Source organism: Pristiophorus japonicus, chromosome 17 (genome assembly GCF_044704955.1).
Source record: "Pristiophorus japonicus isolate sPriJap1 chromosome 17, sPriJap1.hap1, whole genome shotgun sequence".
Classification (NCBI taxonomy): Eukaryota; Metazoa; Chordata; class Chondrichthyes; family Pristiophoridae; genus Pristiophorus; species Pristiophorus japonicus.
Window position 1 is genome coordinate 11,165,360 of NC_091993.1, and position 130,670 is coordinate 11,296,029.

Consider the following 130,670-nt stretch of genomic DNA (forward strand, 5'->3'; position numbering starts at 1 on the left):
ATGGTAAACGGTGAGGGAGAACACAAGGGACTGCAGATAAGTGGAGTGTAATCATAGATGGCAGATGCAGTTTAATGCAGAGAAACGTGAAGCAGTATATTTTAGGGAAAAGAATAGTGAAAGGTAGTGTACCCTAAACCTTAAGGGGGAGAAATAGGCCTCCTTTGCACCTCCCGTTAGTGTCTCTGGGGAGCGATAAAGGGAAGCTAATGGCTTTCCGACCGGGCGAGACGGATGTACCGACGCCTGCGAACTTCCCTGGCGGTAAACCTTACTGCCTCGATCTCCTGCACCCCGGAGCTCGTGACGTCATCCAGTGCGTAACACCCCGTTATCGCCCCGATCCTAAATTCGCTCCTGCCCCTGCAGCATCGCCGGTCGTCAACAACGGCAGCTGCAGGAGACGTTGTGTGCTTGGCCAGCCGTTTGGTAGAGCGCTAATTAAAAGCCGTTGGTGGCCAGGAAGGCCAACATTTTATTTTCACCCCACTGTGCTGCGTTTTGATTTTGTTCCCCTGCCACGATTGGTCAGCTCTGGACTCCATTAGAGCGCTTGGGGCTGGTCTTCGCGGATCGCAGGTGGTGTTGCTGACCAGTCGGGCAGGGCATCCTGCGGAGGAACTCGGTAAGTCCAAACCCTGACCCCATGTAGGGATGTCCACTTCTGAGAGGAGTCTAATCACTGATCCCGAGGGAGTGAGTCAGATCCCAGGGGGGCGGGAGAGAGGGTTTGTAGAGGGGGGGTTCTGATGGTGGGGGAGCTGGGGGACTGGGAGAAGGCAGTCCTGCCCCCAGAGAAAAGAACATTTATTTACAACCAAATCAACACAAGATTATTATAGCTTGGTTCCATTTGTCTCTAAGTTTTCTCTTGTGGATCTGAGTACAAATCCCAAATACTTTGCAAAACATTTATCGTCATTTTCCTATTACTCCTTGGAGTCTTAAGACCAAATTAGGTTTTAAGAACAAAAGAATTAGGAGCAGGAGTAGGCCCTAGGGCCCTTCGAACCTGCTCCACCATCCAATAAGATCATGGCTGATGTTCGACCTCTTGTATAATGTATTGATTTTTTTTTTAAACTGAGAACCCTGGGTCTAAAGCTGAAGACAGCACCAGGGATAGGAGAGAGGACATTGAGAAATGGTGGTTAGGTGATGCTAGGCCTGGGTTATTCAAGGCACAATTGAGGGAGGTAAAGAGTTTTTAGATCTTGGGAAAGACTGAGATTGAGTAGAAGACTGGGCAATGACAGTGATCCGTGGGGAATAGGTTTGCTGGGCACGCTGGTGAACTTGGAGCTAGAGAGGAATAAGAAAGAAATGTTCAAAGAATGTGATGGGTCAAAGATTAAGTTGGCTAATTATATACTACTGATTACGTCTATCAATAGAGTACGAGAGGAAGCTTGCTGGGAACATAAAAACGGACTGCAAAAGCTTCTATAGATATATGAAGAGAAAAAGATTAGTGAAGACAAACGTAGGTCCCTTGCAGTCAGAATCAGGTGAATTTATAATGGGGAACAAAGAAATGGCAGACCGATTGAACAAATACTTTGGTTCTGTCTTCACGAAGGAAGACACAAATAATCTTCCGGAAATACTAGGGGACAGAGGGTCTAGTGAAAAGGAGGAACTGAAGGAAATGCTTATTAGTCAGGAAATTGTGTTAGGGAAATTGATGGGATTGAAAATCTATAAATCCCCAGGACCTGATAGTCTGCATCCCAGAGTACTTAAGAAAGCTTGGCTCGAGAAATAGTGGATGCATTGGTGATCATTTTCCAGCAGTCTATCGACTCTGAATCAGTTCCTATGGACTGGAGGGTAGCTAATGTAATACCACTTTTTAAGAAAGGAGGGAGAGAGAAAACGGGGTATTATAGACCGGTTAACCTGACATCAGTGGTGGGGAAAATGTTGGAATCAATTATTAAAGATGAAATAGCACAGCATTTGGAAAGCAGTGACAGGATTGGTCCAAGTCAGCATGGATTTATGAAAGGGAAATCATGCTTAACAAATCTTCTAGAATTTTTTGAGGATGTAACTAGTAGAGTAGACAGGGGAGAACCAGTGGATGTGGTGTATTTGTACTTTCAAAAGGCTTTTGACAAGGTCCCACACAAGAGATTGGTGTGCAAAATTAAAGCACATGGTATTGGGGGTAATGTATTGACTTGGATAGAGAACTGGTTGGCAGACAGGAAGCAGAGAGTCAGGATAAACGGTCCTTTTCAGAATGGCAGGCAGTGACTAGTGGGGTGCTGCAGGGCTCAGTGCTGATGTACAATATACATCAATGATGTAAATGAGAGAATTGAGTGTAATATCACCAAGTTTGCAGACGACACTAAGCTGGGGGCGGTGTGAGCTGTGAGGAGGACGCTAAGAGGCTGCAGGGTGACAGGCAGATACAATATAATGTGGATAAATGTGAGGTTATCCACTTTGGTGGCAAAAACACGAGGGCAGAATATTATCTGAATGGCGGCAGATTAGGAAAAGGGGAGGTGCAACGAGACCTGGGTGTCATGGTACATCAGTCATTGAAAGTTGGCATGCAGGTACAACAGGCGGTGAAGAAGGCAAATTGCATGTTGGCCTTCATAGCTAGGGCATTTGAGTATAGGAGCAAGGAGGACTTACTGCAATTGTACAGGGCCTTGTGAGGCCTAACCTGGAATATTGTGTTCAGTTTTGGTCTCCTAATCTGAGGAAGGACGTTCTTGCTATTGAGGGAGTGCAGTGAAGATTCACCAGACTGATTCCCGGGATGGCAGGACTGATATATGAGAGACTGGATCGACGGGGCCTGTATTCACTGGAGTTTAGAAGAATGAGAAGGGATCTCATAGAAACGTATAAAATACTGATGTGACTGGACAGGTTAGATGCAGGAAGAATGTTCCCGATGTTGGGGAAGTCCAGAACCAGGGGACACAGTCTAAGGATAAGGGGTAAGCCATTTAGGACTGAGATGAGGAGAAACTTCTTCACTCAGAGAGTTGTTAACCTATGGAATTCCCTACCGCAGAGAGTTGTTGATGCCAGTTCGTTGGATATATTCAAGAGGGAGTTAGATATGGCCCTTACAGCTGAAGGGATCAAGGGGTATGGAGAGAAAGCAGGAAAGGGGTACTGAGGTGAGTGATCAGCCTTGATCTTATTGAATGGTGGTGCAGGCTTGAAGGGCCGAAAGGCCTACTCCTGCACCTATTTTCTATGTTTCTGTGTTTCTATCAATAGTAATTAACACAGAAGAATAATTTGAAATATACCATATTAAATGTGCAAGAAGTCGCAGTGTTGCTGAATATTATTTAAAACATGATAACAACAACTTTTATTTATATAGCGCCTTTAACGTAGTAAAACGTCCCAAGGTGCTTCACAGCAGTGTTATAAGACAAAACAGATAAATTTGACACCGAGCCACAAAAGAAGAAATTAAGGTAGGTGACCAAAAGCATGGTTAAAGAGGTCGGTTTTAAGCAGCGTCTTAAAGGAGGAAAGAGAGATAGAGAGGCGGAGAGGTTTAGGGAGGGAGTTCCAGAACCTGTGGCCCAAACAACTGAAAGCACGGCCACCGATGATTATTACTGATTACTTCTATCAATAGTAAATAACACAGAAGAATAATTTGAAATATACCATATTAGATGTGCAAGAAGTTACAGTATTGGTGGATATTATTCAAAACATGATAACAGAAAATTAGATATGCATTATATATTATCATTGAAATACTTTGTTTAAACTTAAATGTGAATGTTTCAACTTATACGTTTTGTGGACACTTAATTGTTAGTGGCATCTATACAAGTAGTTGGATACAGGTGGACTGACATCAAATCATCATACATAGGATATACGGCACAGAAACAGGCCATTCGGTCCAACCAGTCCATGCCGGCGTTTATGCTCCACTAGAGCCTCCTCCCATCCTTCCTCATCTAACTCTATCAGCATAACCCTCTATTCCCTTCTCCCTCATGTGCTTATCTAGCCTGCCCTTAAATGCATCTGTGCTATTCGCCTCAACCATTCCCTGTGGTAGCGAGTTCCACATTCTCACCACTCTCTGGGTAAAGAAGTTTCTCCTGAATTCGCTATTTGATTTCTTGGTAGGTTCTGTTTACTGTTTCTCTTCATGCTAAAAAAACTTTTTCTCTTTTTTCTATCCCTATGGCTCAGTCCCGAGCTCCCAGTTCTCTTCCCACAATATGTTGGTTCCATCTCCATCCTCCAGTTCTATCCCCCTGATCTGCTGGCTTTCTCTCCCCATTTCCCAGCTCCCGGGGTATATGTAGTGGGCTGCCTCAGGGCTCGGATCTGGGACCACTGCTATCGCTAATTTACATAAGTTCTTAGGAGTCCGAAGCTCAATGCAAAGTGGCCAAGTTTGCAGACGACGCCAAACTAAGAAGTTTGGAAATTATAGAATGAGTTGGACAAACTAGAGTTTAGAAGAATGAGAGGGGATCTCATTGAAACATATAAAATTCTGACTGGATTGGATAGACTGGATGCGGGGAGGATGTTTCCCCTGGGCTGGGAAGTCTAGAACAAGGGGTCACAGTCTCAGGATACGGGGTAGGAAATTTAGGACCGAGATGAGGAGAAATGTTTTCACTCAGAGGGTGGTGAACCTGTGGAATTCTATACCACAGAAGACTGTGGAGTCCAAGTCACTGAATATATTTGAAAGGGAGATAGATAGATTTTGAGAAAAAAAATACATCAAGGGATATGGGGAAAAAGCGGGAATATGGTGTTGAGACAGAGGATCAACCATGATCATATTGAATGGTGGTGCAGACTCGAAGGGCCAAATAGCCTACTACTGCTCCTATTTTCTAAGTTTCTATGTAAGTGGGCAGAACGATGGCAGATTAAATTTAACTCAGACAAGTGCTGCACATAGGAAGAGAAACTAGGTGACACATATACTCCAGGACTAGTGTGAAATGTCTAAGGATGAAGCTGAAAGAGATCCAAGAGTCTTAATAGATTCAACACTAACATGTCCAACCACTGCAGAGCAGCAATCATCAAAACCAATTAGAATGATGAACCAAATAGACAAAACAATAGAATACATGTCAGAAGAAGTAGTGATCAAACTATGTAATGTTCTGGTCAACTCCCACCTTGAATTCTGCATCCAGTTCTGGTCACCAAGATTTAAGGGGGACATTCAGCTGCTGGAGGCAGTGCAGAGAAAGAGCCACAAGGTGATCCTCAGTTTCAGAGGTCTGAGTTATAAAGAAAGACTGGAATGACCTGGGCTTTTCAACCTCAACTGGAGGTGTTTGAGAGGTGCTCTTATAGAGCTATGTAAGATTGTTAAGGAAATAGATAAAGTAAACTCAGAATATTACCTTAAAGTGTGACAGTAGAGCAAGGGTCACAGATGCAAACTAGTGAAAGGTGATTTTAGGGCTAATGTCAGAAAATTCTTCACACAGAGTGATCAATGTGTGGAATAAAGCCCCAGATAGAGTGATGGAGGTGAAAACCCTGGAAGCCGTTAAGAAACAATTGAATGCTGCAATGGTGGGACTTTAGCATTTCTCTGGATGGAGGAATTAAGATGGGCTGAATGGCCTTCCTCATTTGTAATTATCTTGCAGGATCAGTAGGCCTTTGCTTAGCTAACCGCACACATACATGTAAGCCGTCAATGCTGTGATGTCACCACATCTGCTACACATTGAATGGGACGAGTTCAAACATTATCTATTTCACGCCTGACTAAAAATAATGATGACTGATCACAGACTTTTTAACAAACCAAAACCTTTATTAGCTGTAGGATGAATTGTCAAAATGTTCAGTTCTATTTCTGGGTATACACTTATAATCAAATATTTCTGCAAGTTTTTCTACGCTTACATTTTTCCACTTTTATTTTAACATGATAAAAGTTAAAATATTGAGCAGTTAATGGGTTTTCATATATTTCAATAAAAGTGATTAATAATATTTTGTTGAGGGGTAGGATCCAGTGTGGTAATTTAATCATACTTGCCCACGGGGACTGAACGAGGGGCAGGAGTTGGAGAGCTAAATACTGAGAGATATTCAGCTGCACAGTTGCCACAAGTGCAGTCATTCCACTTTAGTCTATGCGTTAGGGGAGGGGCAATGAGTGGGGCTCCCACTATAAAGTTCTGGTTCAGACAGGTAAATAGTGAAGAGTAAGATGCCGGTCACTACATTCAGGAGTCTTGTCTTCTTGTAATATGCCGTGTTTGGTTAATGGGAAGGAGTTTTTGATCAGGCATCAGAGAATGGATCCCCAGATGCAGACGCTGTTTATTCTGGCCCAGTCACAGCTGACACAACACGGCTGATATTCTGTTTCTAAAACATCAGCAGATTTTTAGTCAAATTATTTTCACATCATTTTAACACTCCGATACCAAGTGTATCTTGTTTCTTTAATGAAAAACAGTATAGAAAATATCTTTATATCTTCATAGTACATAATTGTATATACATGATTTCAAAACTGCAATACAGTTAACAAGAAGAAATTTGCAGTCATTCAATCAGTGTATAAAAATGCAAGGATTTATACATTATTGCTTTTTTTGTGACATCAACCACAGGTGACTTAAAACAGAGAAACTGAAAGACAGCAGGAATGGTGAAAGTTTATCAAATTAATGCTCAGATTTCATATGAATGGAGTAAAAAGTATGAAATGAAATATAATAATAAAAAAGGATTAGCTTTTATCACTGTAATTATAATATAACAACATATTTTAAACATACATAAGCCTTGAAATGACTTTGTGATATTAACGGATGAATGCTTAATGAATTTGTAAGGAATTCCTCTGCCTATTATTTTAGTAGAAGTGTTAACCTGTTTATTTTAAAAGGATTAAAGTCTATGTTAAAATACTGGACAGAGCAATGTCCTCTGACCATGTTAATTGTTAGTCTGCTAATATCACCAATAGTAATTTCTAGACTAAATAGTTAGAGCTGATCATGTTTCTATTTACTTTGGTATCATTCCAATTCATATCATACATTCTTTGATTTTATAGCCAACAGATCCTCTCATTTCAGATTTTGAGGCTGATTAAAGAGATTTTGTCTCTCTGATATGTGCTGCAGATTGCCTCTTGTTGTGCCTTCACCTGTGTTGTAATAGGAAGGGTTTACAATACTTGTACTAAAACCACTAAATAGTGGCCAAAATATTCCGAGCGTTTAAACTGATGCCTAATGTCTGGTGCAGTGTTGGGTGACTGTGTTGCAGCGCGTTGCCTAGGTTACATCACTCAATGGCTTTGAGCTTCCCAATGCTGCCAAGGCCCCAGTGTTAATCCCTGCATTGATAACACTCAAAAGTTAATGGTGTAACATGTAGCCACCAACTTGACAATATCCCAGGCAAAAAAAACATCGAAAGAGGACATGGCACATTTATAAGGGCACTGCCTTGATAAAAACATCGTTTCGCAAATCTTGTTTCCTTTGGCAAGGGAGGAGAGCAGGAAGAGCAGTGTGCTGTTTTCCCCAGAGTGTCGTTAGTAGCCAAGTGACGTGAGGAGGTTATTCATTGCAATTTACCCACCTGCCTTTTTGGAAATAAAAACAAATTTGCATGAAATCAGTATCCCCATGAAATATGGGTCTGGTTTTGTTCGGGTAATCTTTGCTGGGGAGGCGTAGAGGCCCTCTTTGGTGGGGGGGGGGGGAGACCCATAAATAGAAGATAGTCACTAATAAATTCAATCGGGAATTCAGGAGAAACGTCTTTATCCAGAGAGTGGTGAGAATGTGGAGCTCGCTGACACAAAGAGTAGTTGAGGCGACTAACATAAATGCATTTAAGGGGAAGCTAGATAAACAGGAGGGAGAAAAGAATATATTGATGGGTTAGATGAAGTAGGGTGGGAGGAGGCTGGTGTGGAGCATAAACACCTCCATGGATCTGTTGGGCTGTTTCTGTGCTGTAAATAGTACTTAAAGTCTATTTTAAAACATGGCTGTCGATATAGGTAATCCGATCAATTGCATTGCAAGACTGGCCTTTAAAACCTCAAACCGGACTCACGGGGTCACACAGGCATCCCTGGCATCTACCGCTGCTAAGGTCAAAAATGAGGAAAATGCATCATATGCTGGATCCGCCCCCAAAACCCCTGGGATTTCAGACAGGGCTGAAAAGGAGTAGAACCCTGGCGGATCCGGGATCGCCCCCCCCCAAATTCTGGCTCCACGGTATCACGCCCTCCCTGGCTCCAGGAACTCCGAGGCCCCCTTGTCCTTACTGGCAAAGGATCGACAGTTGCGTGTTAAAATTGCACTAGCGGCAAAAGAAAGACTTGCATATATATAGCGCCTTTCACAACCACCGCACGTCTCGGAGCGCTTCACAGCCAATTAAGTACTTTTGGAGTATAGTCACTGCTGTAATGTGGGAAACGCGACAGCCAACTTGCGCACAGCAAGCTCCCACAAACAACAATGTGACCAGATAATCAGTTTTTTTCGTTATGTTGATGTCGGTGCATAAAGATGTATATTTTAAAAGTTGAATTCCCAGCCTCAACTTGCTGCTGCGGCAGACTCTGGGCTCTCTGCACTCTTAGTGCTGGCAGTGGCTGTGGGAAATGACCGGTGCTCTGCCAACAAACCATACAGCAGATACCTAAATATTTAGATTTGGGTTACCAATGGAACTACCACCCACCCAGACAACATTCCAGATCATGTCATCCGCTTGCATAATTTTGATTTATTTCCTTCCCCTTCGAAGAAAGTGCGGGGGCCTGGGCTCGTGTTTCCGCTGTGACACTTTTAAACAAGAGGAGGGGACACAGATGTCAGTTTGGCCTCGTCCTTCAATTTTTTTCCCGCCTCCACTTACCTCCGCTCCACGCTGCCCACAGATAGCCCACCCGGGATCAGAAGACAGGTTGAATTTTAACCAGAAGCACTTGGGCTCTGTGGCAATTCTCGAATTGTTAGTCACGACAGAGAAATGAAGAATTCGTCTATCAGGTCCAGTGACACCATTGAGTTTCCACGGCAGATCAAGTCTCCACAGTTTACAGGTTACACAAGGCTAAAAGCGATTTCAAAGGGGCACCGTAATGATTGCACTCGGGGGATTTTGCTGAGATTATTGTATTTTCTTCAAATACACAGTATTTGTGGTACATATACATTCACTAGTATATATATTTTTTTACATTTTATAAGATAAAGCTTCAACCATATGCTGCACAACCACTGTCGTGCATGTTTGTCCTGCTGCTAAGTGAGAGGATTCACTGTGTCCATGTACAAAGTGTCAGTCTCGCAACACTCTTAAGAATTCTTCTGTTGAATTCTGACGGTCACAGTTTTGATTTCAGTGTATTCCTTTAGCCCGTATTCTCCCCTGGAGAAAAAAAACACACATTCACATGACACAACTGATTAAGGAAACACATTGTTGTCGCTATTAGGGGAATCAAGGGATATGGAGATCAGGCGGGAAAGTGGAATTGAGGTCGGTGATCAGTCATGATCATATTGAATGGCGGAGCAGGCTCGATGGGCTGTAGGGCCTACACCTGCTCCTAGTTCTTAAGTTCTTATCAGAAAATATGCTTTTTTAAAAGAAAGACTTGCATTTATATAGCGCCTTTAACGACCATTGGCCATCCCAAAGCGCTTTACAGCCAATGAAGCACTTTTTGAATTTAGTCATTTTTTTAATATAGGAAACGCGGCCACCAATTTGCACACAGCAAGCTTCCAGCAATGTGATCATGACCAGATAATCTGTTTTGAGGGATTGAGGGATAAATATTGGTCAGGGCACCAGGGATAACTTTCCCTGCTCTGCTTCGAAATAGTGCCAGGGAATCTTTTATGTCCACTTGAGGGCGCAGACGCGGCTTAGGTTTAATGTCTCATCCGAAAGACGGCACCTCCGACAGTGCAGCACTCCCTCAGCACTGCACTGGGAATGTCAGACTAGATTTTTGTGCTCAAGTCTCTGGAGTGGGACTTGAATCCACAACCTTCTGACTCAGAGGAGAGTGTGATACCCACTGAGCCATTTGTAAATTGTTTTTCATAGTGTTTAATTTTTATGTTTAACCAGAAGATGTGTCTACGGAGCTACAACAGCACACTTAAATTTGGTGAGATACGTAATGTTCTGAAACCTGAGCCTATAAAACTACTTACATTTCTCTACCATTGCCAGACATTTTAAATCCTCCAAAGGGACTCTGGACATTTAAGGCATTGTAACAATTAATCCTGCAATAAAGGAAGAATGAATTTAATTTGAATTCAATTACTGCTTAAAGAAATCTTTTCAACAATGAAGTCCACAAGCACAAATGTTGGGTAAAAGCGTATGGATGATTTGTAACAGTATTCACAGGAGGGTTTAACACATGACACATGACACATGACAATGAATTTAATTGTTACAGACAAGTGAAATCTGGAAATCTGTCAACTAGAAAGAGGGGGACACACTACCTAATAAGACCAAACAGAGTAAGCCCAAACAAGTCAGAATGAATAGCAATTCAAAACTTAAATGATCACATTTTAGTGCTCTTTCAATATCTTATTGAAAAGTTGTCCTATTTCAGTAATTACATTTGAGCAAACGATTCAGTTCTTGGAGTAATTCCTGCTGCCCGGAATTCCTTGGTGCTGAGCCAGGATTTCTAAATGAAGAGTCAATTTGGAGCATACTTTTAGCGAGTTTGAGATTTGATGTTATCGGTCCAACAAAACATGCTGCTAAAGTAACTTTATGTATATAAAACGCACGTATATGCACACACAATCGTCTCTAAGTATTTTAGTGAGTGACTGATTTTTAAGGGGCACCATCTTCACGTAAATGTGGTTCACAAGCTTTTCTTTGTTTACAAGTGCGTGATGTGACGACATGAATTGCATTAAAATCGATTGTCATATCACTTACAGGCGATGGAGTCACAATAAAAATGATACGTGAGCCAATACAGACCCAAATACAGCGATTGCATCAATATACATATATGTACAAATTTAGTAACTGTGGAAAAAACACAAATGTAAATATATTTGACCCAGGACGAACACAAACAATATGTTGGACAAAAAACACTTTTCAGTCCAAACCCAACTGCTTTTCAAATGACTAATTTTTAAAACTGTCAATCGCCTAATTAAGTGGAGGTCTCCGCATTTGTGGGTGTGCGTGGGAGTGAGGCAATGTGTTTTTGTGTGCAAGTTAAAGCATTTAGATATACATTTATTTGCAGTCCTGGCAGAAAATTTTGCACTCTTAAAAAAAGTAGATTCAAATTGACTCCCACTTTTAACATTTTGGGATAGAAATTGCATGGCGCCCCGTCTGGGGTGATAACTTTTGCGGAGTGCAAAAGTATCGCCGGGCGCTACACAATTGAATCCGACGCAAACTTCCTATTTAGCAATCCAGGTGGGAAGTGGAGTACTAAATCAAGTGCTAATACTTCCCTTGGAGCACTGAACAAAGCAAGAGGGGCCGTAGCGACAGAGCGTGGCACAATGTCCCGTGCAGCGCTGCCGGAATCATAGGCTCCTTCCCTCCCTTAAAGGGAAGGGCCATTGCTGAGGGCGTTGCAAGGTAAAGATTCACCTGGTCGGAGACGGCACCTGTGATCCACGATGATCAGCCCCCCGCATTCTAACAGAGTGCAGGGCTGACCAATCGCGGTTTTGGAAAAGTTCAAAAAACCAGCACAGAGGGACGAAAATTTTGTTTTGGCCTACCTGACCAGCAATGCCTTTAATCACCACTCCCCAAGTGGCTGGTGGAGCTCACAACACCTCCTGCAGCTGCCGTTGTTGACGCATGGGGGCGGAAGTGAATTTAGAATCTGGTGTTGTAACGGGGGGCTGCGCACTGGATAACGTCACAGTCTCCGGGGCATAGGGGATCAAGGCGGTAAAGTTTACTGCCAGCGCTAACCTACAAGTAGGCATCGGTACTTTCGCCGTGCCTGGTTGGAAAGCCGTTAGTGCCCCATTTTTGCACCCCCCCCCCCCGGAGGTGCTACTGGGAGGTGCAAAGGAGGCCAATTTCTCCCCCTTTATCTCTAACAGCCATTGTGCACCTCATTAATTGCAGTTTCCCCATTTCTGCCCTATTAGGGCTGGGCAAGAGACAAACCAAGGTCTGTCATGCACGCATCTTCTATCAAACTTTCTCTTTTCATCTCTTGAATGTAGTCACTCATGATCAGCAGACTTCCAGTACCTCCCTCAACTAGCCATTCCTTTTGAGTGAACGTAGATATTGTGAGGTAAATTGATCCTCATTGCACATAGTCTCTGGGCCGATTTCAGGAGGAAAATTCCTGTCCCTCATGGGTGCATGAAATATGTCTGACTCCATATTGGGTCGGCTAATAGTCAGACGTCAATAAACAGACGTTAGGCCCCTTGAGCATGTTAGCGAGGAGCCTGACTTCTGTTTAGGGACCGTTCCATATGATTCCTGCAATGCTCAGTTATTATGGATCATAATGCAGCCTTATCAGTGGGACCGTTGGGGTCCACCACCAAGTCTTTTTAACCGCACCTTGATTTGGAATCGGGGAAGAGGGGGAGAGGGTGGGACTGTTCCTCCCGGCTCAACAGCATTCCTGCAGGCCACTGCCAACCTGTAACCCCCTCCCCCCCCCCCCCACCCACCCACTCATTTCACCTCCCCCCAGGGAGTTGCCTCCGGAGACAGGATAGGCACCAGCAGCTGACTGCAATCATTAAGGTGAGGCCCAAGGACCAATTTCGGGAGATCGTTAGGCCCGCCGTGCAGTCACGCCACCCGTCTGGCGGTCGGGCGCTAACCGAGTTCTATCCCGTCGAGCGCGGCAGGCGATCTGACCAAAGCGAAGGAGCTGAGTAATAGCACAGCCACATCCAATCCTGTCCATACTCATGGTCACTTTCTGCCAATGGAAAACGATCAAAAGCGGAAACCTTGGTTGAATTCCCTTCCCCGCCCCCATTTCAGGGCTACTCAGCCAATTGCAGTTCCCCCACCAGTGCCCCGTCTGAGATCAACTAACTCTGCAGATTGGTGATTGAACCTGGTTTTTATGCCTCATTACCATATAAAACACTGCATTGGCCACTCAGTCACCGGGGAGCCCCACACACATTGGCAGATTTCATTTCCCCACAGACAGAGGCCCAAGATACCATCTGACATTTCAACAACACCGAAGAGCAAAATGGCTTGGAAATCGCCAAAAAAAAATCCCTCATTGTACAAAAAAATCTCTATTGTGAGCCCCAACTCATGAGAGGACATCGTTTGTTTATAATATTACATATCTCAGAGTTTGCTAATCCTGAATAAAACAAAAGATAGAATCCAAGATGTTCAATATTCCTGTGGGATCAGAGACCGACTTTAGATCTGCTTTGTTTCAATAAACATTCTCTCCTCCCAGAAGGTCGACTGAAACAACAGAATGAGCTCACAAAACCAGTCCCTGTGAAGCAGGCTGGAAACCATCTGAGGCAGGAGGCTGAGCCCTTCCTCGTGCCAGCAACAGCCCAGGCAGCAGGCTGCAGAGCGAGATGGGTTGGCAAGTTTCAGATGCAGTGAGTGACGTAGAAACACACCAACTGAATTGGACAGCTTGAATACATTGTTCGGTATCTATTCCCCACACTCAGTATCAGGAGATAACTTGATATGCTGCCAGAATAAACAATGTGATAGAAAAATAGGAGCAGACTTGAGGAGGACAGAGACAGACTGCTGAAATGGGCAGATACATGGTAAATGAAATTTAATGCAGAGAAGTGTGAAGCGATGCTTTTTGGAAGGAAGAATGAACAGACAATGGCTGGAAAATTGCGGTCGAAGGCTTCTGACCGGAATTTTTTTAACAAAATTACCAGGAGAAACGTAGACTTGCGCTCTGAGGTCTCGTTGCGCAGTCCAGCAGACAGGCCCATGTCTTCCAGGAGTGTACATGTATCCTGGAATCACATGGGCCTGGACCACCAATCACAAGATAGTATTCTCATTCATAGTAATGGGAACTGGGAGCTCCGAGCTCCCATTACTATCAATGAGATTACCCCTAAAATCAAATAAAACACCGACACTTCACTTGTTTTAAATTAATAGAAATTGCATTAAGTTAAATGTTTTCGAGAGAAAAAAATTTAAATAAAAAGAAAAGTGTTAAAAGTAAAATTACCTTCATTAGACAGGGTGTTTAATATAAAAATAACATTTAATTGTTCTATGTTGTAAAACTCTTACGCTGGTAAAAGTAGGCTATACACCTGCTTTTACCAGGCGTAAGAATTTGAAGGACATTTGCCGGGCAGGAGTTGGACAAATAGCCCAAATCTCCGCCCGCGAATGTCCTTCTCCCGGGGATGCATGCGATCTGTCAAAATCGCAAAAGCTGTGTCTCGGCGCATGCGCATTGCGTGCCAAGAACCGGCATTTGCGAGGCCTCTCTGGGTGCATGCGCACATCATACACACCCGCAGAGGCCGCAATTGTTGGGCCATTATAAACTAAATGGTACAATTTTAAAAGGGGGTGCAGGAACAGAGAGACCTGGGAATTCACATACACAAATCTTTGAACATGGCAGGATAAGCTGATAAGGTTGTTAAAAAAGCAGACGGGATCCTTGGCTTTATAAATGGAGACATAGAGTACAAAAGCAAGGAAGTTATGCTAATCCTTTATAAAACACTGGTTAGGCCTCAGCTGGTATATAGTGTCCAATTCTGGGCACCACATTTTAGGAACAATGTCAAGGAAGTGGAGAGAATACAAGATTCATTAGAAGGGATAAAGGACGTCAGTTATATGGAGAGTCTAGAGAAGTTAGAATTATTTTCCTTAGAGCAGAAATGGGTAAGGGGAGATTTAATAGCGCCATTCAAAATTATAAAGGGTTTCGATGGAGTAGGTAGGGGTAAACTGTTTCCACTGGCAGAAGGGCCGGTAACCAGAGGACCCAGATTTAAGATAATTGGCAAAACAACCAGGGGGTAGTTGAGAATGTTTTACGCAGCGAGTTGTTATGATCTGGAACGCGCTGCCTCAAAGGGTGGTGGAGGCAGATTCAATAGTAACTTTCAAAAAGGAATTGGATAAATACTTGAAACGGAAACATTTGCAGGGCTATGGGAAAGGAGTAGGGGAGTCGGATTAATTGGATAGCTCTTTCAAAGGGACGGCACAGGCTAGATGGGTCGAATGGTCTGTTTCTGTGCTCTATGGTTCTATGACATTGGTAATGCTACTTTTGGAGAAAGTTACTTCTCTTTGCTTTCAAAGGTAAATACAATGTTGCAATTGTTATCGATTCATTGATTACTTGGTGTCTATAGACGTCTGTAGTAAACCCACAACACGTGAATATATGTGGAAGTGTTAATGTGTTAGAATTATACATTTTTCAAGACTCCACTCCTAACATAGAACCATGTCCGATGGGAGCACAGCTCAGAGAACAATCTTCCTTCCGGTCCATGTTCCTGTTGAACGAGACTCTATGCCATGGGCAGAGCCTTGAAGTTTTATCCCTTTTTATCCTATTTGGTCAGTTGAGTGTCTGATGCCACCACATTTGAGAGTCTCCAAACCAAACTACTGAGGAATCCGCATAAGTCGAGTTCAGCTGGACTGATATTGATTTAGTTTTGAAACCAAGGTTTATTTTCCTCTAATGATAAATCAGGCAAGTGCTGGAATCCTGGTCAGTCCTGTCTCAACATCATATCATTGTGATCTGTTTGTAAAAGGTGTTCTTTCTTACCAGACTGTCCCAGCCTGCATTGCAGCAGAAACCGTTAATGCTTTATCGATATCCTTGGTGAACACTGCAGCTACCAGGCCAAACTGAGAATTATTGGCCCTTTCCACTACCTCTTCCATAGTTTTAAACTTAATAATTGGTTGAACGGGGCCAAAAATCTGAAATAAATGGATAAAAGCGCTCAGAGTTAAGAGAAAAGTTGGCAGCAATATAGCATTCCAAAGAGTTTCATTGAATGGTAAAATCTAACTACTTCATACTGGAAGTAATTGGAGGTTGAGAGCCCTGTACCTCTTCCTTCGCTATCCGCATGTCATCGGTGACATTTGAAAATACGGTTGGTTCAATGAAGAATCCTTTTTTTCCCAAGGACTTGCCACCACATTCAAGCTTAGCTCCTTCAGCTATGCCACTTAATACAAGTTCAAGGACTTTATCACATTGCAGTTTGTCAATCTGAAAACAAATGAAATCCATTGTAGCAGGGATCCAACACCACAAACATTCCACGTAGCACTGTACCACAACAAACCCAATCTTATAATGTACAGCAACAAAAATGTTATATCGTAGTAAAAAACACAACCTTATAATCATACTGTAAAAAACAAACCTTATACTGGACTTCAAAAAGCCCAACGGTATACTGTACCACCAAAAACATAACCTTATACTGTACCAAAACAAATCAACCTTATATCGTACTTAAAATAACTATCATATCATACCGTTAAAAAGAACAACTTTATACCATACTGTAACAAAAACCTTTTCAAGTACAGCAAAAAGCACTAACATCTAAAATCATTCGACCTCTGGAATTAGATGCTAATACCTGTACAGTTTACTAAAATTAATCTTAACTGCTTCCGTCAGATGTATATTAATGTGTCTGATGATGCAGCGTGAACACTGTTTTTTGATTGTCTCCAACACACAGGCCTAAGAAACTAAGATACAGCATGGTACAAAATCTACTCCATATAAAAGTGGATGAATGTTGACATAACCACGTTTTTGTTTGTTTGGCTTGAGAAATTCTTACTTGTGGGCCCTGCTCGGTGGCAGGATCAAAAGGGTTTCCTACTGTTCTCCTCTGTGCCCGTTCCGTACTCTTCCTGACAAACTCCTCGTAGATCGGCTCCTCGACGTAAATCCGCGATCCCGCGGTGCAGCACTGGCCTTGGTTGAAGAACACTCCCTGATGAGCCTGTTCCACAGCATAATCCACTGCGAGAATAAGCCGACAACACAACACATGAGAGGCTAGACATTACCTCTTCGGTATCAGCAAATGCCCGTCACTGAGTGGGCGGTCAATTTCAAAATATCAGAAGTTTCCCATCAAATGTTTACAAAAAATGATGCACATTTCTAATGTAAATATTATAAAGAATGAGAAAAAACATGTTTAAGCACAGTGCAGCTTTTTATTTACAGCACCAACACCTGTGGCCCTGGTAAATACCTGGGTTGGTACCAAAATACTACTACAATCCCCAAAGAATTATAGGATCCGAGATGTCTTCACTGTCTCATCGCCGAGAGCATGCAGACACCAAGCGCAGGCAGCGGAAGGAGTGTGCGGCAAACCAGTCCCACCCACACTTTCCCTCAACGGCTGTCTGTCCCACCTGTGACAGAGACTGTAATTCCCATATTGGACTGCTCAGTCACCTAAGAACTCACTTTTAGAGTGGAAGCAAGTCTTCCTCGATTTCGAGGGACTGCCTATGATGATGATGTTAGAGACAAATCAGATTTAAATGCCTGTCTGCAGGAAATCATGCAATTCTTCCGTTATAAATTCTCCTCAGGCAGTAAATAAATTCATCGAGTCAATTGTTTTTGAGTTTACTCTGCTTTCACACACTTGCCACCGGACATCCTTTTCCAGCCAGGAAGGTGACGGGCAAGAGTTGGAGTGGGCCATGGTGGGCAATGTCACCTTGTTCATCGCCTCTCTCGCTGTCACATGTCGTTCTAATAAGTGTGCGACAGCAGAGAATTCGCAAACCTCACTCGGCAAATCCTCAAACGACAGAGAAATATAACGCGTGCCTCGGCGTTACTCTCTGCACGTGTCGGATCTCTGTGAGTGCAAAGTACAACTTTGGAGGGGGCGTAAAACAGACGGTTGTGGATCAATGGTATAGTGGGTGGGCAATCGTTACCATCCATTTTACACTCCACCAAAATTGAAAGTTCTGTCCAGTTTGTGTGTGTGTACACACGCTTATGTGAGCGTGTGTGTGCTTAATTGTGCATGTGTACATGTGTGTGTGACCTTGCTATGTACGATAATTAACATTTTCAGTTAAACCTACAATCGGCATCTGCAAAAATAATGTTCGGGCTCTTTCCTCCCAGCTCTAGTGTTACTCTCTTCAGATTACTCTTCCCAGCTGCTTCCTGGATTTGTTTTCCAACCTAATGGTAAATACAGAAAGTAAACCTTAATATATATATCAATCTCAGAACAGTCTCGGACTGAAGTCCAAATAAGAAAGAGTGATAGTTCATAGATCAGTGGAAAGTTGCCTTTTAAATACTGTTCAGAAACATTCCCCCAGTTAGCCCTAAAACAGATTCTGCAAAGTAAACGCAGCACAGTCGAGGGGCATGTTTTCGGAGCAGCCCACATTGTTGTAACATATCATGAGTGTGACGGACTTGTGAGAGCGTGGATATCATCCACACTGTGGCTACAGCATTCATATGTCTTATTCTGTGGGTAATCAGTCTTAAATGCTTTTCCTATTTAAAATAAATCAGGGGATGAAGGCGAGTACACTGACGGCAAATCGGAAACCCTGCCGTGTGAATGATGGGGTTTGTAGTTAATGCAGCTGTTAACTGGGAGAATTGGGCGGGTGGGATTTGATCCTCGTTTTACTTTTATTTACTTTGACGCTGTCCCTGCATCCAGCTAGCTGCTGATATGAAAGTAATAGCATGCTTCATGCAGGCCTTTTGGATTCGTTCAGATGGGGAGCAGATTTCTTTACCAGCTGAGCTGCAGAATGACATTGGACTTTGCCAGCAAGAGGAGACTAGATATACAGAGCCCAGCAAACGGCACGATTTGACTGTCTGTCTATCCCGGTTACAATGCCCAACGGGTCTCCCATAATCAGGGAGAAGCAATTTAACCAACACAGATAGAAAATCACAAAGACTATTGTTTGGTTATTGGTGGTGCAAAACACACAGAACATAACATCAGAGGCATCAGATGGAAATACTGCAATCTTTCCAACAAAGCTCAGTAGTTGTGATCCAACACAGATCCTGCTGTACCCGTGGCTTCCTGATCTCTGGAATATTGTGAGGTGTCATCCTTGGCTCAGTGGTCGCACTCTCGCCTCCAAGAGAAGGTCGTGGGTTCAAGCCTCACTCCAGAGACTTGAGACTTGAGCCCATAGTCTGACACTCGGGTGCACTGAGGGAGTGCTGCACTGTCCGAGGTGCCGTCTTTTGGATGAGATGCTAAAGTGGGTTCCCCTCTGCCCTCTCAGGCAGGTACAAAAGATCTTGGCGCTTGAAATGTGATGGCACTGTGCCCATTTTACAAGCATAAAATAGGCGCTTAAGCGTTCAAGATGGCAGCCGGCGTAAATTCTGTGCTGGAAGTGCGCCGCCTGCCATATTGGTAATGACCCCGTATGGACTTCCAGGACTTGCACCTGAAACAGGCCTAAAGCTTTTTACATCTACAAATAGGGGGGCCTAGTGCCCATTTCAGGCCCAGCCTGTACAAAATTCTTCAGCGTCGCGTAAGCTGCGATCAGTATTCTCAGGCGCTTACCCGCCAAACCAGCTGGATCTGGAGGCTGCATACTGAAAGGTACGTTGTTATTTTATTTTAAGAACATAAGAACATAAGAACATAAGAAATAGGAGCAGGAGTCGGCCATACGGCCCCTCGAACCTGCTCCGCCATTTAATAAGATCATGGTTGATCTGATCATGGACTCAGCTCCACTTCCCCGTCCGTTCCCCATAACTCCTTATCTCCTTATCGTTTAAAAAACTATTTCTGTCTTAAATTTATTCAATGTCCCAGCTTCCACAGTTCTCTGAGGCAGCGCATTCCACAGATTTACAACACTCTGAGAGAAGAAATTTCTCCTCATCTCTGTTTTAAATGGGTGGCCCCTTATTCTAAGATCATGCCCTCTAGTTCTAGTCTCCCCCATCAGTGGAAACATCTTCTCTGCATCCACCTTGTCAAGTCCCCTCATAATCTTATACGTTTCGATAAGATCACCTCTCATTCTTCTTAATTCCAATGAGTAGAGGACCAACCTACTCAACCTTTCCTCATAAGTCAACCCCCTCATCTCTGGAATCAACCTAATGAACCTTCTCTGATCTGTCTCCAAAGGAAGTATATCCTATCGTAAATATAGAAACCAAAACTGCACGCAGTATTCCAGGTGTGGCCTCACCAATACCCTGTATAGCTGCAGCTTACTTACATTAAATCTGCAGGTTGCTGCTTGTCATCACTCACCTTTACCCCCCACCACCTCCCGATTGTCGACCCTTCCCCCCCGGCTCTTTCCCTCCCCCCCCGACACTCTCCCCCCGGACCCTCTCCCCCCCCCGACCCTCTCCCCCCTGACCCTCTCCCCACCCAACCCTCTCCCCCCTGACCCTCTCCCCACCCAACCCTCTCCCCCCGGACCATCTCCCCCCCGACCCTCTCCCCCCCGACCCTCTCCCCACCGACCCTCCTCCCCCGACCCTCTCCCCCTGACCCTCTCCCCCCGACACTCCTCCCCCCGACCCTCTCCCCCCCGACCCTCTCCCCACCAACACTCCTCTCCCCCAACCCTCTCCCCCCGACACTCCTCCCCCCCGGACCCTCTCCCCCCCGACCCTCTCCCCCCGACCCTCCTCCTCCCCGACCCTCTCCCCCCGACCCTCTCCCTCTCGACCCTCCTCCCCCCCGACACTCTCCCCCCCGACCCTCTCCCTCTCGACCCTCCTCCCCCCCGACACTCCTCCCCCCGACCCTCTCCCCCTCGACCCTCTCCCCCCCGACCCTCTCCCCCGACCCTCTCCCCACCAACCCTCCCCCCCGACCCTCTCCTCCCCAACCCTCTCCCTCCTGACACTCCTCCCCCCCTGACCCTCCTCCCCCCCGACCCTCTCCCCCCCCCCACCACCTCCCGATTGTTGACCCCCTCCTCCCCCCTGACCCTCTCCCTCCCCCAACCCTCGGCACCTTGGCAGACTCCATGCCGGCTGATCTTGGTTGATCCCAGGACCAGCGAGCTGCCCCAGGGATCGCGATTGGCGCCCGCAGCTCGCCCGTAACAATCAGATGCAGCTGGTAGACCAAGTTGCCGTGGTCCCGCCACTGGCCTCATTCGGCGTGCCACGGCATTCACGGCATCGGTGCCAGTGGAATCTTGCTGTGCGCCAATTGACTGCCGCAGTTTCCTACCTTACAACAGTGACTACACTTTAAGAAAGGTACTTCATTGGCTGTGAAGTGCTTTGGGATGCTGTGAAAGGTGCTGAATAATATATTCTTTCTTTTATTTCGTGTTCACCTTTTCAGTCTTGGAGCGACCCTATCTTTTGCAAATATTAAGGAAGTCCAATCATGCGAAATACATGAATTAGGTCAATGCCGCAACAAAGCACAAGAGGATCTGGATACCTTTTCTTCATTCAAATGTTCCATGAAATCGAAACAAGTAGCAATGGTTGTCCTCACTGACCAGTTCCCCAACACCTCATAGTGAACATTCAATAGTTAGCTATACATAAAAAAGCACAATATTGTTGTGAGAGGAAAGTAATTTTACAAGTAAATTATGGTTGATCAATAATTAACTCAAAGATGTTAAAGAGGATTTGATGGGGTGAGCTTAATGTCTGTCATATTCTAGACTTTAGGAGGATCTGAAGGATGAGAGGATCAGTTACCAGCCACAAAGGAGTTTACTGGAATCTGAAAAGGGTGCCACTTCCTGCCTAATAAGACTCAAGAAATGGGAGTATTACACTTTTTCTCTGAAGATTTGTCAAAGCTTTAAGTTATTGTTGCTTCCTGTTGCTTTTTGGCTTGAAGAAAAACTCCTTAATTTTATAATCTCAACATGGTATGGTCAGTACAATGTGAGCTTTGGTCAAAAAGATGTTTGAAAATGTTTGTCATTCCTTGTACTTTAAAAAAGATTATCATGGGAAATCATTACTGACTATGTAAAACTTCAGAAGAATGCTTTGGGGAAATTATTGCCGGCTGATTTTACTTTTAATTGACACTTTTGGATGAAATAACCAAAAAAAACCCCAGAGCGGAGTTCTGGCATTTAAGGGCTTGAGACAGGAAACAGCTTTTCCCTCTGTCTTGATTTTAGACTTTTAATAGGACATTCTTGAAGTCTTTCAGAAACAGAAGTGCATCGTTCATTATTTCAAATGCAGATAATTATTTATCTCGTTAATTTTTTGCACAGCCATAATTTAAAAGTCATTCATAGGCACAACGTTTTCTGTCCGAGGCCCAACTGGCATCTGAGATTGGCTGCCCACTAAAGGCCAGTGTTGCCAATCTTGGGATGAGAAACCAGAGGTATTGCTCCATCTTGAGGGGGAAATAGTAAAAAACATCAGAGACTCACGTGCCTCTCTTCATTAGTCAATGTCAAATAGCAATGACCAATCTCAGTTAATTGTTAATAATACCATACTGAATAATTCTTTCATCAAATTAGCTTCCAACATTTGATTCTGGTATTTCTGGTGTCATGAAACATCCATCTGAAAGTTGTGATAGTAATAGGGTTTGTTTCAAAAGTTATTTGTGACAAAATATATAGAGAGGACTTGCATTGATATATTGCCTTTCATGTCTTCAGGTTGAGCTACTGGTCAATTAATTACTTTTGAAATGCCGTCATGTTTTGTAGGCAAAGGCGGCAGTCAATTTGCATACAACAAGATCCCACAAACTGCAAATACGATAAATCGGCAGTGAATCTGTTTTGGTAACATTGGTCAATAGTCAAATGTTGGCCGAGACACTGGGAGAACTCCCTTGCTCTTTTTTGAATCGTGCCGTGGGATTTTTCTCCTCCTCTGGAGCAGCCAGATCGGGCCTCAGCCGAAAGATAGCATCTCTGACAGCACAACATTCCCTCAGCACTGCACTGAAGTGTCAACTTAGATTTGATGTTCAAGTCTTGGTGCAAGGCTGATCCCATGCCCTTTTTGTCTCAGGGGCATGACTGAACTCTCAAATAAAGAGAAACTCTGCAAACACACAACATATAAAGACAGGGCAAGCAGTGGAGCAGGTTGGGCGTTTGCTTTAACAAGGTTCAAAACTTGATGCCCAATGTGCGATGATCCCGACACACAGTCCTAAATCAAAATGACTCATCGCATCAGTGGTGCATTTCTCCGCACTCACATAAAATGTTCGCCAAACACTCTTACTGGAAGATTGTGCCCCTTTAAACCTCTCAAGGTCTTCAGGTTTTTTATTTATGCTGTCATGTTTCTGTATAATCCAGTAAATATTTCTAACTTCCATTAAAAACTCCATCAAAATGGCATAATATTGCATACTGAGAAAATCACCAAAAGTGTTCTGGCTTTCAGTCTATGTCCAGGTTCAGCTATCGTTAGTACCTGTGAGGGGATTAGCTTTTCTTATCACACTTAGGGGTCAAAATTGGGTCCCGCAGTTTTTGAGGCGGTGTCAATGCCCGAGTGCTGATTTTAGTGCCGGGCGTTAGGTGCAGCCTCAGTCCTAAATTCAGTTTTTACGCCGAAAGATGAGAGAGCAACGCTAAAAGGTGGCATTGCGCACTCCTCCACGGGCGGGAGCTCAGGAGGCCGACTGAATTTCCCCACGGGTGGCTGCCGCCATGCTCGGAAAAAAACGGGAAGAAAAAAGAACTAAAACTTCTCTGATCCACACACAAACTTTCTCACTCTTACAACTAATGAAACCAGGTGGAACTGAATAACGAGAAAAACTCATCTTCCTTTCTGGACGATTCTGCCCGAGATCCGCTCTGTTACGACCCGCCTGTTTGTGCCGTTCAGAGCAAATGTCCGACAGAGGCGTCAAAGAGACGTTGTACGCTGGATGATGTCACCACGCGGGAGGCTTTAGTCAGCACAGCATTGCCTATTGGCGCTTCTGCCAAAGAGCCAACTTAATTTAGGTCGCGGCAATGACGCCGCTTACCGACGACAGTAGGCCTTTGCCACCCGTTTGCTGCCTATTGCCAGCAGTGACAGGTGGCGTACAAAACCTAATTTTGACCCCTTAGTTTTTATGGCTTCTATTGTTAAGGTACTTTTTATTGTGTATCTGTAAAGCATGCACTCCCATGTGCTGCCACCAGGGAGCGCATCCCCTGATGTCCCAAGGGATCCCAGCATCCCTTGGGAGCACTGTATACAAGCCTGCCCTTAAGGCCTGTTCCTCACTCTGGAGTGTCTTAATAAAGACTGAGGTCACTGTTACTTTAACCTCCCTGGGTGCAGCCTCATCTGTATTAGTAACACAACAACTGGCGACGAGTACACGAACCCAACGCAAAGATGCAGCAAACTGTGGCCATCCTGGAGAAGTTCTCGGAGGGTGAGGACTGGGAAGCCTATGTCGAACGACTAGACCAGTACTTTGTAGCCAACGAGCTGGACGGAGAAGGAAGCGCTGCAAAAAGGAGAGCGGTCCTCCTCACAGTCTGCGGGGCACCGACCTACAGCCTCATGAAGAATCTTCTGGCTCCGGTGAAACCCATAGATAAGTTGTATGAGGAGCTGTGTACACTGGTTCGAGAGCATCTTAGCCTGAGGGAGAGCGTGCTGATGGCGAGGTATCGGTTCTATACGTACCAGCGATCTGAAGGTCAGGAAGTGGCGAGCTATGTCGCCGAGTTAAGGTGACTTGCAGGACAATGTGGGTTTGATGGCTACCTGGAGCAAATGCTCAGAGACTTTTTTGTACTGGGCATTGGCCACGAGACCATCCTACGAAAACTTTTGACTGTAGAGACACCGACCCTCAGTAAGGCCATTGCGACAGCACAGGCGTTTATGTCCACCAGTGATAACACCAAACAAATCTCTCAGCACACAAGTGCTAGCAATGTTCATAAATTAACAGGAACCGTGTTTGTGAGCAGAAATGTACAGGGCAGAAACCACGAGTCTGCAACTGCCAGCAGGCCTCAGGTGACCCAGATGACTCAGATTCCGCAACAAAGGATGAATGCAAGGCAATTCACACCTTGTTGGCGTTGTGGAGGCTTCCATTCAACCCATTCATGCCGCTTCAAAGGGTATGTTTGCAAGAGCTGTGGAACAATGGGGCACCTCCAACGAGCTTGCAGACAAGCTGCAAGCTCTGCAAAACCTGCTAACCACCACGTGGCAGAGGAAGATCGGTCTATGGTGGATCAAAGCAATTTCGAGCCTCAGAGAGAGAGGAGGGAGGTGCTGAAGTACACGGGGTGCACACCTTTTCGATGAAATGTCCACATTTAATGCTAAACATAAAATTGAATGGCTTACCCGTAGCCATGGAACTGGGCACTGGCGCTAGCCAATCCATCATGAGTAAAAAGATGCTTGAGAGACTGTGGTGCAACAAGGCACTCATACCAGCCCTGAGCCCCATCCACACTAAACTGAGAACATACACCAAAGAGCTTATCACTGTCCTGGCAGCGTCATGGTCAAGATCACCTATGAGGGCACGGTGCACGAACTGCCACTCTGGATTGTCCCAGGCGATGGCCGCTTGGAAGGAGCTGGCTGGGCAAAATCTGCTGGAACTGGGATGACATCCGAGCACTATCACATGTCAATGAGGCCTCATGTACCCAGGCTCTTAACAAATTTCCTTCCCTTTTTGAGCCAAGCATTGGAAACTTTTCCGGGGCAATGGTGCGGATCCACTTGGTCCCAGAGGCATGACCCATTCACCACAAGGCGCGAGCGGTACCTCATATGATGAGGGAGAGAGTGGAAATCGAGCTGGACAGGCTGCAACGCGAGGGCATCATCTTCCCAGTGGAATTCAGCGAGTGGGCCAGTCCGATTGTCCCAGTACTCAAAAGTGATGGCACGGTCAGGATTTGCGGCGATTATAAAATAACTATTAATCAATTTCTCGCTACAGGACCAATACCCTCTACCTAAGGCAGACGACCTATTTGCGACGCTGGCAGGAGGCAAGATGTTCACCAAGCTCGACTTGACTTCACCTACATGACGCAGGAGCTGGAGGAGTCTTCGAAGGGCCTGACCTGCATCAACACGCACGAGGGACTGTTCATCTACAACAGATGCCCGTTTGGAATTCGGTCGGCTGCAGCGATCTTCCAGAGAAACATGGAGAGCCTACTCAAGTCAGTACCACGCATGGTGGTTTTTCAGGATGACATATTGGTCACGGGTTGGAATACCGTCGAGCACCTACAAAACCTGGAGGAGGTCCTCCAACGACTGGATCGCATAGGGCTGCAGCTGAAGAGGTCGAAATGCGTCTTCATGGCAACAGAAGTGGAGATTTTTGGGGAGAAAGATCGCAGCGGACGGCATTCGGCCCACAGACGTCAAGACAGAGGCTATTAGGAATGCGCCCAGGCCACAGAACGTCATGGAGCTGCGGTCGTTCCTGAGACTCCTCAACTATTTCGGTAATTTCCTACCGGGGTTAAGCACCCTCTTAGAGCTCCTAATGTGTTATTGCGTAAAGATGAGAACTGGGTATGGGGAAAAAAAAACAAGTAATTGCTTTTGAGAAAGCCAGAAACATTTTATGCTCCAACAAGCTGCTTGTATTGTATAAACCGTGTAAAAGACTCATGCTAGCATGTGATGCGTTGTCGTACGGAGTCGGGTGTGTATTACAACAAGCTAACGTTGCGGGGAATTTGCAGCTTGTCGCCTATGCCTCCAGGAGCTTGTCTAAGGCCGAGAGGGCCTACAGCATGATTGAGAAAGAGGCATTAGCGTGTGTGTTCGGGGTAAAGAAAATGCATCTGTACCTGTTTGGCCTCAAATTTGAGCTGGAAACCGATCACATGCCCCTCATATCCCTGTTCACTGAAAACAAGGGGATAAATACTAATGCCTCAGCCCGCATACAAAGGTGGGCACTCGCGCTATCAGCGTATAACTATACTATCCGCTACAGGCCAGGCACCGAGAACTGTGCGGATGCTCTCAGTCGGCTACCATTGCCCACCACGGGGGTGGAAATGGCGCAGCCTGCAAACTTGTTGATGGTGGCGCAGCCCGCAGACTTGTTGATGGTCATGGAAGCGTTTGAAAATGATAAATCACCTGTCACGGCCCGCCAGATTAGGACTTGGACCAGCCAAGATCCTCTGCTGTCCCTAGTAAGAAACTGTGTCCTGCATGGGAGCTCGGCCAGCATCCCCGTTGAAATGCAAGAGCTAATCAAGCCGTTCCAGCGGCGAAAGGATGAGCCGTCCATTCAGGCAGACTGCGTGTAGTCGTAGCGCAGGGAGACGTTCATCTCGGATCTCCACAGCACAGTATAGTAATAATGAAAACGATAGCCAGATCCCACGTGTGGTGGCCCGGTATCGACTCTGACTTAGAGTCCTGTGTACGGCAATGCAGCGTATGTGCTCAGTTGAGCAACGTGCCCAGAGAGGCACCACTAAGTTTGTCGTCCTGGCCCACCAGACCATGGTCGAGGATCCATGTTGACTATGCGGGCCCGTTTCTCGGTAAAATGTTCCTGGTGGTGGTGGATGCTTTTTCAAAATGGATTGAATGTGAAATAATGTCAGGAAGTACCGCCACCGCCACCATTGAAAGCCTGAGGGCCATGTTTGCCGCCCACGGCCTGCCTGACATACTGATACGTGACAACGGACCATGATTCACCAATGCCGAATTTGAACAATTCATGACCCGCAATGGGATCAAACATGTCACCTCGGCCCTGTTTAAACCAGCCTCCAATGGGCAGGCGGAGCGGGCAGTACAAACAATCAAACAGAGCCTTAAAGGAGGCACAGAAGGCTCACTCCAAACCCGCCTGTCCCGAGTAGTGCTCAGCTACCACACGAGACCTCACTCGCTCACAGGGGTGCCCCCGGCTGAGCTACTCATGAAAAGGACACTTAAAACCAGACTCTCGCTGGTTCACCCCAACCTGCATGATCAGGTAGAGAGCAGGCGGCAGCAACAAAATGTAAACGATGGTCGCGCCACTGTGTCACAGGAAATTGATCTGAATGACCCTGTGTATGTGCTAAACTATGGACATGGTCCCAAGTGGATCGCGGGCACAGTGATAGCTAAAGAAGGGAATAGGGTGTTTGTAGTCAAACTAGACAATGGACAAATTTGCAGAAAGCACCTGGACCAAACGAGGCTGCGGTTCACAGACTGCCCTGAACAACCCACAGCAGACACCACCTTTTTCGAGCCCACTACACACACCCAAAGGATCAACGACACCACCCCGGACCAGGAAATCGAACCCATCACGCCCAACAGCCCAGCAAGGCCAGGCTCACCCAGCAGCCCTGCAGGGCCAACAACACGCCAGCCCAGCGAGGGCACAGCCAACACACCAGAACAGACATTTGTACCGAGGCGGTCCACCAGGGAAAGAAAGGCTCCCGACCGCCTCACCTTGTAAATAGTTTTCACTTTGACTTTGCGGTGGAGTGATGTTGTGTATCTGTAAAGCATGCACTCCCATATTCCGCCACCAGGGAGCGCATTCCCTGAAGTCCTAAGGGATCTCAGCATTCCTTGGGAGCACTGTATATAAGCCTGCCCCTTAGGCTTGTTACTCACTCTGGAGTGTCTTAATAAAGACTGAGGTCACTGTCACTTTAACCTTCCTGTGTGCAGTCTCATCTGTGGTAGGAACACAACACTTTCCATTTTCCTAAATCTCATTCCTTGTTATGATACCCCATTCCACTGCCTCCCAATCCCCCTCGTACCCACTTCTGCTTGGAAGAATCTCCCTTCTCGCCTTCCATCAGATTCCTACGTGTGTGAGAACACCACCGCAGGTCGGGGCTAGAAAGAGAGCTAGAGCGCCGGGCCCTGGAACATCGGGGCGGAGGTATGGGGCCCAGAAGAGCCAAGGGCTCAGAGGCAGCACAGACCAGCCCACACTGCGATATGTGTGTGCATTAGGTCTGTGCAGCAGAGCAGGTCTCCAGTCGTCCTGGTTAATCCTTGCCACTGGCTAAAGGCCGAGCTCTGTCAAGCCCGTGTGGCGGCTGATGTGCAACGGTCACCACACGTTAAAAAAAAAGATCCACGCACAGGCATCTTCCACCCCCTCAACTGGAATTCAGGACTGGAACATCGGGTCCTTCATTGAAACATCTGTGAACTCTCATGGAAGCAAGTCATCCTTGCTCGAGGGACCGCCTATGATGATGATGATGACTTTGGCCAATTTCTCCCTGCTGCCCACTTCCACCCTGTCTAATCTCTCTTGTTCTAGCTCTCTACTTATCAATCCTCCTCCCACCAGCTTCCTGAATGTTGATTTCCTCCCTCCCACTAGTTCCCTGCCAGGCCAATGAACTCTCACCCCAGCTCACTACCTCACCAATCCCTCCTCACATTAGTTCTCTTTAAAGTGGGGAATTCCTCCTCTACCGGGTCAGTGCCTGTCTGTTATTCCTTCCTGCTTATACCCGAACTGGAGAAGTCCCTCCCTCTTTTCTCTGCCTGGTTTATCCCTGCCTGGGGAATTCATCCTTCCCTCACTTTCCAGCCTAACCAATCCCATAAACTTGCATACTGTCTAAATTGTCGGAGGTTCTCACTTCAGCAGGTTTGTGTTCAGCTTTAAAACTATGAAGCTACTGGGGGCCGAATTTTCAGCCCTTGCACCCTGTTTAGGTGAGTTGGTAGAGGCTCGAGTAAGGTGGCCTAAGGCCTAAGGCCCTGTGGTCCAGGTCACAGAGACAGTGCAAGATTTCTCTTTACTGTAAACTGGCTGTACGCAGCCTTCTATCTATACTGTTGGTGTTTATCCAGATCTGTGCATTTATTTTTCAATAATGGAGAGGAATTGGGTTGAGCTAGAGCAGTGCAAGCCTCACCTGCATCTACAGACGAGGGGATTGGGCAGGCCCAGTTTTCCATCATGTATCCCCCTCCCCCCGTCCCCGGTGATTTGAACAGATACAGGAAACACATGTTCCAGTTCCTCACTTTGTATGGCTCTATTTGGACGCCAGCAACAACCAAGAATAATGAAGGGAATCATTATCCTGAAAATATTCCAAAAATGCAAAGAGTTCCCAGCAAAAACAATAGCGGTCTGGACCAAAAAGCAGCAGAAATGTTTGTAAATTGGAAAAAAAGAACACTTTTCCACACATCTTAACCGTTGATATGCCTACTCCAGCAAGCTCGGGTGTGGGAATCCTGATCTGCTCATCTCACCATTGCAGTCAGGAATACAGGCGAGAGGCACAGGAACTTTAGGAACAGGAGTAGGCCATTCAGATCCTGAGACATGAGTTCAAATCCCACCACAGCAGCTGGGGAATTTAAATTCAGTTAATTAAATAAATCTGGAATAAAAAGCTAGCATCAGTAATGGAGGCCATAAAACTACTGGATTGTTGTAAAAACCCATCTGGTTCACTGATGTCGTTTAGGGAAGGAAATCTGCCACCCTTACCCAGTCTGGTCTACAGATGACTCCAGAACTGCCCTCTGAAATGGCCGAACAAGCCACTCAGTTATAGTCAAGAAAGCAGCTCATTAGGGATGGGCAATAAATGCTGGCCTTGCCAGCGACATCCACATCCTGTGAATGAATAATTTTTAAAAGTTCTTGGGCCCGCTCTGCTGTTCAATCAGACCAAGGCTGATTTTCACCTCAACTTCATTTTCCCACTTTACTCCATATCCCTGGATACCCTTACCTAACAAAAATCTATCTATTTCAGTTTTAAAAGCTCCAAATGACCCAGCATCCACAGTCTTTTGGGAGAGAGAGTTCCAAATGTCTCCTACCCTTTGTGTACAAAGGTGCTTCCTGATTTCGCTCCTGAGTGGCCTAGCTCTAATGTTTTGATGATGTCTCCTTGTTCTTGATTCCCCCCCCAGAGGAAATAGGTTCTCTGTATCAACCCTATCAAATCATTTTACCATCTTAAACAACTTGACCAGATCACCCCTCAATCTCCTATACCCAAGGGACTGCAAGCCACGTTTATGCAACCTTGCCACACAATTAAACCCTCAATGCCCCGGTATCATTCTGGTGAATCTGCACTGCACCCCCTCCAAGGCCAATATCGCCTTCCTGAGCTGCGATGCCTAAAACTGAAGGTGGTGCTCCAGATGGGGCCTGCCCAAGACTCTGTACAACTGAAGTGTCGCTTCCTCCCCTTTGTATTCCCACCCCCTTGAGATAAAGACCAACATTCCAATTAGTCCTTTTAATTTATTTTCGAACCTGTCCATTGGGTTAAAATGATTTGTGTACTCGGACTCCCAAATCACTTTGCTCCCCTACAGTTCCTAGTTTCTCACCATTTAGAAAAGACTCCGATTTAACTTGCCCACATTGAACTCCATTTGCCATAGTTTTGTCCACTTATTTAATCTGTCTATGTCTCTTTGCAACTTCCCGTTCCCATCTACACTGTTCACTGTCCCTCCTAACTCAGTGTCAAATAATTATAGAACGTGTATGACGGTGGCAGGAACAATATTGCTGGCTAATCGAGCCCATCAGATTCGGGCCAAGTTCCTAAAGCCCCACCCGGATCGGTTACCTACAGTGCTCGCCATCATCAGTAGTGCTTCGGACATTTATCCTGGTGCCCCTCGACAATTTTTATCCTCTCAGTCCATTTCTCCTTCATTGGTAAGGTTAATGTTATTTCAAATGAAAAGCAGAATTTACTTTATTGCAATGAAATGTAAGCATTGCAGCTGGCGAGGTCCGTTGGAACATGACATCGAACACAGCCATTTTCCATTTAAACATTTAATGATCTGAAACCTAGTAAAGTCAATGGGAGTAAATCCTGCATCTCGACTTGAAACCATGCAGCTGGATAGTTGCAGCCGGCAAGCTTCGAACGTGGAAACATAGAACCACAAACGTTTGCAGTACAGAAGGAGGCCACCCGGCCCATTGTGTCTGTGAATGTTCTTTGCGAGAGCAATCCAAAACTAACCTCACTGTCCTGATCGCTCCCCCTATCAACTTGTCCCTTAAAAGATTCAGTGGTCTCTGGCTCAACTATTCCCTATGGAAAAGCCTTCCATGCTCCAATTACTCCCTGTGAAACACAGAAACATAGAAAATAGGTGCAGGAGTAGGCCATTCGGCCCTTCGAGCCTGCACCGCCATTCAATGAGTTCATGGCTGATCATAATGTGTAAAATCATTCCTTAACCTCTCCCTCATAGCGTGACAATTTGAAAGTGATAACCCCTCATCACGGAATCCACAACTAATGGAAATAATCTTTTCCTATTTACTGTATAAAAATCCATCAGAATGTCAAAATCTCCTCTCAAGCCTATCTGCTCCAGTGGCAATAATCCCAGGGGGGGAAATTCCGGTCGTTTGCGCTTCCCGTTAGTGCCTGGGTGCAGCGCCGTTACCGAGTCCCGTGAGAGTTTGGCGGCGGCGGTACCCGGTAGCCACTCGGCCACCGACGAGGTCATCACCATGCGCGGCGACCCGTTTCGACCCAGAGTGAAGGTTGGGTAGCGCCCCGTGACGCTGCCGCGGGCAACGCTTTAGGCCGCTCGCGGGCCGAAAATTAAATGGCCGACTTACCGGTCGCGGCTTTCTTGATTGCAGATGGCGAGGTCCGAGCCGCAATCTTGCAGCCCGACACTCCACATGTGTGCCGGGGCTGCTGCCGCAGGACCCCGCTCCCCGGTGGTCCAGTGATGGCCCTGTTTCCCAGCCGCCAAGGCGGCAGCTTTAATGGAAGTGGGGGACATCGGCCAGACTTTGTTGGTTTTGAAGCTCCTGAAAAGTTTGTAGTTGGATACGCACTCGATGATAACGAATACTTTCGAGACTTGAATCATATTTGTGTAATCAGTGAGAAGGGAAAGGAGAAGTACACGGCGTGAGGTGGTGGCACGTTGAGCAAGTGTTGGATTGTGATGGAAGTGCTGGGAACTTTGCGAGACTTTGAGCCCCAGTCCCGCCCCCAACAGGAACTGCAGCGTGAGATTTTGTGTTGCAGTTCCTCTCGGGGGCGGTAAGCCCAATATAGCTCGCGCGGTGGGACTGCCGTGCCTGCCACAGGAACTCCCGTTCTGCAGTTGTTACCACCTTCAAACGGGGCGGTACAAAATCTTAATTCTTTCCTCATAATTAAAATTGCCCATCTTTGATATCAGCTGTGTGATGTCATGGTAGGGTTTGAGTTAACAGAGGACATTGTACAACCGACTGCTTCCTATGAATACAAAGCACAATGATTATATGAGGATTGAAGTCCCATTTATCAATCTTTTATATGCACAACATTAACAGTCGCTCTCACCTGCTGGTGTTCACTAATCACATGACCATTTTAGTACTTGCATCCACAATCCCAATGCAGTAATGCTCACCTGTGTTTCTCCCCTTCACAAAACATGATATCATAAAGAAAATGAAAGAATTGCATTTCTATAGCGCCTTTCATGGCCTCAAGACCACCAGTCGTCTCAAAGCACTTTACAGCCAATGAAGCCCTTTTGAAGTGTAGTCACTGTTATAATGTGGGAAATGTGGCAGCCAATTTGCACACAAGCAAGCTCCCACAGACATCAATGTGATAATGACCAGATAATCTGTTTTCTTGTTATCTTGATTGAGGGATAAATATTGGTCAGGACACTGGGGGTAACTCCCCTGCTCTTCTTCAAAATAGTCCCAAGGAATATTTTACGTCCACTTAAGCTCGCAGACAACCCCTTGGTTTAACATATCATTTGAAAGACGGTGACTCCAACAGTGGAGCACTCCCTCAGAGGAACACTGACCATAGTAATATCAACTATATAGATTATGTCAATTACATAGAATTACATATAATATATGGCACAGAAACAGGCCATTCGGCCCAACCAGTCCATGCCGGTGTTTATGCTCCACTCGAGCCTCCTCCCATCTTTCCTCATTTCATTCTATCAGCTTAACCCTCTATTCCTTTCTCCCTCATATGCTTATTTAACCGCCCCTTCAATGCATCTATACTGATATGTCCTTACTATACAGTATAAATGCACACGAGGTCCATACTTGAGAGAAGGTCACTCTGTGACCAGTTACCTTTATTACCAAGACCTCAAGTGATGAAGGTGGGTGGAGCTTCCCCTGTTATACCTGAAAGTCCAGGTTAGGAGTGTCTCCCACAAGTTCACCCCCTTGTGGTCAATGTTCTCAAGGTGTACAACTTAGGTCAGCTTATGCATGGGTTACAATGATAGTTGAATACATGACATCACCTCCCTCCCAAAGTCTTATTGGGATCACAGGTTTAGTCTCTCTGGTGGTTTACGCTCCCTTGTAGAGCGCCTGAGTTGGGGCTCCGGTTGTTGGGCGCTGGCCTGAATGTCTGCTGTTTGCAGTGCCTCAGGCCTGTCCGGACTGCCCACAGTGACTGGGCTCTCCTCCACTTGGTTCCGGTGTTTGGTCACCTGTGGTGCAGTAAACTCTACATCGTGTTCTTCCTCTGCTTCTTCTATGGGGTTGCTGAACCTCCTTTTAGTTTGATCCACGTGTTTGCAGCAGGTTTGTCCATTGGTAAGTTTAACTACCAAAACCCTTTTCCCCTCTTTAGCAATCACAGTGCCTGCAAGCCATTTGGGCCCTGCAGCGTAATTAAGGAAAAAATCATGGTCATTGACATCAATACATCGCGCCCTCGCATTCCTGTCATGGTAGTTGATACGTCCTTACTACACAGTATAAATGCACATGAGGCCCATGCTTGAGAGAAGGTCAGTCTGTGACCTGTCCTTTATTCCTTAGCACCCAAGTGATGAAGGTGGGTGGAGCTTCCCCTTTTATACCTGAAGGTCCAGGTTAGGAGTGTCTCCCACCTAGTGGTCAGTGTTCTCACGGTGTACAACTTAGGTCAGTTTATACATGGGTTACAATGCTGGTTGAATACATGACAGTAGTCACATTGTGACTGACGCCTGCTCTCAACAATTTCTTTCATAGTAGGGTGTATAAGGGATAACCTGGTTTTGAGCATCCTTTTCATTAGCAGCCCTGCGGGTGGAACCCTTGTGAGCAAGTGTGGTCGGGATCTATTGGCCAACAGGAGGTGTGATAAGCGGCTTTGTAGTGAACCCCCTTGGATTCTGAGCATCCCCTGTTTGATTATCTGCACTGCTCGTTCCGGCTGGCCGTTTGAGGCCGGCTTGAACGGTGCCGTTCTGACATGGTTGATTCCATTGCCTGCCATGAAGTCCTGGAATTCAGTGCTTGTGAAACATGGGTCATTGTCGCTGACCAAGTCATCCGGTAGACCATGGGCGGCGAACATTGCCCGTAGACTTTCTACCGTGGCAGAGGATGTGCTTGAATTTAAAATGGCATACTCAATCCATTTGGAGTAGGCGTCTACTACAACCAAAAACATTTTCCCATGAAAGGACCTGCGTAGTCCACATGGATGTGTGACCATGGCTTGGCGGGCCAGGACCAGGGGCTAAGAGGGGCTTCCCTGGGTGCGTTGCCCAGCTGAGCACATGTGTTGCACCTGCGAACACAAAGTTCCAGGTCTGCATCTATCCCTGGCCACCAAACGTGTGACCTGGCAATTGCCTTCATCATGACAATGCCCAGGTGCTCATTGTGAAGTTCTCTGATAAACACCTCTCTGCCCCTCTGGGGCATGACTACTCGGTTTCCCCACAGTAGGTAATCGGCCTGAATTGAGAGTTCATCCTTGCACCTATGAAATGGTTTGAATTCCTAAGGGCATGCCCCATACGTGGCTGCCCTGTCCCCATTCAGGACACATTTCTTAACTAAAGACAGTAGCGGGTCTTTATTTGTCCAGACTTTAATCTGACGGGCTGTCACATGTGAGCCTTCGCTTGCGAAAGCTTCAACAGCCATGACCATCTCAGCATCATGCTCAGTTTCCCCCTCAATGGTGGCTAGTGAGTGCATTGGCACAGTTTTCAGTGCCCGGTCTGTGCCGAATTGTGTAGTCATAGGCGGCTAACGTAAGTGCCCACCTCTGTATGCGGGCTGATGCTTTCGCAGTTATGGCCTTGGTGTCGGCCAAAAGGGACGTTAGGGGTTTGTGATCTGTCTCCAGCTCAAATTTCCTGCCAAACAGGTACTGGTGCATTTTTTTTTACTGCATATAGACTTGCTAGCGCTTCCTTTTCTACCATCCCGTAGCCTCTTCCTGCCTGGGACAGACTTCTGGAGGCATAAGCTACCAGCTGTAACTGACTATTTGACATTCACATGCTACAACACATACCCGACCCCATAGGACGATGCATCGCACGTTAGAACAAGTTTCTTACACGGGTCATATAACGTTAACAGTTTGTTGAAGCATAACAAGTTACGTGCTCTATCAAAAGCTCTTTCCTGGCTGTCCCCCCAGACCCAATCGCGACCTTTGCGTAGGAACACGTGTAGCGGCTCTAACAGCATGCTCAATTTGGGAAGAAAGTTACCAAAATAGTTCAGGAGCCCCAGGAACGAATGCAGCTCCGTCGTGTTACAGGGTCTGGGTGCTCTCTGGATTACTTCCGTTTTGGACGCAGTAGGTCTGATCCCGTCTGCTGCTACCCTCCTCCCCAGGAATTCTACCTCTGGAGCTAAGAAGACACACTTCGCCTTTTTCAGTCGCAGTCCTACTCGGTCCAGTCTGCGTAGCACCTCCTCCAGGTTGTGGAGGTGTTCTTCAGTATCGCGACCCATGAGGAGGATGTCGTCCTGAAAAACCATCGTCCTTGGAATCGACTTGAGGAGGCTTTCCATATTTCGCTGAAAGATCGCGGCGGCCGAACGAATCCCAAACGGACACCTGTTATACTCAAACAACCCCTTGTGTGTCGTGATTGTGGTCAGCTTCTTCGACTCACTGGCCAGCTCCTGGGTCATGTAAACTGAGGTCAGGTCCAATTTTGAAAAATGTTTGCCACCGGATAGTGTTGCAAAGATGTCCTCTGCTCTCGGTAGCGGGTACTGGTCTTGGAGTGACACCCGATTGATGGTGGCCTTGTAATCGTCACATATCCTGACTGACCCATCCGCCTTGAGCACCGGCACGATCGGGCTCGCCCAGTCACTGAATTAGACTGGCGAGATGATGCCTTCCCTCAGCAGGCGGTCCAATTCACATTCTATCTTTTCCCGCATCAGGCACCGCTCTGGCCTTGTGGTGTACTGGCCTGGCATCTGGGTTTATGTGAATCACTACCTTGGTCCCCATGAAAGTTCCAATGCCGGGTTGAAATAATGAGTCAAATTTGTCCAGGACCTGTGAGCATGATATTCGCTCCACAGAAGAAATTGCATTGACATTGCCCCATTTCCAGTTCATGACAGCAAGTCAACTCCTCCCCAGTAGTGCGGGACCATCCCCCGGGACAATCCAGAGTGGCAACCTGTTCTCCAAATCTTTGTGGGTCACGACTACCATGGCGCTGCCTAGCACCGGAATGATCTCCTTTGTCTATGTCCGTAGCTGTGCGTCAATCAGCAATAATTTTGGCCTCCTGGCCTTGGACACCCACAACCTTTCGAACTGTTTGATACTCATCAGGGACTGGCTGGCCCCTGTGTCTAGCTCCATTAATACTGGGATGCCATTGAGGAGCACTTTCATCATTATTGGTGGCGTCCTGGTATATGAACTGTACATGTGCTCCACATGAACTCGCTGAACTTCAGCTTCCAGCGATTTCCCCCAGTATTCATTTGGCCTCGTAGGGCTTACATCGAGCCCGTCCTTCTCGTACATCAACCTGGCTGCAGGCTTCCTGCACATACGCGCCAAGTGACCACTGATGTTGCAGTTTCTGCAGGTATATTGCTGATACCTGCAAGCTCTGGCTGGGTGTTTGCCTCCACACCTCCAGCATGAGCTGGAGGCCCACTTGTTGGAAACAAAAGGTCCATTACCAGTCGATCGTCTCTGACTGTCTTTGTAACTGTCTTTAAGCGCACCATTAACAGGTGTTGATGGCCCCATTACTGGCCGCATTGTCCATTGCGATTGCATGAATCGCCATTCAGCTGGCCATTGTCTCTGTTGAATTCCCCCTTTGGGTTCGACTACATGCTGGGGCATGTCCGATTGCCCTTGTCTGCCTAGAGAACTGTGTGCCGCGTTAACAATGTTGACTCCCTGGTTGTTTGCCGCATTTGAGCCAAGATTTTTGTCATACATCATTCTGGTCTCTTCCTCCCCTGAGATAAATGTCTAGGCTATCAGAGCCGCCACTTCCAAGGTCGAGTCTTTGGTCTCAATCGGTTTCCTGAAAACCCCAGCGTGCCTGATGCCCTCAATAAAAAAGTCTCGCAGCATCTCCGCTCTGCATGCATCTGCGAACTTACATAGGCTCGCCAGTCGCCGGAGATCTGCCACGAAGTCAGGAATGCTTTGCCCTTCTCGCCACCGGTGCGTGTAAAACCGGTGTCTTGCCATGTGCATGCTGCTCGCCGGTTTAAGGTGTTCCTCAATCAATTTACTGAGCTCTTTGAATGTCTTGTCTGCCGGCTTCTCTAGTGCTAGAAGGTCCTTCATCAGGGAGTACATTCTGGATCCACAAACCGTCAGGAGATGAGCCCTGCGTTTGTCGGCCGAATCCTTTCCCAACCATTCCTTAGTGACAAACTTTGCTGTAGTCCCTCAATAAAGTCATCCCAATCATCACCAACACAGTACCTCTCTTCTGTGCTGCTCACGTGGTTTAAATCCCAGTTTCTCGTCGCCAATGATATGTCCTTACTCTACAGTATAAATGCACACGAGGCCCATACTTGAGAGAAGGTTACCAGTTACCTTTATTACCAAGACCTCAAGTGATGAAGGTGGGTGGAGCTTCCCCTTTTATACCTGAAAGTCCAGGTTAGGAGTGTCTCCCACAAGTTCACCCCCTTGTGGTCAATGTCCTCAAGGTGTACAACTTAGGTCAGCTTAGACATGGGTTACAATGATAGTTGAATACATGACATATACTATTCGCTTCAACCAGTCCCTGTGGTAGCAAGTTCCACATTCTCGCTGGGTAAAGAAGTTTCTTCCCAATTCCCTGTTGGATTTCTTGTTTAATTGTAAGTAAAAATGCAACACAGAGCGGGGGTGGGAGGTTTGCGACTAGAAATGGAGAGATTGCCTCTTAGGTAACCATTTGCAGGCGAGTTGCTGGTCGAGCTTCCTCAGATATGTCAGTGGCATTCAACTCTTGGATTGGCTTTATAAAGAGTTAAAAAGTGTTCCAGTGAAAAGAAGTATTTGGGATTAACGACAAAAGTGCTCACAGGCAGCTTTAGCAATGGAGAAAACCAGGGATTCCATTTAAGGTCAGTGAGACCAAGAATAAAAAAGGACTAAGGGTAAGAGGTTGTAGCTGTTGGTTAGCAACAGACATAAAGAAACTGCTCATTATCTTCATCATCATCATAGGCAGTCCCTGGGAATCGAGGAAGACTTGCTCCTACTCCGAAAGTGAGTTCTTTGGTGGCTGAACAGTCCAACACGAGAGCCACAGACCCTGTCACAGGTGGGACAGATATTCGGCGGGGGAAGGGGTGGGGTGGCACTGATTTACCACAAGCTCCTTCCGCTGCCTGCGCCAGACCTCTTCACGCTCGCAGCGTTGAGATTCGAGGAGCTCAACGCCCTCCCGGATGCACTTTCTCCACCTCGGGCGGTCTTCGGCCAGGGTCTCCCAGGTGTCAGTGGTGATGCCGTACTTCACCAGGGAGGCTTTGAGGGTGTCCTTGTATCGTTTCCGCTGCCCACCTTTGGCTCATTTGCCATGAAGGAGCTCCGCGTAGAGCAATTGTTTAGGGCGTCTTGTGTTTGGCATGCGAACTAAGTGGCCTGCCCAGCGAAGCTGATCTAGTGTGGTTAGTGCTTCAATGCTGGGCATGTTAGCCTGGGCAAGGACACTGATGTTGGTGCGCCTGTCCTCCCAGGAGATTTGCAGAATCTTGCGGAGACATTGTTGGTGATATATCTCCAGCGACTTGATGTGTCTTCTGTATATCGCTCAAGCCTCTGATCCATACAAGAGGGCAGGTATTACTACAGCCCTGTAGACTGCTACAACACTGCTTTTTACGCCAGACTAACAGCATAAATTGCACCCAAATGGAACTTTTACAATTCATTGAGTCCTCCCTCCAGACGTTTCTATATAACAATGGGACGTGTTTATATCAGTATCTGACAGGACCACTTCACAAAGATTAGAAATATCACAGAGATAGGGTTAGGCCATTCACCGCATCTAGCCCACCTATTTACTATGCCCCGTATCACAGTGCCTGGCTGGAACTCGAAGCATTCTGGAAGAAACTATTGAGCAAAAATATTTAATGAGCGTTTGTTAATTAAAAAAAGTGGACAGCATTGTTCCAGACATCACAGGAAGACAATTCCAGCAAAAAAGAGACCTTAGTTACTGGAACCTCAAGAGTCATCAGACATTAATTACTAACAGAAACACTCTCAAGTGGACATTGTGGAGGACAGAACTGCACAGGCCTTATTATGTTAGGCCTTGTGATGCACTTTTTTATTGGCAAATAGATGTGCTATTTTGTGGTATTCGTATCAAACCAAATGCTAACCTCTGTGCGACACAGCTGCTTTTAGATGCTTGGATCATAACAGGAAATCAAAACCTAAAAAGGACACAGTTTACAATGGCTGAACGTCACAGTACCCATCTGTTTTTTGTTTGGCTCCATGAGACGGGGCTTTAGATTTTCAATCATTTTTCTTCTCATTTCTAGAATCAAGAGACTTTTAAATGCACAGGTAATGAAAAAAAACTAAACTTGATGTAAACCACACAATATAACTCAGGGCATGCCCAATATTTAGTGAAAACAGAACTTTCGAAAATTGCAACAGAAATCTTCTTGGCTCAAGAGGGCACCTCCAGTGCATTTACAACTTTGAAATACTGGCCAGGAAACAGTTTGAATCACGCTTTTAAAGCGTTGACAGTTAAAAGGAATAAAAAAACGATATCTGTCAGACTCATTGTTTGTGGAGTGATTAGGTCATTTGGTTTTGCCTTTTACAGTGCAATGCTCTGTTTCGGACATGCTTGTGTGTACTCCAGGTAATAAATCAAAACCATAGCACTGTGTACGGGTAGCCTGGTTCAGACCTTGTGATCCAGTGCTCCATCTCCTTGCGCGCCCAGACGAGCTGGGATTAGATTTTATGACAAAGGTTATTAGATTCTTCTGACTGCTGCATTCTTTACACAGGCTGCTCCACCCTACATAAACTCCAACTTACCCGCAGATCTGTGGCCCAAAACTTATCCTACGTTAAGTATCTATCCCACCTCACCCTGTCTTTCCCAACCTCCATTTGCTCTCCATCCACCACTGAACTGAATTCAAAATTTCCGTTCTATTTACAAATCCCTCCAAAGACGTCACCCTGTTATGTGTCTGCAATCTTCTCCAGCCCTACTTGGCAGCACACCCTCTGTTCTTATGACTCTGACCTCCTTTGCATCACCCACCCCTCCCATTCTACCATCTGTGGAAGAGCCTTCAGCTATCTGGGTCCTAGAATTTTCCTCCCTGTCTCCGCACCCTCGAAAGCCTATCTCTTTGACCATATCTTCAATCATGACCAGTAGTTCAATTTCCCAACTCTACTATTGCTTGGTGTCGGTTTTCACCCCTGTGAAGAGTCTTAAAACATTGACTACATTAAAGGCAAGTTGTTATTTATAATGGAAATGAAAACTGGTCACATTTTTCTTCAAATGTGTAAATTGTCACAACTGCGATAGTGCCAGAGCAAATTTTAAACACAAGGCCATTATCACTGTAAAATTATTAGATTCCTGTTCAAAGATATTTTCAAGCTTTTAGCTGTGTCAGCTGTGGCTCAGTGTGCAGCAGTCTCACCTTTGCACCAGAAGGTTGTGGGTTCAAGTCCTGCTCCTGAGCACAAAAATCTAGGCTGACATCCGAGTGGAGCGCTGCATTGTTGGAGATCTTTTGGATAAGACGTTAAACCGAGGCCCTGTCTACTCTCTCAAGTGGATGTAAAAGATCCCATGGTGCTATTTTGAAGAAAAGCAGGGGAGTTATCCCCGGTATCCTGGCCAATATGTATCCCTCAATCAACATAAAAAAAACAGATTATCTGGTCATTATCACATTGCTGTTTGTGGGAGCTTGCTGTGCGCAAATTGGCAGCCGCGTTTCCTACATTTCAACAGTGACTACACTCCAAAAGTACTTCATTGGCTGTAAAGCCCTTTGGGACATCCAGTGGTCATGAAAGACGCTATATAAATGCAAATCTTTCTTCAAGGTCTGTGGTAAAACTACATGCTCTGCTCTGTGAGGTAAATGTTTATCTTCAGAGTTCTGAGTGTACAAAACTCTGTGTTGTTAGCACATAGGGGCATGGGAGCACACCCTACAAATTAAAACAGGCGGAAACTGGTGGAGGGAGGCTGCCCATCTGAAGTCTTGACGTGGACCTCTGGCACATGACGCTCCACACACAGAGGGCTAAAGGAGAAAAAATCTCCCTGGGATTTTATACCTGAATTTCAATTTTCTGTGTGTTTTAAACACCTCCTCTTTTCATCCGGGTTTTATATCATGGCTCGGGTTTCTATAACCACGAAATAAATTTTTACCTGCGCTGTGCTTGAACCTTGTAAATGGGAGGATGACCACAAGATTCCTTTACACACCTGACGCACAGGCCAGTGGTCCCCTGGTGTCGGGCTGGATGAGTACACCAACTCAGGCACTCCCTGTGCTGCCATGTCAAGTGGCATTTCAGCGCACACAGAACAATTTCCAATGCATTCCTGGCTGGCTTCCCTAGCTCTACCCTTCAAAACTCTGCCACTCGTGTCCTAACTTGTACCAAGTCCCACTCATCCATCACCCCTGTACTCACTGACCTACATTGGCTCCCAGTTAAGCAACGCCTCGATTTAAGATTCTCATCCTTGTTTTCAAATCCCCCCATGACCTCGTCCCTCCCTATCTCTGTAATCTCCTCCAGCCCTATAATCCCCTGAGATCTCTGCGCTCCATAAATTCTGGCCTTTTAAACATCCCCGATTTGAATTGCTCCACCATTGGTGGGCCGTGCTTTCAGCTGCCTAGGTCCTAAGCTCTGGAATTCCTTCCCTAAATCTCTCCGCCTATCTTTCCTCCTTTAAGGCACTCCTTAAAACCTACCTATCTGTCCTAAATGTCCTTTGGTGGCTTGGAGTCAAATTTTGTTTTTGATAACATTCCTTTGAAGTGTCTTGGAACATTTTATTACATTAAGGGCGCTATACAAAATAGCCCATTAATGTTTTAGCACTGACATTTCTTTCTTACTTAAGTAGACATTTTGCTGAATGTCTACTGGAGTAACAAAGAAATGTTCGTGCTAAAACACTAATGAGCTATTTTTCCATGTTCAATGTTCCTCTACATGTCCAGAAATGGATTAGTGAGCATTAGCAACAAAAAACACATAATGACTGCATCTTGCTTGTTAAGGCTTTGTTAAAAATCATTAAGTATGAACTCATTCAGAATTCCACAGCTGCACAGTCAAATCAAAAAGTGAGCATTTCATTCCAGGTCAGACATGGCATTAGTAATTCCAATGAAGTAATGCCAGTATCAGCAAATACAAAGCAGTTTCTGTCTGAGAACATTGGTGTGGTGTCCGTTAGCACCTATATTGCTGGGGGGCATGAGGAAAAGGAAGGCTGGAATGCAAAAGGTACAATAGATGCAAGACCTCAGCAGATCTACTGCAACAGAGTCAGTTACCTGGGCACAGTGAATCAGGAAGTTCAGACTCACCAGAGAGGATTACTAAGTGCTCCACAAGTTGAGGGAATAGCACTGGCGGATAGCTGCAGAGCCATCTGTTGAGCTGCATAGGATGCAGTCATGCGTGTCACTACCCTGGATACACCTCCATCAGCACGAGTCACTCCAGTGCTTTCAGAGGGTACAGAACGGTCACCGGTGCTACTTCATGCATGCCACTGCTGGAGGGCATTTGCTCAGGGTGCCCACTGATCTGTCTCAGCACAGAATGGCGAGGGTGGTCTTGAATCCCCCCCTAAGGGCGAGAAATTTGGGCCATTTGTGCCTCCCGCAATGGGACGCAAACGACTTTTCGCCCGGGCACACACCGCTACCGACTCCCGCGAAATTCCACGGGCGTTCAACGGTGGCGGTAACTGATCGAGTCACGTTCCAACCGGTCGTCACCGTGCACGGTGAACCGTTTTCACCCCAGAGCGAAAATTCGGTAGCAAACCGCCCCCCCCCCCCCCCCACCCGACGCTGCCGCGGGCGATGCTGTGGGCCGCTCGCGGGGCGAAGGTTAAAGGGGAGGTGGAGCATGTAAAATAAAACTGCCCGACTTCCTCCTCAATCGTGGGATCCATGCCGCGATCTTGCAGCCCGTAACTCCGCTGGTGGTATGACATTGGACCCATTTCCCCGGCCGCAGAGCCGGCAGCTTGGCCCTGCCCTTTAATGACGGGGCGAACCCTGTGGCAGCGCTAGGTGTCCCAACGCGTAGAGCTGCACCTTTCGCGGAGTCCTTCCGTCCCGCTCTCGCCCCACTGAGCAAGTGAAGCACAATAAGCCGAATATAGGTCGCGGGACGGGACCTCCGTGCCTGGCGCAGGAACCCCACCTCGCGCCAGTTACCGGCCCCCAAGTGAGGCGCTATGCAATTTCGGCCCCTAAAATTCTAGTTAACTGTTAACACTGGTTAAATGGCCCTTTACCTGCTTGAGAAGCATCAAAGGATTATTTGTGGTGCATCAAGATTGGCCTTTTCATCGTTGCTAATGAAATATCAGTTCTCGGAAATATTTCTGAACCAAATGCTATCATAAATGTATTAATTATGATGAAAATTGGCATTGTCCGTTGTTACTTAAAAAAAGGAAGGTCAGGCCTTTAATAATTAGTAGCCAGAAAATCAACACAACTGAACTTCAATCCTCTGTCACATGCCAGCACCACAACACAAATATAATGCTCTCCATAAGAAATAACAGAGAGGTTTGTTGTCTGTCTTGCGTGTGCTGATCTATCTGCAAAGCTCCCAGAGCAGCTGTGCTGACTCTCAGCTCCTGATGTGGCAGGCAAACTTTCAAACTGCCCTGCGCCCCATTGCTCTCTCTGCAGCTGTGCAATTGGGAATATTCCCTGCAACAGTGGGAGTCGGGAACTGGCACCAGCGATCTGGGATCCTCCCATTATTTATCCAGTGAGTGGGCCAAATGTTTGAAAGCACTGAAGGCTCTCTCATCTGATGTAGCTGGGTTCATTCACTGCATAAATACCACATCCATTGGCACCCTCCAGGATTACGCTGGAGTCTCCAGGGATTAAGGACTAATCTCCTGGACACTGTGGCGAGCAGCTCCGGGAGAAAAATCATAGAGGCATTTAAGAAAATGGTTCCTTTTTCTTTGATTTAAGTATCAGTTTGGGCCAGTTGATAGCACACTCATTTCTGAGACAGAAGAACATGGGTTCAAGCCCCTGCTCTGGGACCTAAGCACCTGATCCAGACTGAGACACTCAGTGCATTACTAAGGGAGTGCTGCATTGATGGATGTTAAATATCGAATAACTCCACGAGGCTAAGTACGGTGAGCTAGTTCAGGCATGACCTTACTCCAGTTTATTTATTCTCAAAGTGAGGATTCAACATGGCTGCCAACATTATATACATGGCTTGCATGTGTCTGCCAGTGACCATTAAGACTCCGACAATCGCGCCCTCCAGTGGCAGGTAAAACCCAGTTAACATACAAAGCATCGGACATGTTGCCTCTCAGATGAGATGTTAAACCAAAGTCTTGGCTGCTTGTTCAGATCGATGCAAAGCATCGCACGGCTGGTATTTAGAGAAGAATAGGGTGCTCTCAAGTGCCCTAGCCAACATTCATCCCTCAACCAGCCAGCATCACAAAAAAAGATTAATTGATCATTTATCCCATTGCATGTGTGCGGGATCTTGCTGTGCACAGCTTGGCTGCCACATGTGCCGACAAAAACAACAGTGACTACACTTCAAAAGTAATTCATTGGCTGTGAAGTGCTTCAGAACATCCCGAGGACAGGATAGGCATTACATAAAGAATCTGCCTTTATCATTGATACGTCAAGGTGAATCATTTGTTACTTAGCAACTCAGTATAAAATCCCGGGGGTCACTTATACGCCAGTGCAACCCACACACTGACTTTTACGGTATTTCTGTGCACTAGTGTACCTCGGTTGATCCAGTAAATGCGATTTTGTCGATGTCCATGTGAGAGGCTATTGCTGCACCAGCTGTCACGCCAAATCCAGGCAAAATATTGACCACTCCTGGAGGAAACCCAACCTGGGAAAATAGGATTCGAACAAACAACCTAAGTAAAAGAAAACTGCCAGAATAAACTGGGAAATGAAATCACTGAAAGTCTAAAAAAATATTGAGATAAGAGGAACACACCTCTTTGATGAGGGCTCCCATGTAGAGGGCAGTCAATGGTGTCTGTTCTGCCGGCTTGATGACTACTGTGTTTCCACAGCACAGGGCTGGAACTATCTTCCACGCAAACATGAGTAGGGGAAAGTTCCACTGCAGGTAGATGGGGAACAGAAAGATGATTAAAATGGAGAAAAATAAATCACGTTCTCGTGACACAACTTTATACTCACATAAGACTAACATTGCCCGTCTCTGCCCCTGCCTCAGCTCATCCGCTGCTGAAGCCCTCATCCATACCTTTGTTACCTCTAGACTTGACTATTCCAATGCACTCCTGGTTGGCCTCCCACATTCTACCCTACGTAAACTAGAGGTGATCTGAAACTCGGCAGCCCGTGTCCTACCTCGCAATAAATCCCGCTCACCCATTACTCCTGTGCTCGCTGACCTACATTGGCTTCCGGTTAAGCAACGCCTCGATTTCAAAACTCTCATCCTTATTTTCAAATCCATGGCCTTGCCCCTCCCTATCTCTGTAATCTCCTCCAGGCCCCCCCACCGAGATGTCTGCGCTCCTCTAATTCGGCCCTCTTGATCATCCCTGATCATAATCGCTCAACCATTGGTGGCCGTGCCTTCTGTTGCCTGGGCCCTAAGCTCTGGAACTGCCCGCCTAAACCTCTTTGCCTCTCTACCTCTCTTTCCTCCTTCAACACGCTTCTTAAAACCAACCTCTTTGGCCAAGCTTCCTACCCTAATTTATGTGGCTCGATGTCAAATTTTTTGTCTTATAATACTCCTATGAAGCGCCATGTAAATACAAAGTTGTTGTTGTTATTGTTGTTAACAGGCTGATTCTGTATAGATCTTTCATAGCACTATTGATGCAGTTACATCACACTAAGTTTAGATAGTTAGGCCTCTAAATCAATGTTGATCACCCACGTGTAACAAGTTGCTATAATGTTCCTCTGCCTCTACTTTAAAGCAGGCGTTCACCCATGTATTTCAAATGAGTCAATCCTTCCACTAAAATAATGAACAAAGGAATGTTATACATATGTGCTTAGTGTTGATCTACGAATAGCATCAACAATAATTTCTAGGCTCTAGTTTGGAAGGAACCACAGTGAAGTGATACTGCAACTCCCTTGTGTCATTAAGAATTATATTTGTAATGTTCACATTGACTTGATATGTTCCTATGGTTTCTTTACACGGTATTTTATTTATATTTTTTCACAATTTCAATTATATTTTGGGGCGAGAAGGGGGAAAGCAGGTTGGAGCTTGTCAAATAATTTTATGGTACATTTTGCTGTACTTTTGTTTACGTTATGGATCACCCTGAACAACAGCAAAATCCAAGTACACTAGGAATACTTTTAGAATGTAGTAATTAGAGGTTCTCACAGAAAACTGTGTTTACAGATTTAAACCTTGACATTACAGTTAGTGCGATTAGTGGACAAGCAATTAATGGGCATTTTCCTCCTCGCTCTGAGGTCTCCCTGCAGCCAGGACGCTAGGTTAGCAGTCTGCTTCTAGGCCCCCTGAACCAAGCCTCTGAACCAACTGCTGGAAGATGAACATGTGGGATGGGAGGGATTGTCCTGTGAGGAGAGATTGAGTACACTAGGCCTATATTCTCTAGAGTTTAGAAGAATGAGAGATGATCTCATTGAAACATACAAAATTCTTACAGGGCTTGACAAGGTAGATGCAGGGAGGAGGTTTCCCCGGGCTGGGGAGTCTAGAACCAGGGGTCACAGTCTCAGAATAAGGGGTTGGCCATTTGGGACGGAGATGAGGAGAAACCTCTTCACTCAGAGGGTGGTGACTCTTTGGAATTCTCTACCCCAGAGGGCTGTAGAGGATTAGTCTTTGAGTATATTCAACAAGATCAATAGATGTTTGAATATTAAGGGAATCAAGGGATATGGGGACAGTGCAGGAAAGTGGAGTTGAGGCAGAAGATCAGCCATGATCTGATTGAATGGCGGAGCAGGCTCGAGGGGCCGAATGGCCTACTCCTGCTTCTAATTCTTATGTTCTTATAGGAGTTACCTGCGGATAGCATGCTCTCTCTCTCTCTCTCTGATGTTCCCTCACTTCCTGTGGTATGTGCTTGGTATTTGCTTTGGTCTTCTCCCAGCAACATGGCTCAGAAAGGGAACTCAGTGATGTGAGGATGCTACATGGTTCATCACTCGACAGCGCTCTTCATTGACTACCTTGATAAAGGTATTGGATCTATCCATGCAGATAGTTTACAAAATGTACAATACTTGCATGGCTGGACGTAAGTTATTTTACTCATGTTATATAAGTCACACCCCTGTAAATACAGGTCTTTAGAAGCATCAAAAATAGACAACTATTTTATACTGCAATTATTTCCTACTCAAAGAGTGATTGATATTTAAACGCCAGCTAAGTTTGTGTGATGACAGTAAAACGTGAGGCTACAGTGTTTAATTTACCCTCAACTACACAAACTCAAAATCAGCCAACCAAAATTTCTCCGCCCTTGGTTTTTAAATATTATAATTTATTTTACAGCAGATACTGATTTATCTGAAAGAAACAGACATGATCTTTACCTGCGTGTTTACCCTGAACCCGTGACTGCATACAATGGGACACTTCTCAATCTATATTACAAAGCGTACTCGTTTTTATGTACCTATCTGTCAAGCATATCTACAACTTTTGGAAGGACCCCTTAAAGTTTCAGTAATCATACAGTAACAACTTTTATTCATATAGCGCCTTTAATGTAGTAAAACGTCCCAAGGCCTTTTAAAGCAGTGTTATAAGACAAAACAAATAAATTTGACACCAAGCCACATAAGAAGAAATTACAGCAGATGACAAAGAGGTAGGTTTTAAGGAGCCTCTTAAGGGAGGAAAGAGAGGTAGAGAGGTGGCGAGGTTTAGGGAGGGAGTTCCAGAGCTTAGAGCCCAGGCAGCTGAAGGCACGGCCACCAATGGTTGAGCAGTTATAATCAGGGATGTTCAGGAGGGCAGAATTTGAGGGACGCAGACATCTCGTGGGGTTGTGGGGCTGAAAGAGATTACAGAGATAGGGAGGGGCGAGGCCATGGAGGGATTTGTAAAGAAGGATGAGAATTTTGAATTCGAGGTGTTGCTTAACCAGGAGCCAATGTAGATCAGCGAGCACAGGGGTGATTGGTGAGCGGGATTTGTTGCGAGTTAGGACACAGTCGGACGATTTTTTGGTACATTAAATGCAACACAATCATTTAAGTGCCCTCCAGAATATGTTGTGCATTTAATCTGGAATCCCTGAACAAAGTAAATCAAGCATGACCAAAGATTTTATTTGAGTAAAAAAGAATGTAAGGTGCTTGTTTTACACCCCAAATCCTGCAGGAAATTAAGTATGAATGCAGTCAAATAAATAAGTTAAGCTACTTTTTCTGTGAGAAATGTGTGCTACGCCCTTTATTCAAAGGGCTGGGTCTTTATTGAAAGATTACCAGCTGCAAGTTATCCTTTCCTGTCAGGGGTGATCAAATAATAATAAGATTAAAGATCGCTCTTCAGTTGTAGTCTGTGGTATTTTTGAGAAGATAAGCACCTACTGCTGATGAATAATACTCACAGGGATGATCTGTCCACACACCCCTATTGGCTCATGTCTTGTAAATGTGAAATAATCTCCATCTGTAACAGAGGTCTGCAATTACTCATCATTCTTGTTTGATTTGGCTTCACCAAAAAAAATCATTAATACTTCTGGGCACATTAATCAACTTGCACGGGAGAGAGAATCGTGTAGACCATCTCTTGCTGCCAAGCTCTAATATTGATAAATGAATGCAGTTTAGTTTTTAAAAAATTGATAAAGTGCTTAAAGTACAGACACTGTTTACTGAAAATCCATGTTATAAAATGAGCCAATTTGGCTGCAACTATTCTTTTAACATTATTGTTTCAAACCTTAACTCAACATATTGATTGTTAATAGAGCACAGTTTTCAATTTCATATTTCTCTCATCTACTTTCCTTTTTTGCAGTTGTACAAAATCCATCCTTTTCTCTTCCACCTGGGAGAGACGTGAGTCGGAGATCAAGCCACCAAGTCCAACCCTAATACCTGCCTGCAATTGGTCACCGGGAAAAGTATGTCCATGGATATATGTACAGTGGGGGCGAAATTTCCCTGTTGTGTGCCTCCCATTAGTGCCTCTGGGGATGCTAATGGGATGTAAACCTGTTTTTGTTTGCGCGGAGCGCTGCTGATCCCGCCCGAGTAGCGCCCCGGATACTGCCCCAACAAGAAGTGGCACGCGCGACATTGTGCTCCACTTACTGTGAGGAGCGATAACCCCAATTTTGCGGCCGGGACGGGACTTCCGCGCTGGACGCAGGAACTCCCTCCCTGACTGGTTTACTGCCCCCAGACGGGGCACTGGGGAATTTTGCCCCCAGTGCGTCCGTTATCGCTATAATAAAATGTAACAACCCGTTTGAGAGGAGTATCGAGCATTGTTAGTAGAATGCATCGTGGCCAAAGTGTATGCATGGCTTGTAACTTGAACGTGCCAATGGAGAGGTGTGAAATAAATGTCTGATCTTTTATTCTGTATTTAAACTCAAATTGTGAGTGAAGTTTTGAGACCATACATTTGTCCCTGTGCCAGGTTCAAAATCAGTCTGACGTAAAGCTGTAAATAGCTTGACATTTTCTTAAGGGTAGATGAAGTTATTGGAATATGTATCATTAGGAATTTTTCTATTGAAATAGTGGATGCACAGGTACAGATAGTAGCATGGAATCAAGGATCGGCTAAGGACGACCCTGTGAGATGTGGTTCCTTGATGAAACAGCCAAGCTCCAAGCCACTCAACACCCACAAGTGGCCCCAATTTTAATTCCAGGTGCATTCCTCAGGCTTGAGTTAAAATTAGAGTCGGGTCTCAATTATCTCATACAAAAGCAAAACACTGCGGATGCTGGAATCTGAAATAAAAACAGAAAATGCTGGAAATCTCAGCAGGTCAGGCAGCATCTGTGGAGAGAACCAGAGTTAACGTTTCAGGTCTGTGACCCTTCGTCAGAACTCTCAATGATGTCATCGGGCCATAACGTACATATGTAAAGAAGGACCTTGTTGGCTCCGGGTGCATGTCCTTGCTGCCCGGTCAGAAGAGCAGGATAAAATTGTGATCATGGTGGCTTTTGGACAGGTAAGAGCCAGGGCGATTTTAACTGCCCACCCGCCAGGTTTCTGCTATCGAGTCGGGTTAGAACCCCCCCACTGGTCAGTCACACTTGGTGGAAGAATGTAGTAAAACATAGGCTTTTATCCCATTTCCAGAGTGTTTTTATTCTGTAAATAACAAGCAGTCAGCGAAGTACACAAAACAGCTATTTTTGTGTGATGATGCAAGGTGATCCTCAATTTGTTTCAGCAATACTCAAAAATTGAAAATACCGACAAACTGATTAAAATGTCTTATTTTTTTCAACCACTCTTTTCCCCTGCCTGCCTCTCCTCCTGAAGGTGTTGATTCCTTGCTGATGTGTGGTTCCGTGGAGCTTGGAAACCCTTTGACACCTCACCCAAGTATCCGTTATTCATACGTGAATCTAGATAGTGAAGATTGGTACCATAATCAACCAACACAGACATTGTGGTTGGGTTTGGGGTTGGGTTGAAGAAGTGAAGGAGAGTTATCTCTAGTGTCCTGGCCAGCATTAACTCTCAACCAACACCTAAAAAGATTATTCGGCCATTATCACATCGCTGTGGGAGCTTGCTGTGCGCAAATTGGCTGCTGCATTTCCTACATTATAACAGTGACTCATCATCATAGGCAGTCCCTCAAAATTGCTTCCACTCTCAAAGTGAGTTCTTAGGTGACTGAACAGTCCAATACGGGAATTACAGTCTCTGTCACAGGTGGGACAGACAGTGTTTGAAGGAAAGGGTGGGTGGAGAGTCTGGTTTGCCGCATGCTCCTTCCGTTGCCAGCGTTTGGTTTTTGCATGCTCTCGGCGATGAGACTCGAGGTGTTCAGCGCCCTCCCGGATGCTCTTCCTCCACTTAGGGAGGACTACACTTTAAATGCACTTCATTGGCTGTAAAGCGCTTTGGCATATCCTGAGGTCATGAAAGGTGCTACATAAATGCAAGTTCTTTCTTCCTCCTGCCCAGACGTCCGCACTTCCACCAGGGATTACTGGATTGGTGTGAGGTGCAGTAACTCTGGCCTCTCTTTAACCCAAGGGTTCTGAAGCTAATTGTAGCGGCCTTACTACATGCTGGCTGAATCAGCTTAAGATCGTTCTATAATGTTCTTTAAATTTGGATTCTGGGAGCTGGCTCCTGGTATTCATGCTGTTAAATCAGTTAACCATAGCTTGCTGGCAAACTCATAAACCCTCTGCACAAATCGAAGATCCAACATGGGGTCTGCCTGGTCTGTGGGTTCAGCTACTCAACAGATAAACTCACTGCCTCAACAGAAGAGCAGGAACCCTATTTCAGATACATTCAATATAGGTTAAATTTAATACCACATCTTAGTGGACTGGCTTTTGATAATTATTAGTGTCGACATTTTCAAGAGTTATATCTAAAAGTTCTATGAAGGATGGATTCCAATTCTCTTTACTAGTTAACTGTCTTGAACAAATGTTTTTTTCCCCACAGGTGATGAACTGACATGGAGAAGCAACTATTTTAGAGGCACAGAGTGAAATGCTATTTTTAATTCTCAGCAGAATAACTAATCTGCTTGGCCTTTGCCTGGGAGACATCAGCAGGAGTCCGCTTGACTGAGGTCTGCATGTTTGACACCGGCCTTAAGGTGCCTGCAGGAACTTCCATCTTAGTTTCTCTGTGATTTTCCACACTTTCATCTCCACAACACCTGAACCACTCTGCAAGTGCTTAAAATGCATGAGCTTTTGTCACTTGAGAACCAAAAAAACGTCAAGATAAGGGCAGCTCCAGTGGCTCGTTGAACACAAATCAATGCGTTGGTTGCTGCCTACTAAGGGACAGGCTTCCTGCTGAGACACTTTCAAACACGCAAATTAATTGGAAAAACAAGGGTATAAACTATTTACACAAACAGTTACCAGCTGAACTAATTCTAAAAATAACTCTAGTAGGAATGACATTGTATGAAGAAATGTTGTCCAATTAAAACCTTTCCAAAATATGTTTGAATTTTTAATGCCTCACTGACCATCATCTAATCCAAAATCATGATTAATTAGGAATACACTTGGCATGTGAAAACGATGATAAACAGACACTCTCACTTAATGTACAGTAGCATCATCTTAAGTGTCAAATGTTCATCTTAAATGAGCCAGACCATCAGCACTTGACAGTTGAAAAAAAATCCTTTTGGTTCTTATTTGTTTATTTTTTTAACTTTCATTGGGAAAATAATCCTAGAGAAGTGAGTGAGCCCAAGAGAGCAAAGGAGCTGAATTGATATACGCAGTTAAAATGACATGATTTCCGTAGCACCCTGAGCCCCTGATTCTATCTACGAATCTTAATCCAGCTTCCCCACATTATTGGGATAAGCATCTTCTCCTGGCCCAGTTTCTTTCATGCACAAACCATTTAAACACATTTTGTTTTTTGAAACAACAGAAATAGACAGAAAAGAAAATGAAAGGATGTTAAAGTTGAGCGTAATTCTTTTCAACTGTGTGAGCTTATAATGTAGCACTGACGGTGTGTCTTCCCCTTTAAACGTTTCAATAAACAAATCCCATTCTCACGCCCAGAATGTCAGGACTAGCAGGAAAACAGCACAGTTGTAAGGTAGAAAGGACTGTCGAAACACCAGGGGGAAAACGCACATCACAAACGCATTTCAGAGTGGAACCGAAATCCAGCAGTGGTTTGGTTTTGAGTTAACTGTAAATGCTATGGAAGTGACAACTGACAAAAAGGATCAGGCTTTTGGAGTAATTCTAGAAATGGAGTGGTTAGGGGGTTAACGAATTACTGGCACATGAAGGTCTCCAATAAAATTACAGCAGAGATTTTCTTGAAAATAACAGAGCAGAATTTTAAGAAAATGACTCATTTTTAAGCAATGACATTGTGTGTCATTATCAAAGACGCAACAATTTAAGATTAGTTGCGCTTGTAAATGATGATTTCAAATCCCCTTTAAACTATCCACCCACTTACAAATATTTCTTGAACGCTGTAATTATTTCAATTGGACATAGATTGTTAAATGATTTATCATTGATCATAATTCAGTCTACTCGGAGTTACACAGACGTCTGATCTGGCTTCATAAAGCTACCACTGCAGACAGGCAGATTCACTGCATGTGCGTTTTAAAGTATAACTGTGTCTCCCCTCCCACTCGTCAAAACAGCATAAAATGGGAAGACATCTGGGCCCTGACTCTGTCATCATTTATGCCAGTTCTTTAATGTGTTTCCATCATAAACGCCCACTTCTGGAAGCCAGAACTCATTAGTTGGAAACCTGCAATTCACAGTGATTAAACATTTTAATCAAGTGGTGCTTTTTAAAGCAGTTTCAACCATAGAGGAAACTTACAAAAAAATTCTGCTAAACTACTGCTCTCAAAGGAATTAAGTTAAGAAACTTGAGTAGCTCTTTTGACTCAAATATGTGTATGCCATCCTATATGACTGACTTTCAATAACTAATATTTGAAGAATACATTCTTGGTGTGGAATAAAAGTAGTTTTTTTCTTTTTAGAGTTGAAGGGGGGCATACTAGAGAGTGACAATGACAAATGGGAGACAGGGCCGTCTACAATCCCCAATCTTATTTTCTCTCAGCAATTGCACAGCTTCAACTTGTGAGAATTCAAGTGGTGGTGAGCGGGAGGGAGTTGTCTCCTCCGGCACTAAGTTACATACAACTAGATGTTGTTTTGACCTTACGGAAAAAGCACTGGCCGAGTGGTGGTTTGACCCAGGCGTTGCTGGATGTTGCTGACTCCATTCAGATGAATGTGGGCTGAACAGCATTAAGAGCTCCCCAATAACCCCTGATGTTGCAGAGCTCAGTGAAGCGCACACATGTTGACGATGCCCATGGGCCGCGCTAGTATTACTTCATTTCCCTTCCACACGACGGGGCCAAAATTAAGGCCTGTTCCCACCGCAAATCAGCGGTCACGCTGCGGAGTGGAGTGGCCGCCGACTCTCCGTGGAATGGATGCTGCTAGCTCAATTGCCCTCCTGAGTTTTCCCGGCGGTGCACCGATCGCCCCACCCCCCCCCCCCTCCCCACTCCACTTTTGCCAATCCGTCTTAAGTGCATCATCACCGTGCGCACCACAGGTCTAACCCCCCTCCCTCCCGAAGGCGACAATCCCCTCGGAAAATCTCCGGCCCACCCGGCGATGCCAGAACAAGCTTTTTCCCAGTGGTCCAGTGAGGCTGTGGTCTTTTGCAGCGGCAGAACAGCTTCCCTTAAAGAGGAGGGTGCACTGCCGCTGCCACCATGTCGGCCCGACAACTATGCCCCCGGGTGCAGCTGGGCCGCCAACAGGCACCCTGGCACCCTCTCTTGGGTGTCAGGCCGCTGGTCCAGGCCGAAAGTCTGGTGGCCCAGTGGCCCGACGTTTAAAAATCGCGGAGGCTCGCCCCTTTAAATGAAAGGGAGAGCTGTGGTGACGCGGCGCCGTGGTGACATCATCACGGCGGTAACTCCACACTGCCCCCAGCTTTCACCCCCTCAGTTGCTGTCACCACCGCATCTTTTCCCCTCGGGTGTAATCACCGCCCCCATTCAGATCAACTTCCGGATTTAAAAAAAACAAAGAGCGGAATGTCGCACAAGAGTTGACCTGAACCGCAGCTGCGGTAAAAACCATCGAAACAGGGTGGGAGCACCCCGTTTTGGGCGGGGGGAAATTTCTACCCCTAAAGAGGATACCACTGCAGAGCAGAGACTAGCAGAACAGTGCCCAACAGGGTATTCAGTCTGTTCAACCACTGGCACTCATCCAAACATAGGAACAGAAGTAGGCCATTCAGCCCCTTGAGCCTGAAAAATTATAGTCACCAAAGTCACTCTCCAAAGTGGCCAAGTGCAGAGTTGCGTTGTCTGGAAAAGGATTGCTAACGCTCTCAGCTAGGTTAGTGTGTGGCATGCGGAATGCAAGAAAGAAAAGGCATCTTCAAATGGAAGCATCTCAAGGAGTGAGTGGTGCAGTGGGCTATACCTGTGTCCTCCTATTTCATTCATTCCTGGGATGTGGATGTCGCTGGCATTTATTGCCCATCCATAATTGCCCTCGAGGAGGTGGCGGTGAGCCACTTTCCTTTATCTTTGGTATCTAGATTCCAATACAGTGAAGAAGGGATAGAAGTTTCTTCTCTGTCGGTAATATGGATCCTAAATAATTTGAACTTGGATAGTTTCAGAACAATTCCTGCAGGGTGGAATCCAAAGCACAAAACTGTCTGTAAGCGGATGGCAATTGGCAAAGAGTGTGACTAATGTATGTCCCACAGTTGCAGGGGTGCTGATCGGGGTTAAGTCATATTAGATTTCTACCTTTATATTATTGATACTTTACAAATCAATGATTGAACTATATGAATGTTCAAAGTGAAGGGTTAGACCTAGCAATATTTCCACGGTCCCTTTTATACTAGAGGCCAATTTATTCTTTACACCAGCTACCCAGATGGTGCAAATTTGGGCTGCAGTTGTACTACACTGAAACCGATAGCTGTAGAATGCGAACTGCATCTGGTAAGACCAAAGTTATACCGCAGGCTGTGACTTGCATTCTGACCAATAGAAGTTCGGGCAGCATTTTTTAACGTTAGGAGAATGGGGCGGCAGTGTTTGCTTTCTCACATTAAAAAACTCTTTACTAAGCTTTGTAAGGTGCCCAGGAGGTTCAAAATGTCACCCCAAAATCAAATTGCTACATTGATAAAAGTCTGAAACTGCTTTACATTAGCGTGAAACTCTTTGTACAATTGCAGTGTCAAGTCAACTGTATAGGTCTGAAAAATAAACTGCATCTGACATTTTTCTTGGAAATGGTATGATTAGCAATAGTCAGGTCTCCAAGGCTACAGTTAAGCTGCCAGTTTCCTGTCAATTTGAAGTGATTTCAGATGTGCATCAAAGCAAACGTGGCAATCATAAATCAGCAATCAAATCTTGATCAGACAACTGAGCGCACTAAAGCCAAGCGCTGTGATTGTTCTGCTAGTCGTATCAGCTGCAGTATGAAGCTGTGCTTCAAAAGTGTCCAAGCGGTTCGCTGGTAGTATGACTACAGTTTTCTGCCTGCACATCACACTCCCACAAGTGCACAAACAACGGGCCCTACCCAACCACATTTGATACAGAGATTGAGACTGGTAGTATAAATACAGCCTAACGTTTCTAAATATTAGTATGTACCCAAGCCTAGATTTTCTAATCTGTGTTATTTTAACACTGGTGTTAGTCTTGGCTCCAATATCCAAATTAAGCATATGTACCTAGTGTTATCAGTAAGTACAACAGCTCTGCTGTACATGGAACAAAGGATCTGATAGTCAGTTAACTTATCTGTATATTCCACACATGAGGTAAAGCAAGCTTTACAGTTCAAGTCCCCCTGTAAGAGAATTGTCTAAATATCAATTCAGGTTAGGCACAGACATAGTTTATTCATTAACTTTCATTTCAACTTCAGTTTTGGTATGCTCTGCTGTAATTTCCGTCAAAAATATATCAATGGGTTCCTTTCCCTAGTCAACCTACCGACTGGAATTGTCTTCCCATGAATCTTGTCAGTCCAACCAGCGAAGTATCTGAGAGTTTTTATGACTCCCTGTAGGTCAACGTAATAAGCCTGGAGAAATGGCTTTCCACTATCTAGAGATTCAAGTGTCTGCAAAGAACATAAAGCAATTCAGAGAGAGGATAAATCAGGCAAGAGACAGAAAGTGAGATTGCAGCATGCTTTTAACAATATTACTTGAAGGTCCATATCAGTCTCTCGTGGTGAGTGTATATAGAACTTCACCCAATTGGACACTAACCACATCATTCATGATTGACAAAGCAATGAGCGTGTTATTGTGATTAGGATCGTAAAATGGATTATTCATATTTCCCACGGAAGGCCGACATTTAGGGGTTTCATTTCCTCTGGTGGGACACTGGTTAATGTGTTTGCAGAATATTTTCCTGTGCGTTAAAATAGTGCACAAGGGAACCCTACCTGAATACATTACCAGTTTGCTACCAGAGGAGATTATCCCCCTTAATGTGTTTACAGCAGGTGCATTATTATTTGAAGAGCCAGGAGAACAATTTATTAAACTGGGGAAATGAGCAAAAAGGTAAAGTTAAGACGGATAGTGAATGTTCTTCACAAGGGGAATGGACCGCTGGAGAAGGTAGTGGAGGCAAATCCTGACTTTGTGGATACTATAATGCAAGGAGCCGGGTGAATAGATAAGCTGAGATGGGCCAATTTGCCTTCCTCATCAGTATCTATCTTGTAATTTAAAGGAATTACAGGAGACGTTCATGTCATAGATAATAGAATATTTCTGTTATTTCTTTCTATAAAACAAAATTGGTCACAACTGTATCAGTCTTGTGTAACAACACAGATCTCCAGACTAAACCTAATTTTGATGCAATATATTTCACTATATTCATTTATATAGTCTAAGTAGGCAATGTATGCCTCAGTTAATCTGCGATCATATGAATTTCCTCGAACTCATATTTTAGTGGATACATTAACCTCTTTATTTTAAATGGGGAAACAAACAGAGGACTATCACACAATTTCATTAAGCATTCATTTGCCAATAAATGACAATGTCATTTCACCCCATAATTTTTCAAATTCATTTTCGAGGTGTTACACTCCTGTTTTTTTTTGCCCCATGCACCTGTGATCACAGATTCAGATTCTGGTGAAAAGCCAGTCCGACAACCTGTCATCGATCTGAAACGTTAACTGTTTCTCTCTGCACAGATGCTGCCTGACTTGCTGAGTATTTCCAGCATTTTCTGTTTTTCATATGAAATTCATAGTGCAAGGTCACAAACCAGGGCACTCAGGCTAGATACTGACTTCATTCTGTGAAAATCCCCCCATCTCAGAGGTTGCATCACAGAATGGGAGGCATCGAGGCAATTTAGTGCTAGTTTTATAAGACGGTGTATGTTCTTAGGGTATGTGTTATGTTATTTTTGGCTGCGCGTTATTTTTATTCTCTTTTCATTTTTGTTTAGCTTAGCCGGGGGCGGGAATAAAATGGTGATGGTGTAATTCGCCGTCTGATTGCCAAAGATGTGACTGGATACTCACGGCGAGCTGCGGCCGGTCCCGTTCTACTAAATCTGCCAGTTTGTCAATCAGCCGGCCCCTCTCCGATGCATCCATCCTCCTCCACACGGAGCCCGGGGAGAAGGCGAGCCGTGCAGCCTGGACTGCCTTGTCCACATCAGCCTGTATAAACAAAGTACAAAACAAAGATAACAATGAATGTTACAGGCAACAAATTCTTAAAAGTCAACACCAAACGTTGTGTTTATACATTAAATTATTGTGTATATACTCTGTGTATAGAAACCCAATAGAAATCGTCTGTAAATAAACGTAATGTACATTTTGTGTATAGCAACTCAATATACATTGTGTGCATTCATTTCAAAACACGTGTCAAAAGCAGAAATTGCTGCAATGATACATCTCACGGCGAGCGACGTTAATTGGGCGTTGTCCCTCGCTGTTCAGATCACATATTTGCGCCGCAAATTGCTGGCATGTCTAAGCGAAAATGATGCAGCGATGTCAATGTCGCATCTGGGACCTCATGAATGTCGTGCCGAATGACCTATCTCCTTAACCAATGAAAGAAAAGGATATAGAAAGAAACAGAGCAAACGGCGGAGAAGGCAATGGGGTGAATTGACGTCAAATGAGATACAAAAAGAGAGCGAAAGAAAGAATGGAATGAGAGAGACAGAAAAGAAAAGTAGGGAAATGTGTTAAATGAACAAGCAGAAGAAGAGGACAATGTAACCCAGTTGTGTCTGTGAATTGTTGTATTGGTCCTTGAGAAGTTAATGAGTGAATGGCAGGGAATGTCCACACATTCTTGATGCATGAAGTATGAACCCTGTCCATCATGACCCACAACAGTGCCACAATGACTGGGGACATCATTGCATTGCTTTCATAGGGACACCAGAACTGCTGGTAAAAAATGACCACGGTTCATCCAGTTTGCCTTCTATCATCCTGGTAGTCGCATGATACAGTGAGAATTGAGTAAATCGTAGCAATCAATCTCAATGAGTCTACAACAAACCCAGACACGAGGAAAGCCCCAGTGGTGGAGAGCTATGGGAGCCATTGGTCCTAATTCAGGCCTTTTTCCTCTCAAGCTACATTTACCAGGTCATGTCTCACATACTGCATCCCAACATTATTTTCTGCAAGAAATTATCTTATTTACATTTTTGAGTGTCAAAACAGCCTTGCATCCAGAAAATGCTTGCCTTCTGACACTAACTGGAATGTGGATGGCAAGAGTGGTCGTAAAATACTGCCAAGACAGATAGGAAGTTTAAAAACCTTTAGGATCAATTCACTACCTGCTGGAGTGAGACTCCAGAGTGTCACTATTCCCTTTCTGGACCCCTAAGGTTGTGTGTTATGTTAGGAGATTAGGGTCCTTACCACATGAATTATCAGCCCTAAATGGCTACGGTGAGATTAATTCGTACAAATGGCACAAATTTATTCCAATGAGAAGGCTCACAACGATGTTCCAATTTTTTGGGTATTACTGAGGCTAAAGGCGGAGCGGCACAAATCGTCCAGCAATTTGTGAAGAATCGAAACTCATGGCATATATCTTCTGCACCATAAATTGCTGGATTTTTTATGATCTAATAATGGCAAGCACCATTAATTCGCCAATATTTTCCCAGCAATTTCTGGCCCACGTGTGTACAAAATCACTCTGCATTGTGTTTGTGCAAAATCGTTATACAGTGTGTACAGAACTATTATACCTTGTGTACAAAATTATTCTACAAATCTCATTGCATTGAATTTTTAGACGCCGATTTATTGCATAAATATTGGGCATGTTAGTAAATTAATGGAAATTAAAATGAGAAAGATTTGACATCGACAGTTAGGAGCAAATGTTAACATTATCACAGAAGGGTTTTACCTTGTCAGCTTCCTGAACTTCACAGATTTTCTCTCCAGTAGATGGATTGTAGGTTGAGAAAGCATTTCCACTCGCCGAATGATGCCATTCATTGTTAATAAAAAGCTGGTGAAATAAGAAAGCATGGCAAGTCAATAAAGAGTCAAATCATCGAGGGGGAACTGGGCAGTGGTTATACTGAGGACAATACCGCCACAAACCAATGAGCCACAGGGACCATTATGATGTATGAAAGACATCAGAGTGGTTCCTGTGACTCATTGGTTTGTGGCGGTATTGTCCTCAGTATAACTGCCTGTTACCAATTAAATTCATCATTAAATTACAACCATTTTAGAATTATAGAATGATATAACACAGAAACAGGCCATTCGGCCCATTGTGCCTGTGCTAACTCATTGACAGAACTATCCAATTAATCCCATTTCCCCGCTCTTCCCCATAGCCTGGCAAATCTTTCCTTTTCAAGTATTTATCCAATTCCCTCTTGAACGTTATTATTGAATCTGCTACTGCCCCTTTAATTCCATGGACTCCAATTTTGCTATTATGTGGTACTTTATCAAATGCCTTTTGAAAGTCCATATACACAGCATCAACCACACTACCCTCATCTACCATTTCCATTACTTCAAGAAAGAACTCGATCAAGTTAGTTAAACACGATTTGCCTTTAACAAATCCGTGCTGGCTTTCATTTGTTTTTTTCCAAGTGGCAATTAATTTTGTCCTGGATTAATGTCTCAAAAAGTTTCCCCACCACCAACATTAGAATCATAGAATCATAGAAGAATTACAACACAGGAGGCCGCCATTTGGTCCATCGTGTCCATGCCAGTTAAAAATGAGCTACCCAGCCTAATCCCAGCTTCCAGCTAGGTCTGTAGCTCTGTCGGTCATGACTCTTTAAGTGCACATCCAAGTACTTTTTAAATGCTATGAGAGTTTCTGCCTCTACTACCCTTTCAGTCAGTGAGTTTCAGACTCCCCACCATCCTCTGGGTGTTTTTTTTCCCCCTCGTCTCCCTTCTAATCCTTCTACCAACTACTTTAAATCTATGCCCCCTGGTTATTGACCCCCTCAGCTAAGGGACATAGGTCCTTCCTATCTCATAATTTTATACACCCCAATTAAATCTCCCCTCAGCCTCCTCTGTACCAAAGAAAACAACCCCAATCTATCCAATCTTTCCTCATAGCTAAAATTTTCCGGTCCTGGCAACATCCTCGTAAATCTCCTCTGTACCCTCTCTAGTGCAATCACATCTTTCCTGTAATGTGGTGACCAGAATTGTACGCAGTACTCAAGCTGTGGCCTAACTAGAGTTGTATATAGTTCTAGCATAACTTCCCTGCTCTTATATTCTGTGCCTCAGCTAATAAAGGAAAGCATTGCTATCTTAGCTATCTTATCGATCTGTCCTGCTACCTTTTAGGATCTGTGGACATACACTCCAAGGTCCCTTTGTTCCTCCACACCTCTTAGTGCCCTCCCATTTATTGTGTATCCTCTTGCCCTGTTGCCCCTCCCCAAATGCATCACCTTACACTTCTCTGGATTGGATTCTATTTTCCACTTTTCTGCCCAACTGACCAGTTCATCGATATCTTCCTGCAGTCTAAAGTGTTCCTCCTCACTGTCAACCACACGGCCAATTTTTGTATCATCTGTAAACATCTTTATCATGCCCCTACATTTAAGTCTAAATCATTAACATATACTACAAAAAGCAAGGGACCGAGCACTGAGCCCTGTGGACCCCCACTGGAACAGCCTTCCAGTTGCAAACAACACCCATCAACCATTACCCTGTGCTTCCTGCCGCTGAGCCAATTTTGGATTTGATTTGCTACTCTCCCTTGGATCCCATGGGCTTTTACTTTTTTAATCAGCCTGCCATTTGGGACCTTGTCAAAAGCCTTGCTAAAATCCACGTAAACTACATCAAATGCACTGCCCTAATCGATCCTCCTTGTTATCTCCTCAAAAAATTCAATCAAGTTCATCAGACATGATCTTCCCTTAACAAATCTATGCTGACTGTCCTGGATTAATCTGTGTCTTTCTAAATGAAGGTTTATACTGACCCTCAGAATTGATTCCAATAATTTGTCCACCACTGAGGTTAAACTAACTGGCCTTTTTTAACAATGGTACAACGTTAGCAGTTTTCCAATCCTCTGGCACCAATTTTGTAGCCAGAGAGGATTGGAAAATGATGGTCAGAGCCTCTGCAATTTCCTCCCTTGCTTCTCTTAATAGCCTAGGATATATTTCATCTGGTCCTGACGATTTATCTACTTTCAAATATGCTAAACCCCTTAATACTTCCTCTCTTACTATGTTTATCCCATCCAATATTTCCCTTTCTTCAACGTCTGCATCGTTCCCCCTCTTTTGTGAAGACAGCTACAAAGTATTCATTAAGTACCTTACCCACATCATCCAGCTCCACACGTAGATCACCTTCTGGTCCCTAATAGGCCTGACTCTTTCCTTAGTTATCCTCTTGCTCTTTATGTAATTATAAAACATCTTTGGGTTTAGGCTGACTGGCCTGTAATTGGTGGGTTTATCACTTTTTTGAACAGGGGTGTAACATTTGCAAGCGTACAGTTATCACACAGACTGTTAGTATTCACCAGGAATACTGTTACGCCAACAGTCTCTGAGGAGGTATGCATGGAGACCCTGCTTGGGTGAATGCGGTGGTCTCGCTGGTTACATTTGTTTGATTCCGTGGGTTTATCTGATGGTTCCAAGCCGCAGGATATTACCGCTGGAGTTTTTCTGTGACTTGCCCGGTGCTTTGGACTCCAGCACACTGCGCCGTGTCTATAAAGGGAGCTCATTGATTGAAGGGTGGACGGGTAGTCCGCAGTTCCCAGTGCGTGGACCCAGGGGTTCAATGGGTTCCCGGTGTCTGACTGAGCCGCCACCATTGCCCACTTGCCTTGTGTTATTGGAGGGGCTGAGATACAGCATTGCGCCCTGTGCTCGATGAGAACTGAACAAATGATTTCAGCAGCTGAGAAGCCGGTCCCTCTGACTGTGTGTGACCAGGTTCAGCTCACCCTGTTCCACCCCAGAGACTTCACACAGAAATCCAGCCACTATCAATCGGAATAGCCAAATGTCACTGATAATTCATTCACAATAACAATATCCTGCGCTGGATGCTCGGTGCCTATATTCTCACACCGGATTTTTCCCCTACGAATAGTAATGGGGTCAAAAGCTATGAAGTTCTGCGCTGATATATTGTTTGTGAATTCAAGAATCTCGGTGCATTGGACAGTCCTTAAGGGCTGGAAGAGATTTATTATATATTTTTAAGTATTCCCCTCGTACTCCATGCTCCACACTTGCAGCTATCCCAACTCGATACTCTGCGTTTAACCCCTTAAGCCCCGTCTCCAACTATCCCGAACCATCCCTCAGATTCTGCGAATGAATTCCAATGTAGGACCAGATGCAACCGCGCTCCTGGTATTTATGTACATGGAGTGACATAGAAATGATCGCACAGGAACAGGCCATTCGACCCAACTGGTGTATGCCGGTGTTTGTGCTCCACAGGAGCCTCCTCCCACCCGACTTCATCGCACCCCATCAGAATATCCTTCCGATCCTTTCTCCCTCATGTGTTTATCCAGCTTCTCCTTAAATGCAACTATATTATTCGCCTCAACCACTCCCTGTGGGAGCGAGTTCCACATTCTCACCAGTCTCTGGGTAAAGAAGTTCCTCCTGAATTCGCGATTGAATTTATTGGTGACTATCTTATATTTATGGCCCCTGGTTCTGGTCTCCCCCACAAGTGGCAACATCTTCTCTAGCTCTACCCTATTAAACCCTTTCATCATCTTAAAGACCTCCACCGGGTCACTCCTCAGCCTTGTCTTAGCACAGAAACCAGCCCCAGCCTCTTCAATCTCTCCTGATAGATGGAACGGAGGTTCCATCCTTTACTAAAATAACCTCTGAGGTTGCACCATTGCCCCATTGACAGCAACTTAAATGAAATAAGCGTTGCCCTCTTTTTTAAAAGGGCACAGCTAATTAAAGAAAACGTAACCTTAAAGGAAAATGGAAACTTATGAAACGAAATATTACCCCCAGTGTCCGCTATATACCACAGTCCTGGCGGCGCCCACCGTGAGGTGTGACATATAGGAACTCGCTCACATCCATCAGCGCATGGAATCAAAGTCAACTGGGCTCAAAATTCACATTGTCCAAAAAGCATCAGAAGCTGCCGATCCGTTTGCAGTCTATTTTATATCCATGAAATGCACCTTTCAACCTGATATCTTTCTAGCTGCTATCTAACTGGTTGCCTCTCGGCAGCTGTCATAGAAACATAGAAACATAGAAAATAGGTGCAAGAGTAGGCCATTCGGCCCTTCGAGCCTGCACCGCCATTCAATATGATCATGGCTGATCATGCAACTTCAGTCCCCCACTTTATTGGTGCCCCCTGGACTTTGCAGTCGCAGGGATATGTGGAGGTGACTGAGCGAGTCCCAGACCCTAGATTCTGTCCAGTATTAACTCTCAACGGTTGTATCGAACTGCAGTATCTCACCAACCGTGCCTTCAAACACTTGGTACAGTCACACGGTCCTGTCGCAAGTCGCCGAGTGCAATTCTTTACAAAGCAGTACAACTTTCGCAATTGCCGCACTTTGAAATGATCTGTGCGAACATGCTTGGCATCGGAGCCCAAAATAAAACTGAGCCCAGACTCTTGGTCCATTGAATCACCGACTTAAAAACAATAGTGCCATCTCCTCAACTGGGAGAGAAGTCCAAGAGTGCCCGGCAACCTGTGATGTTTAGAACTGATCCCAACCCACAATCAAAGGGCGTTACAGAGACCCTGGTACAGAGTGTTTAAACTCCCAGCAAGATCATCCATCTTCTCAAATCGCATTTCTCAATCGCTTTAATACCGAATTAGATCCTTTAATAATAAACAAAACCTACTTGTTCTGGAGAAGGTTTCATTGCATTTCAATAACGCTAACCTTTCATTTCGCAAATGGCCCTCACTTTGAGTATCCTCAGTAATGGGGATCCAAGGGCCACGGCTGGTATTTGCCAACCTCCAAATAAACCCAAAAGAAAGCCTTTCTAAAAGGCAGGAATGTGGTAAATTGATACTGTATACACTTTCTTAAAAACTTTTTACAGCTTATCGAAGCCATTAAAACCCGCCCATATATACTGTGTTTAAGTCTGCACATGAACAGTATTTATAGTACTCTCCCGTGTCCCCACAGCCGCACGGATAACCGTCTCCAAATATTTATATAATTGAATACTGATTTATTGAAGTCAACTCAGCAGGTACCTAAATTTAATCTGTCGGCGAAATGGGGATTAGCCGCTGCCAAGGAGATATAAAATAAAGGAGACGAGCTCTCTGGAACTGGCTCATGAATGAATCTTTGCAGCTGGCACACACAGATCTGGCAGTTTTACAAGGGAGGGCCGCAAACCGACATAACTCACTGCTGAAGGCTGAAGGTATTCAGTATCAGCTGGTACCGCTCCACAGAGCAGCTCTTCCAACCCGCTCAAACAGTCTGATCGACCCTTCGCCAGCGAGGCTCTATAATCCATTTATCATCCACCCCCCAATCCCTCTCAGATCCCCTCTCCTCCGCCTGTGCATTGCATTGAGTCTCCTCGCATTACAGGAAAGATGTGCTTGCACTGGAAAAGGTGCAGAGGAGATTTACAAGAATGTTGCCTGGACCGGAGAATTTTGGCTATGAGGAAAGATTGGAGATGCTGGATCTGTTTTCTTTGGAGCAGAGAAGGCGGAGGAGAGACCTGATTGAGGTGTATACAATTATGAAGGGCCTAAATAGAGTGGAAAGGAAGGACCTGTTTCCCTTGGCAGAGAAGCCAACAATCAGGGGGCATAGATTTAAAGTAATGGGGGGAGATTTAAAGGAAATATGAGGGGATATTTCTTTACCCAGAGGTTTGGAACTTTGCCTGAAAGGGTGGTAGAGGCAGAAACACTCACCACATTAAAAAAAAAATTGGATGCGCACTTAAAGAACCAACCTACAGGGCTACGGACCAAGAGCTGGAAAGTGGGATTAGGCTGGATAGCTCTTGGTGGGCCGGCACATGATGGGCCGAAATGGCCTCCTTCCATGCTGTAAATTTCTATGATTCTATGAATCGACCCTTGGATACACTGAGGCTAAAGTGACGGTGGCAAACCAATCTGAGCCGAGATTGTAATTTATAAGAAGTTGTTAAAACCAGGGTACACGGTGCGGAAAATGCACCGACAGTCAATAAGCAAACCCCTCTCCAGTACCATGTATGTTTCAGTGCTGCGCATTGTATCAATTTCTGAATTACCAAATAACGCGGAGAGGGAGCACATCACTTCAGAATCCCGCAATCTATTTCAAAGCTCGCTTTTGTCCATTTCTGGTGGGGTTTCATTCGGGTTGAGCTGCTAAACGGGGTCTGGGTGGATTGCGAGGAGGCCAATAACTGACTTTCATTGGAACATATCTGTAGAACTGAGTTCCGTGCAGGATTTCAAGGGGGAGGGCCACATTTTTCAGCGGGGTACTTTCCTTAATCATGAACCTCACTCTCTCCTTTACCAGGGGGGAAGCGGCCTTAACACGAAGCAGCTCCGGCCAAATCCAGCGTTACATTTTATTTATCTAGCCCTTGGATTAATTGGAACACCTCTCATTGTTGGGACACAAGCAAAATATTAATGTTGGCGTTTCTGTCATACAAGCGGAATATATATTTTTTTACAGTCCATATGTGAATTACACTTCCGCCTTTCAAATTGGATATTTAGTCAACATTCCAGCAAATCTCGACAGCGCCGGTTCTAAACTTGGTCATTTCATAGGCTCACGTTAAAAAACATCAAACCAAACAGAACAGAGTTGATAACGGTAAAATTACACTGAACCACGCCATCCAAAATCATCCCTTTGTTATCGTTGATTACGACTGACTTATCGGTGACTTTATTTGAGATTTTCCGATTGTATATGTTCGCTATTCAGTACCCCTCTGATTGAAATAAATGCTCTCTTGTCTGGGAGGAGAAGGTGAGTGAGCTAGTTCTGCTAAAACATGTTTATTTGCAATTTGGGACCAACACGCCAAAGTAACCATGACATTTATACCAAGAATGTAACAGTTATTGTGCTGCGTTCCCAGTTCTGCTTTTTATTTGTTAATTTTGTTTTTAATGAAGTGCGCTGGTGGCTGTTACTTGACTGGGAACGCCATGCAATCTGCTGCTCAGCCGCCTGTATCATTGCTCTTCAGAAACCCGTGTGAAAACTGACGACCAGGTGTTTACACTTCATTAAGGAGAATTGCTTGCTGCTAAAGTTTGAGTGCTGGAAACCGTTTAAGACACCCCCATAATTTAAACCAGTTCTCACTGTTCGGGGTGAGATCCATCAGTACCTTTCAGTACTAATTGTGTAACTTGCATTTTCTTTTTAAACAAGAGAACAATGTGTCTCAAGTTCCACTTTATTTCATGGAACACAAGAAGATTTTTTTTACAAGGACGAATGTAAATAAGCTACTCAATTGAGCTAAACCAACCAAAAAGGTTCTATATTGAACATAGTATCATAAAATCCTAGAAAGTTAAGGCATGGAAGGAGGCCATTTGGCTTATCGTGTGTCTGGGCTGAAAAAGACCTACCCAGCCTAACCCCACTTTCCAGCTCTTGGTCCATAGCCCTGTAGGTTACGGCACTTTAAGTATTTTTAAAATGTGATGAGGGTTTCTGCATTTACTATTCTTTCAGGCAGTGAGTTCCAGACCCCCGCCACCCTCTGGGTGAAAAATGTTCTCCTCAACTCCCCTCTAATCCTTCTACCAATTACTTTAAATCTATGCCCCCTGGCATATTCCACCCCTGGTCTGTGTCAACGGATTTTCCCTCCGACACTGAGAGCTAGCCTTCATGCCCCTGAAATTCAGAGAGGAAAGTCAACCCGAAATCTTGCTCCAGCTACCATTCAATGAGTCCTGCTGGAGAGTGAATGTAGATATTGGGGCAGGGTACCACGGAGCCCAACTGTGACACTCCTCACAGTGATGGCTTAAAAATAGAAAAGAAAGAATTGCATTGATATAGCGCCTTTCACAACATCCAAAAGTGCTTTACAGCCAATTAAGTACTTTTGGAGTGTATTACTGTTGTAATGTAGGAAACACGGCAGCCAATTTGCTCACAGCAAGGACCCACAAACAGCAATGTGATAATGACCAGATAATCTGTTCTTGTTTTGTTGATTGAGATTAGCCAGGATACTAAGGATAACTCCACTGCTCTTCTTCGAAAATAATTCCAAGGATCTTTTATGTCCACCTGAGAGGGCAGACAGGGCCTTGGTTGAATATCTCATCCACAACACAGCACCTCCAGCAGTGCAGCACTCCCTCAGCACTGCACTGGGAGTGTCAGCCTAGATTTTTGTGTTCAAATCTCTGGAGTGGGACTATGAACTCACAACCTTCTGACCCAGAAGCAAGAGTGCTACCCACTGAGCCACAGATTACCCACTAACCTGCTGATGTTCACTCTCTAGGGTTACACCTGACGAGTGGCACAACATGTGTGACAGATTGGAGAGTAGCCAATGCCCAGGAAACCATACCACAGCATGAGCTAGTGCCTTCAGGAAATGAGAAATATAGAGGACAAATTGCAATGAATAAAGACTAGTATCAGTCTAGCTTCTGTCCCTGGAGGTTTTAGGACTGTTCAATCATTTTCAGAATGTCTTAGACATCTACTGACAGTTCATGGATGGTACACTGACTTTCTTTTATCCACTGTGCGTATAAACAACAACAACTTGCACTTATATAGTGCCTTTAATGTAGAAAAAAATCCCAAGGCACTTCACAGAGACTAATTAGACAAAAATGCATGGCTCATCTGAAAAAGGAGATGTTAGGAACAAAACATAGGAACAGGAGTAGGCCATTCAGTCCCTTGACTCGAACCTGTTCCGCAATTCAATTAGATCATGGCTGATCTGTATGTTAACTCCATCTACCCACCTTGGTTATTAGGAGCAGTGACCAAAAGCTTGGTCAAAGAGGTGACGAATTTTAAATTTGTAGCATTGGGGGATCAAAAGCCAATGTAAGTTAGCAAGGACAGTGCTGACAAGTGAGCAGAAACTAGTGTTGGATAGAATAGTGGCAGCCGGAGGCTATTGGGCAGACTTTGTCTCACATACACATTAGGGAACCATTCACCAACACCCATATTATCACATATTGGTCCCCTGTATTAGGCAGTGAAATAAGCGGTGATACTTCTGATCATATGATATGGTACATAAGCTGGACATAACTGCATCTTGCTGTCTAAAATGACACACCCACCATAAATGGAATATGGTAAATCCACAGGCAAAAGATAAGTTAAAACTATATTTCTATTTACAAATACCACAGAACCAGTATATGCCAAAGTAATAACACATCTCTGGCTTGAGGTGGCATTGATAAACCATTCAAGCTTAGTTCTCATGGTTGATTATGCCATGTCAACTCTACAATTTGTTATAGCCTTGCAACCCACTCCAAGCTGTGAGCTATTCCATACATACTTTATAAATCTCATGTGGAGAAATACCCCCAGAAATAAAAATAATAGCATCATAATAATAAAATGACTACACAAAGCAGTTTCAACAAATTGAATTTAACTCCTAAAACTATACAAATAATCGTCTCTTTATTTTTTAAAAACATTAGAAATCAATTGATCCATATTCCACAGTGAACTGTGGCAAATATCTCCAGATGAGACTGGCTAGAACATTTGTGACTTCATAACTTGTGACTTAAGATAATTATTGTACTGACCATACATGTGCTATATATATTCTAGGATCTCTTTCCCTTATTAAGCCTCTGAATTATATGACACTAAAGGTTACAATGATTATTTCAAAATAGCTTCTCAGTTTGCAATCAATGCAATTTCAGCTCTACTTTTAAATATCATTAGAATTCTTTTAATTACATTGCAGGCATAGCATGCTTTAAAATTATAGAATGCAGAGAGTGCTTAACAGCCATAATTTTACTTTGGGATTCAGAAGATGGGAATACATTCAAGTTTTTCTCTCATACTTATGACATAATTTGACCTCCAATTAAATTACAGCTTTATTATTCATTCCCACCCTCCATAATTCTATATTCTATTTTTCTAATGTTTACTGTACAGAAGTGTTAAAGACAAATTTCCAGCCATGATCTGTTGCAAAGATTTCTGCCACCTTGTAGCACAGAACTTAGGATTCACTGAAGGGTATGTGATTTCTCTATGTTAGATTTTGAATACACAAATGTTTGATTTAGGATGATAAAACCTTCATGTATCAGAATTGCTGAATGTTTAAATGACTTTAAACGATATAGAGGTTCTTAAGAGTTATTGATCTAAATGCTGCAATGGGTTAGAACAGTGTCGTTTCATCTCTGGGATCTGGCCTTAAGCTTTAGCCCAGGCAAGCTTCCTAGAGATGCCAGCTGCAATGGTTCTGTGTGAGTTTAATTTGGGCACTCAGTTCAGTTCCTAGTGTGTGTGTGAGAACTGAACACCAACTGCTCATAATTCAACACAAATTAGCACCAAGTTGGCATCTCACTCAGAAGAGCCAGAATGGTGGTTGCAGTGCGGAGCGGAAATGTTGTGCCAGTGTAGGAAGGACAACTTTTCAGAAGTTGGAGTTAAAACACGTTGACGGGCAAAGCAAAGAGACTTTCACTCCAGCTTTCTGTCACGAGATTGACTGACGCTGAGAAAAGTTGGTAACGTTCCCTAACACTAACACCTGACAAAAAAGCAAAGAGACTTTCACTCCAGCTTTCTGTCATGAGATTGACTGATGCTGAGAAAAGTTGGTATCGTTCCCGAACACTAACACCTGACAAAAAACAAATTGTCTCAAACAAGATAAAAATCCGTGCTTTTGATACTTCTTTTGTGTGTACTAAGGAGTTGAACAGCTACACATCCTTGGGTCTCGGCAGGGCGAGGGGGTTTGTCAGTGCAGGTCGGTGACTGAATTCAGTATAGACTGTACTGTGCGGTCACAAGGTGCCACTGTCTGATCTGACTAAGTTCACCAGTTTCTCTTTGGATTAAGAGCATTAAAATGAATGTTTTTCATCTCCCTGTTTAGATATCAGGTGCGTCATGTATTTCTTCAACAGGGAAGGTAGGTGGGTGAACTACTCCCCGTGCACTGTGACCTGTGCCACTCTTAATTCATCAGCAGGAGAGAGAACTAGGATGCTATCTGAACTATGACACTTTAGGTACGGCCAATTAAATCAGGATATTTGAATTGCACATTATGGACACCAGAGCAATAGGATGCCAGATTCCATGGTGTAAAAATTAAATAAGAAACTTTGTAGTTATATGTCTTTTAAATAATGCAAATTTGTGCTAAAGTGATGTTAAATTGCACTGCAACAGATTATAATTGCTAGCGCACTCTTATAAACAGTCACTACGGACATTAGTTGGGAAATTAAATGTTACTAAACAAACATTTATGCACTTATATCAACTCCTCTCTCTGCAATTTTAATGCAGGCACTAAACCATTTAAAATAAATCGATTAACGTCTCCATTAAAACAGTGGATAGAGGAATTTATTATGAGTGTGTTTGTATGATAACATTGCCCACAGTAATTCCCAGGCTATTATTTCATTGCTCCAGTGCTGGTGAAGGGTTCCGCCTATAATGCATTTTTCTTTCAGATGTTGACTGACTTGCTGTGTATTCCTGCTTTTAGTCTTTCCTTCAATTACATACATAGAAATACATAGAATTTTGCAGCACACAAACAGGCCATTCAGCCCAACAGGGCTATGCTGGTGTTTATGCTCCGCAAGAGCCTCCCCCACCTTACTTCATCTTAACCTATCAACATATCCTTCTATTCCTTTCACCCTCATGAATTTATCTAGATTCTCCTTAAATGCATCTATTTTATTCACCTCAACAATTCCATGTAATAGTGCGTTCCACATTATCACTTCTCTCTAAGTAAAGAAGTTTCTCCTGAATTCCTTACTGGATTTATTAGTGGCTATCTTATATTGGACTCCCCAAACGTGGAAACAGCTTCTCTTTGTCTACCTTACTGAACCCTTTCATAATTTTAAAGACCTCCATCACCTCACCTCTCGGTCTTCCCAGCCTATTCAGTCTTTCCTGATAGGTGTATCATTTCAGTTCTGCTATCACCCTTGTAAATCTATTTTGCACGTTCTCCGGTGCTTCTATATCCTTTTTGTAATATGGAGACCAGTTCTCTAAGGGTCAAGGATGTCTCGGAGCGGGTGCAGGACATTCTGAAAAGGGAGGGAGAACAGCCAGTTGTCGTGCTGCACATTGGTACCAACGACATAGGTAAAAAAAGGGATGAGGTCCTACGAAAAGAATTTAAGGAGCTAGGAGCTAAATTAAAAAGTAGGACCTCAAAAGTAGTAATCTCGGGATTGCTACCAGTGCCACGTGCTAGTCAGAGTAGGAATCGCAGGATAGCGCAGATGAATACGTGGCTTGAGCAGTGGTGCAGCAGGGAGGGATTCAAATTCCTGTGGCATTGGAACCGGTTCTGGGGGAGGTGGGACCAGTACAAACCGGACGGTCTGCACCTGGGCAGGACCGGAACCAATGTCCTAGGGGGAGTGTTTGCTAGTGCTGTTGGGGAGGAGTTAAACTAATATTGCAGGGGGATGGGAACCTATGCAGGGAGGCAGAGGGAGACAAAAATGAGGCAAAAGCAAAAGACAGAAAGGAGATGAGGAAAAGTGGAGGGCAGAGAAACCCAAAGCAAAGAACAAAAAGGGCCACTGTACAGCAAAATTCTAAAAGGACAAAGGGTGTTAAAAAAGCAAGCCTGAAGGCTTTGTGTCTTAATGCAAGGAGCAATAAGGTGGATGAATTAACTGTGCAAATACATGTTAACAAATATGATGTGATTGGGATTACGGACACGTGGCTCCAGGATGATCAGGGCTGGGAACTCAACATCCAGGGGTATTCAACATTCAGGAAGGATAGAATAAAAGGAAAAGGAGGTGGGGTAGCATTGCTGGTTAAAGAGGAGATTAATGCAATAGTTAGGAAGGACATTAGCTTGGATGATGTGGAATCTATATGGGTAGAGCTGCAGAACACGAAAGGGCAAAAAACGTTAGTGGGAGTTGTGTACAGACCTCCAAACAGTTGTAGTGATGTTGGGGAGGGCATCAAACAGGAAATTAGGAGTGCATGCAATAAAGGTGCAGCAGTTATAATGGGTGACTTTAATATGCACATAGATTGGGCTAGCCAAACTGGAAGCAATACGGTGGAGGAGGATTTCCTGGAGTGCATAAGGGATGGTTTTCTAGACCAATATGTCGAGGAACCAACTAGGGGGGAGGCCATCTTAGACTGGGTGTTGTGTAATGAGAGAGGATTAATTAACAATCTCATTGTGCGAGGCCCCTTGGGGAAGAGTGACCATAATATGGTGGAATTCTGCATTAAGATGGAGAATGAAACAGTTAATTCAGAGACCATGGTCCACAACTTAAAGAAGGGTAACTTTGAAGGTATGAGGCATGAATTGGCTAAGATAGATTGGCGAATGATACTTAAGGGGTTGACTGTGGATGGGCAATGGCAGACATTTAGAGACTGCATGGATGAATTACAACAATTGTACATTCCTGTCTGGCATAAAAATAAAAAAGGGAAGGTGGCTCAACCGTGGCTATCTAGGGAAATCAGGGATAGTATTAAAGCCAAGGAAGTGGCATACAAATTGGCCAGAAATAGCAGCGAACCTGGGGACTGGGAGAAATTTAGAACTCAGCAGAGGAGGACAAAGGGTTTGATTAGGGCAGGGAAAATGGAGTACGAGAAGAAGCTTGCAGGGAACATTAAGGCGGATTGCAAAAGTTTCTATAGGTATGTAAAGAGAAAAAGGTTAGTAAAGACAAACGTAGGTCCCCTGCAGTCAGAATCAGGGGAAGTCATAACGGGGAACAAAGAAATGGCAGACCAATTAAACAAGTACTTTGGTTCAGTATTCACTAAGGAGGACACAAACAACCTTCCAGATATAAAAGGGGTCAGAGGGTCTAGTAAGGAGGAGGAACTGAGGGAAATCTTTATTAGTCGGGAAATTGTGTTGGGGAAATTGATGGGATTGAAGGCCGATAAATCCCCAGGGCCTGATGGACTGCATCCCAGAGTACTTAAGGAGGTGGCCTTAGAAATAGCGGATGCATTGACAGTCATTTTCCAACATTCCATTGACTCTGGATCAGTTCCTATGGAGTGGAGGGTAGCCAATGTAACCCCACTTTTTAAAAAAGGAGGGAGAGAGAAAGCAGGGAATTATAGACCAGTCAGCCTGACCTCAGTAGTGGGTAAAATGATGGAATCAATTATTAAGGATGTCATAGCAGCGCATTTGGAAAATGGTGACATGATAGGTCCAAGTCAGCATGGATTTGTGAAAGGGAGATCATGCTTGACAAATCTTCTGGAATTTTTTGAGGATGTTTCCAGTAAAGTGGACAAAGGAGAACCAGTTGATGTGGTATATTTGGACTTTCAGAAGGCTTTCGACAAGGTCCCACACAGGAGATTAATGTGCAAAGTTAAAGCACATGGGATTGGGGGTAGTGTGCTGACATGGATTGAGAACTGGTTGGCAGACAGGAAGCAAAGAGTAGGAGTAAATGGGTACTTTTCAGAATGGCAGGCAGTGACTAGTGGGGTACCGCAAGGTTCTGTGCTGGGGCCCCAGCTGTTTACATTGTACATTAATGATTTAGACGAGGGGATTAAATGTAGTATCTCCAAATTTGCGGATGACACTAAGTTGGGTGGCAGTGTGAGCTGCGAGGAGGATGCTATGAGGCTGCAGTGTGACTTGGATAGGTTAGGTGAGTGGGCAAATGCGTGGCAGATGAAGTATAATGTGGATAAATGTGAGGTTATCCACTTTGGTGGTAAAAACAGAGAGACAGACTATTATCTGAATGGTGACAGATTAGGAAAAGGGAAGGTGCAACGAGACCTGGGTGTCATGGTACATCAGTCATTGAAGGTTGGCATGCAGGTACAGCAGGCGGTTAAGAAAGCAAATGGCATGTTAGCCTTCATAGCGAGGGGATTTGAGTACAGGGGCAGGGAGGTGTTGCTACAGTTGTACAGGGCCTTGGTGAGGCCACACCTGGAGTATTGTGTACAGTTTTGGTCTCCTAACTTGAGGAAGGACATTCTTGCTATTGAGGGAGTGCAGCGAAGGTTCACCGGACTGATTCCCAGGATGGTGGGACTGACCTATCAAGAAAGACTGGATCAACTGGGCTTGTATTCACTGGAGTTCAGAAGAGTGAGAGGTGACCTCATAGAAACGTTTAAAATTCTGACGGGTTTGGACAGGTTGGATGCAGGAAGAATGTTCCCAATGTTGGGGAAGTCCAGAACCAGGGGTCACAGTCTAAGGATAAGGGGTAAGCCAATTAGGACCGAGATGAGGAGAAACTTCTTCACCCAGAGAGTGGTGAACCTGTGGAATTCTCTACCACAGAAAGTAGTTGAGGCCAATTCACTAAATATATTCAAAAGGGAGTTAGATGAAGTCCTTACTACTCGGGGGATCAAGGGGTATGGCGAGAAAGCAGGAAGGGGGTACTGAAGTTTCATGTTCAGCCATGAACTCATTGAATGGCGGTGCAGGCTAGAAGGGCTGAATGGCCTGCTCCTGCACCTATTTTCTATGTTTCTATGTTTCTATGTAGTCTAACCAAGAGTTAAGGTAATGTTTCTGATTTTGAATTCTAGTCCTTTAGTAATGAATCCCAGTGCTTTGCTTACATTTTTTATGGCTTTGTTAGCCTGCATTGCTACTTTTAATGATTCTCTTTTGATTTCTTCTATTTACAATAAAAAAATACCATCCCTTTTACCCTTTTCTCTGTTACAATGCTGTATTCCTATTCTTTCCTTTGAGCAAACTAGCTACAGCTTCCTTAGGGTTAGAAGGTGGGATGGTCTGAGCTGTGGACACTCTTGGTTTTCAGCAGTAGTTGAAAGATAACTGATGCTCCATTTAACAACAGATTGAAGAACTGAAACAAGTCATCCCACTGAGCCAGACAAGTTCGGGTGACTGTTGGGCCTGCCACTTTAAGTCGCAAACCTTACAACAACAACTTGCATTTATATAATGCCATTAACATAGTAAAAGATCACATGGTGCTTCACAGTAGCATTATCAGACAAAATTATTGAGCCACATAAGGAGATATTAGGACAGGTGACCAAAACCTTTGTCAAATAGGGAGATTTTAAGGAGTGTCTTAAAAGAGGAGAGAGGCGTAGAGAGGTTTAGAGAGGGATTTCCAGAGCTTAGGGCATTGAAAGCTAAAGGCACAGCCACCAATGGTGAGCTGAAGGAAATCGGGGATGCTCAAGCGACAAGAATTGGAAGAATGCAGAGTTCTTGGAGGGTTGGAGAGCTGGAGAGTTGGAGGAGGTTACAGAGGTAGGGAGGGACGTGCCATGGAGAGATTTAAACACAAAGATGAAAATCTTTGGTTGAAAGACTAGCATTTGACCTCTTGTACTATTTGGCCATAAAAGGAGAAATAATTTCACAACAAAAATCTACATCTAGGATAAAGATGGGAGGAAAAGCAAGATGTGAGGAGGACACAACAAATCTGCAAAAGGACATAGACAGGCTAAGTGAGTGGGCAAAAATTTGGCAGGTGGAGTATAATGTTGGAAAGTGTGAGGTCATGCACTTTGGCAGAAAAAAATCAAAGAGCAAGTTATTATTTAAATGGAGAAAGATTGCAAAGTGCAGCAGTACAACGGGACCTGGGGGTACTTGTGCATGAAACACAAAAGGTTAGTATGCAGGTACAGCAAGTGATCAGGAAGGCCAATGGAATCTTGGCCTTTATTGCAAAGGGGATGGAATATGAAAGTAGGGAAGTCTTGCTACAGTTACACAGGGTATTGGTGAGGCTACACCTGGAATACTGCGTGCAGTTTTGGTTTCCATATTTACGAAAGGATATACTTGCTTTGGAGGCAGTTCAGAGAAGGTTCACTGGGTTGATTCCAGAGATGAGGGGGTTGACTTATGAGAAAAGGTTGAGTAGGTTGTGCCTCTACTCATTGGAATTCAGAAGAATGAGAGGTGATCTTATCAAAATGTATAAAATTATGAGGGGGCTTGACACAGTGGATGCAGAGAGGATGTTTCCACTGATGGGGGAGACTAGAACTAGAGGGCAGAATAAGGGGCCACCCATTTAAAACTGAGATGAGGAGAAATTTCTTCTCTCAGAGGGTTGTGGATCTGTGGAATTCGCTGCTTCAGAGAGCTGTGGAAGCTGGGACATTGAATAAATTTAACACAGAAATAGACAGTTTCTTAAACGATAAGGGGATAAGGGGTTATGGATAGCGGGCGGGGAGGTGGACCTGAGTCCATGATCGGATCAACCATGATCTTATTGAATGGCGGAGCAGGCTCGAGGGCCATATGGCCTACTCCTGCTCCTATTTCTTATGTTCTTATGTTCCTATTATGGCCATTCTTTTAGGAAAGCAAAAGACTCATAATTCTGAAGTTCCCAGATATGAGGCAGTTATGGCAATGTTTAGGATATGTCAATAATTCTATTGCCATGCCAAAAAGGTGTAATATTCCATTTATTTCATGAGGTAATCATACCTGTTTTTAACACCTTTTGGAATGTATTTTGCAGTTCAGACTATTATGTGATAATTTTATATTATTTCTGTGCTATAATATGATATAGATAAGCCTATTTCAATTTGAGTTCTAGTTCAATATCTGTTCCTGAAATTTAGAACTGATCATGTGTGTACAGGTTTCAATGCATATGCAATCAAGTTATAAGATGGTGATTATAAATTGAATGATACAGGAAAGATCATGGTACAGCAAATTCAACTGTTAAAAGTCCATAGTGTGGTACCTAATCAGATTGTTAAATAATATTTTAATGTGTTCCTGGGCATAATATTAGCGCCCCTGTAAAACTATGTTTTCCCCAGGAAAGTCAGTATCAAATGAGTTCAGCTGTAGAAATAGTTCAATATTGGTCTGTATTATGTTTTGGTCTATGCATTTTTAAGCTTATACATTATACATAACACAATATATCCAGGTTCTGACGAAGGGTCATCGACCCAAAACGTTAACATAATAACATAGAAAATAGGTGCAGGAGTAGGCCATTCGCCCCTTCGAGCCTGCACCACCATTCAATAAGATCATGGCTGATCATGTTGATCCAGCATTTTCAGATTTTATTCCAGACTCCAGCATCCGCAGTATTTTGCTTTTGTGTTTGTGACACAATATATCCAGCCTTGTAACCAGTTCTTTCTGAAGACAACAATGAATGATTCAATGGGTTTTATTGTGGAATAGGGAACAAAGAAGAATTGAGTGCTTTTATTTATTTGCGGACTCTTATTCTAGTCAAGAACCTATATGATTATTCATTAGATCCATCAGTAGATGGCTGAGGATGAATCAATATTTATTTTAAATGTATTTGTTCTACTTTTAAAAATATTTTAATCATCTTTAAATTGATTTAATTGTAAGAGCTGGAGACTTAACCACAATGTTTCTCATGGATGGTGTGGGATGTTTTTGTGTTTTCAGCCCCACACATGTTTTGGTACCGGAAGAGTCTACACATCCCAAATAATGGTTTCCCACATGAGGAATAACTTTAGGTGAATGGAGGATTGAATGAATGGGAATTTGTTGGTATTTTAATTGATTTAGTAGCTGGTTGCAACTTCATTCCATAGAAATAATTCATTTTTCATATGTGGCTTCCTGCTTTGAGAGTTTTCGACTCCCATGCACAGAGAGGCAGGCATCAAATGCTCAACTATTTTTGAAGCATTAGCAGCTGTTTGGCTCCCAGTGTCTTCCAAGTTGTGGAATGACACAGTTTTGTAAATATTCCATAACCTCATGCATATTGGGCACCTGTGCCTAAGATAACTCAGGAAATTTCATATCCTGTTCCAACTTAGGAACTTCATTTCCGGCCCTTTGGAACATTCAGAACTTACAATTATCATTGTAATGGAAGAGACATGAGCCTGGGAAATGCAAGTGTAGTTTGAGATGTACTTAATGTGACTATATAAATGTGGCACAGATTTAATAATTTAAATTCTGAAAAAGTATCATACAGTGACTGTTCATCAATTGTTATTAACATTTGCAATACAAGAATCCTTCGTGTACACAGGGCTCGAAGTCTAAGCATTAGTTTATAACGTTTGTGCTCTGAAACTGTATATAAATGATCAAATTTTGAATGTCAGGAACAGATACTAAATTAGAATTCGTACTGAAATAGGAGCATCTGTGCCTTACAGTAACTATGCAATAAACCTGTAGCCACACGTCTAACCAAAAGCAGTTTTGATTCTTAAGTCATGATTTATTTTATCACCCAAAAGGGCATAGGCGAGGGACAAATTTCAAAATCACTGCACTAATAACCCTAATTAACTTTAATGTGTTCCTGGACAATGAACTTAATATTAGTGCCCAAGGAACAAAACTATGTTATCCCAGGGAAACTCAGCATCAAATGAGTTCAACTGTAGAAATAAGAAAGAAAGACTTGGATTTATATAGCGCCTTTCATGACCACCGGATGTCTCAAAGCACTTTACAGCCAATGAAGTATTTTTGAATCTTTTATATGAGACATATGTGGCTATGAACTAGGAACCAAAGAGGTGTGGCTATCCCACGGCCTCACCCTGTCTAACTGGGAATAGATATCAGTGCCTCCTACAGCCTCTACAAGTGTGGTCACTGTTGTAATGTAGGAAATGCGGCAGCCAATAGTTCAATATTAGTCTGTATTATGTTTTGTTTTGGTTCACGTTTAATAAAATCAACATAACTAAAAAGAGTCTATGGTTCCAACAAGAAAATGGCTGATGAGAAAACTAGGTATGATGACTTTGTAAAATGATGACTTTATCTGATATTAAGAAATAACGTTATGAGGTTTAAACGGTTCACTCCAGTCCATCTCTCTTCTGCATGCCTCTTACTGGTGGGTTACAGAGTCACACAGACAAATTACTGGGAACAAATTGGCCACCTAACCTCTAAGCTAAGGAATGTTGTACGAGGGAACCAAAAGGAGGGAGCAAATCATTCAAACAATTTGAAGTGGGAATATAAATAACTAATAATAAATCAATTTACTACCCCTCCTCCATCCTGCCATGTAATCTTCTGGAGATTGCCTTGTGGCCACAGTAAATAAGATGCAGTTAAAGTATTTTTACAATGAATATGATTTGTACTCAGATAAGATTTAGATATAAATATGACTGAAGTGAATGAAAACAGAACATTAAATGCTTTACATTTACACAGAAAATGCCTTACTTTTCAACAAGATTAATATCTTTGCCAGATCTTTTATATGAGACATATGTGGCTATGAACTAGGAACCAAAGACCTGTGGCTATCCCACGGTCTCACCCTGTCTAACTGGGAATAGGCTATCCTACAGCCTCTACAAGTGCCACTCCCAAATTTAACCTAACTGCTATTCTCATTATCTTGCATCATATCTACACTTACTTCACTTCTATGCTTTCCGTATTTCCACAAATTTCCATATTTCCAAAACTTTTGGCACTTGTGTGAATGAACCTGGTATGATCTGGATGGACCAGTGCAGGGACCATTAGTTGCCTAGCCAATTACTAATCTAATTAACTGCTTCCCCTTTCATTCCATGAAACCTTACCTGCACCAAATGATTTACACATAGCATTTTAACAAATGGATTTTGAATGTCTTAATATATATGGCCTAATATCTACTGGATACCTGGTATCTATTAACACATGCCATGTTTATCCTTCCTCCTGGGGGGAAGAATTGCTTTGGTCACTGTGTTTAACAACATTGTAAATACTTTAGAAAGCATTTACCATGTTGTGGCATGTAGCACCCAGAGTAAATCCTCTTCCCTGGTGTGAGTGATCCCAGAAGATTCTGATTCCGCCTGAACCAGTGGTTACAATACCCAATAAACACCCATTGTTTGTAAAGTTTATTTTACAATATACCATGTTAAGGGTGAGTTTCCCCAGCAAAGTGATAACATTGCAGGTAGTGGCAGCATTATAGTGCAATGCTCAGTAGAAATGGTGAGATTGCTTCCTTTACAAGACTTTTAAGAACAGGGCTGTGATTTACCTATGAGTCATAGTAGATAATAGTAACTGCTGGAAAATATTATCTTTTAATACTATTGTGAATGATGATGTATTCTTAATGAGTTTTTATAGTTTCAATGAGTCACAGATGTTTTTTTCTCTTTTTGTTGTTGCATAAAACTACACTATTTGTATCTCGAACCATCGGCAGGAAGTTCAAAAAAGTGCTTCCAATCATCACAAATAACAGGACACAACTCCTTGTAACCATTACATCAAGGATTATTTCCATATATTCTGCATTCTTTGTGATTTTAAGATTTAGTTTAGCATTTCTAACAATATTACATTTTTAATACATTTCACAATAATGATGTGTTTCAAAGTTTAACTCAATTCCCTGCATGTTTATTTATCTAACATTAACAAACTCAAAAAGTCATCTTAATGTAAAGTCAAATGAAGTTTAAGTATTGTTCAATCATGTAATGAACTTTAACTATTTGCACAGCTCATGCTGTACAACATTGCATCTTTATCTGTGTGTTCACGGTAGTTAGTATTCTACGTCAGGAGGCAAGGTCCAGTGAGAAGTACAAATGACAGAAACATATTTTTAGGGCACTAAACAATCCGGAGAAATCACCAAGCAGTTTTACTTCAGCTGGTTTCAACTGATAAGACAGAAACTGGTATTAGTCTGCTCAGCGATAGAAGTCTAGTAAAAACGAACTTAGATCACTTCATAAGGAATCCAAACTGATTCTACTGTTCTTTGTAAATCAGCCTGCAATGGAAATGGCAGACACACCGGTTTACAAACTGCAATATCTACAAGGTAATCATAGAATCATAGAATGGTTACAGCACAGAAGGAGGCCATTCAGCCCGTCGAGCCTGTGCCGGCTCTCTGCGAGAGCACTTCAGCTAGTCCCACTCCCCTGCCCTTCCCCGTAGCCCTGCAAATCTTTTTCCTTCAGATACTTATCTATTTCCCTTTTGAAAGCCACGATTGAATCTGCCTCCACCATCCTCTTAGGCCGTGCATTCCAGATCCTAACCACTCGCTGCGTAAAAAGTTTCCCCTCATGTCGCCTTTGGTTCTTCTGCCAATCATCTTAAATCTGTGTGTCCTCTGGTGCTCGACCCTTCCTCCAATGGGAACAGTTTCTCTCTGTCTACTCTGTCTAGACCCCTCATGATTTTGAACACCTCTATCAAATCTCCTCTCAATCTTCTCTGCTTCCAGGAGAAAACCCCAGTTTCTCCAGTCTATCCACACAACTGAAATCCCTCATTCCTGAAACCATTCTTGTAAATCCTTTCTGTACCCTCTCTAAGGCATTCACATTCTTCCTAAAGTACGGTGCCCAGAATTGGACACAATACTCCAGTTAAGGTCGGACAAGTTTTATAAAAATTCATCATAGCTCCCTTGCTTTTGTACTCTATGCCTCTATTTATGAAGCCCAGGACCCCTTATGCTTTTTAACCGGTTTCTCAAACTGCCCTGCCACATTCAACGATATGTGCACATATACTCCCAGGTCTCTCTGTTCATGCACCACTTTAGAATTGCACCCTTTAGTTTACATTGCCTCTCCTCATTCTTTCTACCAAAATGTATCACTTTGCATTTTATGCATTAAATTTCATCTGCCACGTGCCCGCCAATTCCACCAGCCTGTCTATGTCTATCACTATCCCCCTCATTGTGCACTATACTTCCAAGTTTTGTATCATCTGTAAATTTTAAAATTGTGCCCTGTACACCCAAGTCCAAGTCATTGATATATGTATCAAGAAAAGCAGTGGCCCTAGAACCGACCCCTGGGGAACATCATTATCTTCCGCCAAGTCCAGTCACATTAAATTCCATTAAATTGCCTCATGTCTTGTTAAGGATTATTCATACTATTAGCCTCTTATATATTTTAAATATGTAAATCAGTTTAAGGATTAATCCTAGTTATTAACTTATAAATTGCCACCACACCATACAGGAGATGTCACTATACTAACTTTTACTTTCAGGTGATGTACATTATTTTAAAATAAAGCTGCCACTTTGAGTGTAATTAAACCTAGAGTTAACGCATTAAATAGCTGAGCACAGTTGGACCAATCCTGCAAACTGAGCACATTTAGATTTTAGTGCAGTCTTGCGCAATTCTTTTCCCAGGGACACCATGAAAGCCATTCTTAGATTGAACCAAGAGGAGGTGCCCAGGACATGCATCCTTTCCCTTCCTCCAAATGTCCTGGATGGGACCAGGAAGAATTCAAGCAAACAAAGAAAACTAAATGCAAAGGATTTTTGAGATTGGAACTTATACAGGGAACTCTTAACCACAAATCTAATAATCTACTGCATATGAGAGATCAAACACTTACGTGGCATAAGGTCTAATTTGTTTCTTATAACACACTATTTAAGCACTTATATACCATGCTTACAGATAATACAGCAGTAATACTGCACATTCTGTATCTTGAGTGATTTATCATAAAATGGTTGCATGCATTTTATTATGCCGACTGCTATTAGACATTGAACTCTTCCCCAATACTCTTCCAGAACACACCTTCAGTCCTGGAGGCCTTCCTGGTAAAATGTATTTTATTTGCAGTCCTGATATTTTCACTCTGTTTTCCAAGGAACCAATTCACTGCTGTACTACATCGTTAAAATGGGTGAGCGAGGACTGCAACATTCTGCATAGCCAGCCAATGCTGTGTTGTAATCTAACAACAAGATGTTGTTAGATAACAAAGCAGCAGGCGGGGGTGGGATGGGGTGGGGAGAGGGGGAGGGGGGGGGAGGACAGCTATACCCTGAAGATATGGCTCTACATGGTAGAGAACTATTTGAATGGCCGCTTATTTAAGTCTAAATTTCAGAAGCCAGTAGAACAATATCCTGCTTTCACATCTAGTCATCACTAAAGTGCTTGGTATGTTTGTGGTTACTTTGGCTTTTTAGATTATTAATATGCTTTATTGTTCTAGTTACAAATACAGAGCTGCTTTTGGGTTCTTGTATTTTGCATTCCAAAGTCATTCAGGAGAGACTTTCTGATATCAGTCTGAGTAAAGGCTCAAACAGTGTAGGCGAAGGCTTCATTACTACTAATCAGGCCCAACAAGGATTATAAGCATCAGGAATGTAGAAGCAGTTGTGTCTTGGTGAGAACGCTCTGTGGGAGGGCTGTCTCACATTGATAGAATGGGAGGAGTGAACACTGACTATCTTTTACTATCTCCCATCAATCTGTTATGAAACTGGGAATGTAACTTGACATTTTGTTATGGAACAAAATACTTGCACCAAATGTTTGCACTATCTATTTTCCTTGTCTCCTCAATTAGTCATGAAATTTGCATATGGCAACAGAGCAAGCGTAGGGCACCAAAGTGTTTATTTTCCTTCTTTCAACAACATATCTGAGGGGCGCTGCTCAGTCCCAAATGTTTGCTGATTTCCAGAATTCGAGACTCAATGCCATTGTGACTTGCATATTTATAGCCAATGACAATAACACCAACATTTCATTTTACCTTATTTAAATAAAACATTAAATGAACGTAGCAAGAATTCTTTACAACACCTTTGATGACAAATGTATTGAATCTTTGTAATTTAGTCTAAAAAGCGCATCATATCATCTTTCCTACAATCCGCGAGCAGATTCTAAAACATTCCTAGATACCTGTCACTGCGCTATGATTTTTGAAGATGCATTTTATATGTCTAGACAACTAGGCTTCATGCTTTTTCTGTTTTGTTGTTTAGATATAAAGCCCTGTGGTGCTGGAAAACATGTGTGTGCAGAGCTGTCACTAGAATTTCAGTAAAGTGCAACATTAGCTGCGTGAAATGTTTTGCCCACATTAACTGTGTAAAACACCCTCCTGTACAATTATAGATTTTGTCTTTCCAACCTTGGTCTGAATCAAAGAGGGCAATCTAAGCTTATAGTCCCAAAATAACTGTTGCTGACATTAGTGGATGAATGCATAACACTTTTACATGCCATTCCTCTGTCCACTCTTTTAACGTAGGTGTTAAGCTGATAACTTTAAACAGGTTAATACTGCCATTAAAATAAGAGCACGTTGAACTTTCATTTGCTACACATTATACACAGTACCAGTAGGATGGTTACAGGCGTATGAGTGATAGTGAGACTTGGGAGCACTCTGATGTCATAAGTTTAACACATAGCTCAAGAACATTTTTTCTATAGCATATTGCCATTCATATGCTAAATAAATTTAGTGACAGCCCTGTGTATGCATATGTGTATCTATCTTTATATGTGTATGTACATCAGCATATGTATGTGTGTGTGCATTTATTTTTGTGTATGTGTGCAAGTAAAAATCTGCTATCTATATATGTATGTATCTTTGTATTTCTATATACATGTACAGGAGATTCCACTGTTCCGATGCTGGATGAAAATTAATGTCATCAAGAGAATGGTCCCCTGATCAAACAGAGGAGATTGCAGGAATGTCAACTTCATTTGCAACGGCCCCATTTGGCCCAATCACCCTCCCTGGCAATGATGAATCACCGGCAGTATCCCTACCTTCGCCCGTTTGATCTCAGCTCAGCAAGACTCAGTTTTGATCTGAAGAACTCCAGATCACTTGGGTCAGAGACAAATAGCAGAGCCGCTGACCTGCACAGTGGTAGAATGAATAATTTAGGCTAAGATACTTCTTCAACATTCTCTGCCCATAATATCTCGTCCATTTATGCTGTGCGCTTAACCAATGCTCTAGGCTCTCCTGAATTCGGATTACAGAGGTTCAAGTGGCATTTGAATTTGTTTGGCTATTTGTAACAGTTCTTATCATTTGGGTGTTGTATTACCTGTGACTATCTGTTCCAGATAAAAGTACTGACTGTGTACAATGTTTTATCATTAACAAATGTTTTTTTTAAGATATAATTTGTGTAATTAATTAAAGTAGACACTGTGACTACCATCAAATGAAATAAATATGATAATAGTTGTACATCAACACAATTGAATGTTATCACGCTAAGTACCAGATACAAAGGGGCACTGGAATGCTATGAACTCCATTGGTGTTTAAAAGCGTTTAAAAAAATCCTGACAGCTCCAAGTGATTAACCTTTACATGAAGCTAGGCATGACATTCTAGGTAAAAAATTCAAACAAAATGTCAACATTTATGAGATAAAGGTGTGAAGTAACAAACCCCAGCTCTACAGCAACCTGAGGCTTTCCCGAATAAACGCTCCTTTCTTCTCTTGCCCAGTGCATCCATCTCCTTCCTCTGCTGGAATCCTTTCATGAATTTGATATAATGATACTAAAATGTGGAGGAAAGCTCATTACTGCTCCTGCTGTTTACAAGCCAGGATTTATGCCCAATAGACTGAACTTTGTGACACAAAATCACTAAATGGCTGAAACCACCAGCACTGCTTTCATTTGTGAAATTTATCACCCAGACCCTATCAACGTGTGGAGGTGTGGAAGGCCATATTAATTACAACCAACACATGTAGCCTGATAACCAGCCGTCTTTTTAAAGAAGCTTCAATGAAAATGCACTGGAAAAAGTTAATTCACCGCAACCCTTTGGTCTTGCCTGGTATACAATATCACATCAATTCAATCCATTTAGCAAGCTCTAAACTCTCTAGAGGGGTAAATGAAGTCTAATGTTGTTGTTATTCCAGGTTCGCTGCTTCCACTCCCCCTGAGAGCCGCTCAGGCAAACAGCTGGGAGAGTCAACTACAAAGACCCCTACTCACACACAGCCACTTTGTGTAAAAAGGAAAAGGTCTTTACCCGGGAATAAGTTATCAAGGGCTTGTTTCTCTAATGGGACATTCATGCCTAAGTAGAAAAGAAACATTTACTCAAAGAAAACATGCAGGAAAATTAGGCCCAATTTGTACTTGCTCGAAGTGTGAGCTCCTTACGAGCCCAGAGTCACATTTCCACCAAAGCAACTTGCTGCTAAATTGCTTGATCTGTTACTGGGATCCGACTTTGATTCTGAAATGCACTGCATTTACTGGTGGAACTGAAATAGGTATTACTAAGCAGACCCTAATTATGCAGTGAATTTAAACCATTACTTTGTCTGAACATGCTGATGAGTTTGAATGAGCTCATTAAAATTAAAAAATAAGCAGTGTAAGTTTGGTGACTGCTTTATGTGATAATATAACAATGGGGCTTTAACTAAAACATTTTTTAATTGTGTCTTTAAAATTAATTCATATTTGCTTTTTTGTGGTTTGTGTCACCACACAAGCTGTTTTCAGTGGTATTGCCATCTTCAGCTAGGAAGACAGGACCGAGCCACAGTCTACTCCACAACTCATTCCCCATCAGAGATGTACTTGGCAAAATGGCTGTGGCAGTTTTTGAGCTTTGCGACACTAGAATGCTGCACCAGGGCAGGACGTTGTTTTCTAGTAGCCCAATCAAGAGTCAAATCTGCAGCAGGTAAGACACAACTGCTGGGTAGAGTTGAGACTCAGTTCCATGACCCACTGGTATGAGTGCTGATATTTTACAGCCTGTGTTACATTTCTAAGAAGCGCAGAATCAGACTAGTTGGAATGTAAAAATAAGGACAGGTGATATTTTATGTTGAGTACCATTCATATAGTAAACATTATATGTGTTATATGAGATTGCCCTGTATCAATCAATAAAATGCATCCCTACTTGACAAACCATGTGATTCATTGTGGAAACTTGCCTTCAGTTGCTATCCACCATGACAGCTTCACAGCAAACACATAATGGAAAACATCAAATTTCTATGTAGGATTTTTAATGACTGGTTAATACTGATTTATACAGGTTAACAGTTTTGTTAAAATATTACACACAGAATTTAATGTGAATTGATTAACCATTAACAGTAGTACATAAACCCTTTTTACTGCAAGGTGCATTATAACACACACTGGAGTGTGTCTCAAGGTAGTAACACATTTTGAGGCTGAGATGACATTAACAAATCTCTCCGGTTGTGCTATAACAGTTTATGTTATTGTTTCAGCTCGTCAATATGTTATTGATTTGTAACAAGCATATCTAACAAGTTACTTTTCCCCTCAGGTAAGTGTAACAACAATTTCTCAGTGTTATAGTTTGAAGAAAAAAATAGAGAAATTATGGCATTTTAAAAAAAACTAACAATATATCCCAGGGCTTCCTAATATATCACACAGTCCCATTGATTACTCAGTCCTGTTGTCACTCTGCCCACAATTCTGTGGATTCCACAATCCTGATGTCACTCTGCCCACAGATCCATGGGATACTCAGTTCTGATGTCACTCCGTTTACGGTTTGTAATTTGTTCGGGTCTGATATCACTTTCTAGTTTATTACCAGAAAATGTTTACTCACCATCTTGACTTTACGATAAGGATCATTCCTCAGCTTCCCCCAGTAGCTCAATGAGCTCATCCAGTGAGTTGATCAATTCCTGCTCTGTGCTGAGTTAGCTGGGACAGGAGCAGAGGCAATAAAATTGGTATCAGTGGTCCCAGGGTAGGAAGGGAAAATTAGTCAGGGATCCCCTCTATTCAGTGACTCCTGCTGGAAGTATACGTGTGTGATGGTGAGTAAGGGCAAGATCAGACTGAGTTGTGATGCCCCTGTAGTGAATAGCTGACAAGCACTCGCTGTCAATGCTCACACATCCAATAAGAGTTATTTGCTTGTGATATCAGAGGACAACTTCCACCCATAGATTCAAGGAGCCAATGTCATCAGAGGGAAGTTGGCAAGAAAAAAGAAACAGAAAAAAAACATTCAGACTCTGAGGCGAGAATATTAATCTCATTTAAATACCAGTTTTTCTTGTTTTCTTGTTACATACCTAACAAGTATGTGCAACTTTAAATTAGAATGGATAATAATGAACACAATTGTTATTTATTTCACTGTATGTGGTTAGAAACTGGATGCTATAGACTTAGGTAATATTTGCATAGTTCTTTTTTTCAAATGAATAAATTACAGTATGGGATCTGGAGCACAATTATTGAATTGGATCTAATCACTTCATATTTCTTTATATGGAACATTCATCATTTTTGAATGTTTTTGAAATGTAAAATAATCTAAAAATGCTAAATGTAATGTGTAGTCCAGAGCTGTCAGCCCGACATCCAATTTCACTCCAACATACAATTACTCATAGAAATGTACAGAATATAAACAAATCCCCTTATTTTCTGTTCTACTTTACCATGTGGAACATAAAGTTATGTAAATTGATAGAATAAATAAGGAGAAATTGTTTCCACTGGCAGCAGGGTTGGTTACCAAAGGGCGCAGATTTAAGGTAATTGGCAAGAAACCAGAGGGCAAATGAGCAGAATGTTTTTTAATGCAATGAATTGTTTTGATCTGGAACACACTGCCTGAAAGGATGGTAGAAGCAGGTTTAATAATAACCTTCAAAAGGCAATTCGATATATATCTGAAAATGAAAATTTTGCAGGGCTATGGGGAAAGGGCAGGGGAGTGGAATTGGGTTGCTCTTTCAAAGAGACGGCACAAGCATGATGGGCCAAATGGCCCCCTTCTGTGCCATATGGTTCTATGAAAAAATAAAACACTGCACTGACATTTGTGAAAAAGAGAGATCCAGCTTGTTTAGAATGAAACTGCATTGAATTTGTGGAAAGTGTGCTTTCTCAGAGTGCAAATAAGCACGTCTTAGAGCACATTTATGCTGCGGCTACTAGTCTCAGGCTGATAGCTGCACTTCAGGTTCCAACTAGGCAGAATCCAGTTCACGTAGCTTGTCTCCTGCCTGCCTGGAAGCTGCTTAGAAGAGAGCTTTGTACATACACAGTCCTGCCTCCACATATACACAGGGCTGTCTCCAAGTTCTCTTCCAAGTCTACACACTATCCTGATGTGCAAATATATAGCCATTCCTTCATCGTCGCTGGGTCAAAATCCCAGAACCCTTCCAAACAGCACTGTGGGAGTACCTTCACCACATGGACTGCAGTGGTTCACGAAGGTAGCTCACCACCACCTTCTTGAGGGCAATTAGGGGTGGGCAATAAATGCTGGCCTTGCCAGCAATGCCTGCATCCCATGAACGACTAAAAAATATACATACACAGCACTATCTCTGCACATACACAGGGTGATCTCTACACATACACAGGGCGATCTCTATACATACACAGGGCGATCTCTATACATACACAGGGCAATCTCTATACATACACAGGGCGATCTCTATACATACACAGGGTGATCTCCACACATACACAGGGCGATCTCTGCACATACACAGAGCGATCTCTGCACATACACAGGGCGATCTCTATACATACACAGGGCGATCTCTATACATACACAGGGCGATCTCTATACATACACAGGGCGATCTCTATACATACACAGGGCGATCTCCACACATACACAGGACGATCTCCACACATACACAGGGCGATCTCTGCAAATACACAGAGCGATCTCTGCACATACACAGGGCGATCTCTGCACATACACAGGGCGATCTCTATACATACACAGGGCGATCTCTATACATACACAGGGCGATCTCCACACATACACAGGACGATCTCCACACATACACAGGGCGATCTCCACACATACACAGGGCGATCTCCACACATACACAGGGCGATCTCCACACATACACAGGGCGATCTCTACACATACACAGGGCGATCTCTACACATACACAGGGCGCTCTCTGTACATACACAGGGCGATCTCCACACATACTCAAGGCAATCGCCGCACATACACAGGGCGATCTCCGCACATACACAGGGCGATCTCTATATACACACAGAACAATCTCTATACATACACAGGATGATCTCTATACATGCACAGGGCGATCTCCGCACATACACAGGGCAATCTCTATATATACACAGAATAATCTCTATACATACACAGGATGATCTCTATACATACACAGGGCGATTTCCGCACATACACAGGGCGATTTCCACACATACACAGGGCTATCTCCACACATACACAGGGCTATCTCCACACATACACAGGGCGATCTCCACACATACACAGGGCGATCTCTATACATGCACAGGGCGATCTTGCACATACACAGGGCGATCTTGCACATACACAGGGATAACTCTGCACATACACAGGGCTAACTCTGCACATACACAGGGCAATCTCTGCACATACACAGGGCGATCTCCGCACATACACAGGGCGATCTCCACACATACACAGGGCGATCTCCACACATACACAGGGCGATCTCCACACATACACAGGGCGATCTCTATACATTCACAGGGCGATCTCCACACATACACAGGGCGATCTCCACACATACACAGGGCGATCTCCACACATACAGGGCGATCTCTATACATTCACAGGGCTATCTCTCCACATACACAGGGCGATCTCCACACATACACAGGGCTATCCCCACACATACACAGGGCAATCTCGCATATACACAGGGCGATCTCTATACAGGGCTATCTCTGCACATACACAGGGCGATCGCCACACATACACAGGGCGATCGCCACACATACACAGGGCGATCGCCACACATACACAGGGCTATTTCCGCACATACACAGGGCTATCTCCACACATACACAGGGCTATCTCCACACATACACAGGGCTATCTCTGCACATACACAGGGCTATCTCCGCACATACACAGGGTGATCTCCACACATACACAGGGCAATCTCCACACATACACAGGGCGATCTCTATACATTTACAGGGCTATCTCTATGCATACACAGAGCTACCTCCACACATACACAGGGTGATTTCCGCACATAGACAGGGCGATCTCCACAAATACACAAGGCTATTTCTGCACATACACAGGGCGATCTCCGCACATACACAGGGCTGTCTCCATACATGAACAAGGCCATTGCCCAACAGTTAGAAAATGAAATGTTTAAATAGCAGAGGGAAGAATCTCTAAACGTTTAAATGAAGAGCAGGTAGACATTGCACTGGATGCAATCCATGCTTTGTCAAATCGAAGAGTGTAAATGATGTTACAGGAGAGATTTAACATCAGTGCCCAACAGTTTGAGCTCCACATCATGCTAAACGTGTGTAGTGCAAATTGGGTGTAAAGGCCTAAAGTGACTGTGAGGTGAAGCAGTGAGACCTGCTCTCCCATGGAGTCTCCGGCCGCTTCACTCTGGTGTCAGGCCTGCCCTGACTCGGGCTTCAGGCTGCAGTTACACTCGAACAGTTATAGTGTGAAGACATTCTCACTGTTTGCCATTGCCGTTCCACAACTCTCAATACGTTGCCGTTGTACAATTCTCATTTTTTCTAGAAGAATGTTTCTCTTTTAACATTCAGCTGGCTGCGCGCGTTTGACATTTTAAAAAAACAGCCAATAAGCTAATTACAATGATCCAAGCTCATATGTGTGGGTGTTTGTGTCAATGTTTATAGGCGGGAGTTCCGCTTAAAATAAAGCCGCAGACTCGAGGCAAACTGTACTGGTTGCTGGGGAGCGAGAGGACTGTAAAAATACAATTGAATGCAGGTTTTGTTGGTTCAACAATGAAACGGAATATTTGGGATGTGCACACGCACTGAGTTCCCGCAGTGGGATATTATTAACTCCCCAAGACTGCTGAAGTCTGGAAAAGCAAGATTGCGATCAACATCAATTTGAAACATGCGGTATTACAGAGCAACAAAATATGTCCTCGGGCTCCGTTCTGTCTTTCCATCTATCTGCTTGTGTTACTCTGAATATGCCCTTTTATATGAACGAGACCGCCACAGTAAACGCACTGATTGCAGAATTAGCCTATTGCATTATCCATATTTATTTCGTTCACGTAAATATTTTAGGGCCCATTCGACCTTTTTCCACCGCCTCGTCCTGTCCAAAGCGTGCTGTAAAATTGGGCAAAGTCTCCTTATATAAGTGTTCACACTAACCGTCTCCCCAAACCACCTCCTCTTGCACTCCTGTAATTACAGATTACAGAGCGCCCCTTAATTATACCGGGAAGTTACCATATGGCGAGAAAGCAAGGTTTCATTACCAATTAGATCTATAACAAAAATCTCCACGGGTCACATTACAAACCTTGCCCCATTTCAGTTGTTTGTTTTTCTTTATAATAAATGAGAAAGTGGATACTGCATTAAAGGGCTGGCTGGGGCAGGATTCTATCCCCAAACCACTAAATGGCCATAAATCTCGCTCACTCCCTGTGGAGATCCACTTGTGCGCTATGAAGAGATCCCGCAGAATGCCTGATGCACATATTACCCTGACAGATCTGTGCGGAAAGCTATCTTATCACCTTTCGTTCTCGGCGAGGTTAAAAAGTGAGATTCACAATTTCAACAATAAAAACAATCTAAATCCATAAGGAACGAATTATTTATACAGTTCGAGATTTCTGATTTACGTTACAAGTATCTTGAGATGTTATTAATAAATGCTGTAAAAGATTTATTGATATTCCCGCGCCAGAAAAAAAGAAACTGAAAGAGAAAAAAATTGTCAAGTTTAAAACTACAGAGATACGCTCAATCGTTGATCCATTGTAAGGATTATTCAGTCACATCCTATTAACGAATTACCAAATAACACGGGATGGTCCATTGCGGGCCGCATTGGGTGCTAGGGACAGCACTGGTTTGGTAAAGTGCTCCGTTGGGGGCTGAATCGGATCATCATAAAGTACATTACAGCTTTACAACAGTGACTACACTCCAAAAGTACTTCATTGGCTGTAAAGCGCGTTGAGATGTCCGGTGGTCATGAAAGGCGCTATATAAAGGCAACTCTTTCTTTTTTACAGAGGAGCTGGCAACAGCCCCAACAAGTCCTCTGGGGACGGGAAGCAGCGACAGACTGGGATCAGCGCATCGCAGACAGACAGAGGAGCGCCAGAGCCATTCCAGCCCAGCCACTGACACCAGCTTCGCACCCCAGCAGTAACCCAGGAACAATGACTGCAAGGGGCAGGGGGCGAGAGGGCTGCCTCTCACTCTCACCCGGCTGGGTTCGGAACCCAGACCCTCCCTGTGAAAGCCACTCTTAGTTTCCCCCTGAATATCTGCTTCCACACATCACCCCGTGGTGCCGAGCGGGCTTGTGATGGAGTGTCTCCACGCTTCTGTTTGTCAGTTTTATTCCCCTCTGAAGCTGTACCTCGGGGGACAGGGGCGGGTGGGGGGGGGGGGGTGGGATGGGGGGAGCACCTGCTGTTCTCATAATCATTCAAAAGCCAAATAAATAAGAGGCAAGAGTTTGGCTGCGACAAAGTGCTGGGGACAGCAAAAAGGAGAGGGTTGAGTGGGAGGGTCACAGCTCTCCCCAGGCCGGGCAGTGTCCTTGCTCCTGAATTTAGCGCTGTGTGAATGGGGCGGGAAGGCTGGAAGGGAAGCTCCGATGGGAAGGCTGGAAGGGAAGCTCTCAAACAGTAGCCCAGGCACCGTATCTTTTTGGGTGGATTCGGTCCACCCACTAGACTATTCAGCGTGGGATTTCACAACTCCTGCTTCCCGTGGATCCCAGCAGCCTTATTATTAGATATTGCATTATATTCTAGATAGATAGATAGATAGATAAACAGATAGATTGACAGATAGATAGATAGACAGATAGATAGACAGACAGACAGACAGAGACAGATAGATAGATAGATAGATAGATAGTAGATAGATAGATAGATAGATAGATAGATAGATAGATAGATAGATAGATAGATAGATAGACAGATCGATAGATAGATAGATAGACAGATAGATTGACAGATAGATAGATAGATAGACAGATATATTGACAGATAGATAGATAGATAGATAGATAGATAGATAGATAGATAGTAGATAGATAGATAGATAGATAGATAGACAGACAGATAGATAGACAGACAGATAGATAGATAGACAGATAGATAAACAGACAGACAGATTGATAGATCAATAGATAGATCAATAGATAGATAGATAGATAGATAGATAGATGGGTTTGCACATCAGTAACCGAACACAGATCTAAAAGAGGCAGCACATTGCACGGTGACCGGTTCTCTAGGGTGGAATCGCTCTGCACATTATTGCTCACAACTTGACTTCATACAAAAGGCACCAACCTTGGTGTGTTTGATCTCCAGGTTTGGCGTTGGGGACGGCAGCAGCTGGAGGGACGCGATGAGAGCGGCCGGGTCTGCCTTCACCTCACTGGGGAACTCGATCTCACTGGAAGTCATATCGATTGGCCGAAGCGGGAGTTGCAGTCGGGATCGCCGAGTATTTTTTGTCGACTTTTGCCGATCAGAGATATCTGCCTTGTTCCCCCCTCGCGCTGTGGCTTTGTATATAAGCAGGTGTCAGTCTGTGTCTCTCTCTTATTGGGCATCAGCTGAGAGGGGGCTGGGCTGTCCTCTGCAAGAATGATATGCTCGACCAAAAAAAAACAAGATTAAACAATCGGACACTTTGAGTTTCCAGCGCAAGACTCGGGCATCATTGCATTCATTAGAGACAATCTATTTTGGGGGGGGGGGGGGGGGGGTATTATCTTATCGTCTGCAATGCTTTATCTCTCCCTGATCCTATCACCTGTAAACCCGGCCAGACCTGCAGAAACAATGCAACTTTTTTTTTGCAGACAAGCGGTTCTGAAGCTGAACAATTCCAGGTTAACTCCAATGGATTGAGCGCCACCTGAAATCCCCAAATAAATGTCCAGCCTGTAACCGGGCTGGGCCAGGCAACTCTGGAGCAGAATTCCTTTAACCAGAACATGTCGAGAGCTTCCAGCCCCATACAGGAGAGGCAAGGCTCCCTACCCACCCGAAACATCCCGCGCATGTCTGATCCCACTCCGTTTCATTTTCAGGGGATAATCCTGTCGTTATTCCGCACCTCCCTCTCTCTGAATCTGCGACATTCCGCCGGGCTCTGACAGCACTTTCTAAATCCCACTGTTCCCGTCCATTCAATCCCATTAACTCCGACAGAGCGCCCAAGCAGATTCCAAGTGACATTGGCTCTCTCCTCCTATCCAGCGGACTGTTTATCAGGAACACTATTTTGTTTTTAAATTCTGTGTCAATCTATTTCGCGATTAGTCTATTGAAGTGCCTGTGCGCCGTTATTATAGGAATAGATAGACAGAAAAGACACCTTATCTGTTATGTCAGTGTTGCTTAATATGCTATTGAACATTGTTTTCAAACTCACTTACACAAGGAGCGAGTTTTAAAGAAGGCACGCCAGAGAGTTCAATTATTTTCAGAGTTGCATTCGGTTTAATGTAAAAACAATGCAGGGCGAGGCGGCACTGAGTGGGACAGAATGGTCGGGTAACTGTGTGCTGAGCCCGAGTGTGCGCAGGGACACCCTCTCTCCCCCATGAAACTCTCACTGTAATCACTGCAGCAGGGACGGGCAGAGCGCGGAACCGATAGCGGACTATTCCCATAGCCTCCAGACAGCATCCACCACTCTTCCACAGCTGGGATTTCTCCTTGCCAATACAAACCCAAGCTTTAAGCACACAAAACAGCTTTTGCGGAACGAAGCTCGTCGAATCTGTCCAAAGTAAACGCGCTGTTTCACAAAGCAGACAGCAGCCTTCCGGGCGTATGTGTTGGACCCTTCACCATTGGTTGCATTTAACACTACAGTCGTCTCCCCATCCCCGTCCATGTACTAAAGCCAAGCTTCACCATCACAACACAAAGTGTTGGCTGGGAGAAACTTGCCGCAACATTTAAAACCTGGCTGAGAAAATGCTCCACTTGTTATAAGAACATAAGAAATAGGAGCAGGATTAGGCCATTCGGCCCCTCGAGCCTGCTCCGCCATTCAATAAGATCATGGCTGATCTGATCATGGACTCAGCTCCACTTCACCGCCCGCTCCCCATAACCCTTTACCCCCTTATCGCTCAAAAATCTGTCTATCTCCTCCTTAAATATATTCAAAGACCCAGTCTCCACAGCTCTCTGGGCAGAGAATTCCACAGATTTACAACCCTCTGAGAGAAGAAATTCCTCCTCATCTCAGTTATAAATGGGTAGCCCCTTATTCTGAGGCTATGTCCCCTAGTTTTCGTTTCCTCTATGAGTGGAAATATCCTCTCTGCATCCACCTTGTCAAGCCCCTTCATTACCTTATACGTTTCAATAAGATCACCTCTCATTCTTTTGAACTCCAATGTGTATAGGCCCAACCTATCTTCATAAGTCAACCCCCTCATCTCTGGAATCAACGGAGTGAACCTTCTCTGAACAGCCTCCAATGCAAGTATATCCTCCCTTAAATACAGAGACCAAAACTGCACGCAGTACTCCAGATGTGGCCTCACCAATACCCTGTAGAGTTGTAGCAGGACTTCTCTGCTTTTATACTCCATCCCCCTTGCAATAAAGGCCAACAATACATTGGCCTTCTGATCACTTGCTGTACCTGCATACTAACATTTTGTGTTTCATGCACAAGGATCCCCAGGTCCCTCTGTACTGCAACACTTTGATTTTATATTATATTTGTTTCCTACATTTCCAAATGTATTTATCACCCAATCTGACCAAGGGGCTCGAGCTGAAATTTTTATTTTTATTTTAGTATTTCCAGCATTCTCCGCTTTTCTCTCTATGTCTCTGCATTGTCAGAGGTGCCATCCTTTGGATAATGGTAGCATCCTTCAGGTGTGATGTTAAAGCGTCTCTCTGCTCCAGTGATTTAGATGGCCATTGACTATCCCACGGAGCTATTTGAACAGCAGAGAGAACCCTCCCCCCCCCCCACCCCACTCCCGCGAGTTTTGGCCAACGTCACCCACCCCCCCTTTAACGAATAGCAACAAAAAACAGGTGCCCCGCACCACATTGCTGTTTGTGGGATCATCCTATGCCCAAAATGGCCACTGGGTTTGGCTACAGAACACCAGTCACCGCCCTTCACAATAATTCAATGCAAGTGAAATTGCTTGAAAATCCCAACAAGGCGTTCTAAAACCAGGGATATATTTTGTTCTTACTGTGATTCTGTTCATTTAATAACTCCGATTTACAGCGTGAACAACTATCTCCTGAATCTATTGCAATAACAGATAACATTATTCGGGCGTAAAACGAGGCCCCGAGTTTCCTTCACTGCTTTCACAAGTCCACGTTTTGGGCGATATTGCACATGTAACGGTGTCCTGTCAGTGCCGGCTGCTGAATCAATACAATGCGTATTATTGATGGCGAAAGTTCTGAGACATAACATTTGGGCTCGGAGGAAATGACACATCTTTAAAGTTGGCATAAAACAATAGAACGATTTACAACTAAAACAACAACCGCAATTAGTTTCCCTGACTTTGCAGCCTTCGGTTTACGAAATAACTCAAAACTTTGTCAAAGTACAAGAAATGCCAGTGAAATGACCAGCCTTATCCCCAGCATGTGTGTGAACGCTGCTGCCTTCACCTTTAAAAAAAAAGCCTGTTTTCTTACAGCAGAGGTTTACATCAAAGAGCTTAATTCTCGAAGAGACTGACAGTGATTAATGTAATCAAAACATCTTTACTCTCAAGTCATTACTTTAAACACAGACAAACAAGAACCCGCATACAGTTAACAAAGCAAAGCCCAGAGACCATGCCAGGCGAAGGTTCCAGCGCCGCACGCACACACTGGGAGCGATAGTTGGCTCCCTCTGCTGGGGGAAACGCCCATTGCAATGGATCCTCTGGCCCGTCACTTATCTCCCTTTCAGTTATCTATCTACACGTTCCACCTGAAAGCAAGTCAAATGGAGCCCTGTTTACATGGAATAGGTGGTGCATAAACATTGCTTCTAATCTGACTTGTATGCAACTGGACCACTATTGTGTGTGACAAGTAAAATTGAGACATACCAACAATCCCCATACAGAGTCAGTTTCTATTAACGTCCAATATAACCCCAAAATATTATTTTACCAAGAACAACTTGTATTTATATGGCGCCTTTAACGTAGTAAAACGTCCCTTACCCAAGGCATTTCACAGGAGCGTTATGAAACAAAATGTGACACCGAGCCATTTAGAGGATTGGCGTACTAACAACAGAGTCGGGATAAATGGTTCATTCTCTGATTGGCAACCAGTAACTTGTGGGGTGCTGCAGGGATCAGTGCTGGGACCCCAACTATTTACAATCTATATTAACGACTTGGAATAAGGCACTGAGTGTAACGCAGCCAAATGTGCTGACGATACAAAGATGGGAGAAAAAGCAATTTGTGAGGAGAACACAAAAAATCTGCAAAAGAACAGACAGGCTAAGTGAGTGGGCAAAAATTTGGCAGATGGAGTATAATATCGGAAAGTGTGCACTTTGGCAGACAAAATCAAAGAGCAAGTTATTATTTAAATGGAGAAAAATTGCAAAGTACCGCAGTACAGCAGGACCTGGGGGTACATGTGCATGAAACACAAAAGGATAGTATGCAGGTATAGCAAGTGATCAGGAAGGCCCATGATATCTTGGCCTTTATTGCAATGGGGATGCAGTGTAAAAGCAGGGAAGTCTTGCTCCAGCTATATAAGGTATTGGCGAGGCCACACCTGGAATACTGCGTGCAGTTTTGGTTTCCATATTTACGAAAGGATATACTTGCTTTGGAGGCAGTTCAGAGAAGGTTCACTAGGTTGATTCCGGGGATGAGGGGGTTGAATTATGAAGAAAGGTTGAGTAGGTTGGGCCTCTACTCACTGGAATTCAGAAGAATGAGAGGTGATCTTATCGAAATTTATAAGATTATGAGGGGACTTGACAAGGTGGATGCAGAGAGGATGTTTCCACTGATGGGGGAGACTAGAACTAGAGGGCATGATCTTAGAATAAGGGGCCACCCATTTAAAACTGAGATAAAGAGAAATTTCTTCTCTCAGAGGGTTGTAAATCTGTGGAATTCACTGCCTCAGAGAGCTGTGGAAGCTGGGACATTGAATAAATTTAAGACAGAAATAGACATTTTCTTAAACGATAAGGGGATAGGGGTTATGGGGAGCGGGCGGGGAAGTGGAGCTGAGTCCATGATCAGATCAGCCATGATCTTATTGAATGGCGGAGCAGGCTCGAAGGGCTGTATGGCCTACTCCTGTTCTTATTTCTTATGTTCTTATATTCTTATAAGGGGATATTCGGGCAGATGACCAAAAGCTTTGTCAAAGAGGTAGGTTTCAAGGAGCATCTTAAAGGAGGAAAGAGAGGTAGAGAGGCGGAGAGGTTTAGACAGGGAATTCCAGAGCTTAGGGCCGAGGCAACAGAAGATACGGCCACCAATAGTTGAGCGATTATAATCAGGAATGCTCAAGAGGGCAGAAAATGAGGAGCGCAGACATCTTGGGGCTGGAGGAGATTATAGAGATAGGGAGGGAGGATGCCATGGAGTTTTATGGGGAGTTCCGTTTTACACAGTTACCAGCTGATCCCACAACTTATTTACCGAGATAACTGGCTTTCCAAAGGGTGAAGTATCGTCACTTCTGTCCCATTGCCATGTGGCTTCCGATTTACCTTGCGCCACAGTGACTGTAGAACTGATTCGGCTCTTATTCGATTCCGGTATGCAGCGCTGCGAGATCCCGCGGAGAGGCAGTCTCACATTGGTTGGGATTGACAGGGTATTGAGTCTACCTCCAGTGAGGTGTCAAATACTGTTTAAAAATGATTCGGGATCCTTGGGGAGTTCCGGATTCTGGAGCGAACCATCGCTAGCACGGCATAATCGCAGCCCAAACGATATGCTTTTAAGTGAGAAAACGCCCAAAGCACGTTAGCTAGCTAAAAGCTACCGGAATATATATCAGTTAGCAACTACATTGTGCAACTACACCACCAGAGCTTCTGCAGTTATCACAATCTGTGGGCTGGAATTGAAGACATTTCTGCGCAAAGTGCAATTTAAATAAACGAAGAATGCAGACAATGTTATTTGGACTAGATGCCGAGTGCCTATTTATGTCTAAAATGAGCAGCTACTCAACAGTCAGCGGGAAAACCATGTAGTCCCTCTGATTGTCGATTTGATTCTGTAACATAAACCGATCCTACTTAGAATAAACGCAATTTGTTTCATTCACACAGCGGTGCCCAGAAGCCATCAGATGCTGATTCTAACCTGACTGGTAGCAGTAAGGGGGATGCGTGATGAGGATTGTTCCATTGGAAAGTGTACACGGTGAGGATTCATCATAGGCAGTCCCTCGGGATCGAGGAAGACTTGCTTCCACTCTTAGCATGAGTTCTTAGGTGGCTGTACAGTCCAATATGAGAACCACAGTCGCTGTCACAGGTGGGTCAGATAGTCGTTGAGGGAAAGGGTGGGCAGGGAGCCTGGTTTGCGCACGCTCCTTCCGCTGCCTGCGCTTGATTTCTGCATGTTCTCGGCGACGACACTCGAGGAGTTCAGCGCCCTCCCGAATGCACTTCCTCCACTTCGGGCGGTCTATGGCCAAGGACTCCCAGGTGTCAGTGGGGATGTCACACTTTATCAGGGAGGTTTTGAGGGTGTCCTTGTAACGTTTCCTCTGCCCGCCTTTGGCTTGTTTGCCGTGGACGAGTTCCGAGTAGAGCGCTTGCTTTGGGAGTCTCATGTCTGGCATGTGGACTATGTGGCCTGCCCAGCGGAGCTGAACAAGTGTGGTCACAGTGCTTCAATGCTGGGGATGTTGGCCTGGACAAGGACACTAATGTTTGTGTGTCTGTCCTCCCAGGGGATTTGCAGGATCTTGCGGAGACATCGCTGGCAGTATTTCTCCAGCGACTTGAGGAAAAGAGTGTTTGAAGATCAGTCCCTCAAAACTGTCACCAAGCTCATGGTCTACAATGCGCAGTAATACCCGCCATCCTGTATGGTGGGGATTGGCTGTAAAGCAATATACAGCTTTGACGCTCGATTGTACTTGAGTTGATTGGTAGGGGCACACCATCAGTCGTGGCAGTCAGTCAGGGATCTTTTGGGATCAGTCGTGGTGAGGGATGTGGGTGCTGGATGATGTGCGGCAAGGAGATTCGCGTGGAGATGCAGTCGAATGGCAAAGAGTTGTATTGCAGATTCAGTGGATGATACTACAATCTGATCCACTAGAATCAACGGTTCAATCACTTTGCGCTTTTTAAAACATCAATGCTTTTGCTACTTTGAGTTTTGCGACTTCTTGGCCCAATGCTCACTGGCATTATCAATGGTTCCGTTTCCTTAGGCTTCGGTCCTCCACCCTTTAAAACTAACATCAGCACTCTCCTCAAAAACCCCATCCTTGTTCCATCCATCCTTTTCAACTACAGCCCGATCTCTAGGCTTCCTTTCCTCTCCATGGTCCTTGAACACATCATTGCTACCCAAATCTGTGCTCACTTTTCACTCCCTTTTTGAACCAGTTGAATCCAGTTTCTGCCCTGCCCAAACTGCCTCGACCACAAGACCACCAATAACCAATCCTTTATGATTGCAAATATAGCATGTTATCTCTCCCTGTGTTCCTCTATCTTTCCATGCAGGTCTATACAGTCAATCACTCCATCCTCTTTTACCATCTCTCCTTTGTGGCCTACCACTGTGGCAGGGTTCCAACCTGACCTGTCCTAACATAAGCAGCACATCTTCTGCATTGCCTTCTCCAGTCTCCACACAGTTAACTTGGGCAAGTCACAAGATTCCATCCTTGGCCATTCCTAATCCTTGACCACATGCTTTCCCTCAGTGACATAATTTATAGACATGGGTTTGGCTTCCATTTGTACACTGACGGCACCCTGCTTTACCTCCCCATCTCTCTATCTTAGGCAATCCCCCAGAGTCGAGGATGACTTGCTTCCACACTAATATGACTGAAGAGACCAATGTGGGACCAATACAGTCTCTGTCACAGGTGGTGCAGATGGTGGTTGAAGGGACGGGTGGGGTGGGGCGCTTGGGTTGTCGTGTGCTCCTTCCGCTGTTTGCATTTGACTTCCGCGTGCTCCCGGCGAAGAGACTCGAGGTGTTCAGCGCCTTCCCGGATGCTTCTCCTCCACTTTGAGCGGTCTTGGGCCAGGGATTCCCAGGTATCGGTGGGGATGTTGCACTTCTTCAAGGTGTGCAGACGCAAGCATCGTCTGCATCACTGCTCTTAAGACCACTGTACTGAATGACTGTTTATTCAACATCAAGGCTTATTTGAGCCAGAAATTTCTGTTGAATGTTAATCAAGTTAACACCAGGAGACCGAAGTCAACCTGTTTGGCTTCTATTAAAGCTCTAAACCTTAGCCCTGTTTTTATGCACCCACTGGCTATTTGCTCAGTGTTCTACCTATTTGTCCCTGAGCTGAGCTTCAAACCCCAAATTCCATCCATCACCACAGTCACCTATATTTCTAACTCTGCGACATTGCTCATTTGCACTCCATCTCTCCCACTGCTGCAGAAACCCTCATCCACACTTTCATCACATAAGGAATAGGAGCAGGAGTAGGCCTTAAGCCCCCTCGAGCCTGCTCCACCATTCAATAAGGTTGATCTGATCTTGGCCTCAACTCCACTTTCCTGCCTATTCCCCATGACCCTTGACACCCTATAGTTCAGGAATCTATCTATCTCAGCCTTGAATATATTCAATGACTCAGCTCATGTCCATTCTTGACATCTGCAGTGCTCTTCTCACCGGCCTCTTGAGCTCCATCCTAGATAAATTCTAACTTATCCAAAATGCTGTTGCCTGCATCTGACCCTACCTTGCTCATCCATCACTGCAGTCCTTGCCGACCTCCACTGGATTGCCAATCCGGGAGAGGCGTGAGTTCGGGGCCCAGCCGAGGCGAGGGCCCAGGGGCAGCACAGGCCAGCCCACACTGCAATATATGTGCGCACTAGGTCCGTGCAGCAGAGCTGGTCTCCAGTCATCTTGGTTAATCCTTGTCATTGGACCAAGACCAGCTCTGTCAAGTCCGTGTGATGGCTGGTGTGCAATGGCCACCACACGCTAAACAAATCCATGCACAGGCATCTTCCATCCTTCAGCATGTAGTTCGGGATCTGGAATATTAGGTCCTTCATTGAAACACCTGTGAACTCATCCCTTTTTGGTGTGGAAGCAAGTCATGCTCGATACGAGAGACCACCTAAGAAGGAGAAGGAGCACTGAATGCAAACTCCTCACCCTCATTTACAACTACATTCATGATCTTGCCCATTCCTCCTTGTGTAACCTCTTCCAGCTGTATGTGCCTGCAAGCAAACCCTGCTTCCAACTCCGACTTTGCATCCGCTTCTTCTTTAATTGTCCTTTCAGTGGCAAGCCCTTCAGCCACCCTGGTTGCATACTCTGGAACACTATTCATAAACTCTTCTGCCTTGCTACTTCTTTCTCCTCTTTTAAAAAAACTTCCTTTAAATCTATCTGTTTAACAAGGTCTTTAGTCACCTCGCTTAGTGATTCTCCTGTGATGCACTTTGGAATACTTTACTATAATAAAGATGCTACATAACTATGAGTTGTTGACGACACATGAATGAATGCAAATAATTATAAAATAAATAGTAATGTACACTTCTTGTGTATTTTCCTTTCAAAACTGCATTTATGGTACTCTTGTTAGATAGAGATTACTGGATACCTTTTACTGAATTACTAATCTTTGAGAATTAGCTGATATTAATTATAACATATACTGTTTATACATTTTAATGTTAAATGTGTTTTCCACGTTGAAAACCGCACTCTTAGCCAATAATGCTAGATTTCTTTTCTTGAATCTGACCAAAGCTCAAAACATCGGGGTTAGGAACTGCAATTTTTTTCACAGTCAACTATTGTTGCATTTATCAATGTCTCTAAAATCATCAGCTGCTGCACGCTAGCTGGAAATGGATTTTAAGCTGATTGTATGCAGTGGAACAGACATTGAGGATGAAATCTGTAGACAAATTAGAGAGGTGTATATTCACAACAGGGTTATAAATGTCGTGTGGAAACATAGAAACATAGAAAATAGGTGCAGGAGTAGGCCATTCGGCCCTTCTAGCCTGCACCGCCATTCAATGAGTTCATGGCTGAACATGCAACTTCAGTACCCCATTCCTGCTTTCTCACCATACCGCTTGATTCCCCTAGTAGTAAGGACTTCATCTAACTCCTTTTTGAATATATTTAGTGAATTGGCCTCAACAACTTTCTGTGATAGAGAATTCCACAGGTTCACCACTCTCTGGGTGAAGAAATTCCTCCTCATCTCGGTCCTAAATGGCTTACCCCTTATCCTTAGACTGTGTCCCCTGGTTCTGGACTTCCCCAACATTGGGAACATTCTTCCTGCATCTAACCTGTCTAACCCCGTCAGAATTTTAAGCGTTTCTATGAGGTCCCCTCTCATTCTTCTGAACTCCAGTGAATACAAGCCCAGTTGATCCAGTCTTTCTTGATAGGTCAGTCCCACCATCCCGGGAATCAGTCTGGTGAACCTTCGCTGCACGCCCTAATAGCAAGAATGTCCTTCCTCAGGTTAGGAGACCAAAACTGTACACAGTACTCCAGGTGTGGCCTCACCAAGGCCCTGTACAACTGTAGCAACACCTCCCTGCCCCTGTACTCAAATCCCCTCGCTATGAAGGCCAACATGCCATTTGCTTTCTTAACCGCCTGCTGTACCTGCATGCCAACCTTCAATGACTGATGTACCATGACACCCAGGTCTCTTTGCACCTCCCCTTTTCCTAATCTATCACCATTCAGATAATAGTCTGTCTCTCTGTTTTTACCACCAAAGTGGATAACCTCACATTTATCCACATTATACTTCATCTGCCATGCATTTGCCCACTCACCTAACCTATCCAAGTCACTCTGCAGCCTCATAGCATCCTCCTCGCAGCTCACACTGCCACCCAACTTAGTGTCATCCGCAAATTTGGAGATACTACATTTAATCCCCTCGTCTAAATCATTAATGTACAGTGTAAACAGCTGGGGCCCCAGCACAGAACCTTGCGGTACCCCACTAGTCACTGCCTGCCATTCTGAAAAGTCCCCATTTACTCCTACTCTTTGCTTCCTGTCTGACAACCAGTTCTCAATCCATGTCAGCACACTATGCCCAATCCCATGTGCTTTAACTTTGCACATTAATCTCTTGTGTGGGACCTTGTCGAAAGCCTTCTGAAAGTCCAAATATACCACATCAACTGGTTCTCCCTTGTCCACTCTACTGGAAACATCCTCAAAAAATTCCAGAAGATTTGTCAAGCATGATTTCCCTTTCACAAATCCATGCTGACTTGGACCTATCATATCACCTCTTTCCAAATGCACTGCTATGATATCCTTAATAATTGATTCCATCATTTTACCCACTACCGATGTCAGGCTGACCGGTCTATAATTCCCTGTTTTCTCTCTCCCTTCTTTTTTAAAAAGTGGGGTTACATTGGCTACCCTCCACTCCATAGGAACTGATCCAGAGTCAATGGAATGTTGGAAAATGACTGTCAATGCATCCACTATTTCCAAGGCCACCTCCTTAAGTACTCTGGGATGCAGTCCATCAGGCCCTGGGGATTTATCGGCCTTCAATCCCATCAATTTCCCCAACACAATTTCCCGACTAATAAGGATTTCCCTCAGTTCCTCCTCCTTACTAGACCCTCCGACCCCTTTTATATCCGGAAGGTTGTTTGTGTCCTCCTCAGTGAATACCGAACTAAAGTACTTGTTCAATTGGTCTGCCATTTCTTTGTTCCCCGTTATGACTTCCCCTGATTCTGAAACAAGACATCCTCAACTCCGAGGGACTGCCTAAGAAGAGAAGATGAATGTAGGAGATTTTAGATATTCACAAAATAGACTGAGACAGAGAAAACATTAGTGCTGAAAACGGGAAGTTGCTTTTGCAGTATGTTCAGGACCATCTTCTCAGTCAGTCTGTTGCTATTCCAACAAGGAATGAATCACTACATGACTTGTTTCTGGGTAACGAAGAAGAACAGCGAGGCAATCTAAAAGTAGGGAAGCAGTTAGGAAGTAGTGACCACAATGGAATTAGATTCAGTGTAAGAACAGAAATTTAAAAATAAAAATTTGAGGACATTGGGCTGGAAATTCGCTCTGATACCGCCCCTCGCGAGGGTCGGAACAGGGGCGGTAAAGTGTTGGGAGCCGCGAGTGCCGGCATTCGCGCCGCTCGGTAATTTCAGTGACCTGGTACCTGCGGCGGGGAAGTGCCGCCCGGGAGCGTTGCGCGGGGTACAACGTCCCCGGTATCATCCTGATCTCAACATTTGTTTTGCGCTTATCCCGTGGACAACCCACCAGAGAAAGCTGCCATGCAGAGCTGTACCGGTGTCAGTGAGGGAAGGAATGACTGCATGAGCTCAGTGTGATTGGGTTTTTTTTGTTTTCTTTTTGCGATTTATCTTTATTTGGGGTGAGTAATATATTGGGAATGATTTTTGTGTTTTGTGCTGATTTTTTTTTTCCAGGGAGGCCTCTCTTAGGGCGCTACGAATCCGGCTCTTTAGCAACAGATATTCAATTGCTCACCCAGCCTAGCATCTTAAGATAAATGTGGAACGCTTCCCTTAGCACCCCGCTCCACTGTCAGAGCACAGCTGCTGAATTTTGTGGTTGCCGACGCAAACCATTTCCCGGCGCTAAATTTATCCAACGTCCGACCTTACCGCCTCTAAAAACCCTCAACCTAATTTCCAGCCCAAGGTTACTTGATTGGGGGAAAAAAACCACAATTGTACAAAGATAAAAGTGACCTTGTCCAGATTAAATGCTCGGGAAAAAAAATGTCAAATAGAGCTTTAGATCAGCAATGGGAAATATTTAAGGAGGAGAGGGAAAAGGTACAAATCAAATATATTCCAGTAAAGGAAATAAAAGTCTGTAAGAGCTGGGATTCCATGAAAGAAATGAGGCATTAAATCAGACACAAGCATTTAACACTTTAAAGACAGCCAATAAAAATGAAAACCCGAGTAAATGTAAAGAATATAGGCACACTAAAACACAGAGAATAGACTTATAGGAGGATGAGAGAAACTGAGCTAAAAACATAAAGGGCATAAAATTATTTAACTATTCACATATGTAGCAAAGGTTTAGTGAAATTAGTGGTAGAGCAGGTAAGAGATGAAAGAGACAATATTGGAGAGTGAGGGAAAGGCATAAATAGTTATTAAATACTTTGCTTCAGCTTTCACAGATGAGGTGGACATTAAGATTACAGAATGACCAGAGGTAGATGTAACACAGTTAGTGGAGATTACCGTTGAAGAAGAAATGCAGTAAAGAACTTACTCAAGATCAAGGCAAACTAATAGTGGGTGGTTTATGTGTGACTATATGAAAGAAGCTAGGGAAGGGTCTGACTACAGGTTTCTAAACTGCTGAGGAAAAAATAATTATACCAGAGCATTAGAGGGTGTGAAATCTGACCACCCCACACTCCCTTCAAAAAATAGGGACAAACCAGGAAATTATAGGCCAGTTAGTATAATATGGGACAAAATTAATAAGTACTTAGAAGTAACATGAGTTAATCAGGGCCAGGGAAACCCTCAAACTTAAGCTACCATATCTATATCTGGTTAATCGAGATTATTTAAAAGCATTTGATAAGGTACCACATAAGAGACTTATTGCAAAGATAATTACACATGACATTAGGGGGTTCATGGCTGGGTGCAGAGAATGATGGTTGGAGTGCAAGGATTAGGAAAAAATGAATTTTTGGGGACCAGAAAGAGATGGCGAGTGGTGTTCCATAGGATCTGTGTCGAGGCCACTCTTATTTATTACTCATAAATTATTCAATACTTAGGAACTGGAGAAACATTATTAAACTTTGCTGATGACACCAAATTTGGGGGTGGGGGTGGTGGTTATAGAAAATTGTGATGATGACTGTAAAACAAAGAAAGACTTGCATTTATATAGCGCCTTTCACAATCACCGGACATTTCAAAGTGCTTTACAGCCAATGATGAACATTTGGGGTGTAGTCACTGTTGTAATGTGGAATATGCAACAGCCAATTTGCACACAACAAGCTCCCACAGACAGCAATGTCATAATGACCAGATAATCTGCTTTAGTGATGTTGATTGAGGGATAAATATTGGCCAGTTCACTGGGGATAACTCCCCTGTTCTTATTTGAAATAGTGCCATGGGATATTTAACATCCACCTGAGAGAACAGACGGGGCCTCGCTTTAACGTCTCATCCAAAAGACAGCACCACCAACAGTGCAGCAATCCCTCAGTACTGCACTGGAGTGTCAGCCTAGATTTATGTGCTCAAGTCCCTGGAGTGGGACTAGAACCCATAACCTTTGGATTCAGAGGTGGGTGTGCTACCCACTGAGCCACAGAAAGACTCCAGAGGGATAGCAATAGGCTAACCAGATGGGCAGATAAGTGAAAGATCTAATTCATTGCAGAAATATGTGAAGTAATACATGTTGGAAGAATAGGGGAAGAAAATACACCTTAAATGGTGAGATTTTAAGCAGAGTAGAGGAGCAGGAGTACCTTGGTATACAGGTCATTAAAGTGATAGCACAAGTAAATAAAGAAGTATAGAATACAAAAGCAAGGAGGTCCTGTTGAAGACATTAGTTAGACCTCAGTTGGTGCACTACATAGTTTAGGCCATTCTGTTGTAGGAAGGATATCAAAGCAATAGAAACAGTGCAGTATGCATTCACTAGGATGTTACCAGGGATGAGGGGGTCACAATGATGGAAAAACTTAGGATTTTTTTTTCACTAGAGCTGAAAAGGTTACGAGGGGAACTGATAGAGGTTGTCAAGATTAGGCAGGTTTATAATAAGGTTATTAGTGACAGGTTGTTTCCAATTGTCAGCCAGATGGCAACAACGGGATAAAAATTTAACATAATCACAAAAAGAATTTAAGTGGGGGTTAGAAAAAAATATTTAAACAGAGGGTGGGTTAGAATTATAAACTATCTATCACAGAGTTTGTAAGCAGAGTTTATACATTTTTTTCAATGAAAATTAGAATGTTGTTTGAAAAAGACAAATATTAAAATGCTTGTAGGCAAGCGGGAGAGTGGAATTTTAAAATTCATTCATGGGGTGTGGGCGTCGCTGGCAAGGCCAGCATTTATTGCCCATCCCTAATTGCCCTCGAGAAGGTGGTGGTGAGTCGCCTTCTTGAACCGCTGCAGTCCGTGTGCTGAAGGTACTCCCACAGTGCTGTGAGGGAGGGTGTTCCAGGATTTTGATCCAGCAACAATAAAGGAACGGCGATATATTTCCAAGTCAGGATGGCTTGTGACCTGGACAGGATTAGTTGCAGTACTGATGGGCCGAATAGCCTGTTTCTGTGTTGTAACAATCTATGATTTTTAGTGCGGTTGTAACCACTGAAAGTGACCACTGAAAATAGTAGCAGAGTTGAGGAGAGAAGCACTGCCGCCTTAGGAAGAAGAAATGGTCACCAAGCGGGAAACAAACAGCAATGGCTTTGGAGAGGGTTGTGGTATCTCGGGGAGGGAAATGGTAGCGGGATCAGAGATGGACTTAGCAATACAGTGAAGGAATGGGCGATAACCTCGGTGAGGAACTGGTATGATTGGGAAGGAGATGGTCACAGAAAGGGAAGTGGCTACATTGGGAAAGAGCAGTAACGATTTTGGAAATGAAACAGAATAGTCCTGCAGTGGATGCAGCAGTGTTGTGAGGGAGAATGATGACAAACGAAGGCTTGCAAAATGGGTGACAAGCGTGGTGCTAATGAGTTCACCAGCCCGATCAGCTGTTCTGCTAACTATAATTTCTATCATCTGTTTTTTTGGGGAGTGGCAGTATAATTTTTCATAATCATCCACTACCATCATAAAGTTAGCTCATAAGAACATATGAAAAAGGAGCAGTAGGCCACCTGCTCCTCGAGCCTGCTCCGCTATTTAAAAAGATCATGGCTGATCTGATCATGGACTCAGCTCCACTTCCCCGCCCGCTCCCCATAATCCTTTATTCCCTTATCGCTCAAAAATCTGTCTATCTCCGCCTTAAATATATTCAATGACCCAGCCTCCACAGCTCTCTGGGGCAGAGAATTCTATAGATTTGCAACCCTGTGAGAGAAGAAATTCCTCCTCATCTCAGTTTTAAATGGGCGGCCCCTTATTCTGAGACTATGTCCCCTAGTTTTAGTTTCCCCTACGAGTGGAAATATCCTCTCTGCATCCACCTTGTCTAGCCCCCTCATTGGGCCCAAGTTTCCACATGATTCGCGCCTGATTTTTAGGAGCAACTGGTGGAGAACGGACTATTTTAGAAATCGCAATTCTCCACATTTTTTTTTCTGCAGTTCTAGTCAGGTAGAACAGTTCTACTTTAGAACAGAATTTTTTTCTTCAAAAGGGGGCGTGTCTGGCCACTGACGCCTGATTTGAAAGTTTCCACAGTGAAAATGTACTCCAAACTAAAGTAGAATGGAGCCAGTGAAGATTTTTGTAGAACTGAAAAAACCTGTTCTACACATTAAAAAACCAGGCGCAGGTTACAAATTAGGCGTCCAGAACGAGGTGGGGGGGAGGAGAGGGGGAAGGGAACTCATTAAATTCGACAATAAATCCTTATTTATACTTCTACAAATATTATACAAATGAATCCAACCTGAATAAACATTTATAAGCCAAGAAAAGATTAAATAACCCATCTTCCTACCTGTGTGAAAGTGCTTCAGCCAGGGAGAATTCTGCAGCCGTTCGTGCCGCTGAGCGGGAGGGGAGGGGGAGAGAGAGAGAGAGAGAGAGGGGGAGGGAGGGAGAGAGAGAGAGGGGGAGGGAGGGAGAGAGAGAGAAGGGGAGGGAGGGAGAGAGAGGGAGGGGGAGGGAGAGAGAGAGAGGGGGAGGGAGAGAGAGAGAGGGGGAGCGGGTGTCGGGTCGGGTCTGGTCGGCGGTGGGGGGGGGGGGAGCGGGTGTCGGGTCTTGTCGGGGGCGGGGAGCAGGAGCTGGCCGTGGGAGGAGCCTTATTCACGCAGCCCCAGTGAGGCCACTGGGCCAGGGCTAGGGGCTGTGTGCTTCGGGCCCCTCCCACACAGTTCGGCGCCTGGAGCTACTGCACTTGCGTGCCGACTGTAGCGCGCATGTGCAGAGGTCCCGGCACTGTTTTCAGTGCAGGGACCTGGCTCCGCCCCCCCCCACAGCTCGTGCTGACTGCGCCGAGGGCCAGAGGACCTGTAAGTAGGTGGAGAATACCGAGGATTTTTTTAGGCGCCGTTTTAGGCGCGAAAAACGGGCGCCCAGCTCGGAGGGGCGCCCGTTTTTTTTCTTGTGGAAACTTGGGCCCACAATCTCTTATGTTTCGATAAGATCACCTCTCATTCTTCTGAACTCCAATCAGTATAGGCCCAACCTACCCTCATAAGTCACCCCCTCATCTCCAGAATCAACCTAGTGAACCTTCTCTGAACAGCCTCCAATGCAAGTATATCCTTCCTTAAATATGGAGACCAAAACTGTACGCAGTACTCCAGGTGTGGCCTCAACAATACCTTGTACAGTTGTAGCAGGACTTCTCTGTATTTATACTCCATCCCCCTTGGAGGATAAAGCCCAACATTCCATTTGCCTTCCTGATTACTTGCTGTACCTGCATACTAACTTTTTGTGTTTCATGCACAAGGACCCCCAGGTCCCTCTGTACTGCAGCACTTTGCAATTTTTCTCCATTTAAATTATAATTTGCTTTTCTATTATTTCTGCCAAAGTGGATAACCTCACATTTTCCCACATTATACTCCATCTGCCAAATATTTGCCCACTTAGTCTGTCTATATCGCTTTGCAGATTTTTTTGTGTCCTCCGCACAATTTGTTTTCCCACCATCTTTGTATCATCAGCAAACTAGGTAACATTACACTCAGTCCCTTCATCCAAGTCATTTATATAGATTGTGAATAGTTGAGGCCCTAGCACTGATCCTTGCGGCACCCCACTAGTTACTGTTTGCCAACTGGAAAATGACCCATTTATCCTGACTTTCTGATTTCTGTTAGTTAGCCAATCCTCTATCCATGCTAATATATTACCCTCAACCCCGTGAATGTTTATCTTGTGCAGTAACCTTTTATGTGGCACCTTTTCGAATGCCTTCTGGAAATCCAAATACACCACATTCACTGGTACCCCCCTTATCCACCCTGCTCGTTACATCCTCAAAGAACTCCAGCAAATTTGTCAAACATGATTTCCCTTTCATAAAACCATGCTGACTCTGCTTAATTAAATTATGATTTTCTAAATATCCTGCTACTGTTTCCTTAATAATGGAATCCAGCATTTTCCCAACGTCCAGATGTTAGTTAACTGGTCTATAGTTTCCTACTTTTTGTCTGCATCATTTTTTAAATAGGGACGTTACATTTGCGATTTTCCAATCTGCTGGGACCGCCCCAGAATCCAGGGAATTTTGGTAGATGATAATCATTGCATCCACTATCTCCGCAGCCATCAGGTCCAGGGGACTTTTCTGCCTTTAGTCCCATTATTTTACCGAGTACAACTTCTTTAGTAATAGTGATTGTATTAAGTTGATTATTCACTATTGGGATGTTTTTAGTGTCTTCTACTATGAAGACCAATACAAAATATTTGTTCAAAGTCTCTGCCATTTCCCTGTTCTCCATTATTAATTCCCCAGTCTCATCCTCTAGGGGACCAACATTTACTTTAGCCACTCTTTTCCTTTTTATGTACCTGTAGAAACTCTCTTTTTATATTTCATGCTAGTTTACTTTCATAATCTATCTTCCCTCTATTTATCATTTTTGTAGTCGTTCTTTGCTGGCTTTTAAAAGTTTCCCAATCGTCTGGCCTCCCACTAGTCTTGGCCACGTTGTATGCCCTTGTTTTTAATTTGATACCATCCCTTATTTCCTTATTTAGCCACGGATGGTTATCCCTTCTCTTACCATCTTTCCTTCTCGTTGGGATACGTTTTTGTTGCGAGTTATGAAATATCTCCTTAAATGTCTGCCACTGCTCAACTGATAACCATCCTCCACCTACACTACTAAGTTTTACAATAAGAAAGCCTATCTTGGCTTTCCGCTGCCAATTTGTGCTGTTGATGCTCATATTCCCCCTCCCCCCGACTCCCACCAGTGACTTTTACAGAAAGAAAACCTCAGAAATACTACAGCTGCTGAGTGTTACTCCGTGGGTCTGCATTGCATGACAGAAAGAGGGGAGTTTTACAATATTGTGATCATGGTACTTGTACTCTGTTGTAAAACACAGTCATTCAGTAGGGGGGACAGTTTTACATAATTCTTGATTTGTGGCTAGGATTTAAAAAAAATATTGTCTTATTTAAAGATACTTGAAGTAAATTTCTCCAAATATAGTCAATCCATTTTCTATAATAACACCTCTTCTATAATTATCTGAAGTGTAATAGCAGCCAAAGGTTGGGCACTGATAAAGGGGTAGTCATGCAAGTTTTCCATACTCATTTAGTCCAGAGTCCAAGGTATAGTACACGCAAACAATAATTGAAGGCACTGTCAGTAGTGGTGGCATATGCTTGATGGTTTATGTCTCCATTGAGCTATCACTGGAATGTTTTGCAAACCACTGTGAGTCTCCAAGCACCAGTTGCATTGTATAAAAAATGCCACAAGCGCCAACTCTTTACTATAAAAAAGTTTGATTCTAATTGCATTTGTTACTTGATTTATTTTAATGTTAAATATGTGACCTCCTACATAAAACTGACAGTTTTATGAAACTTTCTCCTTGACCTTACTCTTCATTCCAGGGATGTGCAGGACCGCACTACATAATTGGTGTCATGCTGCAGTCTCACTCTCCAGTCACTGTGTGTCTGTAAATCCTACTGACAATGGCTAAAATTAAGTAAAAGTGAAGTTGACTTATAGTAGAATTGTATTTATAAAAGTTACATTCTACAAGTTGTTACATAGTTTAGGAACAGAAAACAAAATACACATTGGGCACTGGGTTTATACAAAAAAAATCACACGTGTTGCAAATACTGGAGTACTTGTGTGCTGTACAGTTGGTGCCACTCTGCGCCTTATTTTGGATAAATTACCGGTCCCGGATGTGTATCTTTTATATCAGCTAAAGGAAGCAGTTACCGGAGTAAAACAAATTCTAATTAATGTAACTATTGTATTCAAGATTAGCGACCATAGTAAGATCAGTAATTAGGCAGCGATACGGCTTATCACCGTCATAATGTGTGCTCATGGTCAGCATTACTCTAATCAATATCTGAAATATTTACAATGCATAAAACCATTACTGTGAGATAATGTTTCAGATTGTCAGATTGTAAGATTTTCAAATCATAAACTAATTACAATTCTACTGATCTGATCTTACACAGTAGCTTCCGCTACTGAAGCAGAATTAAGTTTGCACCGATATTGGATGCACTAATCTGAATGTGGCACGTGTTTGAGTGCACAGCAGCAGATAGACTGGAGTTACACTGTCCCTCTGATCAGGTGTATTCTTTATGCTGAGAAAGCCTGTGCATACCATGGATGTCAGCATGATGACACGGGCATGCGTGAATATTTTCTTACCCACATGTCCGCAAATTGAAGAAGACGCGTTTAAATTTGTAGAAAACGTAAAAAAGAACCTTTAATGATCTTTCCAACTTCATTGACAAAAAAAATCACTGTTACTGATGCAGCATATTCTGCCAACGTGTCTGTTCTGTACCGCAACACAGGGAGACTGGAGTTATACTGCAGCCTGCTCATGGCAGAATGGGTGCAGAACCATCCAATGGAGCAGGTTTCACTCCTGGGACAAAAATGTGCTCAATACTCAGAACACTAATTTGCCTCTCTGGCTGACTTTGCAGAAACTGTTTTGCATCATTGTGAAAGTGGCAGTAAAACTGAATCCTCAATGGTCAATGACTGTGAATGAAAGACTTGCATTCATATAGATCCTGCCATGATCTCAAGACATCCCCAAGCACTCTATAGCCAACAAAGTACTTTTGAGGTGTAGTCACTGTTGTAATGGTGTCTGTGCCATTCCTCTGGTGCGTAATTTGAGGAAACTGCTTACAAATATCAGATTTGTTTGCTCTTAAGCTCGTTTCTGACATAGCAAGAAATTCTGCAGAAAAAAAAGATGGAGCTGTAACAATTTCCATGAAATCTGTATAATCTACAGACAGGATGCATAAAAATGAGACAGAGAATAGCAGGGCACTTCTGGCTTTGGAACAGCACACATTATAAAAATATAGACAGCGTTAAGCAATTTTAGTGCTGGACAGGTGTTAAGGCATTTTAAATGGTTATGTGCAGGCAAGGGGATTCAGTTACCACCCAGACAGGGAAACTGGAAATCCCAGTTCACAGCATTTTAATACTGGTATGAGATAAGACAAATGCCGGCGCTTCCACATCCTGAGCGCAATCCCAGAGCTTGATGGATAAAGGTATGGACCTGCTATATGAGGCCACTGACAACATCAATGCTAGTCGCTCCCAGGTGAACACTGACATAGTAACATTGCTCAATGTCATATCATTGGTTTGGCATACTCAACAGACCCTCTGGTCAATCTGCTCAATACATTAGTGCAAAATCAACAGCCCTCCTCCAAGCCGGTTCAGAATTTTGCCATTCAGAACTCTCCTGAGTCCTTTGAAAGCTTCTCCATGGAGTCCTCAGGACGGAGTCTATTTCTACCGTGGCTGAGTTAGCCGCTAGACCCATAGTACCATGCTGCAGCGGACACTTCCAGTGATGGTCCTCCCAAGTTTTCAGCAGTTGCTGCTTTGTGAATCTATAAGTAGAACAAATACATTTAATTTCAATGGACAGATCACGTTTCAATATCGACACTGATATTTCTTCTTCCATGATTGTGGTCCATTTTGTTGAGGCAGTAAATAGAATTGCCATGTCTGTACAGCATTCCATAGACATACTTGTAATTTATTTTGAAGTATTGCATTTAGTTACAGTTTCCATCTAAAGACATAGAAAAGTTAGGCTTCACAATACAAGTTTGTGTTTAATTGACCAGTAACATTTTTCCATTCTTAAAGTGAAAATGTTTATTTTCTGACTTTACCCCATCTTATTCCAATCTTGCAACCCCAATTCATATGTACACTGCCCCCTGTAGCAGTTACTTATTCGTCTTCCAATGTGTGACAGGTACAGATTCTGGAATGTTATCACACATTCAAGCCAGCAGTGTCACGATTATCTTTGTTCCTCCGAGCTCTTTAAAGTAGATCGCTCAACGTCGATACAAATGGGCGGAGTGTTGCCATCGCACGCTGTGCCCATTTGTAAGGGGTACCATGTATGTCACAGGACACCAATTAGCATATTACAAATGGCCTCCCATCTGATACAGACTGGCCCGTTGGCCACCCTCCTCAGAACCCTACCTAAGATGGCAGCAGCCGAACCACCAGCGTAAACGGGGCCTGAGTAACACAAAGTCATTTCCAGGCCACTATCACCCCATTTATGATGGGCACAGAGTTAAAATCAGCCCCAAAGATTCTTGCTATCAGAGCAAATTCCATTAGTTAACGCTTGCACTGACATCAGCTCACGGTTAAACATCTCCACCCACATAACCATTATTATATTAGCTACACTTCCAGTTCCTCCTCACAAGCCATGAAAAAAATAACATCGACGATGGTACTTTTTTTACAAAACAGGAAAAACATAAAAAACCTATTCCTTGAGGAATAATTCCATTTGAATCATGTGTTCAACAGACACAATCTAAGAGCAGAATTCTGTCAATAAAGGGCAGCAACAGATTCCCCTGCAGAACAGTAAGTATACGCTAGCACTCCAGCCTTAATATGGGAAAAACCCCCTTAGCTGCTATAGACAACATCAATGGCTTGAATTATTCAAAGATGAATAAATGAATTTGTTTTGACAAAACTCTACAAGTAAAACTTAGGATTATCCTCCACCATGGTTTACAGGGGCCTCGACCGTATCCATCCTATTTCCTGTACTCCTGCCCTCGCCCCCTCCCCTCCCTCCCAGAACCATGATAGGGTTTCCCTTGTCCTCCCCTCCACCCCACCAGCCTCCACTTTCAACGGATCATCCTCTGCCATTTCCGCTACCTCCAGTGTGATGTCACCACCAAACATATCACCCCTCCCCTTTCAGCATTCCAAAGGGACTGTTCCCTCCGCGACACCCTGGTCTACTCCGCAGTCTCCCCCAACACCCCTCCCTTTCCCACGGCATCTTCCCATGCAAGCTCAGAAGATGCAACACCTGCCCTTTCACCTCCTCCTTTCCCAATGTCCCGGGCCCCAAAGACTCCTTCCAGGTGAAAGAGCGATTTACTTTTGCTTCTTTCAATTTACTATACTGTATTCGCTGCTCACATAAGAACATAAGAAATAGGAGCAGGAGTAGGCCATCTGGCCCCTCGAGCCTCCTCCACCATTCAATAAGATCATGGCTGATCTGATCTTGGCCTCAACTCTACTTCCCCGCCCGCTCCCCATAACCCTTGACTCCCTTATCATTCAAAAATCTGTCTATCTCCACCTTAAATATATTCAAAGACCCAGCCTCCACTGCTCTCTGGAGTAGAAAATTCCAAAGATTTCACAACCCTCTGAGAGAAGAAATTCCTCCTCATTTCTGTTTTAAATGGGCGATCCCTTATTCTGAAACTATGCCCCCTAGTTCTAGATTCCCCCATGAGGGGAAACATCCTCTCTGCATCTACCCTGTCAAGTCCCCTCAGAATCTTATATGTTTCAATAAGATCACCTGTCATTCTTCTAAACTCCAAGGAGTATAGGCCCAACCTGCTCAACCTTTCTTCATATGACAAACCCTTCATCTCAGGAATCAACCTCATGAACTTTCTCTGAACTGCCTCCAATGCAAGTATATCCTTCCTTAAATAAGGAGACCAAAACTGTGTGCAGTACTCCAGTTGTGGTCTTACCAATGCCCTGTACAGTTGTAGCAGGACTTCTCTGCTTTTATACTCCATTCCCTTTGCAACAAAGGCCAGCATTCCATTTGCCTTCCTGATTACTTGCTGTACCTGCATGCTAACTTTTTGTGTTTCATGTACAGAAACCTCAAGATCCCTCTGTACTACAGCATTTTGTAATCGCTTCCCATTTAAATAATAATTTGCTTTTTTATTTTTCCTACCAAAGTGGATAACCCCACATTTTCCCACATTATACTCCATCTGCCAATTTTTTACCACTCACTGAGCCTATCTGTATCCCTTTTGTAGATTCTTTGTGTCATCCTCACAACTTCCTTTCCCACCTATCTTTGTATTATCAGCAAATTTGGCTACATTACACTCGGTCCCTTCATCCAAGTCATTAATATAGATTGTAAATCGTTGAGGCCCCAGCACTGATCCCTGTGGCATCCCACTAGTTACAGTTTGCCAACCTGAAAATGACCCATTTATCCCGACTCTCTGTTTTCTGTTAGTTAGCCAATCCTCTATCCACGCTAATATATTACCCCCAACCCCGTGAGCTCTTATCTTGTACCGTAACCTTTTGTGTGGCACCTTATCGAATGCTTTCTGGAAATCTAAATATACCACATCAACTGATTCCCCTTTATCCATCCTGGTCGTTACATACTCAAAGAACTACAGCAGATATGTCAAACATGATTTCCCTTTCATAAAATCATGCTGACTCTGCTTGACTGCATTTTGATTTTCTAAATGTCTTGCTACTACTTCCTTAATGATGGACTTCAGCAGTTTCCTAATGACAGATATTAGGCTAACTGGTCTATAGTTTCCTGCTTTCTGTCTCCCTCCTTTCTTAAATGGAGGTGTTACATTTGTGGTTTTCCAGTCTGCTGGAATCTCTCCAGAATTCAAGGAATTTTGGTAGATTACATCCAATGTAGCCACTATCTCTGCAGCCACTTCTTTTACGACCCTAGGATGCATGCCATTAGGTCCAGGGGACTTGTCCACCTTTAGTCCCATTAGTTTGCCTAGTACTTTATCTCTAGTGATAGTGATTGTTTTAAGTGCCCCCCCCCCCCGCAATAGCTCCTTGATTATCAAGTATTGGGATGTGGTCTCCTCTGCATTGGGGAGACCAAACGCAGATTGTGTGATTGCTTTGCTTTGCTTTGCTTTGCTGAACACTTCCGTTTAGTCTGCAAGCGTGACCCTGAGCTTCTGTTCGCTTGCCATTCTAATTCGCCATCCTACTCTGACCTCGGCCTCCTACATTGTTCCACTGAAGCTCAGTGGAAGCTCGAAGAACAGCAGCTCATCTTTCGATTCGGTACTTAACAGCCTTCCAGACTCAACATTGGGTTCAATAATTTCAGGTCAAAACCACTGCTCCCATTTTGGTTCTGCTGTTGCCATTTACAGCTCTTCTAGACCCATCTTTTAGTTTCTTTACTTGTCCTATTACCAAGCCCTTTTCCATTGCCCCATCATCCCTTTTGTCATTTAATCTCTCCTGCCTTCCACCCTATTACAGACCTTCCCTTTTGTTCTTTCCTCTCGTCCCCTTCCTTTCCCTGCCTCTGTACTTGCTTAAAACCTGTTACATCTCTAATCTTTGCCAGTTCTGATGAAAGGCCATCGACCTGAAACATTATCTCTGTTTCTCTCTCCACAGATGCTGCCTGGCATGCTGAGTGTTTCCAGCATTTTCTGTTCTTATTTCAAAGAAAGCCAACAGAAGTCCCGAACTTTCGCGGAGCCATTTATGTCAGTGTTGCATCCGTGAGCTGGGACATGTGCCCATCAACGCTGTCCAGCACTGACCGTTGTGAATTGCAGGGTCAGCATATTTAAATAGTTCAGTGTAACACGGATGCATTGAGCTGGGAGGCGAGGGACTTAGGAGTGCATTAGCTGATTAGCTGATTAGCAGCAGCAGGCTGTGGGCGCAACAGGCAAGTAGAAGAGCGTTTGTCACAGTCGGTTGATGGTCTCAGGGAACTGCTATGGGTGGCTCATCGGAGATTTTGCTCCTCTTTTAAAGAATGGCTTCAAGTGATGGATGTGGCAGAGACTCTCCAAGAAGTGAGCAGGGCATTGCAAGGAGGCTGTGGCTCCGTGGGCAGCACTCTCACCTCGGAGTCAGAGTGTTGTGGGTTCAAGTCTCATTCCAGGGACTTGAGCACAAAAAATCTAGGCTGACACGCCAGTGCAGTGCTGAGGGCGCGCTGCCATGTCAGAGGTGTCGTCTTTCAGATGAGACATTAACAGGTGGATGTAAAAGATCCCAGGGCACTATTTCGAAGAAGGATAGGGGAGTTATCCCCGGTGTACTGGCCAATATTTATCCTTCAATCAACATAACAAAAACAGATTGCTGTTTGTGGGAGCTTGCTGTGCGCAAATTGGCTGACACATTTCCAACATTACAACAGTGACTAGACTCCAAAAGTATTCCATTGGTTGTAAAGTGCTTTGAGACGTCTGGTGGTCGTGAAAGGTACTATATAAATCCAGGTCTTTTTTTTCTTTCAGTGAAGAAGAGCATGTAATTTCAATGAGACCAAGCATCAGACACTCTCGGATGAAATGCTACAGGAAGAAATTAAACTGCCATTGGACCAGGCAGGCCACAGATCAGTGTGAACACAGATCCAGGGTCCGGTGGAATGGTGATGGCGGGAGGCAACCTGCATGAGTTTGCTATTTTTCAGGATAGCAGCACATATCAGGCATCCGGTATTCCCCTCAGAGCACCACACAAGGGGCATGTAGGAGGTGACAAGCTCCAGAGATATGACTAGGAGAGGAGGGTCACTTTAGTCTCATGATTCTTTTGCACCACAAGAACAGCTGGTTACCTCTTACAATACCGGCCTTCAGATTGCACCTAGGAGGAGCACTAGAATAAGAGAAAGAAGGGCACGGTTAGACACCAAGATGGTGTGGAAAAAACAACATGGAAGGTAAGATTTCCTGAAAGCAAAATAGAAAAAAAATGAAACCAAAGACCATAAATGAGCTGCAAGACAGTTTAATTGAATTACTTTATAGCTTTCACCAAGTTGGACCAGAATTACTCATAAATCCCAATATGCTTACTAAATACAATGCACTTTGGAATAAAGGGAATGATGAGACTCTATAAACTTAATGAGAGATAGAGAATTCATATCTGATCTGGATGGGACCAAACATTTGAAGTACACACATGATACACGCCATAAACAAAACTGTGACATTCTGGCAAATTGAACCAAAGTCAAATGAAATTAAAGAATATCCTTACGATTATCCAACTACATTAAGCAGAATACACATCTCACCAGTCCTACTATTCAGGAGATAAGAATACTATCCATTCTATCTAGGAATCAGTGTTTTAATAGAAAAGTAAGTACAGTATAAACCATAGTGTAGAGCAACAAGGTAAGAGGGAAGACCACATATATTATATAATGTCTTTAACTTGGTGAAACATTTCAAAGTATTTCACCAGGGAGGGAGAGGAGGCTGGGCCAATGCAGAAGTTGGGGGGAAAGTTAATAAAGGTGATTAAAAGTTGACCAAAGAGGTAAATTTCAGGAGGCTTTTGAAGGTGGATAATTTTAAGAAAGGAATTCTGTTGCTTTTTGGGGGAAGAGAATGCATAGATACGTAGAAACATAGAAGCATAGAAAATAGGTGCAGGAGTAGGCCATTCGTCCCTTCGAGCCTGCACCACCATTCAATATGATCAGGGCTGATCATACAACTTCAGTACCCCATTCCTGCTTTCTCTCCATACCCCTTGATCTCTTTAGCCATAAGGGCCACATCTAACTCCCTTTTGAATATATCTAACGAACTGGCTTCAACAACTTTCTGTGGTAGAGAATTCCACAGATTCTCAATTCTCTGAGTGAAGAAATTTCTCCTCATCTCGGTCCTAAATGGCTTATCCCTTATCCTTAAACTGTGACCCCTGGTTCTGGACTTCCCCAACATCGGGAAGATTCTTCCTGCATCTAACCTGTCCAATCCCGTCAGAATTTTATATGTTTCTATGAGGTCCCCTCTCATTCTTCTAAATTCCAGTGAATATAAGTCTAATTGATCCAGTCTATCTTCATATGTCAGTCCTGCCATCCCTGGAATCAGTCTGGTGAACCTTCGCTGCACTCCCTCAATAACATGCAGGGGTTTGATAGCTGAAGATTCTGCCACTGATTGAGCAGAAGGAGGGATACATAGTAGACTAGAGTCAGAATAACGTTGGGTTCTAGGTGAGATATAAGTCTGGAGGAGATTGCAGAGGCAGAACAGAGCAAGACTGTGGAGGGATTTGTAAACAAAGATGTGGATGTGGAATCAATACAGTGAGAGATGGGCACTTGGTAAGGACAGGGTTGATAGGTGAGATGAGCTTACTTGGTGTAGGATTTGGGTAATGAAGTTCTGGATGCGTCGGGAGGTTGCCCTACAAAATTCTACAGGGTAACACTGGGAGGGTCAACAAGGAAAGCTATGTTTCTATGATTCTATGAAAGTGTTGAAGAAGTAAACTTTGGAGGTGACAAGGCAATAGGCACAGATTTCAGCATGCATAGGGGTGAGGCAGGGATGGAGGCAGTCTTGGTGATGGACCAAATATGGTGCAGGTCAGGCTCAAAGAGGACATTAAGGTTCCGAGCCATCGGATTCAGCCTGAACAAGCAGCTGGGAAGGGGCACAGAATCAAAGCCCAATGCACAATTTCTGGCAGGAAATGAACAGGATGGAGAAAAATTTTGCTTATCCATGAGTTAATGCTGGACAAATATTTGGTCAACACATATAAATAATACTTTGTTGCTCTTCATCACGTGTCTTCCATATACTGACTACTCAAGCTTCCAAATGGCATTTTTGCATAGGATCAAGAACAGGGAAGAATAACTATGAAGATTCCAGCTCTTAAGCCTCCATATTGGAAGAAAATATCACAGAACTGAACGTATTTTCATTCGCGTTCTTTAAAATGATGACAGACATAGATATCAGCAGGCCGGGGCCATTAGAGGGAGCAGCATGTGGTGGTGCCACTGCAGGGAGCAGTGCGTGCTGCTGCAGGAGGGCGATGGCTGATTGTAGCGCGGGCAGGTGCAGCAGGAGCGGCGAAGTCGGGATAAAAGAGCGGCGAGAGTTCATAGAGGGATGTGATCGGGGCCCAGTAGAGGTGACGGTTCGGGGCCCAGCAGAGGCGAAGGCCCAGGGGCAGCACGGGCCAGCCCACACGGCAATATGTGTGCACACTAGGTCCATGCAGCAGAGCTGCTCACCAGTCGTCTTGGGTAATCCTTGCCACTGGACCAAGACCTAGCTCTGTCAAGCCCGTGTGGTGGCTGGTGTGCAAAAAAATCCACGCACCGGCATCTTCCACCCTTCAGGATGTAGTTCGGGATCCGGAATATGATTGAAACACCTGTGAACTCATCCTCGTTTCGAGGGACCGCCTATGATGATGATGAGACATAGATAATGTTGAAGTAAGCACATGATTTAACTTAGACTGTGATTGCAGAACTAACACTTGCTCATGGCAAGTAGATGATGCACTATTTTATATGAACAAGATTTTTAATATACAACTAGCAAATCTTCCACTCAGCGTCAAGACCAAGAGTAATGTTCAGGTAAAGTGGAGTTAGACGGCTGAGCTAACTGGCCCAGGGTGTAATTCAGCCTCCATTTTAAAGTCAGACATTCTTTTCTTATCTTTATTTAGAACATTGGTTCTATATATTTGAAGTTAAATAGCAAAACTTACAGCAATTTGAGAAAGAGAAAACTAGAGTTTGTTGGAGCACAGGGATTTCTCTGCAGTATGGGCTAAGATGGTAGACACCATACTTAGGCACTGCAGCACTATCAGTGGCAGGAGGATGTAATTACAATGATACACAGGCAGGTTCCATTATAAATATGGGCATAGGAATTTACAAGGAAAAAGGCTGTCACAAAAGTGTGGCAAAAACATGATAACCGGAAGTAGGCATGAAGTGATCACAGACGTAAGATTCTTAGTATATTATATGGATGTATTACTTAACTGAGGTAAGCTGTGTCTCTTTAAGGTAACTATGTCTAATTGTTGTGAAGTTCAGAACATTGAGAGGTTGATTATTGTTTGGTCAATGAACTCTGTAAATTATAAAGTGTGTGCTCATTTTGCTCAAATTTTTAAAGACATCAGCATTAAGTTTTTAAAATTGTATTATACGACAGAATCCACATGTGACATCTGTGTATGCTGATGTACCATCTTTAATATATTATAGATCTACTGTGGTGTAAGTCAGAGGTTATACCGTTCTAAAGGGGACTGCTGGGTTTGTAAGTGGGGGCAAGCTGAAGGGTAGGATTCACCTCTTCACTGGTTATGCTTTTTAAAGAATACTAACACAACACTAAGCATTTATGCAGCCACTAAGGACTATGTCAGACAGTCTTCAGCGGATGCTGGCTTGAGTGGGAGAGTCCATGACCTAAATACACAGTACAATGTTGAACGCATTTGCAACACTGCAGTCAATCCTGGAGCACATGGCAGCTCCAAAGACATCAGCAGCAGAGAGCCCTGTGACAGAGACCCCGACTACAGTTTGTGCTTCTTCCATGATGCTCAGCTTGCTGCCGTAGAGCCCTGGGATACCAGATTATAGATGGTTGCCTTATCCACCCTGCATAAGATTGTGGATGGATTGCAAATGAAGATCACACAAGGCTTCACTGATATCATTGGCACCATTAGGTCTTTTTTCCCTGCAGGTCAGTGGCCATGTAGAGGCTATGGGCAGTACTAGTGGCATGAGAGGAATAAGCACTCATGATGGTGCTGTCTGTTAGTCCGCTCTAATGTCTGCACATGTTATATAAAGCAAGCAGAACCAGGTTGCCCACGCAGCAGTACAAAAGGATGCGGTTACCATGAGACAAGAACCATTTTAGTCCCAGGAGTCTCCAACAGCAAGAGAGCAATCAGTTACCTCATGGCTTCCAAGTGCTGAGGTTGCACCTAGAGGAAGCACAAGGTTAGAGTCTCAAGTGCATCCATCCCGCACTGGCACCAAGGAGAAGCACATTGGCAAGAAGAGCAAGACATATATGCCATATCAGTTTTCATCACAGTTATGGTTATATTAAAGTTGTTGTGCATACAGACATTATTCTTGGCAAGGTTTGGAAGTTGCTCTCATCAGGTAGGGTATATTCATCTCTGTCTGAAGATGCGGGTGTGTGGGTACTGGTAGGTAGGCATTTCTCATGCAGTCTGACCTACCTGCTATCCCTTTCTTGGTTATCCACTTTTTCAGATGTCCAGATGGTGGATTCCCAATTGAAAATGCATTCGTGCTAGTAAAGATGCTGGGGGCAAAAAGATAATCATTGACATGAACTGGCACAAAACTTCAAGAGAATCTAAGTACCCACGAGTTTTAAAAAAATAATCAAATTGGCTGAAGACTGGCATCTGTGATGGTGGGGACCTCAGGAGGAGGCCGGAAAGGATCATTCACTCAGCATCTTTGGCTGAAGGTCTTTTGCACTCGTGTGCTGGGCTCTGCCATCATTGATGATGGGGACGCTCCTGGAGCCTCCTCCTCCTGTTACTTGCTTCATTTCTACCACCATTGGATGTGGCAGGACTGAAGAGTTTTGACCTGATCTGTTGGTTGTGGGATCGCTTAGCTTTGTCTATAACATGCTCCTGTCATTTTTAGTCCTGTGTTGTAGCTTCACCAGGTTGGCACCTAGTTTCCAGGTATGCCCGGTGCTGCTTCCAGCACGCTCCTCTACACTCCTCATTGAACCAGGGTTGGTCATCTGGCTTGTTGGTGATGGAGGAGTGAGGGATAGATGGTGGTAGAATTCAATTCTCCTGCTACTGATGGCCCATAGCATTTCATGGATGCCAGTTTTGAGCTGCTGGATCTGTCCTTAATCTATCCCATGCAAGATGTTCCCGGCCCCCAATGAATATGGAAAATTTGTTCCTGCCTGTTGGAGGCAGGGTCTTCCCTGGGCCGATGGAAATTACATCAGAAAATGAGAAGAGGTTAAGTGAGAATGGAAGTCCCATCCACTGATTTACATGGGTACAATTGGCTGAGTGTGAAAAATCCAAGGTTACATTTCTGACCAGCTTTCCACTAAACTTCACAGGGACTGGAAAATCCAGACTGTTTTCTCGCTCTGAACTAAGAATTCAACTATGTTCAAACAAATGTGACATTTAATGTGAAACATTCATTCTGTGGGTTGTTTACACTATTAGGAAATATATCCTCACAGTTTCACTCAGAGAATGCTACAGATGCATTCAATGAAATTGTGCATTCTGCACTTGCTCAGGCCCCTGTGACATTCCTGTACAACTAATCCTTCAGCTCTGAGCAAAATGTGAACCCCAAGCGCAGGTTTCTGAAAGAGGCTCAGGTCTTCAAACAGAAACCTCAATGAAGACACAAAAGACAATGTTATAAGTAAGTTTAATGATGTTATTGTGAAACATGCAAGTTGTTATAATGTTCGAAACTTTATGTTAAGTTCTTGGTCAGGAGGCTGAGGGAATTGATTGTTTCAATTGATTCACCTTCTGCCTTCTATTGAGTTCGCACATCAATCAATCATAATGAATTCATTTGGATATAATCAGTCAGGTTGAAAAATTTGAATGAAGGTATGACAAATTTAAATATGGGATATCCCACAGATGTTTATCTTGAGAACTTTCCCCAAGGGCAGGAGTTGTGAGTTTTATAAGCAACTTCCCAGAAACATACTTCTGAATTACCCTCAGAACGTGCCCATTTAGATCACTTATCTACGTGAATTACCTGAGTCTTACAGAGACAAGGGAAGTTAGACAGAGATCTGTTTTAGCTTCCAAACATTACACTTATCAGGAAAGGATGAACAGGCTGGGTTTCTTTTCTCTTGAAAATAGAAAGCTGAGGGGTGACCTAATAGAGGTCTTTAAAATTATGGAAAGTTTTGATAGAGTGGATACAGAGGCCAGACTTTTGCCTACCTGGGCGGGTCCGGTGAGGGCGAAGTCCATGGGGGGGGGGGGGTCACGACCCCACTGCTGGTTCCATCCCACTGTTAAAAATGAACTTACCTTAATGGGGCCTATTAAACCCACCCAGCGCGTTTCCCGGCCAAATTAGATGGAGCAGGTCTGATGATATCATTCATGACGTGTTTTCAGCTGGGATCTTTAAAGGGACCATGGCCGCATTGGATTTGAAGTTTAATCTAACATAGTGCTGTCAGCGCACTACAGCATTGGAGTGTGGAAACACTAACAATGACTGTACAGAGGCGGAGGGCTTCTTACAGGTTCTCCAATGTTTCCCTCCATATGTTTATCTCCTCTTCCCTTCCAATGGGCAGAAGAGACCTCCCCAGGAGACCAAGACAGCCTAGCTGCAGATTGCAGAGGAGGTTACAAGCAGGGATGTGCTCACGAGGACCTGGTGCAGTGCCACAAACATTTCAATGA

General features: G+C 44.0%; 1 protein-coding gene across 1 annotated transcript; it reads right to left on the reverse strand.

The window, feature by feature from the left end:
* Nucleotides 1-6,684: 6,684 nt before the first annotated feature.
* Nucleotides 6,685-97,502, reverse strand: LOC139227539 (retinal dehydrogenase 2). Its single transcript, XM_070858360.1, has 13 exons — nucleotides 97,272-97,502; nucleotides 61,753-61,857; nucleotides 59,874-60,014; nucleotides 58,304-58,433; nucleotides 50,162-50,223; nucleotides 46,555-46,683; nucleotides 46,330-46,443; nucleotides 18,151-18,253; nucleotides 16,869-17,053; nucleotides 16,115-16,279; nucleotides 15,824-15,981; nucleotides 10,215-10,289; nucleotides 6,685-9,417 (listed from the first exon to the last, which is right to left on the reverse strand). Exons 1-13 carry the CDS (start codon nucleotides 97,386-97,388, stop codon nucleotides 9,345-9,347), a joined length of 1,557 nt encoding a protein of 518 aa, XP_070714461.1. The 5' UTR covers nucleotides 97,389-97,502; the 3' UTR covers nucleotides 6,685-9,344.
* Between the last annotated feature and the right edge of the window lie 33,168 nt (nucleotides 97,503-130,670).

Excerpts from the sequence above, each read along its gene's own strand:
- LOC139227539 (XM_070858360.1), bottom strand. The coding sequence starts at position 97,388 with ATGACTTCCAGTGAGATCGAGTTCCCCAGTGAGGTGAAGGCAGACCCG. Across the intron at positions 60,015-61,752 it reads AAGTTCAGGAAGCTGACAAG|GCTGATGTGGACAAGGCAGT; the intron begins GTAAAACCCTTC and ends TTGTTTATACAG. Across the intron at positions 18,254-46,329 it reads CATTTACTGGATCAACCGAG|GTTGGAAAACAAATCCAGGA; the intron begins GTACACTAGTGC and ends ATTTACCATTAG.